Source organism: Trachypithecus francoisi, unplaced genomic scaffold (assembly GCF_009764315.1).
Source record: "Trachypithecus francoisi isolate TF-2019V2 unplaced genomic scaffold, Tfra_2.0 Lachesis_group6, whole genome shotgun sequence".
NCBI classification, from domain to species: Eukaryota; Metazoa; Chordata; class Mammalia; order Primates; family Cercopithecidae; genus Trachypithecus; species Trachypithecus francoisi.
In genome coordinates this window covers 61,673,500-61,817,678 of record NW_022681471.1, presented here as the reverse complement: position 1 = coordinate 61,817,678, position 144,179 = coordinate 61,673,500, and the positions used below count along the sequence as shown (strand labels likewise).

The 144,179-nt window shown below is 37.5% G+C and overlaps 2 protein-coding genes and 2 pseudogenes across 3 annotated transcripts; 3 read left to right on the top strand and 1 right to left on the bottom strand.

The window, feature by feature from the left end:
• The first annotated feature begins 32,034 nt into the window (after positions 1-32,034).
• On the top strand, positions 32,035-142,956 carry SH3BGRL (SH3 domain binding glutamate rich protein like). The gene is made up of 4 exons (XM_033201707.1): positions 32,035-32,529; positions 126,022-126,207; positions 127,394-127,474; positions 141,614-142,956. Exons 1-4 carry the CDS (start codon positions 32,485-32,487, stop codon positions 141,644-141,646), a joined length of 345 nt encoding a protein of 114 aa, XP_033057598.1. The 5' UTR covers positions 32,035-32,484; the 3' UTR covers positions 141,647-142,956.
• LOC117078211 lies at positions 54,252-54,641 on the bottom strand (annotated as a pseudogene).
• LOC117078403 lies at positions 94,142-99,326 on the top strand (annotated as a pseudogene). Its single transcript, XR_004434991.1, has 2 exons — positions 94,142-94,184; positions 98,620-99,326. The product of XR_004434991.1 is annotated as a vacuolar protein-sorting-associated protein 36-like (transcript).
• On the top strand, positions 130,460-131,919 carry LOC117078210 (dnaJ homolog subfamily B member 6). Its single transcript, XM_033201706.1, has one exon. It carries the CDS (start codon positions 130,601-130,603, stop codon positions 131,327-131,329), a length of 729 nt encoding a protein of 242 aa, XP_033057597.1. The 5' UTR covers positions 130,460-130,600; the 3' UTR covers positions 131,330-131,919.
• Positions 142,957-144,179: the final 1,223 nt, after the last annotated feature.

Below are 144,179 nucleotides of genomic sequence, written 5' to 3'. Positions count from 1 at the left end.
AGTTTTAAGTTAATTTTCTTTATTTGTAGAGTTATAAGACTTGTGGAAAGGAAAATAAGCAATCATGTTATATTTTAATTTATATAAGGAGTTTGAAGAAATTTCGTAAATGTAAGATGAAAACATGTCTTCAGGATCACTTAAATATTTTGATTCCATAACCCTTAAATCTGAAAATTTATATATCCCAGAGGCTCCCCAGCCGCTTGTCGAGTGGTCAATCACTGTAGCTCCCACAGCCTGTGCTCCCAACTCTGTGGCTCCACCAGCCATTGTAGGCCAATAATCTGTTATGGAGCATGCCTTTACCCCATTGGAGCCCCTGCTTTTAACTGAAGTGCCTTTCACCTTCTGCTATGAGGCCTCCCCCAGCCACATGGAACTATGGCTGAATAGGAACAGCTCCAGTTAGCAGCTCCCAGCGTGATTGACCCAGAAGACGGGTGATTTCTGCATTTCCAACAGAGCTCCGAAGAGAGCAGTGGTTCTCCCAACATGGCATTTGAGCTCTGAGAACGGACAGACTGCCTCCTCAAGTGGGTCCCTGACCCCTGTGTATCCTAACTGTGAGACTCCTCCCAGTAGGGGCCAACAGACACCTCATATAGGCATCTATATGCCCCTCTGGAACAAAACTTCCAGAGGAAGGATCAGGCAGGAATATTTGCTGTTATGCAGCCTCCCACTGGTGATAACCAGGCAAACAGGGTCTGGAGTGGACCTCCAGCAAACTCCAACAGACCTGCAGCAGAAGGACCTGACTGTTAGAAGGAAAACTAACAAACGGAAAGGAATAGCATCAACATGAACAAAAAGGACAACTACACCAAAACCCCTCTGTAGGTCACCAATATGAAAGACCAAAGGTAGATAAAACCACAAAGATGGAGAGAAACCAGAGCAGAAAAGCTGAAAATTCTGAAAATCAGAGCACCTCTTCTCCTCCAAAGGATTACAGTTCCTCACCAGCACGGAGCAAAGATGGATGGAGAATGACTTTGATGAGTTGACAGAAGTAGGCTTCAGAAGGTCGGTAATAACAAACTTCTCTGAACGAAAGGAGCATTTCGAACCCATCACAAGGAAGCTAAAAACCTTGAAAAAAATTAGATAAATGGCTAACTAGAATACACAGTGTAGAGAAGACCTTAAATGACCTGATGGAGCTGAAAACCGTGGCATGAGAATTTTGTGACTCATGCACATGCTTCAATAGCCTATTCGATCAAGTGGAAGAAAGGGTATCAGTGATTGAAGATCAAATTAATGAGATAAAGTGAGAAGACAAGGTTAGAGAAAAAAGAGTGAAAAGAAATGAACAAAGCCTCAAAGAAATATGGGACTATGTGAAAAGACCAAATCTACATTTTGACTGGTGTACCTGAAAGTGACAGGGAGAATGGAACCAAGTTGGAAAACACTTTTCAGGATATTATCCAGGAGAACTTCCCCAACCTAGAAAGACAGGCCAATATTTAACTTCAGGAAATACAGAGAACATCACAAAGTTACTCCCCAAGAAGAGCAACAGCAAGACACATAATTGTAAGATTCACCAAGGCTGAAATAAAGGAAAAAATAATAAGGGTAGCTAGAGAGAAAGGTTGAGTTACCCACAAAAGGAAGTCCATCAGACTAACAGCAGATCTCTCAGCAGAAATCCTGCAAGCCAGAAGAGAGTGGGGGCCAATATTCAACATTCTTAAAGAAAAAAATTTTCAACCCAGAATTTCATATCCAGCCAAACTAAGTTTCATAAGTGAAGGAGAACTAAAATCCTTTACAGACAAGCAAATGCCAAGAGATGTTGCCACCACCAGGTCTGCCGTACAAGAGCTCCTGAAGGAAGCACTAAACATGGAAAGAAACAACTGGCACCAGCCACTGCAATAACATGCCAAATAGTAAAGACCATCAATGCTAGGAAGAAACTGCATCAATTAATGGGCAAAATCACCAGCTAACATCATAATGACAGGATCAAATTCATACAGAACAATATTAACTTTAAATGTAAATAGGCTAAATGCCCCAATTCAAAGACACAGAATGGCAAATTGGATAAAGAGTCAAGACCCATCAGTCTGCTGTATTCAGGAGACCCATCTCACATGCAAAGACATACATAGGCTCAAAGTAAAGGGATAGAGGAAGATCTACCAAGCAAATGGAAAGCAAAAGCAAGTGGGGGTTGCAATCCTAGTCTCTGACAAAACAGCCTTTCAACCAACAAAGATCAAAAAAGACAAAGAAAGCCATTACATAATGGTAAAGAAATCAATTCAACAAGAGAGCTAACTCTCCTAAATATATATGCACCCAATAAAGGAGCACCCAGATTCATAAAGCAAGTCCTTAGATACCTACAAAGAGACTCACACTCCCACACAATAATAATGGGAGACTTTAACACCCTAGTGGTAATATTAGATAGATCAATGAGACAGAAGGTTAACAAGGATATCCAGGACTTGAATTCAGCTCTACACCAAGCAGACCTAATAGACATCAAAGGACTCTCCATCCCAAATCAACAAATTACACACTTTTCTTAGCACCCCATCACACTTATTCCAAAATTGAGCACATAATTGGAAGTAAAGCACTCCTCAGCAAATGTAAAAGAACAGAAATCACAAGAAATTGTTTCTCATACCACAGTGAAATCAAATTAGAACTCTGGATTAAGAAACTCACTCAAAACTGCACAATCACATGGAAACTGAACAACTTGCTCCTGAATGACTACTGGGTAAATAATGAAATGAAGGCAGAAATAAAGATGTTTTTTGAAACCAGTGAGAAAAAAGACACAACATACCAGAATCTCTGGGACAAATTGAAAGCAGTGTGTAGAAGGAAATTTATATTACTAAATGCCCACAAGAGAAAGTAGGAAGACATAAAATTGACACCCAACATCACAATTAAAAGAACTAGAGAAGCAAGAGCAAACAAATTCAAAAGTTAGCAGAAGGCAAGAAATAACTAAGATCAGAGCAGAATGGGCAGAGATAGAGACACACACACACAAAAAAAAACCCTTCAAAAAATCAATGAATCCAGGAGCTGGTTTTTTGAAAAGATCAACGAAATGACAGACTACTTGCAAGATTAATAAAGAAGGAAAGAGAGAAAAATAAAATAGATGCAATAAAAAATGATAAAGGGGATATCACAACCGACCCCACAGAAATACAAATAACCATCAGAGAATGCTATAGACACATCTATGCAAATAAACTAGAAAATCTAAGAAATGGATACATTCCTGGACACATACACTCTCGCAAGACTAAACCAGGAAGAAGTTGAATCTCTGAATAGACCAAAACAGGCTCTGAAGTTGAGGCAATAATTAATAGCCTACCAACCAAAAGAAGTCCAGGAGGAGACAGATTCACAGCCAAATTCTACCAGAGGTACAAGAGGAGCCAATATCATTCCTTCCGAAACTATTCAAATCAATAGAAAATGAGGGAATCCTTCCTAACTCATTTTATGGGGCCAACATCATCCTGATACCAAAGCTGGCAGAGACACAACTAAAAAAGAGAATTTTAGACCAACATCCCTGATTAACATAGATGTGAAAATCCTCAATAAAATACTGGCAAACTGAATCCAGCAGCACATCAAAAAGCTTATCCACCATGATCAGGACAGCTTCATCCTGGGGATGCAAGGCTGCTTCATAATGCACAAATCAATAAGCATAATCAGTCACATAAACAGAACCAATGACAAAAACCACATGATTATTTCAATAGATGCAGAAAAGGCCCTCAACAAAATTCAACAGCCCTTCATGCTAAAAACTCTCAATAAACTAGGTATTGATGGAATGTGTCTCAAAATAATAAGAGCTATTTATGACAAACCCACAGCCAATATCATACTGAATGGGCAAAAACTGGAAGCATTCCCTTTGAAAACTGGCACAAGACAGGGATGCCCTCTCCCACCACTCCTATTCAACATAATGTTGGAAGTCCTGGCAAGGGAAATCAGGCAAGAGAAAGAAATAAAGGATATTCAATTAGGAAAAGAGGAAGTCAAATGGTCCCTGTTTGCAGATGACATGACTGTATATTTAGAAAATCCCACTGTCTCAGCCCAAAATCTCCTTAGGCTGATAAGCAACTTCAGCAAATCTCAGGGTACAAAATCAATGTGCAAAAATCACAAGCATTCTATACACCAATAACAGACAAACAGAGAGTCAAATCATGAGTGAACTCCCATTCACAATTGCTTCAAAGAGAATGAAATACCTAGGAATACAACTTACAAGGGATGTGAGGGACCTCTTCAAGGAGAACTACAACCATTGCTCAATGAAATAGGAGAGGACACAAACAAATGGAAGAACATTCCATGTTCATGGATAGGAGGAATTAATATTGTGAAAATGGTCATAGTGCCCAAGGTAATATATAGATTCAATGCCATCCCCATCAAGCTACAAATGACTTTCTTCACAGAATTGGGAAAAAAACTACATTAAAGTTCATGTGGAACAAAAAAAGAGCCCACATTTCCAAGAAAATCTTAAGCAAAAAGAACAAAGCTGGAGGTATCACGTTACCTAACTTCAAACTATACTAAATAATTAATGGGGAAAGGATTCCCTATTTAATTAATGGTGCTGGGAAAACTGACTCGCCATATGTAGAAAGCTGAAACTGGATCCCTTCTTACATGTTATACAAAAGTTAATTCAAGACAGATTAAAGACTTAAATGTTAGACATAAAACCATAAAAACCCTAGAAGAAAACCTAGGCAATATCATTCAGGACATAGGCATGGGCAAGGACTTCATGACTAAAACACCAAAAGCAATGGCAACAAAAGCCAAAATAGACAAATGGGATCTAATTAAACTAAAGAGCTTCTGCATAGCAAGAGAAACTACCGTCATAGTGAACAGGCAACCTACAGAATGTGAGAAAATTTTTGCAATCTACCCATCTGAGGAAGGTCTGATATCCAGAATCTACAAAGAACTTTAACAAATATAGAAGAAGAAAACAATCCCATCAAAAAGTGGGCAAAGGATATGAACAGACACTTCTCAAAAGAAGACATTTATGCAGCCAACAGACACAAGAAAAAATGCTCATCGTCACTCGCCATCAGAGAAATGCAAATCAAAACCACAGTGAGATGCCATCACACCAGTTAGAATGACAATAATTAAAGTCAGGAAACAACAGATGCTGTAGAGGATGTGGAGAAACAGATACACTTTTACACTGTTGGTGGGAGTGTAAATTAGTTCCATCATTGTGGACGACAGTGTGGTGATCCCTCAAGGATCTAGAACTAGAAATACCATTTGACCCAGCAATCCTATTACTGGGTATATACCCAAAGGATTATAAATCATGTTAGTATAAAGACACATGCACACGTATGTTTATTGCAGCACTATTCACAAGAGCAAAGACTTGGAACCAACCCAAATGTCCATCAATGATAGACTGGATTAAGAAAATGTGGCATGTATACACCATGGAATACTATGCAGCCATAAAAAAGGATGAGTTCATGTCCTTTGCAGGGACATGGATGAAGCTGGAAACCATTATTTTCAGCAAACTATCACAAGAACAGAAAACCAAACACCGCATGTTCTCACTCATAGGTGGGAACTGAACAATGAGATCACTTGGACACAGGGCGGGGAACATCATGCACAGGGCCCTGTCACGGGTGGAGGGTTGGGGGAGAGATAGCATCAGGAGAAATACCTAATGTAAACAATGAGTTGGTGCGCGCAACAAACCAACATGGCACATATACACCAATGTATCAAACCTGCACATTGTGCACATGTACTATAGAAGTTACTGTATAATAAAAAAAATAAAAAATAAAATGTATATATCCCTTCACACATCTTTAACACCAAATGTTACTCATTATTAATTAAAATTTAAATTTTTTATGTTTGTTGTTTATTTATTTTTTTATTTTCGTGGGTACATAGTATGTGCATATATTTATGGGTTACATAATATATTTTGACGGGCGGAGCAAGATGGCCGAATAGGAACAGCTCCAGTCTCCAACTCCCAGCGCGAGCAACACAGAAGACTGGTGATTTCTGCATTTTCAACTGAGGTACTGGGATCATCTCACTGGGGAGTGCCGGACAATCGATGCTGGTCAGCTGCTGCAGCCTGACCAGCGAGAGCTGAAGCAGGGCGAGGCATCGTCTCACCTGGAAGCGCAAGGGGGAAAGGAATCCCTTTTCCTAGCCAGGGGAATTGAGACACACAACACCTGGAAAATCGGGTAACTCCCACCCCAATAGTGCGCTTTAAGCAATCAGGCACACCAGGAGAATATATTCCACACCTGGCCGGGAGAGTCCCACGCCCATGGAGCCTCCCTCACTGCTAACACAGCAGTCTGCGGCGATCTATCCGCAAGGCAGCAGCGAGGCTGGGGGGGGCGCCCGCCATTGCTGAGGCTTAAGTAGGTAAACAAAGCCGCTGGGAAGCTCAAACTGGGTGGAGCTCACAGCACCTCAAGGAAGCCTGCCTGTCTCTGTAGACTCCACCTCTGGGGATAGCGCACAGCTGAAGACCAATAGGGGAAGCAGCGGGGGCCGGTGCAGACGGGAACGACTCTGTCTGACAGCTTTGGGGAGAGCCGTGGATCTCCCAATGTGGAGGTTGAGATCTGAGAACGGACAGACTGCCTGCTCAGGTGGGTCCCTGACCTCTGAGTAGCCTAGCTGGGGGACATGCCCCACTAGGGGCAGTCTGACACCCCACACCTCACAGGGTGGAGTACACCCCTGAGAGGAAGCTTCCAAAGGAAGAATCAGACAGGTACACTCGCTGTTCAGCAATATTCTATCTTCGGCAACCTCTGCTGCTGATACTCAGGCAAACAGGGTCTGGAGTTGACCTCAAGCAATCTCCAACAGACCTATAGCTGAGGGTCCTGACTGTCAGAAGGAAAACTATCAAACAGGAAGGACACCTATACCAAAACCCCATCAATACGTCACCATCATCAAAGACCAGAGACAGATAAAACCACAAAGATGGGGAAGAAGCAGGGTAGAAAAGCTGGAAATACAAAAAATAAGACCGCATCTCCCCCTGCAAAGGAGCGCAGCCCATCGCCAGCAACGGATCAAAGCTGGTCAGAGAATGACTTTGACGAGATGAGAGAAGAAGGCTTCAGTCCATCAAACTTCTCAGAGCTAAAGGAGGAATTACGTACCCAGTGCAAAAAGAAACTAAAAATCTTGAAAAAAGAGTGGAAGAATTGACAGCTAGACTAATTAATGCAGAGAAGATCATAAACGAAATGACAGAGATGAAAACCATGACACGAGAAATACGTGACAAATGCACAAGCTTCAGTAACCGACTCGATCAACTGGAAGAAAGAGTATCAGCGATTGAGGATCAAATGAATGAAATGAAGCGAGAAGAGAAACCAAAAGAAAAAAGAAGAAAAAGAAATGAACAAAGCCTGCAAGAAGTATGGGATTATGTAAAAAGACCAAATCTACGTCTGATTGGGGTGCCTGAAAGTGAGGGGGAAAATGGAACCAAGTTGGAAAACACTCTTCAGGATATCATCTAGGAGAACTTCCCCAACCTAGTAGGGCAGGCCAACATTCAAATTCAGGAAATACAGAGAACGCCACAAAGATACTCCTCCAGAAGAGCAACTCCAAGACACATAATTGCCAGATTCACCAAAGTTGAAATGAAGGAAAAAATCTTAAGGGCAGCCAGAGAGAAAGGTCGGGTTACCCACAAAGGGAAGCCCATCAGACTAACAGCAGATCTCTCGGCAGAAACTCTACAAGCCAGAAGAGAGTGGGGGCCAATATTCAACGTTCTTAAAGAAAAGAATTTTAAACCCAGAATTTCATATCCAGCCAAACTAAGTTTCATCAGTGAAGGAGAAATAAAATCCTTTACAGATAAGCAAATGCTTAGAGATTTTGTCACCACCAGGCCTGCCTTACAAGAGACCCTGAAGGAAGCCCTAAACATGGAAAGGAACAACCGGTTCCAGCCATTGCAAAAACATGTCAAAATGTAAAGACCATCGAGGCTAGGAAGAAACTGGATCAACTAACGAGCAAAATAAACAGTTAATATCATAATGGCAGGATCAAGTTGACACATAACAATATTAACCTTAAATGTCAATGGACTAAATGCTCCAATTAAAAGACACAGACTGGCAAATTGGATCAAGAGTCAAGATCCATCAGTCTGCTGTATTCAGGAGACCCATCTCACATGCAGAGACATACATAGGCTCAAAATAAAGGGATGGAGGAAGATCTACCAAGCAAATGGAGAACAAAAAAAAGCAGGGGTTGCAATCCTAATCTCCGATAAAATAGACTTTAAACCATCAAAGATCAAAAGAGACAAAGAAGGCCATTACATAATGGTAAAGGGATCCATTCAACAGGAAGAGCTAACTATCCTAACTATATATGCACCCAATACAGGAGCACCCAGATTCATCAAGCAAGTCCTTAGAGACTTACAAAGAGACTTAGACTCCCACACAATAATAATGGGAGACTTCAACACTCCACTGTCAACATTAGACAGATCAACGAGACAGAAAGTTAACAAGGATATCCAGGAGTTGGACTCATCTCTGCACCAAGCGGACCTAATAGACATCTATAGAACTCTCCACCCCAAATCAACAGAATATACATTCTTCTCAGCACCACATCGCACTTATTCCAAAATTGACCACATAATTGGAAGTAAAGCACTCCTCAGCAAATGTACAAGAACAGAAATTATAACAAACTGTCTCTCAGACCACAGTGCAATCAAACTAGAACTCAGGACTAAGAAACTCAATCAAAACTGCCCAACTACATGGAAACTGAACAACCTGCTCCTGAATGACTACTGGGTACATAACGAAATGAAAGCAGAAATAAAGATGTTCTTTGAAACCAATGAGAACAAAGATACAACATACCAGAATCTCTGGGACACATTTAAAGCAGTGTGTAGAGGGAAATTTATAGCACTAAATGCCCACAAGAGAAAGCAGGAAAGATCTAAAATTGACACTCTAACATCACAATTCAAAGAACTAGAGAGGCAAGAGCAAACACATTCAAAAGCTAGCAGAAGGCAAGAAATAACTAAGGTCAGAGCAGAACTGAAGGAGATAGAGACACAAAAAACTCTCCAAAAATTCAATGAATCCAGGAGTTGGTTTTTTGAAACGATCAACAAAATTGACAGACGGCTAGCAAGACTAATAAAGAAGAAAAGAGAGAGGAATCAAATAGATGCAATAAAATATGATAAAGGGGATATCACCACCGACCCCACAGAAATAAAAACAACCATCAGAAAATACTATAAACGCCTCTATGCAAATCAACTAGAAAATCTAGAAGAAATGGATAATTCCTGGACACTTACACTCTCTCAAGACTAAACCAGGAAGAAGTTGAATCCCTGAATAGACCAATAGCAGGCTCTGAAATTGAGGCAACAATTAATAGCCTACCCACCAAAAAAAGTCCAGGACCAGATGGATTCACAGCTGAATTCTACCAGAGGTACAAGGAGGAGCTGGTACCATTCCTTCTGAAACTATTCCAATCAATAGAAAAAGGGGAATCCTCCCTAACTCATTTTATGAGGCCAACATCATCCTGATACCAAGCCTGGCAGAGACACAACAAAAAAAGAGAATTTTAGACCAATATCCCTGATGAACATCGATGCAAAAATTCTCAATAAATACTGGCAAACCGGATTCAGCAGCATATCAAAAAGCTTATCCACCATGATCAAGTGGGCTTCATCCCTGGGATGCAAGGCTGGTTCAACATTCGCCAATCAATAAACGTAATCCAGCATATAAACAGAACCAAAGACAAGAACCACATGATTATCTCAATAGATGCAGAAAAGGCTTTTGACAAAATTCAACAGCCCTTCATGCTAAAAACTCTCAATAAATTTGGTATTGATGGAACGTACCTCAAAATAATAAGAGCTATTTATGAGAAACCCACAGCTAATATCATACTGAATGGGCAAAAACTGGAAAAATTCCCTTTGAAAACTGGCACAAGACAGGGATGCCCTCTCTCACCACTCCTATTCAACATAGTGTTGGAATTTCTGGCTAGGGTAATCAGGCAAGAGAAAGAAATCAAGGGTATCCAGTTAGGAAAAGAAGAAGTCAAATTGTCCCTGTTTGCAGATGACATGATTGTATATTTAGAAAACCCCATCGTCTCAGCCCAAAATCTCCTTAAGCTGATAAGCAACTTCAGCAAAGTCTCAGGATACAAAATTAATGTGCAAAAATCACAAGCATTCTTATACACCAGTAACAGACAAGCAGAGAGCCAAATCATGAAGGAGAGGACACAAACAAATGGAAGAACATACCATGCTCATGGATAGGAAGAATCAATATCGTGAAAATGGCCATACTGCCAAGGTGATTTATAGATTCAATGCCATCCCCATCAAGCTACCAATGAGTTTCCTCACAGAATTGGAAAAAACGGCTTTAAAGTTCATATGGAACCAAAAAAGAGCCCGCATTGCCAAGACAATCCTAAGTCAAAAGGACAAAGCTGGAGGCGTCACGCTACCTGACTTCAAACTATACTACAAGGCTACAGTAATCAAAACAGCATGGTACTGGTACCAAAACAGAGATATAGACCAATGGAACAGAACAGAGTCCTCAGAAATAATACCACACATCTACAGCCATCTGATCTTGACAAACCTGACAAAAACAAGAAATGGGGAAAGGATTCCCTATTCAATAAATGGTGCTGGGAAAATTGGCTAGCCATAAGTAGAAAGCTGAAACTGGATCCTTTCCTTACCCCTTATACGAAGATTAATTCAAGATGGATTAGAGACTTAAATGTTAGACCTAATGCCATAAAAACCTTAGAAGAAAATCTAGGTAGTACCATTCAGGACATAGGCATGGGCAAGGACTTCATGTCTAAAACACCAAAAGCAATGGCAGCAAAAGCCAAAATTGACAAATGGGATCTCATTAAACTAAAGAGCTTTTGCACAGCAAAAGAAACTACCATCAGAGTGAACAGGCAACCTACAGAATGGGAGAAAATTTTTGCAACCTACTCATCTGACAAAGGGCTAACATCCAGAATCTACAAAGAACTCAAACAAATATACAAGAAAAAAACAAACAACCCATCAAAAAGTCGGCAAAGGATATGAACAGACATTTCTCAAAAGAAGACATTTATACAGCCAACAGACACATGAAAAAATGCTCATCATCACTGGTCATCAGAGAAATGCAAATCAAAACCACAATGAGATACCATCTCACACCAGTTAGAATGGCAATCATTAAGAAGTCAGGAAACAACAGGTGTTGGAGAGGATGTGGAGAAATAGGGACACTTTTACACTGTTGGTGGGATTGTAAACTAGTTCAACCATTGTGGAAGACACTGTGGCGATTCCTCAAGGATCTAGAACTAGATGTACCATATGACCCAGCCATCCCACTACTGGGTATATACCCAAAGGATTATAAATTATTCTACTACAAAGACACATGCACACGTATGTTTATTGCGGCACTATTCACAATAGCAAGGACTTGGAATCAACCCAAATGTCCATCTGTGACAGACTGGATCAAGAAAATGTGGCATATATACACCATGGAATACTATGCAGTCATAAAAAAGGATGAGTTTGCGTCCTTTGTAGGGACATGGATGCAGCTGGAAACCACATTCTTAGCAAACTATCACAAGAAGAGAAACCAAACACCGCATGTTCTCACTCATAGGTGGGAACTGAACAATGAGATCACTTGGACTCGGGAAGGGGAACATCAAACACTGGAGCCTATCATGGGGAGGAGGGAGGAGGGAGGGATTGCATTCGGGAGTTATACATGATATAAATGATGAATTGATGGGTGCTGACGAGTTGATGGGTGCAGCACACCAACACGGCATAAGTATAACTATGTAGCAAAGCTTCACGTTATGCACATGTACCCTAGAACTTAAAGTATAATAATAAAAAAAGTATAAAAGAAAAATATATATATATATTTTGATACAGAGATGCAATGCACAATAATCATGTCATGTAAATGGGGTATCCATCACCTCAAGTATTTATCCTTTGGTTACAAGCTATCCAATTATACTCTTTCAGTTATTGAAAAAGGTATAATTAAATTTTTTTGACCATAGTCACACTGTTGTGCTAGCAAATACTAGGTCTTATTCATTCTTTATGTTATTTGAACCCATTAACCATCCCAACTTCTCCCTGTCTAGCCATTACCCTTCTCAGCATCTGGTAACCATCATTCTAGTTTTTATCTTCATGAGTTCAATTGTTTTAATTTTTAACACACACAAATAAGTGAGAATGTGTGATGTTTGTCCTTCTGTGCCTGACTTTTTTTATTTAATGTAATGATGTACAGTGCCATCGATGTTGTTGCAAAGGAAAGGATCTCATTCTTTTTTATGACTGAATAGTAGTCAGTTGTGTATATGTAGCACAATTTCTTCATTCATTTGTTGACGGACACTTAGGTTGCTTCCAAATCTTGGCTATTGTGAATAGGGCTGTAATAAACATGGGAGTACAGATATCTCTTTGATATACTGATTTCCTTTCTTTTTGGGTATATACCTAGGAGTGGGATTGCTGTATCATATGGTAGTTCTAGTTTTAGTTTTTTTGAGGAACTTCCAAACTGTTCTTTATAGTGTTTGTACTAACTTACATTACTACCAACAGTGTATATCGGTTCCCATTTCTCCATATCCTTGCCAGCATCTGTTATTGCCTGTCTTTGGATAAAAGCCATTTTAACTGGGGTGAGATGATATCTCATCATAGTTTTGATACACATTTCTCTGGTGACCAATGATGTTGAGCGCCTTTTCATATATCTGTTTATCATTTGTGCATCTTCTTTTGAGAAATCTCTATTCAAATCTTCTATTTCTGAATTGGATTACTAGGCATTTTCCTGTAGAGCTGTTTGAGCTCCCTATATATTCTGGTTATAAGTCTCTTGTCAGATGGTGACATGGTTTGGTTCTTTGTCCCCACCCAAATCTCATGTGCAATCATAATTCCCAATGTTGGAGGTGGGGCTGGTGGCAGGTGATTGGGTCATGGGGTGATTTCTCATGGTTTAACATCATTCCCATTGGAGCTGTTGTCATGGCAATGAATTCTTGTGAGATCTGGTTCTTTAAAAGTGTGTGGCACCCACCCCCCAAACCTTCCTTGGTCCTGCTCCTGCCACGTAAGACATCTGTTTCTGATTTGTCTTCCGCCATGAGTTAAAGCCCCCTGAGGCCTTCCCAGAAGTGGATGCTGCTATGCTTCCTGTACGCCTGCCTGTGTATATGTACTACAATTTCTTTATCCACTCATAAGCCAATTAAACCTCTTTGTTTTATAAATTACCCAGTCTCAGGTATTCTTTATAGCAGTGCGTGAACTGGCTAATATGACAAACTGGTATCAAGAAGTGTGGTATTGTTATAAAGATACCTGAAATTGTAGAAGTGGAACTGGGTAATGGGAACTGGGTAATGGGCAGAGGCTGGAAGAGTGTGGAAGGCTCAGAAGAAGACAGGAAGAGTGTGGAAGGCTCAGAAGAAGAGGGAAAATATGTAACTTCCTAGAGACTGGTTGAATGGTTATGACCAAAATGCTGATAGTGATATGGAGAGTGAAGGCCAGTCTCAGGAGGTCTCAGATGAAGATAATAAACGTATTTGTCACTTTTGTTATGAGATGATTTAGGGTATCTGATAGAAGAAATTTCTCAGCAGCAAAGAAATGAACTGAAACCGAAATTTATATTTAAAAGGGAAGCAAAGCATAACTGTTTGGACAATTTGCAGCCTGGTCATGTGGTAGAAAAGAAAAGGTCATTTTCAGAGGAGGAATTCAAGCTGACTGCAGAAATTTGCATAACTTAGAGAAAAGCAAGTGCTGACAGCCAAGATTGGCAGCCCCTTCCATCACAGGCCTGGAGGCCTAGGAGGGAAGAATCATTTCCTGAGCCAGGCCCAGGGTCTTGCCACCCTGTGCATCTTCAGGAGACTGCTTTCTGTATCCCAGCTGCTCCAACCCCAGCTATGGCTAAAACGGGCCCAGAAGCAGCTTGGGCCACTGCCTCAGAGTGTGAAAGCCATAAGCCATGGCGGCTTCCATGTTGTGTTAAGCCTGCGGGTGTGCAGAGTACAAGAGTTGAGGTTTGGGAGCCTACACCTAGATTCCAGAGAACGTATGGAAAAGCCTGGATGCCCAGGCTGAAGCCTGCTGCAAGGGTGGAGCCCTCATAGGGAACCTCTACTAGGGCAGCATGGAGGGGGAATGTGGGGTTGGAGCAGTGTTGCACCAGTGTGCCCTGGATGTGAGACATTGGGGTCAAAGAAAATTATTTTGGAGATTTAAGATTTAATAAATTTCTTTCTGGATTTCAGACCTGTGTGGAGCCTGTAGTCCCTTATTTTGAATGATTTATCCCTTTTGAAACAGGAGTGTTCATTAAATGCCTATATCCCCATTGTATCTTGGAAGTAACTAACTTGTTTTTGATTTTACAGGCTCTTAGGTGGAAAGGACTTGCCTTGTTTCAGATGAGACTTTGAAATTGGGACCTTTGAGTTAATGCTGAAATGATTTAAGACTTTGGGGGCCTGTTGGGAAGGCATGATTGTATTTTGCAATTTGAGAAAGAAATGAGTTTTGGGAGGGGCCGGGGTGGAATGATATGGTTTGGATCTTTGTCTTCACCCAAGTCTCATGTTCAATTGTAATCCCCAATGTCAGAGAAGGGGCCTGGTGGGAGATGACTGGATTATGGGGGCAGTTTATCATGGTTTAATACAATCCCTCCTGGAGCTGTCATTACAATAGTAATTATTGTGAAAACTTGTTGTTTAAAAGTGTATGGTACCTTCTGCCCCCTTGCTCCTGCTCTGGCCAGGTAAGACATGCTTTTGCCTTTCTCAATAATTGAAAGTTTCCTGAGACCTTCCCAGAAACTGAGCAGATGCCAGCATCATGCTTCCTGTATGGCCTCCAGAACTGTGAGCCAAATAAACCTCTTTTAAAACAAATTACCCAGTCTCATGTAATTCTTTATAGCAGTGTGAGAGCTGAGTAATGCAGGTGGGTAGTTTGCAAATATTTTCTCCCACTGGGTGGGTTGTCTCTTCATTTTATTGATTTTTCTGTTTTGTTTTGTTTTTGTTTTTTGCTATGCAGAAGCTTTTTAACTTAATTTGATATCATCTGTCAACTTTTGCTATGGTTTCCTATGCTTCTGGGTTATTACTCAAAGGGATTTTTGCCTAGTCTAATGTCCTGGAGAGTTTCCCCAATGTTTTCTTTCAGTAGTTTCTTAGTTTGATATCTTAGGTTGAAGTCCTTAATCCATTTTGAGTTGATTTTTCTATATGGCAAGAAAGAGGGATCTAGTTCCATTCTTCTGAAAATGAGTATCCAGTTTTCTCAGCACCATTTATTGAAGTGACTTTCTTTTCACCAATGTAAGTTTTTGGTGCCTTTGCTGAAAACAAGTTCACTTTAGGTCTGTGAATTTGTTTCTGGTTTCTCTATTCTGCTCCATTGGTCTGTGTGCCTGTTTTTATGTGTTACCATGCTGTTTTAGTTACTATATCTTTGTAATATAATTTGAAGTCAGGTATGTGATTCCTCCAGTTCTACTCTTTTTCTTAGAAAAGCTTTGGCTATTCTGGGTTTATTGTGGTTCCATATAAATTTTTAGATTTTTTTTTCTGTTAAGAATGTCATTGTTATATTGACAGATATTACATTGAATTTGTAGATTGCTTTGGGTACCATGAACATTTTAACAGTATTAATTCTTTCATGATTGTGGAATACCTTTCCAATTTTTTTCTTTTCTTCAATTTCTTACATCAATGTTTTATAGTTTTTATTGTAGAGATCATTCACTTCTTTAAGTTAATGCCCAGTTATTTTATTTTATTTGTAACTACTGTGAATGGGGTTACTTTCTTGATTTATTTTTCAGATTGTCCACTGTTGGCACATGGAAATGCTAGTAGTTATTATATGTTGATTTTGTATCCTGCAACTTTACTGGATTTGTATATTAGTTCTAATAGCTCTTTGGAGGAGTTTTTAGGTTTTACCAAATATAAGATTACATCATCTGCAAACAAGGATACTTTTATTTTTCCTTCCAATTTGGGTACACTTTATTTGTTCCTCTTTTCTGATTACTCTAGTTAGGACTTCCAGTACTATGTTGAATATCAATGGCGAAAGTTGGCACCCTTGTCATGTTCTTCATCTTAGAGGAAAGAGTTTCAGTTTTTCCTCATTAAGTATGATACTAGCTATGGGTCTGTCATATACGGCTTTTACTATGTAAGGGTATGTTGCTTCTATTCCCAGTGTTTTTAGGGCTTTTATTATGAAGGGATATTGGATTTTTTTTCAAATGCTTTGTTAGCATCAATTGAAATAATCATATGATTTTAGTATTTCATTCTCTTTATATGATGTATAACAATAATTGATTTGCATATCTTGAATTATCCTTCAATTCCTGGGATAAATCCTACTTGGTGATGATGAATGATGTTTTTAATGTGTGACTGAATTCAGTTTGGAAGTATTTTGTTAGTATTTTTGTGTCAATATGCAACAAAGGTATGCACCTATAGTTCTTTTTTTATGTGTCTTACTTTTTGTATCAGAGTAATACTGGCCTCATATAATGAATTTTAAATGTCCCCTCTTCTTCTATTTTTCTGAGTAGTGTGAGTAGGTTGGTATTAGTTCTTTTTTATATGTTTGGTGGAATTCAGCAGTGAAACCATTGGGTGCCAGGCTTTTCTTTACTGAAAATCTTTCTATTATGGCTTCAATTTCATTACTTGTTATTGATCTGTCCAGGTTTTGAATTTATCCATGGTTCAATCTTGGTAACTTGTATTTGTGTAGGAATTCATCCATTTCTTCTAGATTTTCCAATTGGCATATGGTTGCTCATAGTAGCCACTAATGATCCTTTGGAATTCTTCAGTATCAATTGAAACGTCACATATTTCAACACTGATTTTATTTGGGTCTTCTCTCTTTTTCAGAATTAGTTTGGCTAAAAGTTTGTTAATCCTTTTCAGAACACCAACTTTCTGTTTCATTGATCTTTTGTATTATTTCATTCATATTTATTAATTTCAGCTTTGATATTTATCATTTCTTTGAATAGTTTTGTGTTTTGTTTGCTCTTGCTTTTCTAGTTCTTTCACTTTACTTAATTTTAATTTTTTAATTTTTTAATTTTTTGGGTACATAGTAGGTGTATATATTTGTATATATTTATGGGGCACATGAGGTGTTTTGATATAGACATGCAATGTAGAATAAGCACATCTTCACAATAATTATTAGGTTGCTTATTTGAAGTATTTTTTTATGTAGCACTTGTAGCTATACACTTCCCTCTTAGTAGTGCTTTTGTGGTATCTCACAGATTTTGGTATGTTGTGTTTCCATTATCATTTGTTTCAATCAATTTTTAGATTCCTTTCCTAATTTATTTATTGATCGACTGGTCATTCAGGAGCATATTGTTTAATTTCCATGTGTGTTTACAGTTTCCTAAGTTTCTCTTGTCATTGATTTGTAGTTTTATTCCATTGTGGTTAGAGAAGATGTTTGATATTATTTCAATTTTATTTTTTTTATTTTGTAAAGACTTATTTTGTTACTGTACATATGGTCTATCCTTGAGAATGATCCATGTGCTGAGAAGAATGTGTATTCTGCAGGGATGGATGAAATGTTCTGTAAATTCTGTTAATTCACTTTGGTCTATAGGGTAGATTATTTCTAATGTTGCTTTGTTGATTTTCTTTCTGGAAGAACTGTCCAATGCTGAAAGTGGGTGTTTGATGTCTCCAGCTATTATTGTATTGGGGCCTCTCTCTCCTTTTAGCTCTAATATATTGTTTTATATATCTGGGTGTTCCAGTGTTGGGTGCATTTACATTTAAAATTGTCATATTTTCTGACTGTATTGACACTTTCATGATTATATAGTGTCTTTCTTTGTTACTTCTTATGGAATTTTTTCTTGAAATTTATTTTGTCTGATGTTAGTGTAGCTACTCTGCTCTTTTATTGTTTCCATTGGTATGGAATATATTTTTATATCTTTTATTTTCGATCCATGTGCACCTTTGCAGGGGAAGTGTGTTTCTTGCAGGCAACAGATAATTGGGTAATTTTTTAATCCATTCAACCAGTCTACGTGTTTTCACTGGCGCATTTAGTTCATTTCTGGTCAGTGTTATTGTTGATTGTAAGGATTTGCTCCTGCTTTTTTATTATTTGTTTTCTGGTTGATTTGTGTTTCCTCTTTCTTCTTTCCTTCCTTTCTGTCATTCTTTTATTAAAGGTGACTTTCTTTGGTTGTATGATTTAATTTCTTGCTTTTTTTGTGTATCTATTGTACGCTTTTTGATTTGAGGTTACCATGAAGCTTACAACCTTACAAGAGGTTACTATCTTATAATCCATTATTTTTAGCTGAAACTTTACACTGTTTGAATAAAAAACCTAACAAGCAAGCAAAAAGAAATTATTGAAAACCATACATATTAACTTTATTCCTCATTTTAACTTTTTGTTGTTTTTACTTATATCTTATTGTACTATGTCTTGAAAAGTTGTAATTATTGTTTATTTTCCTTCTTCTTTTTTTTTTTTTTTTTTTTTTTTTGAGACAGAGTCTCACTCTCTCACCCAGGCTGGAATGCCATGGCAAAATCATGGCTCACTGCAATCTCTGCCTCCTGGGCTCAAGCAATCCTCCCACCTCAGCATCCTGAGTAGCTGGGAGTATAGGCATGTGCCACTGTGCACAGCTAATTATTATTATTATTATTATTGTACAGACGGGGTTTCACTACACTTTTCAGGTTGGTCTCGAACTCCTAAGCTCAAAGATCTACCACCTTGGCCTCCCAAATTGCTAGGATTACAGGCATGAGCCACTGTGCCCAGCCAAAATGTTGTAATTATTGTTTTTGATTGGTTCATCATTTAGCCTTTCTACTTAAGAGTAGTTTACACACCCCAGTCACAGTGCTACAATTTTTTTTTGTTTGTTTTTCTGTGTACTTACTATTACCAGTTTACTTTGTATTTCAGATGATTTCTCGTGGCTTATTAATGTTCTTTTATTTCTGACTTAAGTCCTCCTTTTAGCAATTCTTGTAGGACAGGTCTGGTGTAAATGAAATCCCTCAGCTTTTACTTGCCTGAGAAAGTCTTTATTTCTCTTTTATGTTCAAGGATATTTTTGCTGAATATACTATTCTAGAGTAAAGTTTTCTTATTCCAGCACTTTAAATTAGCATGCCACAGTTGGCTGGACTGTAAACGTTCCACTAAAAAGTCTGTTGCCTGAGAGCCTCTCTCTCTCTACGTATTCTTGAAGGCCAATAAGTGTGTTAAGATTTTTCCCTTGGATGCTATTTTCTAGATCTTGTAGGTGTACTTCATTGCTTTTTATTTTGTCTCCTCTGCCTGTGTGTTTTCAAATAGATGACTGTATTTTCAAATAGCTCCACCTATTTGTCTCTACCTACCCCCAACCCCTGGAATCCACTGATGTTTTTACTCTATCCATAGTTTTGCCTTTTCCATAATGTCCCATAGTTGAAATCATACAGTATGTAGCCTTTTCAGACTAGCTTATTTCACTTAATAGTATGGATTTAAGTTTCCTCTATGTATTTCCATGGCTTAATATATCATTTCTTTTCAGTACCTAATAATATTTCATTTTTAGATGTACCACAGTTAATCTGTTCATTCATGTACTGAAGGACATCTTATTTGCTTCCAAGTGTAGGCAATTGTGAATAAAGTTGCTATAAACATCCGTGTGCTGGTTTCTGTAGACATAAGTTTTTAACTCCTTGGAGAAACACCAAGCAGCATGATTGCTGGGTAATATGGTATGAGTATGCTTCATTTTGTAAGAAACCACCAAACTGAGTTCCAAAGTGACTGTGCCACTTGTATTTCCACCAGCAATGAATGATGTTCCTGTTGCTCTACATTCTCATCAGCATTTGCCGTTGTCAGTGTTCTGGATTTTGGTTATTGTAATAGTTGTGTAGTGATATCTCATTGTTGTTTCCATTTGCATTTCCCTCATGACATATGAAGTTGAGCATCTTTTCAAAAGTATATTTTCCAGCTGTATAATTTCTTTAATGAGGTAGGTGTTGGTTAATATCTTTGGCCCATTTTTAGTTGTTTGTTTGCATTGTTACTGTTGAGTTTTAAGTATTTGTATATTTACTTATTGTTGAGTGTTAAGTATTTGTATATTTTGTTATTTGTATATTTTGTAAAACTGATCCTTATCGGATATGTCTTTTGTAAACATTTTCTCCCAGTCTATGGCTTCTCTTTTTATTCTCTTGATCTGCAGAGCTGAACTTTTAAATTTTATTTGGTAACAGATTTATTAAAATATAATTCATATATGATACATTTACTCCTTTAAAGTGTACAATCTAGTAGTTTTTATCTGCACTATACTCAGTTATGTAATCATCACCACAATCATTTTAGGACATTCTCACCACCCCATAAAGAAACCCCATACCCTTTAGTTCTCACCTCTCAACCCCTCTATTCTCCCCATCCCTCACCACCAGCCCCTAGCAGCTACCAATCTACTTTCTATCTAAGCAAATTTGCATATTCTGTGTAAGAAATTTGTTAATTTTAATGATGTTAAGGTTATTGATTATTTCTTTTATGGATTGTGGCTTTGGTGTTGTATCTAAAATGTCATTGTTAAACTCTGGGTCACCTAGATTTTCTCCTATGGTATCTTCTAGGAGTTTTATAGTTTTGCATTTTAAATTTAGGTCAGTGATCCACTTTGAGTTAATTATTGCAATGGGTGTAAAATCTCACTTCTAGACTCATTTTTTTTTTACATGCAGATATCCAGTTATTCCAGCACCATTTGTTAAAAGAACTATCTCATTAGCTCAATTGCCTTCATTATTAAAGGTAATTTGACTATGTTAATGTAGGTCTATTTATAGGCTCTCTAGTCTGTTCCCTTGGTCTATTTGTCTGTTCTTTCACCAATACCACACTGTCTTTATTACTGTAGCTTTATAGTAAGCCTTGAAATTGGGTAGTGTCAGTCCTCCAACTCTGTTCTTTTCCTTCAATATTGTTTTATGTTATTTTAAATGGTATATTTAAACATTTTTATTTCCCATGTCTATTGCTAATATTTTCAAATACCATTCTATTTATATATTGATTTTGCAGGCAGTTATCTTGCTCAAACCATTATTATTTAAAATAGTTTATTAGTTTTTATTGTATTTTCTATATACACGTATATTATTTACAATTGGCTATATTTAAATTTATTCCCTTCCAATAATTATAACTTTATGTTATTTTTCTTCTTTTATCAGACTGCCTAAAATATCTAGCACTATGTTGAGTAGAAGAGGTAATAGCAGTTATTCGTGTTTCATTCCCATTGTCACAGGAAGAAGTTTAGCATTTCACCACCAAGTACAGTATTTGCTTTAGCTTTTTATATACATGTTTTAACAGATTAAAGAGGCTCCTTTTTATTTCTAGTTTGCTAATTTTTTAATCATGAAAGGACGTTGAATTTATCACATTACATTTTTTCATCTATTGAGATGATCATGTGATTTTTCTTCTTTCTTAAGTTAATGAGGCATATTACTGATTGCTTTTCAAATGTTGAACCAACCATGAATTTTTAGTGTTGGGAAAGGCAGTCTTGTGCATGCAGTCTTTTGACCCCCACTTGGCCATTTAAAATAGGTGTTGGGACTAAAACATTTCCTTAGCAAGAGATAAGCAGCCTACAACCCTGTTCCAGGCTGGAAAATTTTTCTGTTTCAGACTTACTAAGTGTTCTTTTGTTTTACTATGTGTATGCATCAATGGCTCTCAGGCATGTCCTAGCTTTCTGTCTTTCAGACTGGGTTGGGTTGGGAGTGGATAAGGGTCCTTCTTCTAAGGCACAAGAAGGGTATGCTTATCCAATTGCTTTGTGTTTGTTGCTAGGGGTACTGGCTGGCCATGGGGGGTACCAACACACACCATTGAAGCTGATTTTGCTCTGTCTTTTTTCTATGTAAGTAAAGTGTTGTTTTATCCAGGGCTTGAATACATTATGTTCTTTGTGACTCTGATAAAGCAATGCAATGGGCATATGCTATTAGAGTCAATTCCAGGGATTAGTAAGTGATGCCCAATGTTCTGCTTAACAGTTAGAATAATCCAACTTGGCCATAAAGTACTATCCTTTTTATATGCTACTGGATTTGGTTTGACACTACTTAGTTTAGCAACTTTGTTTCTATTTTTCAAGAGATGAGCTAGGTGAGCTCATCATGAGCTAGAGTGAATTTCTTTTATAGAAGTGTACTCATCAAGCTTTGGAATGAACAATAAGCTGCCCTTGAAATGATTGAGAAATATCTTTTTTAATCTATTATATTGAAGAATATGGGTAAAATTGGCATTATTTATTCCTTAAATGTTTGGTAAATTTTGCCAATGAAACAACCTGGGCCTATAGTTTACTTTGTGGGAAGGTTTTTAATTATATATACAATTTTAAAATTTTCTTATGTTTTTTAGTCCTGCACATATTTTAAACTCACAAGACACTTATTATTATGTTTTTACACATTGCTCATTCAGATTTACTCAGATATTTGACATTTCTGTCGTTCTTCACTTCTTGCTGCGTCTCTTGGCTATAATCTCTTTTATTTTACCTGAAATACATCCTTTAGCATTTCAATTAGTGTGAAACTTCTGGTGAATAATTCTCTTTTGTTTATCTGAAAGTGTCTTTATTTCACACTAGTTTGTAAGGGATATTTTTGTTGGCTTTAGATTTCTATGCTGACAGTTATTATTTTAGCACAGTTATATTCTATGCTGACAGTTATATTCTTTTAGAACATTGAAGCCATGTTTCCATTGTCTTCTGCCTCTCATTTGTTCTGACATACAGTCAGCAATAATTTTCTTTTTTGCTGCTCCTTTTACGGTAATATGTCTTTTTAATTTTTGTGTGCTTTTCTAGTCTTTAGTTTTCAGTCACATCCATTTTTTTAGATAAGATTATTTTCAATTGAGTGCTAGACCTTGTGATGAAAATGTGGTACTAATAATGAAGCTCCAGATGATGCTATCTTTTTTCAAAGACATATAACTGTTGCTTTTTGAGCCTATCCAAGTCACCTTAAAGGTTCCTTTGGAGTCCATTCAATTGTTTGTTTTTTTCTTGTTCCTGGATTATAGCTGTTTGGAGAAGTGATGGTATGTGACTTCCGAGATAAGGTCATAAAAGTTGATCTAGTTTCTGCCTTGTTCATTGGACTGTAAGCTGCAGTATGAGAACATCAACTCTCTGAAGCTGCCATGCCATGAGAAAGTCATGTGGTGAGGCCATATGCAGGCACTCTAGTCAGCATTTACAACTGAGCTTAATGTTTGAATCATCTCAACACAGGCACCAGACACACAAATAAAGAACCCCCAAATGGTTTTAGCCTGCAGCCATCAAGTGACTCCCAGCCTTCAAGGCTTTCCAGCTGAGGTCCTAATTACAGTAGAGAAGAGATAAATAGTCACCTCTGTGCCCTGATTGAATTGTGAGTATAATAAAATGGTTGCTTCATGCCACTAAGTCTTGGAGTTGTTACACAACAATGATGAAAGGAATGAGTGTTTTGGAGGTGTCAAAGGAAATAATGAAATGAAAACGAATAAAAAGTATAAGATTGGAGGGAAAAAATAGAGCTGCAATTTTTTATGGTTGATATAATTGTGTAAATAGAAAATGTAAAAGAATATACAGATTGTACTATTAATATTCACACATGAGTTTAGAAAATTGCTTGATACAAGGTCAACATACTATAATCAATTGTATTTCTATATAGCAGTTATAAACATTCTACCTTTTTAAAAGGAGATATAAAGGGCAATGAATAGTCAGGACACTTCATGAAGAAGACCAAAGTAGAAGAACTTGCCATGTTACATTTCAAGATATTTAATTTCTAGTAATTAATATAGTGTAGTAATGGCACAAAGGTAGACAAATAGAAAAATGAAACAGCATACAGACACCAGAAACAGACTCATGAATGTATAATCATTAGATCTTTGACAAAGGTAGTATTGCAAAACAGTGGGAAAAGGGTGTAGTTTCAATTATTGGTGCTAGAATAATTGGATATCTATTTGAAAAAAAAATTAAACTTGATGTATATCTCAAACCTTACACACAAATCAATTCCAGGTGGATTGTAGATCTAAATGGAAAAAACACCACACTAAAGCTTTTGTAAATAAATGTAAGATAACATCTTCATGTTCTCAGGGTCTGGAAAGATTTCTTAAAAAACTCACAGAAAAGCATTAACCATAAAGAAAAATATTTTACATATGACTAATTAAAAATGTTAAAAAAAGGCTAGCCTAAGGATAAAAGTTACTTGCAACACATAAGGGACAAAAGGCTGTTATTAGGAATAGAGACAAAGACAAAAAAAATAGAAAAATGGAAACAGTTCTTAACAGATATCCACAAAAAAAATATATCAATGGCAACAAATATATGAAAAGATGCACAACTTCTTAGTAATCAGGGAAATGTAAATTAAAACCACAATGAAATACGATTCCTTGGAAAATAAAAGGGCTAAAAGAGAAACACAGTGTCCAGAATGAGGACCCTACGCTAATTTATATAATGCTAGTCATACCATACTTGAATTATGACATTCAATTCTGGGACGACCTTTTGTAGAAAAGAGAAACTGACAAACTGAAACATATTTAGAGACATCTCTAGAGATCACAACATATGAAAAATGGTTAGAGAAACAGGAAATATTAAGTTGGAGAAGAGAAGGCTTCATATTACAAGGATAAGATGAGTTTATGATGGGTAATTATTAGAATCAAAGAAATATGAAGGAAACAGATCTCAGTTAAATCTCAGAAAATAATTTGCTAATGTTTTAAGCTGACTAAAAGCAGAATGGAAATGCCTCTGGAATTTTCAGCTCACTGTAACTGGAGGTGCTCATAAGTAATTTCTGGGCAACCACTCTATGGAGTTATTACTGGTAGGATGTGGGGGGAAGATAGAGAGCATATTAGGGTTTTCTAGAGGGACAGAACTAATAGGATAGGTGTATATATAAAGGGGAATTTATTAAGAAGTATTGACTCACACGATCACAAGGTGAAGTCCCACATTAGGCCGTCTGCAAACTGAGGAGCAAGAAAGCCAGTCCAAGTCCCAAAACCTCAAAAATAGGGAAGCTGACAGTGCAGCCTTCAGTCTGTGGTTGAAGATTCAAGAGTCCCAAAGCTGAAGAACTTGGATTCCGATGTTCACGGGCAGGAAGCATCTAGTAAGGGAGAAAGATGTGGGCTGGGAGTCTAAGCCAGTCTAGTCTTTCCACGTTTCTTTGCCTGCTTTTATCCTAGCAGTGCTGATAGCTGATTAGATGGTACCCACCCAGACTGAGTGTGGGTCAGCATCTCCCAGTCCACTGACTCACATGTTAATCTCCTTTAGCAACACCCTCACAGACACACCCAGGAACAATACTCTGCATCCTCAATCCAATCAAGTTGACACTCAATATTAACCATCACAGAGGGTTAGACTGACTTCTGAGGTTTTAAGGGGTTTAAAATTCCACCCTATCCTATCTTGTCTCTTTCTAATGATAACCGAATTTACTGGCTCCTCTTCTGGAGTCAGTGATACCTAACGGAAGGGTGGGGCAAAACCTTACTCAAACTATCAAAAGGTTTTGGAAATAGCTGTTGCTCTTGAGTACAGACTTATTGTCCTTGAGACCATTTACTGTTACTGCTCAGGAACAACGCATGAAATGACATTCTATCCCTCCGCTGGAATTCTGTAAAGAGCTAATAAAAGTTACATCTCTAAGTCTGGCTTTTCAAAGCCGTGCCCATTCATTTTCTATAGGTGAGTGGCGCCCTCTAGTGACTCTAATTATGAACGTACCATCTGGGGTGAGATCAGACCTCTAAACACAGTACTTCCAGGACTCCCTCTGGTCAGGAGTAAAAGTTGCTTCCTGCTGATGCCCATCACTACATAGTAGGTGACTGAGACAGCCGAAGAATTCTTAAGCATAACACTCTGTTACTTAACCTACCCTATCTCCTCTGCCGATACTCCCCTTCTGCTGGCACTTGAGGAGAACAACAGTATATCCTCCAATGTGTGGTAATTTTGTATGTGATTTACATATTTATGTGTTAATGTGTTGTGTGTTAATAGAGAAAAAATGTTATATTACTGATCTCCCATCTGCCAGAGCAGGCAGGAAGGTGGGCACCAGGGCATCATTGAGTGATGTTGGTGGTTCTTCCAAAAATCAAGGCTCTTTGAAGACCACCAAGACTCCAGGCATTCTTATTTTGGAAACACGAAGATTTGGTTATGCTTTGTGTCCCCATCCAAATTTCATCTTGAATTGTAATCCTCATAATCCCCACACCCCACACTCTAGGGAGAGACCAGGTGGGAGATGACTGGATCATGGGGGTGGTTTCCCCCATATTGGTCTAGTGATAGTGAAAGAGTTCTCATGAGATTTCATGTGGGTTTTTTTTTTTTTTTTTTTTTGAGTCTACCTCTGTCGCCAGGATGGAGTTCAGTAGCGTGCTCTCTGCTCACTGCAACCTCTGCCTCCCAGTTTCAAGCAATTCTCCCACCTCAGCTTTCTGGGTAGCTGGGATTACAGGCGGCCACCACCACGCCGGGCTAATTTTTGTACTGTTAGTAGAGACGGGGTTTCACCTTGTTGGCCAAGATGGTCTCGATCTCCTGACCTCATGATCTGCCCATCTCAGCCTCCCAAAGTGCTGGGATTACCGGCATGAGCCACCGTGCCCGGCTGATCTCATGGTTTTATAAGGAGCTCTTCTCCCCTTGCTCCTCCCTCTTCTCTCTCCTGCTGCCATGTGAGAAGGTCCAAGCTTGCTTCCCCTTTGCCTTCCACCATGATTGTAAGTTTCCTGAGGCCTCCCCAGCTATGCAGAACTGTGAGTCAATTAAACCTCTTTCCTTTATAAATTACCCAGTCTTTGGTATTTATTTATGGCAGTGTGAAAACAGACTAATACACACCACTTCACAGTGTATCAAACATAAAAATGCAAACGTACCTATAATCCTACTTAAATATAAATATTAAACAAACATATTCTAAGATTTGTATAACTTTGTTTTAAAATTTAAAAATTGTCAGCCACAAACAATTCATTAATATATGCTTGACAGTGATTTCTCTGCAGAAACAGGAATTCTGCTTCTGTGAGATAAAAATGTAAACTCCAAATTGTTTTCAAATGAAATGAAATTTTTACAAATAGTAAACTTAATATTCAATGATGTTGACATGATAATGTTTTTCAGATAGTTCATTAAACATTTCTACATTGTAATTTTGTAGTGTTTTGTAGGTAAATAATATTTTAACTTTTTCAAAAGTTTAAAAGTAGGCAAAATTTCTGCTTCTGGAAATGGCAGGGACTAGGTGATCTGGAACAACTCTCTTGATAAAGGGAATTTAAAATGTTGGAAGATATTTTATAATACATGAAAAATATCAAAGACCTCAAGAGGAAAGTAAGGAATTATCAGGGCAAGAAAAGAGGGTGAATTACAACTCCAAAGAGCTCAGTGATGATAAAGAGTGCTTCTGCTCAGGGGGCATTTGCTGATCAAGAAAATTCAGCCACTTTTGGTGTGGCGAATGAAAATTACTCACCTGGAGACTCTTAGTTCTGAGTGACGGGTGAGAGCACAGCAATGTCCACTTGAGAAGGGAAAGGGAGGTCGTACTATGATAGTATAAGACAAATTATGTTCATTTTGCAAAAAAAAAAAAATCAGAAGAAAGAGTCTTCTGTTGAATAGGTCGAAAAGCGCAATAACAGTAGCCTTGATGTTGGCAATGAGGAGGGTGACTAGATCATGCTGACTTACTTTTGCCTGATTATTTGTATAAAAATTTTGAGTTGTGTCTAGAAAAGGCAAGAGTTGGATAAGTGGAGAGGGCAGAAAAGGTTATGAGAATGTGGGGAGAAGGAGAAGAAAGAAACAGGAATAGCAAAGGCATGAGAGTGACCATAAGCATGATGATTGCAGCGGGTAGCCAACAATGATTGCATACATAGGGAAGTTAGTTTGAGAGAGCAATAAGTAAGATTGTATGAAATAGTGTGGGCCTAGATTATGGTGAAAACTGTTTAGCAACATAATTTAAGTTTAGTTTGATGGTCAATGGAGAACTAATTTAAGTATTTCTGCCTACATTGTCTTCAGTGATATAAGAAAGTTGTGTTTTAGGGTGAAAAAATAGCTAACTTTTTTTTTAGTACTTTCCTTCTTCCAGGCAGTGAGTTAACAGTAATAGGTAAGAAGGTGGCCTCTGGAGGCTAGCAGCATCCTGATATCAAAGCCTGGCAGAGACACAAGAACAACAAAAAGAAAATTTTAGGTCAATATCTCCAATGATACTGGCAAACCTAATCCAGTGGCACATCAAAAAGCTTATCCATCATGACCAAGTTGGCTTCATCCCTAGGATGCAAGGCTGGTTCAATATATGCAAATCAATTAATGTAATCCATCCCATAAACATAATCAATGACAAAAACCACATGATTATCTCAATAGATGTAGAAAAGGCCTTTGACAAAATTTAACAGCCCCTCATGCTAAAAACTCTCAATAAACTAGGTATTGATGGAACATATCTCAAAATAATGAGAGCTATTTATGACAAACCCACAGGCAATATCATACTAAATGGGCAATAACTGGGAGCATTCCCTTGAAAACTGGCACAAGACAAGGATGCCCTCTCTCACCACTCCTATTCAACATACTGTTGGAAGTTCTGGCAAGGGAAATCGGGTAAGAGAAATAAATAAAGGATATTCAATTAGGAAAAGAGGAAGTCAAATGGTCCCTGTTTGCAGATGACATGATTGTTTACTTAGAAAACCCCATTGTCTCAGCCCAAAATCTCCTTAAGCTGATAAGCAACTTTAGCAAAGTCTCAGGGTATAAAATCAATGTGCGAAAATCACAAGCATTTCTATACACCAATAACAGACAGAGAGCCAAATCATGAGTGAACTCCCATTCACAATTACTACAAAGAGAATAAAATACCTAGGAATCCAACTTACAAGGGACATGAAGGGCCTCTTCAAGGAGAGCTACAAACCACTGCTCAATGAAATAAAAGAGGACACAAACAAATGGAAGAGCATTCCATGCTCATGGATAGGAAGAATGAATATTGTGAAAATGGCCATACTGCCCAAAGTAATTTATAGATTCAATGCTATCCCCATTAAGCTACCATTGACTTTCTTCACAGAATTGGAAAAAAAACACTTTAAAGTTATATGGAACCAAAAAAAGAGCCCGCATTGCCAAGACAATCCTAAGCCAAAAGAACAAAGCTGGAGGCATCACGCTACCTGACTTCAAGCTATACTACAAAGCTACAGTAACCAAAACAGCATGGTACTGGTACCAAAGCAGAGATATAGATGAATGGAACAGAACAGAGCCCTCAGAAATAATACCACACATCTACAACCATCTGATCTTTGACAAACCTGACAAAAACAAGCAATGGGGAAAGGATTCCCTATTTAATAAATGGTGCTGGGAAAACTGGCTAGCAATATGTAGAAAGCTGAAACTGGATCCTTCCTTACGTCATATACAAAAATTGACTCAAGATGGATTAAAAATTTAAATGAAAGACTTAACGCCATAAAAACCCTAGAAGAAGACCTAGGCAATACCATTCAGGACACAGGCATGGGCAAAGATTTCATGACTAAAACACCAGAAGCAATGGCAACAGAAGCCAAAATAGACAAATTAGATCTAATTAAACTAAAGAGCTTCTGCACAGCAAAAGAAACTATCATCAGAGTGAACAGGCAACCTACAGAATGGGAGAAAATTTTTGCAATCTCTCCATCTGACAAATGGCTAATATACAGAATCTACAAAGAACTTAAACAAATTTACAAGAAAAAAAAAAAAACATCAAAAAGTGGGCAAAGGATATGAACAGACACTTCTCAAAAGAAGACATTTATGCAGCCAACAGACACAAGAAAAAATGCTCATCATCACTCGCCATCAGAGAAATGCAAATCAAAACTACAATGAGATACCATCTCATGCTAGTTAGAATGACAATCATTAAAAAGTCAGGAAACAACAGATGTTGGAGAGGGTTTGGAGAAATAGGAATGCTTTTACACGTTGGTGGGAGTGCAAATTAGTTCAACCATTGTGGAAGACAGTGTGGCATTCCCTCAATGATCTAGAACTAGAAATATCATTTGACCCAGCAATCCCATTACTGGGCATATACCCAAAGGATTATAAATCTTTCTACAATAAAGACAAAGAACATGTATGTTTATTATAGCACTATTCACAATAGCAAGACTTGGAACCAACTCAAATGTCCCAGTGACAGACTGGATTAAGAAAAGGTGGCACATATACACCATGGAATACTATGCAGCCATAAAAAAGGATGTGTTCATGTCCTTTGCAGTGACATGGATGAAGCTGGAAACCATCATTCTAAGCAAACTATCACAAGGACAGAAAACCAAACACTGCACATTCTCACTCATAGGTGGGAGTTGAACAATGAGAACCCATGGACATAAGAAAGGGAACATCACATGCTGGGGCCAGTCGCGGGGTGAAGGGCTGGGGTAGTGATAGCATTAGGGGAAACACCTAATGTAAATGAGGAGTTGATGGGTGCAGCAAACCAATATGGCACACGTATACCTATGTAACAAACCTGCACGTTGTGCACATATACCCTAGAATTTAAAGTATAATTAAAACAATATTAATAATAAGAAGGTGGCCTCTGGAGTTGGTTGGACCTGATTCTAGTCCTGACTCTGGAATTTACTAACTATATGATTTTAGGAAAATTATTTTTCTGAGTTTCAGTTTCTTCATCTGTAAAATTAATGTAATAGCACCCACCTCTTGAGGTTGTTTTAAGGACAACATGTAAAGAGATTAATTTGGAATTAGTATTTAAGACAGATTGGAGAAGTGAAAACCTGTGGGTAGGGAACAGTTACAAATTTATTGTAATTACTGAGCCTAGACAAAGATAGTAAACCACTAGACTGGAGACAGTGGAAAAACAGCAAAGGTAAAGAAGTAGGACAAGCGACTCACTCCTTGTCTCCATTCTCATTCATCTTGCAAATTCCTTTTTTTCTGTTCATTTAACATAATCTGGGAACCTAAAACTACACTTTGAAGTATATGGTCTGTCTCTGGACATTATCAACTGTTTGCTCATTTCCTTAGAGCTACAAATAACCATCTACTCTCTCTCTTCACCATTTCAACATCTGCAATATGTTCTCCCAAATACCTTACTTCAGTCAGTTAAAAAGCAAAACAAAACTAAAATTATCCTTCGTTTTACACAATATTTTCAATTTTTTCTTTGTAATTTTTTCCTTCATTCTTAAACTTGCCAATCAGGCCTCCTGAAAATTCCCACGGAAGCAGGGTTCCCTAATTAACAAAACACAAAATTCAAGAAGAAAACCAATCCTGCCATTTCTGAGCTTAAGGAAACCTGAAACTTTCCTTCAAAACTCTGTGGCATTGCTCAGTACTTTAGTGCCTAATTCCTACAACGAGCTAAGATCAGAAAAATCACTACATAATAGGAATCTCAAAATGCGGAAGGCTTGAGAACATGAGTTTTCAACATACAGCTTGCTCTTTCAGGATCTGTCTTCTTATTTGCATACATTTCTGAGCAGGAAGTTATGCGCAGCACTTTTAGTCTCCGCGTGAAAAGGTCTTTCATGCTAATCTAATTCAATTCAGTTCTCCTTTTTCTTTCTTCTTCTCCTCGCCCTCTTCTCAGGGAAGGAATCGTCAAAAATCAATGTTTCAACAGATCTCGCGGTGCTATTCGAGATTCCCTATTTAAAAAAAAAAAAAAAATAGAATTGATGCAAACAGCCTGTTCCTTCCGGGGTTTTGGGCTGGAACTGCAGCGCTTAGAGAGCCCGGTGGAAGCTGCTAAAGGCGGAGGCGGGGCTCTGGCGAGTTCCCCTTCCACCTTCCCCCACCCTTCTCTGCCAACCGCTGTTTCAGCCCCTAGCTGGATTCCAGCCATTGCTGCAGCTGCTCCACAGCCCTTTTCAGGACTCAAACAACCGCAGCCGCTGTTCCCAGGATGGTGATCCGTGTATATATTGCATCTTCTTCTGGCTCTACGGCGGTAAGGAGAGTGGGGAGTCCACCTTTGTTGTTTTCCTACACACCAGTCCTCTGCTGCCCCAGAACCATTAAAATGCAGAAGTTCCTCTGGCAGTTTCTCCTTCGGAAGACTCATGCATCCCCCACCCCACCCCCTTCCCCTTTTTCCCTTTGTTGCATCGATTTCATTTTTCTTTTTTTTTTTCCCATAGAGTTCAGCTTTGTTTGCTTCGTGACATTGGGGGGCACATTTCTCCTTTGAAGGAAAACGAAAGCTACCAAGTTTTGGGAGATGGGAGTTGGTGCTATAGGGTCTTTAGGGTTACGTGAAGTCAAGTAAAATCGCACACTGGTGAGTTTCAAGAGTGAGACATTTGATGAATACGCCCTAAGTACTGAGGCAAGGAGGAGTGCACTTCTGTAAAGGATGGGGGTACACGTGCTGTAACTGGTGGGGTTTGAGTGGAGGCCTACTGAGGCATTGTGATTATTCTGGGTGGGTGAGACCCTGGTAATAGAGTTATTTTGAGAGTGTGTAGAAGAGAGAGTGGTTAACTTGAGCTTAAAGGCCTGTTAGAACTAGACAAACTGGGAGGGGAAGTTGGGAACAATGACGTAATTTTTTTTTAACTTAATATGACAAGAGATTCAATCTTCCCCCCCATATTGTCCCTTATTTTGACTTTTTCTATTTTTTCAAAATATTTTACTTTTAAAGTTCCCTCAGTGCTTCAAATATATTGAGAACTCAGTTGCTTCTTGTGTAGTGCCAGGCTGAGTGGCTGCTGCTTCAAATGATAGGACTTTCTCCTTCATGGATTCACTTACTCTTAATTTAGAATAACAAATTTTCAGCAGCTGTCGGGAGAATATGATAAACTGGGGTGCAAGACGAGTGCATATTCATGATAAATGAAAGTACTTCTGCTTTTCACAACTCAAGAGAAAGGCAGACAGTGGCGAGAACAGATGTGTGGGCTCAGGGTGTAGGATATAGGAACCCCTTCCTTCTTCTTGAGCTGCAGAGCAGAGCTAATCCAGGTTGTTGTGTGTTTTTATTTTTTGGCTTATTTATTTACACCTTAGAGGATGTGGAATAGAACTGGAGGTTATGTTAAATCACAAGAACCTTGATATTTGAACTTTGTCTTCTCTGTCCACCGTGTGTGGATGTGTTTATGCAATTTTGGAATATCAGAAAATTTAAACTTACATTTTTTGAACAAGTTTAGGTTGAAAAAAAGAACAACTTTTATATTGCCTTTGGACCTCATTTTATGAGCCTCTTGCTTTATTATTTTCCATACATATTGTCTAATACTTCAAAGTAAAATTTGAGTTGCTCAGAGTCTCAACTCAATCCAATAATTGTAAAGTCCAGCTTAATGCCTTTAGTTAAACCCCTAATGAGACTGAACAGATCAGGCAGTTAGTTTTGCTTTGGGAGTCATACAGTTTCAATACTGTTATTTATCCTTTGCTTTCTCCTTCCTCTACCCCTCCTTCAAAAGTAGATTCAAGAAGAAACTACTTTCAGAATTTCTATTCAAGTAAGAATAACTGCACCTCTCTTTGTTAAGTCTTAAGTTTCCAAGAGTCTTAGAAATGCCTGCTGTCTTCTATTATTTCCTTTATTGGATTCCATTTTTTTTTTTTTTTTTTAGATTTCAACTTTTATTTTAGATCCAAGGGTACATGTGCAGGTTTGATACATGGGTATACCGTGCAGGGTTTGGGGTACCATTGAACTTCTCACCCTGGTAGTGAGCGTAGTACCCAATAGGTAATTTTACAACCTTTGCCTTCCTCCCTCCCTCCTCTGTAGTCTCCAGTGTCTATTGTTCCCATCTTTGTTGGACTCTATTGTTGAAGACCATGCAAATGGCAGATGTTTATGGTATTTGTATTTTATTTCAGTTTTTTAATCATGGGTAATTAGAAATTTATCTACTGTAGTAATTACAGTTCATATGAACCTGTTATCAAAATTCTACTTCATAATACCAAAATAAATCCTTGCTTTATTATAATATTACAACACTTTTAAATAATACCAAAACAGTGTAAAGTGAGTACTTCTTTGTAACATGAATGGAGTGGTGATTATTTACTTCAGAAAGGCACTTTTCAGTTTGCTGTACTAAAGTTTTCCTTTAAGATTGATGCCCTGTTTGTTTTAATACATAAGTTAGAAAGTTTTGAGCAAATATCCTGATGGAACCCTACAATTGCAGATAGTGAGTTACTTCAATTTGAAGTGACTAAGTTTAGTTGTCTGAAGAACAGTTAAAAGCTTCTTTGCTTTGGATTGGTAGTAGCAATTTATAAATATATAATGACTGTTTCTTAATCTTCCTACTGATTGTCATTAAAAAAACAACAATAATAGATGTTATACTGGTTATACTGGGCAGAGTGGGGGATCTGGATCTGTGATAATTGGCAAGACAATGTTAACTTATTTTGTCTATATCCCAAGAGTCTTTGTACCTCATAGCCTTATTAAAAAAAAAAAATGTGTCGGCCAGGCGCGGTGGCTCAAGCCTGTAATCCCAGCACTTTGGGAGGCCGAGACGGGCGGATCACGAGGTCAGGAGATCGAGACCATCCTGGCTAATACGGTGAAACCCTGTCTCTACTTAAAAATACAAAAAAAAACTAGCCGAGCGACGAGGCGGGCGCCTGTAGTCCCAGCTACTCGGGAGGCTGAGGCAGGAGAATGGCATAAACCCGGGAGGCGGAGCTTGCAGTGAGCTGAGATCCGGCCACTGCACTCCAGCCTGGGTGGCAGAGCGAGACTCCGTCTCAAAAAAAAAAAAAAAAAAATAAAAAATAAAATAAAATAAAATAAAAATGTTTAAAAAAAGTGACCTCATAGTGAAGAGTAGCACTTGCTTCTTAAAGGTTTAGAAATGAAAACAAGTATGTTGGTCTTTGCAATGGATTCCATTTTTAATTTTTATTGATATATCATAATTGCGCATATTTACGGGGAACATATGATATTTTGATACATGCACACAATGTGTGATGATCAAATTAGGGTAATTAGGATATCCATTACTGCAAACATTTATCATTTATTTGTGTTGGGAACATTCCAAATATTCTAGCTGTTTTTTTCTAGCTATACAGTAAATTATATTGGTAACTAGAGTCACTATTGTGCAATTGAACAGTGGATCTTATTCCTTCTATCTAACTGTAGTTTTTTACTCATTAACCAACCTCTCTTCATCCCTCTTTCCCCCTACCCTTCTCAGCCTCTGGTAACCACCATTCTACTCAATATCTTCATGGGATCGACTTTTTTAGCTCCCACCTGGGTGAGAACGTGTGATGTGTCTTTTGTCTTTCTGTGTTATGTCTTAGTTCACTTAAAATAATGTCCTCCAGGCTCATCCATGCTGTCACAAATAACAGAATGTCATTTTTTTTATGGCTGAATAATATTTTATTTTTTGTGTGTGTATATATATATTATATGTATTATATATATATATCACATTTCCTTTATTCATTCATGCATTGATGGACATTTAGCCACATATCATAGTTATTTTGAATAGTTCTTTAATAAACATGGGAGTGCAGATGTTTCTTTGATATACTGATATTTGGATATATACCCAAAAGTGAGATTGCTAAATCATGTGGTAGTTCTATTTTTGTTTTTTGAGGAACCTCTATGCTGTTTTCCATGGCAGCTCTAGATCATGTGGTAGTTCTATTTTTGCTTTTTTGACAAATCTTTGTGCTGTTTTCCATAGCAGCTGTACTAATTTACATTCCCACCAAAAGTATACTAGTATTCCGCTTTCTCAGTGCCCTTACCAGCATTTGTTATCTTTTTGGTAATAGCCATTTTAATTGGAGTGAGATGTTATCTCATTATGGTTTTGATTTGCATTTCCCTGATGGTTAGTGATGCCGAACAGTTTTTCTTATACCTGTTTGCAATTTGTATGTCTTCTTTTGTGAAATGTTTATTGAAATCATTTGCCATTTTAAAAAATTGGATTGTTTGTGGGTTTCTTTTTTGCTACTGACTCCCTTATATATTCCACATATTAATCTCTTGTCAGATGGATAGTTTGAAAATATTTCCTCCCATTTTTAGGTTTCTCCTCACTTTATTGATTGTTTCCTTGCTGTGCGGAAGCTTTTTAGCTTAATGTAGCTCCATTGGTCTATTTTTACTTTCATTGCCTGTTTTTCAGGTTTTGCCCAAAAAATCTTTGCTCAGACCAAAGTAATGGACTTCTTGATGGTAACCATAATAATGATAGTCAGTAGAAACCCTTAAGTATGTCAGATACTATCTCATTTTTTAAAAAAATAATCCTTTGAATTAAGCACTATGATTATCTCTGTTTTTCAGAGACGGAAATACAGTATACAGGTTCAAAGAGTAAATAACTTTCTCAAGGTTACACAGTTAGTAAGCCATAGAGCTTGAATTCAAGCAAGATGTTTGAATCCAAAGAATATATACTTAACCACAAAGAAATGCATCCTCCCAGTGATTTATGGCAACTAGTAGGCATGAGGAGATAAATTTGAACATGAGGTAAGAGGTAGGGGAGGAAGTAAGTCCTGTAAGTGGAAGAAGAGTTGCCCCGGCATGTACATATAGGGGAATAGAGAAATGGGCAGCTAGTGTGTAGGAGGGATATTATGTCTGAAAGGGAATGTCAGTAAGAAGGGTAAGTGACTGTTCACCCAAGGCCAAGAAGATAGAGAAGACCTACACAATTGGAAAGCCTAAACTGGTCTGGTATAGGTCAAGGTATAAAATTCAGGCCTTAATACTGTTTAGTTTGATGGGAACCATTTAACAAGAACGCAGCTTCCAAGTTGTCTGTCTATATGAAATAATTTCTGCCTATTCAGAATTGTTTATGCATGTTTTAACTCACTGTGACACAGAGGTATATGCCACGTTTTGTTTCTTGAAATTGTAATGCCTTGTAAATTTACATTTAATGGAAAACAGGAATCCCAGAGCCTATATAACTTAATAGATTGCAATAACTTTTTTAAACAAAAATCAACATTGGCCTAGGATGAGAATTGCTAGAGTGATGATAGCTTGGAGAATTTTAACTAGTTTGGTAGCTTTTCCCCATACTTATTTCCCTACGACCCATAATGATCTCCATTTCATGGCATCTATGCATTCTATTTGTGCCTTGGTTTAGGAATTTTAAGATTGTGGGAAATAGATTTCTTAGGGTTTTTATTGTGAAGTAACTTTAAAAAATTGATATATTTTATATAACTGATAAAACAGAAGCTGGTTGTAGCTTGGATTGTCCATAATTTAATATACATAATTTTCCTCTATGGTTGTACTCTGCACAATTTATAACAACAGATAAAACAACGTTCTTGATTGTGTAATCATTAGTCACTAGTCACAGTATTTTCTTCATCTGGATAATATAGAAGAGCAAGACACAGTTCTGCATTATGTGATTCTCAAATAATTGTATTTTAGGTGCAGAATGGTTTGCTGCTCTTTCTCTGTATTTTTACAGTAAACATTGATTTTATGTATGCAAAGATTTTTGTCATATCTTCCAAAGTTTGTTTGAATGTTGTTTAAAGGTGTTCATAGAAAACGTTCACTTAGAAGACTAAAATTAGAAACTGTTCACCAAATGACTGGGACATGCTTTTTGGAAGTCCCTAACAGTGGAAAATGGCAGCTTTCACATTGCAAATGCAAAGACTCAAGATCAGTGCTTTCAAATTGATGCTTAGTATTTGATGGCCGATTTCCTAAATTTCACAGAAACATTGGAAGAATTTGGCCCAAAAAGAGGCTGATCAGTGATCAGTGATGGTGATTCTTCGGCATTTAAAAAGATGCTTAATGTTGAATGGTTGTAGGGAAGAATATATTGTGAAAGTTTAGTAAAAGATTCATTATCTGGGCCAGGTGCGGTGGCTCACGCCTGTAATCCCAGCACTTTGGGAGGCCGATCCAGGTGGATCACGAGGTCAGGAGTTCAAGAGCAGCCTGGCCAATATAGTGAAACCCTGTCTCTACTAAAAATACAAAAAAAAGTAATAATAATAATAATCGTCGGGCGTGGTGGCGGGCACCTGTAGTTCCAGTTACTTGGGAGACTGAGGCAGGAGAATGGCGTGAACCCGGAAGGCAGAGGTTGCAGTGAGCCGAGATCGTGCCATTGCACTCCAACCTGGTTGACGGAGCAAGACGCCGTCTCAAAAAAAAAAAAAAAAAATTCATTGTTTGGTAGAAGAGAAAGATAAAATGGACTTATTTCTAGCACAAAGACTAGTTACTTTGTTGAGGAAGGGTTTTGATCAATAAACCCTCCACCAGGGTTAGCCTAGGGAAAAAATAAATAAAACCTCAAATATCAATCAGATTGAATGTTCTCTGTAGCTAATCTTTAAAATCTTTTATGAAATATATATTATGCAATTAACCATGTATCATTTACAAAAACATTTCCTGCTTTAATGGAATTATCAAGGTTGAATTTTGTATTTCATTTCTTACTGATAAAAGTAAACAGATTAAGAGAGAAGCTGTTGGTTAACTACCTGACCATCTGTTTCCCTTCCGATCTACTTTGCAGCCCACTAGGAGGCCTTTTAAACCCAGTTTTTAATTACTTTCTTCAATCCAGACCAAGGTTAAACAAAAGTACATTTAGAGAGACGAGGCAGTTCATTTATGATAACTGTTTTGATTAATATGAAAGACAAAGTTGACTTTTTACACTTGGGCTGCAGAGAAGAATTTTAAGCAAGGGGATTTGTTTCTAGCCCAGGTCTTGCATGTTGGTTTATTAGTTTGTTTGAAGTCTTGCAGATTGCTAGAACATCAGGCAAAAAATTCAAATTTAAGTTTAAAAATATCATAACAAATTCAAAGACTGTATATTTAAAGTATTCAATGATGCTAGGTTTTTTGTTGCTGTATTGCCCATTTGTTAGCATAACTATTTTTTTTTTTTTTTTTTTTTAAGACAGACTCTCACTCTGTCACCCAGGCTGTGGTGTGATGGCATGATCTTGGCTCACTGCAATCTCTGCCTCCCAGGCTCAAGCGATCTTCCTGCTTCAGCCTCTCAAGTAGCTGGGACCACAGACATGCGCCACCAGGCCCGGATAACTTTTGTATTTTTGGTAGAGATGGTTTTTCACCATGTTGCCCAGGCTGGTCACAAACTCTTGAGCTAAAGTGATCCACCCTCCTTGACCTTCCAAAGGGCTGGGATTACACACGTGAGCCACTGAGCTCAGCCACTAAGATTTGACTTTAGTAATAGTAAAGACAACAGTTATTTATGCATTGAATATGTCAGGCAAGATGCCCAGGGCTTTACCTACATTATTTTATTTAATTTATCTTTACAATAACATTTTAACATAGTAATAACTACTATTATATTCATTTTATCTAATTGGAGGGGGTATCTCTAAGATCCAGAAACATAGGTACATTGGTCAAGACTGAAGAGCTAGAAATGGCAGGGCTGTGATTAGAACTCCGGTTGTTCGGACTTCAGAACTCACTCCTAAACACTGTGTTATTTACACATCCTCTGTATATAGTTATTGAATAGAAATTGTCGATACTACATACAAATCCTGTTAATATGAGTTTTAAATACAATTGTCATTTAAGAGGGGATGATGTCTAAGTAGGCAAATGTGTCCTCATTCATAACCCATACTCGAGAGTGAGATGAAAGTTGGCATTGGTGGGCAGGCTGGGTGTAGGGAGGATAGTAGCACCATGTTCTTTTACATTTAGTTCTTTTTAAAAAAAAATCAAATGAATTAATCGAGGGCACACTTAAAAATAATATTTGTCTGTACTTTCTTATGCTGGCCTGTGTTACATACCGAATTTTTATGACTGATTCTCTTCCATGTTATGTGGCTATAGACCAACATAATTAAAAGGTGGTTTCTATGATTCTGTAAATCTAAATTAACCAGGAAGGCAGTACTGCTATAACTTGTAAACTCTGGTTTTAGACTCTAGTCTTTGATTTCTGTCCCTTTGGTTTAGTCCTTTTTGGAATGAGACCTATCCTAGAGTTAGGGTCGAGCCAACCCTTTCTGCTTGGGGATTTCCAAAAATGAGTCAAGACAATAAAATTTCACCTTTCAAACACCAGAGAATATTCATCTTAGGTAACATTTACTACATGAGAAAATGTTGTCTGTTTCACCATCACCTTTCAGCCAGTTGTTTCATTATAAGTGTAGCATATTTTTCTGTTAAAATTATGAGTAAATATATATTTAATAGTAGTTGTATGATATTGGAGACCGTTCTCTTCAGTATGTTATATCAAATTTGATTTAGAAGGAACACAAGCATATACAAGTACTTAATTTATTAAGCATATGATCAATCATCTTACTTTAATTTCTCATACAAATTGTCAGCTTTAGTGGATAATAATATTAAGAACTATGATTCATTGAGTCAGGCACACCGGTAAGAACTTTACATGTATTATTTCATTTTTCTGACAACTCAGTGAAGCCAGTACTCTTATTAGCTCTGTTTTTAAGATGAGAGGCTCAGAGACCTAGCAAGGTCACAGAGCTAGCAAAGCATCCCCCAGGTTTGTCTGATTCCAGGGCCCCTCATCTGAAGCCCTATGCTATTCTGCCTACTTGAGGATATTCACTAATTACCCACTCTGAATGCAGCTCTGAAACTGATTTACAAGTCATTGTAATACTTCTTTTCTGATGAACTTGGAAAACCATGAAAAAACTTCTTAATTAATTGGTCTATAGCAATAGGTGGTCTATAGAAATACTAAGGATAATTCTGGTGGTCTGTTATCAAGTGGAGAACTTGAGTTTATCAGAGGAGAAAATCAAAGTTATAAGAGCTCGGCATATACTATTAGTTAGAATGCAGAACATGTGCCTTAATCTCAATTTAAGAAAATCATTTTATTGCAATCTAATTAAAAGAAGATAAGATGAATTGTTTTTTGAAGGGATTTTAAAGCTTTTTTAGCTGCAAGGGTGAGATATGTTTTATTGGCTATTGCCTGTGTGATTTGAGTAGATCATAAAACTTTCTTTGCCTCTCATCATTCTCACAAACTGAATATGAGTAACTTAAAATGAAGAGTAGGCCAGGCGCGGTGGCTCATGTCTGTAATCACAGCACTTTGGGAGGCTGAGGCGGTCGGATCACAAGGTCAGGAGATCGAGACCATCCTGGGTAACACGGTGAAACCCCGTTTCTACTAAAAATACAAAAAAATGCTGGGCCGTGGTGATGGGCGCCTGTAGTCCCAGCTACTCGGGAGGCTGAGGCAGGAGAATGGCGTGAACCTGGGAGGCGGAGCTTGCAGTGAGCCGAGATCTCGCCACTGCACTCCAGCCTGGGCGACAGAGAGACTCTGTCAAAAAAAAAAAAAAAAAAAAAAAAGAAAAGAAGAGTATCATGAAAGAAAGCTTCTAGAAGTGTGTAATGGTTAATACTGTCAACTTGATTGGATTGAGGGATATAAAGTATTAATCCTGGGTAGTGTCTGTGCGGGTGTTGCCAAAAGAGATTAACATCCACCCTAAATCTGATGGGCACGATCTCATCGGCTTCCAGCAAATATAAAGCAGGTAGAAAAACGTGAAAAAGAGAGACAGGCTTAGCCTCCCAGTCCATGTTTCTACCATGTTGGATGCTTCCTGCCTTCGAACATCGGACTTTAAGTTCTTCAGTTTTGGGACTTGGACTGGCTCTCCTTGCTTCTCAGCTTACAGAAAGATTACTGTGGAACCTTGTGATCACGTAAGTTAATACTTAATAAACTCCCCATATGTATATATACATATATCCTACTACTTCTGTCCCTCTAAGAGAACTCTAATACAAAGTGTTATTGGAAATTCATTACTAAAAATGATGAAATCTGATCTCACACTTTCAGAAAAAACAATTGGTCATGTGATTCAGGTAAATAGTTTTAATTTCTCAAAAGATGCAGTAGTTGAGGTGACGTATTTTCAGTGAATTTCTACTTAAAACTTAAGAGTAAAGGTAGGCCTGGCACAATGGCTCATGTCTGTAATCCCAGTACTTTGGGAGGCCCAACGGGGACGATCATTGGAGGCTAGGCATTTGAGACCAGCTTGGGGAACAAAGCAAGACCCTGTGTCTACAAAAAATAAAAAATAATTTAAAAAAAGAATAAAGATGTTAAATTTAAACTTTCTAAACAATGTTGAGGGGACAATCAGGGTTGGTGGTGGTGATGAGACAATTTGCCAAGTAACAAGACAAACACCTGGTGAGTTTTAAAGTGAGCAAAATGGAAGTGTGACAAGATCCAAAGTAAGGAAAATTTTATGCCCAACTTTGAATTCATGCAAATTTTTTTTTTTTTTTTTTTTTTTTTTGGAAAAGAGGATATTGAAAGGCAAGTAAAAAATATTGTGAAAAAAATGGGACTAAACATTTACAGATTGCCCATCAGATCAGATTAGGATTTTTTATTAGATTTTTAAGTTAAAGTTGAAGAACGAGTTTTGTTAGTGTGTGTTTACATCCAATTAGAAATTGTGTGGCTATGATTAGGCTCTGTATGGGGAGCTTAAGAGAAGAGTGCATGTCTCACTTAGGATTTAATCTGACTCTACCCAAGAGTTGAACTCGAGAAGTAAAATACACATCCCAGGGGATTCTTATGCTGCCCAAATGTCAGGGACTGCTTGGGACAGGTCCCACCAGACACACACCATGTGTGTACTTTCCAAAGTCAGTCACTCTAGGTTTCATGAAAACTCAAAGCATCTAATATGATCTTGTCAAAATTATGTCTACATGTCCAAGTGGATTTACTGTAAATCAATGTCTAATTACTTTTTGAAAATTATTCATTTACAGAGATTGAATTGATTTCTTTTTTCATTTCATAATGTGGTTGAGTAGGAAGTCTTATAATTGTACTTTTTGGTTAAAGTATAAAACTAACAATACAGTGCATAAACATTATATTCTTAAAATATGTGAAGAATGCTGCAAAAGGAGCTATTAGCACAAAAATTGAGATTCCATCTTGTGCAACAACTCATATAGGAGAAGAGATTTGGGGGAAGAAAAAAAAAGAAATTTGAAACCTGGATTGTCAAAACATGGATTTCTCCAAAAGCAGTTATAAGGAAAAATAGTTGACTATCTCTCAGTGATTGAGGTAATCATGACCGAATTCTACATCCACACCTTCACAAAGAACCACCACTTGATGTCATACAATTTCTTCAGATATTTGAAGTTGGAATGGTGGACATTAATTTGTGTAAGTTTTAGTAAAAATATATAGAACTTTTTATTTCATATGATTAATGATGAGTCATTATTCTATGTAAAAGCATATGGTAAAAAGATAGATGGCATGTTGCATATAATAGCATTATCCATTTTTTCAAAATATTTTCTTAAGCTTTAGCAATTGCCTCTTAGCAACTGCTTCAAGTCATATAAGGCAGATTTCTGAACCTAATGAACAGATTTTGAGGCAAGGTCAATATTTTTACAGTTTATTTTTTAACTTTCCTCCTCATTATTAATGGACCCATCAAAAGTTAAAAATACTTTGTAGAACTCTACTGTAGAATAGTAGTGCTATTTCAAAATTCAACAAAGTGATGAGTAGCAACTTATCATCTACCCCTTTCACTTCTTATTACACAGAATATAATTATAAATTGTTAAGTTTCTAAATAAATATTTGTTCACATATGAGTGGATGACCTGTTGAAATTCAAGTGCAAAACAGGCCACCCAAGTGGAGATTTGCAGTTGCTAGTTGGAAACGTGTGATTAGAGTTTGGGAAAGATGGTGGATGGAGAGTAGATATGGCAGTCATTCATGTATAGGTGCTACTTCAAACTGTGGAAAAGAATGAGCTCACTAGGAGAAAGGAATTATGGCATGAGACGAGAAGAGAGCTCAAACCAAGGACAGGACTTTCCTGAATGTTCACATTTCAGAGGAGATGAAAGAAACAGGAACAGCAGGAAACAGGTGGATTCATTAGGAAGATCAGAGTAGCATCTTGTAATAGAAACCATGGTAGAGAAGAATTTTCAAGGAGAATGAACATTGTTTGTTAGTTCCATACAGGAATTGTGAAAACTGATAAAAGGTCACTGAATTCAAAATAAGGAAATTATTAGTGACCTTGGAGAAAAGCGGTTTCAGTAGATTGGTGAAAACAACAGCCTGATTGGGAAAGGTTAAGAAATGGAACAAATAATGAGGAAGAGATGAGTATGTAGACTAACATTTGACTAGTTTGGTGAGAGGAAAGGAAAAAGAAGATTGCTGAAAATAGTTAAAATAAAATGATATTATTTCAGAGTTATTAAAAAAGAAGAAAATTAAGTGAACTGGAATTTTTCCTAGAAAAATCCTGTTTGTCTGTTTTCCCAGCCTAGATTTATCACATCATTGTTGATTCTTTAATTTCACCAGAGAATCAACTTTAATCTACTTCAGTGCCTGGTGGATGGAATATTCAGCAATTAATATTTGGAAATTGTGACAGAGAGAGAACATGAATATTTGTGATAGGAAAGAATGATAGCAAATAAATATTTTTCTGTTGTTCTACTTGTGAATGCCCAGTGAATAATTTTATCAGACAAATGCATATTATTTCAAAAGCATTTAATTACCCTTGTAAAAAATAAGCAGCAAAGTCAAAAGTTTCTTTTCTTTTTTTTTTTTTTTTTTGAGACGGAGTCTCGCTCTGTCACCCAGGCTGGAGTGCAGTGGCCGGATCTCAGCTCACTGCAAGCTCCGCCTCCCGGGTTTATGCCATTCTCCTGCCTCAGCCTCCCGAGTAGCTGGGACTACAGGCGCCCACCACCTCGCCCGGCTAGTTTTTTGTATTTTTTAGTAGAGACGGGGTTTCACCGTGTTAGCCAGGATGGTCTCGATCTCCTGACCTCGTGATCCGCCCGTCTCGGCCTCCCAAAGTGCTGGGATTACAGGCTTGAGCCACCGCGCCCGGCCAAAATTTTCACATAATGTATGAAGAACAACTGGACAATTTTTATTACCACCATTTATTTGCTTAAATTTAGTAAAGATCAATTTGATTCTTTAGAACATATTGCTTTTTTTTCCCACCATACCCAGCCTGTTATCAACATTTTAATATTTAGATTTCATCATGAGTGTGATAACTTTCCAAGTGTCACATTAAGACATATTTCAAAGAAACAGCTAATTCACTCAGGTAGTTTTTAACTCATTATTACACTGAAGTTCAAATTAATTGTTAGTTTTTCTGCATTCTCTGGTTATGGAGCAGACTCCCAATTCCTCAGCTTACCAGTTTTGAGAGGAATTGTGTGAAAGAGCATATTCCAAGTCCCTATCCCCAAAACAAGGGAGAATGAAATAACATACTTAGGCTCAGTACATTAGTACTATTTCATTTGAAAATATCATAAATTTTAAAAAAGAAAGGCATGCACAAAAGAATATTTGTAACCAAGTATGTATTCTGAATAGGAAAGATTTATTGGAACCCCTATCACTTAGAGAAGCAGAACTACTATGGTAATATGGAATAATGGATTTATTTTCAGTTTTAGACCTTGCACAGTTGTGGGAGCTTTACAGTTGCCTTCACATCCGGTATGGAGCTAAAGTCATCATAGGTTAGCAGAGCTGGCAACTGGGAAGAAAAGCTGGATTTGAAGTAGAGCTGAGCAAGGGCAAACTAGAACCTGCAGGAGAAAATGAAACCCATAAAGATAAATTGGAACTTGTATCTGACTCATTCTTCTCCGTCCTCAATGACTCTGACTTGAACAGCCTGAAAGGGACTGGCACTCTTCCCTGCAAAGCCATTCGTGCACCTGGCCCAGAAACCAAAAGAGGAGATCTGTGGGGAGCCACAGAAATGTAGCAGGAAGAGCTGCAGACAAAACTCCTCAGACACCGAGTTAAAGAAGGAAGGGGTTTATTCGGCCGGGGCATCGGCTAGACTCCTGTCTCAAGAGCCAAGCTCCCCAAGTGAGCAATTCCTGTCCCTTTTAAGGGCTTACAACTCTAAGGGGTTGTGCGTGAGAGGGTCGTGATCGATTGAGCTAGCAGGGGGTATGTGACTGGGAGCTGCATGCACCGGTAGTTAGATTGGAACAAAATAAGATAGGGATTTTCACAGTGCTTTTCTATACAATGTCTGTAATCTATAGATAACATAACCGATTAGGTCAGGCGTTGATCTTTAACTACCAGGCCCAGGGTGTGGCACTGGGCTGTCTGCTTGTGGATTTCATTTCTGCCGTTTAGTTTTTACTTTTTCTTTCTTTGGAGGCAGAAATTGGGCATAAGACAGTATGAGGGGTGGTCTCCTCCCTTATTCCCTGCCCCACTTGAGACTCTCACTCAGTAGTGGGAGTTTTCACTTTCATTTTTGCTACCCATGTCTTCTTGCAAGACAGATCGATAGTGATTCATATAGTATGCTTGTGCTGAAGCATTTTGGTGAACTAAGGTAGTGATGAAGTTTTTTATCATATGAAGAAGTACAGGTAGCAAACAAGGGAGCAGTAAGCAGGTTTCTATTACTATTATAACTCTTATTATAAGAGTTTTAATTCCTCCTAGTGCTGGGAACCATTTTCCAAACATGGCCCCAGGATCAAATCCATGCCACACTTGCACGAGCACATAGGCCAGTTTTGTCATATCTCTAACTATGTCTTCAACTACTTGCCCTTGATTATCTATGTGTAGGCAGCAATTAGTAAGGTTAAATTTCCTACAGACCTCTCTTTCAACTGCTAGCAAGTAGTCGAGAGCTAATCTATTTTGATAGATAGCATTTCTCATCTGAGTTTCTTGCCGGGCCAGAATAGTCAAGGCTCTGCCGGTTTTATTAGTGATTATTTTTAAGACAACTTGTAACCGTATGATTCGGTTGATTATGTAAATGGGGGTCCAGTATCCCCACGAACCGTCTTGTGCCCAAGTAGCAGGACCATAATATTATATGATTCTCTCAGGGGGCCGTTTATCATTTTTTCAATTTCCTATAGCTATGCTTCTTTTTTTGCAGGAAGCATAGACAAGGAAGCCCAGGAGTTCACCTGTTTTTATGGGCAGTAGGAAGAAAGATGGTTTAATAGTACCAATAACACAACTACCTGCCCACTGGTCAGGTAATTTGGCATAAGCTCTATGCCCACATATCCAGTATAATCCAGTGGGGGCTATCCAGTCCCAGTGGGACTCCAGGTGGGTTCACACGGTTTGCAACTTTGGGAGTTTACTAAATGGATTTCTCTCTGTGTGATTTGAACTCCACCAAGTGACTGTTTTTGTGGTACCATTATACAGTTTCTATCTCAGACATCTAAGTTGTCCTACGGGATGAGTGAATTATTTTCCTTCTCTAGCTATGCAATATTGTCCAATAATTGAGGCTTTTAGGACCCAGAAATTATCAGGGTGATTCTTTTGAGCCAGGAATTCGTCAGGAACTGGGTCTGTAGGTACTAATTATCGGGCTTCCCATGGCCATTGGTCTCCCAGTACAGTTCCTCCACTAGTACAGTTCCTCCACATACATAACACGAAGTGACATTGAGAGACTGGGCTACATGCTCGGCTAATTGCAAAAGCAAATTTCTTGTTTTTCCTGGAATTCCTGGTACTGGCACATTTAGTTCATCATAGAAAGTTTGAAACACTGGCTCAGGAGAGCATTTGTAAACTTCTCCTCAAACCAAGATATTTACTCGAGGATCCAGTCCGGCCCTGTCGATTCCTAAGGTCACACGCTCCTCTTTTTCCCAGAGAGGATCAAGGGGATTGGTTATTACTAGCTCTAAGGAGTTACATTGTCCCTTAGGACAGTTACATTGTCCCTTACATTCCCTAGTACAGGAAAGGCCGTTTTTTTTCCTTTCTGAAGGTGGACTAGATCCTTTTCATTTTTTTTTTATCCAAGTGGCCTAAATGACACAAGACCAGTATTTACATTTATTTCCACACAGTCCTGATTTATGACAGATGTACTTATTTTCTGCCATATAGCCTCTTTTCTAATTAAGAGAACCACACCTTATTCCTAACTTACTACTATTAGTGACAGCACAGGCATTTAAGGTGACTTGTTTGAGAACCCCTTTTTCTTCTGTTTTTGCTAACACTTTACTCGTATCGTTTATGAGCCCCCACCAGTCCTCAATCCTTAATCTTATTTTAAAAACTGTGGTCATGGGAGGCTCAGATGGGTCATAACACACATCAGGGTGGTCATTTCCTGGGCTACATACCTTGTATGGAATAGCATTATACAAACAAATTCTTTTTAGAGTTCCAGTAAACTTATAATAACCGTAAAATAATAGAACCGTAGCAACCTTTTGTCCTACGTCAGTGACTTGATGTATACACTGGGAACAGTCCTCAGTCTGAGGAAGGTCAGTTGAAGTCCTTACTGTAAAAGTCCAAATTTTAAGGTAAATGAGCCCTGCAATGAGTTTCCTCATGCTTCAGCCTTGTGTGGACCAGTCAGCTTCCAGGTGTGACTGGAGCAGGGCTTGTCGTCGTCTTCAGAGTCACTTTGCAGGGGCTGGAGAAGCTGCTCCCTACCACGTACCACTCACAGTCTACTGATGTTTAAGGATGGTCTCAGAGTTCGGGCCTGCTAGAATAAACTGAGTCCAAAACCTTTACACAGTTGTGTTCAACGGGGCTCTCTGATACCGGGAGCAAGGTGGCGGGGTTTAGGTTGTTGCAAACTTCAGTGGTTATGTGAGGATTTTCACATAGCAGGCTTTGGTACTTGTTTAATCTAGCATTTGTTAACCAATGATGTCCTTTGGTAATCATTAAAGTTACTACAGCATGGGGGGACCTTTATATTCAGGTTTTGCCTAAGGGTTAGTTTATCTGCTTCTTCTGCTAACCGGGCTATTGCTGCTAGGTCCCTTAGACCTGGGAGCCAGCCTTTGTCTAGTTGTTTTGAGAGATAGGCCACTGGCCTTGGCCAGGGCCCCACAGTCTGGGTTAAAACTCCAACTGCCGTTTTTTCTCTTTCTGACACATAGAGTATAAAGGGCTTTGTCAAATCTGGTAGTCCTAGGGCTGGGGCCAACATAAGTTTTTCCTTTAATTTACAAAAGGCTTGCTGTTGTAGAGGCCCCCATTCAAAAGGCTCCCGATCACCCCCCTTTGTAACCCCATACAAAGGTTTGGCTAATACTGCAAAGTTTGGAATCCATAATCTGCAAAACCCCACAGCTCCTAGGAATTCCCTTACTTGCCTTATGGTTTAGGTTCCGGTATGTGGCAGATGACCTGCTTTCTTTCTGACCCCAGGCTGCACTCTCCTTTCCGAATACTGAATCCCAGTTAGCATACCTGCTGTCTGCAGATCTGAGCTTTCTTCTTGGACACCTTATACCCACAGTCCTCCAGGTGCCGAAGCAGGGCATCAATCCCTTTTGTGCACCCGACTGCTGTGGAGTGTCCCAGCAGAAGGTCGTCCACGTACAGGAGCAAGACACAGCCTAGGTCTTTAGCAGGAAACTTTTGCAGGTCTCGAGCCAGGGCCTCCCTGAAGATAGTAGGGGAGTTCTTGAAACCTTGGGGAAGCCGGGTCCAAGTGTACTGAGTAGTGACACCTGATTGCGGATCTTTCCACTGAAAGACAAACAGCTTCTGGCTCTCAGGAGCTATTCTGATGCTAAAGAAGGCATCTTTTAAGTCCAGACATGTAAAGCAGCTGTCCTTTGCCGGCAGCAGCCCTAACAATGTGTAAGGGTTAGGAACTGTTGGGTGCAGAGTCACTGTAGCTTGGTTGACCAAGCGCAAGTCCTGTACTGGTCGGTAATCCTTGATCCCTGGCTTAGGAACAGGCAGGAGAGGGGTGTTCCATGGAGACTGGCAACGAACTATAATTCTACAGGCTTTCAAGCACCTGAGATGAACCTGGATTCCTTCGAGAGCTTCTCTGGGAACCGGATACTGCTTTTGTCTAATTGGCTGTGGCCCAGGCTTAACTTCTATGAGTACGGGGGCTTGGTTGATGGCCAGTCCCGGAGGATTATCCTCTGCCCATACTTGGGGCCATCACTTAGCTAGAGCTGGTTTTATCTCTTGGCCTGGCTTGGTTAGAAAAACTCTCCATTCTTCTTCCTGGAGGACTGTAAGGGCCATGACAACTCCTGTTCCTAGTAACTTTAGCTGTAAAGAGCCCTGTTTTGTAAAGGAGATGGTGGCTGTCAACTTGCTAAAGCAAGTCTCTTCCCAGCAAGAGCAAGGGACAGCCAGGCATGTACAAGAACTGGTGAACTATCTCATGTCCCCCCACCGAGCAGGTCCGTGGTAGGCAGAAAACCTGCTTAGTGGAAATTCCTGTTGCTCTGTTTATATCAATGGTTTTCTTGGATAAGGGAGCGACCAGGGTGGTCACTACTGAGTGTTCAGCACCAGTATTGACCAAAAACTTAATGTCCTTGCCCCCAATTGTAATCCTGATTGTGGACTCCTTGGGGGCACTTGAGCCCGGTCCCCTTCCGTCCAATAACCCTTCAACCAGATTGAACAAAGCTCCCTCGTCTTTATCTGAGGTCTTTTGCTCTGAACCACCTTGCTTTTGCTTCAGCTGGGGACACTTATCTTTCCAATGCTCTATTTCCTTTCAATGGGCGCATTGATTACGTTGCAAGCATGGGCAATTAGACTGGGTATTCTTCCCTGAACCCCCCTTCCCCTCTCCTTTCAGGGGAATCCCTTAATGGCCGCGGCCAGTAAGTCGGTATTTCACCTAGCCTGGCATTCACCTTCCTTACGACTTTCTCTGTGACTTGTTGCATCTCTATTCACAAACACTTGACTGTCTATTTCCAGTAACTGTGAGGTATTAATACCTACAAACCCAGCCTGTTTCTGCAATTTTCTCCTGATATCTTCTGTGCTTTGACTAACTAAGGCCATGTTAGTCATGCGCGGATTTTCAGGGCTATCTGTATCAAAAGGAGTGTACATACGATATGCCTCACACAGTCTTTCATAGAATTGTGCTGGACTCTCCTCTTTTCCGTGGATGACCTCAGAGACTTTATTTACATTTTTAACCTTTTGAACCCCTTTCTTTAGACCTTCTATTAATACCTCACGGTACCGTCTTAGCCTCTCCATGTCTGGTCCCTCGTTCGGGTCCCATTGGGGGTCTATTCCTGGCAGTTGAATTCTTATATATTCTTGGGGATTTTGGTAATCGGCTGGGACGTGCTCCTCTAGCCACTTAGTTGCCGCCTAGAGCACCCTTAGCCTTTCATCTGTATTAAAGAGGCACATGAGCAGCTGGTGGCAATCAGTCCAAGTAGGATTATGAGTCTGTATAATAGTTTGGAGCAAGTCAATTAAAGCTTGAGGCTTTTCAGTGTAAGATGGAGTATTATTTTTCCAATTGAGGAGATCAGCAGAGGTGAAAGGTTGATACACGCCTTTCCACCATATGTCCATCCTCATCTACTCCAGTATATAGCTGCTCTTTCAGGGGCATTTGGATTCCAGTCTTGGGCCATAAGTGAGCTTCCAAGGGAGGAGCTTCTCCCGTGGCTTCACTTCCTCTCTTGTCTACTCTGCGTGGTCTAGGGGTGTGGTCATCTGGTGGAGGTGGAGGTGCTGTAGGTTCGGGGTGGGGAGCCATTCCTCCTGATAAGGAGGGGATATTGCTGGTACCAGTTCCTGCCATGATTCTTCTGGTGTTGGGTCGGACAGGACTTTTGGTGCTAACTTCCCTCGGCGGTGGAGCGAGGACCTTCCTTAACTAACTGTCCCTTTGCTACTAGTACTGCTGCTGCCTGTCCTCATAACCACTGTGGGGTTCCAAAACCAGCTGTAACCAAGAGTCTATATATGGGAACTGATCCAGGTACCCTGGCTTACAGGTTACCCTGTGCCATACCTTCGAGACAAGCAACCTGTCCAGGCTTCCTTCTGACGGCCAACCCACCTCCAATGCTGGCCAGTCTATCTCACACAAAGTTCTAAGTTTTCCTGGTGTCATGGTGACTCCATAGTCTCCCTTAAATCACTTTTTGAAATTTTTCTTTTTCTTTTTTTTTTTTTTTTGAGACAGAGTCTCGCTCTGCCACCCAGGCTGGAGTGCGGTGGCCAGATCTCAGCTCACTGCAAGCTCCGCCTCCTGGGTTTATGCCATTCTCCTGCCTCAGCCTCCCAAGTAGCTGGGACTACAGGCGCCCGCCACCTCGCCCGGCTAGTTTTTTGTATTTTTTTTTAGTAGAGACGGGGTTTCACCGTGTTAGCCAAGATGGTCTTGATCTCCTGACCTCATGATCCGCCTGCCTTGGCCTCCCAAAGTGCTGGGATTACAGGCTTGAGCCACCACGCCCGGCCTGAAATTTTTCAACATAGCTCCTAGTGGGGTGGGCTTACTTTGTGCCCGACCCATGTTTCCTCCAGACAAAACACGACGCTCACACCACACGCACACCACAAAACAAAGAACAGGTAAAAGGGCACACACACACTTTTACAGTTTACGCCAAACCAAAATCAAAACCAAAATCAGAGTATCAAAAAATCTAAGCCAGGTGAAAACCAAAACCAAAGTATCAAGCAATCTAAGTCAAGTAAAAAACAAAAAACATAGTGCTGGTACAGGCACACTGTGGATGATCAGGCCATGCTTCCACTCAAATGGAGTAGGCAAGTTCCCAAGACCAATCCTGTCAAGCAATTTAAACCAGATCAAAACCAAAACGAAAACCAAGGTGCCGATAAAGGCACGCTGTGGGTGATCAGGCCAGGCTTTCACTCAAATGGAGTGGGCATGTTCCCAAGACCAGTCCTGTCAAGCAATTCAAACCAAGGCAAAACCAAAATCAAAACCAAACCAAAGTGCCAATAGAGGCACGCCCTGGGTGATCAGGCCACGCTTCCACTGAAATGGAGTGGGCAAGTTCTCAAGACTAGTCTTACCAAATTTCAGATGTCCAGACTCCCAGTACCAGTTCCTTCCCAGTGTTCAGCCACTGCGTTGATCCTCCACAGGGGCCTGCCACACACTGCTCTGGTGAGGCGCCCCACCAGGGCAAATGCCTACCCAGGAGCGCTCTCAGGATCCGCAATGCTCAGGCTGGTCGGAGTCCCCCGCAAGGATGTTCCACAGGGCAGGCTTAAGCTGCCTAAGGAGCTGCCTCGACCATCTGCCAATCACCTCACTTCCCAGTCAGGGAAACAAGAAATGTAGCAGGAGGAGCCACAGACAAAACTCCTCAGATACCGAGTTAAAGAAAGAAGGGATTTATTCGGCCAGGGACATCAGCAAGTCTCCTGTCTCAAGAACCGAGCTCCCCAAGTAAGCAATTCCTGTCCCTTTTAAGGGCTCACACCTCTAAGGGGGTGTGTGTGAGAGGATCGTGATCAATTGAACAAGCAAGGGGTACATGACTGGGGGCTGCATGCACCAGTAATTAGATCAGAACAAAATAGGATAGAGATTTTCACAGTGCTTTTCGATACACTGTCTATAATCTATAGATAACATAACCGATTAGGTCAGGGGTTGATTTTTAACTACCAGGTCCAGGGTGTGGCGCCAGGTTGTCTGCTTGTGGATTTTGTTTCTGCCTTTTAATTTTTACCTTTTCTTTCTTTGGAGGCAGAAATTGGGCATAAGAGAATATGAGGGGTGGTCTCCCCCCTTATTCTTTTTTTGTTTTGTCTTTTCATTTTTATTACTCAAAAAAGTTTCATTTTTTTATTTAGCTTTGTGACTCTGTGCTTGTGCCTTCAACACTTTCACAGTGACTTTCTGCTTGATAAGGAAAGCACGCTTGATCCTATCACGAACACATTCAGCACACATGGAACCACCATAGGCCCTGCTAATATGTTTCTTTGTTTTGGACATTCTCATAAGAACTTTAGGTCTTACAGCACGAACCCCTCAAAGTCTGCCTGGGCACACACCACATGCAGATTTTGGTGCTTTCCCAACCTTCTTGGTAAAAAGGTAAACAATTCTATTACCAGGGATTCACAACAGCCTGCTTTTGTTAGAAGCTGTATTGTAGGAAAGCCTACATCAGTATATCAAATGCTGGACCATTCTGAGTGCCTGCAGACAGCGTCCCTACCAACCAAAAAAAAGTCCAGGGCCAGACGGATTTATAGCTGAATTCCACCAGAGGTACAAGGAGGAGCTGGTACCATTCTTTCTGAAACTATTCCAATCAATAGAAAAAGAGGGAATCCTCCCTAACTCATTTTATGAGGCCAACATCATCCTGATACCAAAGCCTGGCAGAGACACAACAAAAAAGGAGAATTTTAGACCAATATCCCTGATGAACATCGATGCAAAAATCCTCAATAAAATACTGACAAACCGAATCCAGCAACATATCAAAAAGCTTATCCACCATAATCAAGTGGGCTTCATCCCTGGGATGCAAGGCTGGTTCAGCATATGCAAATCAATAAACGTAATCCAGCATGTAAACAGAACCAAAGACAAAAACCACATGATTATCTCAATAGATGCAGAAAAGACCTTTGACAAAATTCAGCAACGCTTCATGCTAAAAACTCTCAATAAATTCGATATTTTGGGGATGTATCTCAAAATAATAAGAGCTATTTATGACAAACCCACAGCCAATATCATACTGCATGGGCAAAAACTGGAAGCATTCCCTGTGAAAATGGGCACAAGAAAAGGATGCCCTCTCTCACCACTCCTATTCAACATAGGGTTGGAAGTTCTGGCCAGGGCAATCAGGCAGGAGAAAGAAATAAAGGGTACTCAATTAGAAAAAGAGGAAGTCAAATTGTCCCTGTTTGCAGATAACATGATTGTATATTTAGAAAATCCCATAGTCTCAGCCCAAAATCTCCTTAAGCTGATAAGCAACTTCAGCAGAGTCTCAGGATACAAAATCAATGTGCAAAAATCACAAGCATTCTCATAAACCAATAACAGACACAGAGCCAAATCATGAATGAACTCCCATTCACAATTGCTTCAAAGAGAATAAAATACCTAGGAATCCAACTTACAAGGATGTCAAGGACCTCTTCAAGGAGAACTACAAACCACTGCTCAATGAAATAAAAGAGGATACAGACATATGAAAGAACATTCTATGCTCATGGATAAGAAGAATCAATATCGTGAAAATGGCCATACTACCCAAGGTAATTTATAGATTCAATGTCATCCCCATCAGGCTACAAATGTCTTTCTTCACAGAATAGGAAAGAACATATTGCTTTTTACACTTCGACTTCTGGCTATGGGATGGATTATTTTAGTCATAAGAAAGTGTAACTGATCTAATACTTTACACTTATTTTCTCTTCTTCCTAATGCCAGTCTAGCTTCTGGATCTAGGAGCTTCCTAATGCCAATCTAGGAGGCTGGAAAGAGTATACGGTTAGAAAATTGGTAGGCATAACACTTCTTTAAGATTTCTGGGCTGACTTAGGATCTGGAGAATACTATTCAAGAAAGAAGATAAAGAAAGGTAAATGGAATTAAATCAGAAGTTTGGGATTCCATATCAATGGCATTGTTAAATTCTAGAGGAGAGAGTTTATGGAGCTCTGGTTCCATAAACTCTCTCCCCTAGAATTTCATACTTCTACATTCAATACTTCTACATTGAACTAACTTGATAGTATGTGCACATACATGTACCATATAAACATTTGGCAGAAATGTTCAAGTGCAGACAGAGCCTTGTGCAGGGTGGACAATTTGAATAGATTATGTAGATAGGTCCTGCCAATTCTGAATCTATGATTTGTGCTTGTGAATTATCTTGCTTTCACTCTCAAATCCACTCATTCATTCAGAAAATGCTTATTGCCAGTCACTGGACTAAACTCTGGACCTAGGTTCTCAAGGACGAGAAAAGGCCAGGAATAAAGATTTCCTCAGCCTCCTCCCTGAGCCAGAATGAGGGAGAAAGTATGGAGATGTAAGTTGGAGGGACTAAGTTACATGGTCTGCAAATAAGAAGGGAGTCAAAGCAGAGGTACTTTAGGGACTCCTTGCCTGCCTGTTGGTAAACTGTCTCACAGAAATTAGCATTGTCCTGTCCCTCAACAAGTGTGCAAATATATTCTGCCTACCCTTTCCAGTCACCCTGACAATGATCTTCTTATTGAATGACAGTTCTGAAAAGTGATAATTTATTACTTCAGTTGAACTGTTACCCAATTTTCTTGCCATTTCACTAGACAGAAGTGTGGAAAGTAGATCCTAAGCACAAATTACACTTCCTTTTTATACTGGAACATTCCACAAAGACATGACTATTATACAGTTCTGATTAAAGCCAAATGCTGTAGTCATAGCATTAAAGATTTGTGGCTTCATTGTCTGTTTCTATCATTTACCCTGGGATTATGGAACAAAGCCCACTAAATTCCCTTTTTCATTTTCTGAAAAATGCCTTTTAGACTTTTCTATAATTCCCTCACCTTGAGATCACCCTAGCCTTGATTTTTTGTGCAAACAATTATGTCTTATAAAAATCTGAATTGTATTCATTCTTTTATTTATAATCTCAACCGTTTTCTGTTTGTCACTCTTTCTGCTCTCCTTGGCTTTTCCCCTTTCTTTTCCAAGGGTTGTAGGATTCCTGACAGTTTGGTTTGAAGTTTAGTTCAGTATTCTATGTATCAATATGCCTTATTTACTTTGTTTTAGTTTTAATTTTTAATTTTTAATTTTTGTGTGTGCAGAAAAGTGTGGAAAGTAGGTCCTAAGCACAATTTTTGCTTCCTTTTTATACTGGAACATTCCACAAAGACATGCCTATTATACAGTTCTGATTAAAGTCAAATGTTGCAGTCATAATAAATCAAAGATTTGTGGCTTCATTGTCTGTTTCTGTCATTTACCACAGGTGCACATATTTCTGAGGCACATGAGAGACTCTGATACAGGCACATAATGTTTAATAATCACATCAGGATAAATAGGGAATCCATTAACCCAAGCATCTATCTTTTCCTTGTGTTACAAATGATCCAGTTATACTCTTTCAGTTTTTAAAATGTATAATAAATTATTGTTGACCACAGTCATCCTGGTTGCACTATCAAATGGTCGATCTTATTCATTGACTCTAACGATATTTTTGTACCCATTAACCATCCCCATCCTCCCTACCCATTATCCTTCCCAGCCTCTGGTAATCATGGTTCTACTCTATCTCCATGAGTTCAATTGTTTTAATTTTTAGCTCCCACACATAAGTGAGAACATGCAAAGTTTGTCTTTCTGTGCCTGGCTCATTTCACTTAAAATAATGTCCTCCAGTTATATTCAAGTTGTCACAAATGAAAGGATCTCATTTTTTTTATAGTTGAGTAATACTCCATTGTGTATATGTGCCATCTTTTCTTTATCCATTCATCTGTCAACAGACACGTAAGTTGCTTCCAAACCTTGGCTATTGTGAATAGTGCTGCAATAAACACAGGGATGCAGCTATCTCTTTGATATATCAATTGTCTTAATTTTGGATATGTACCCAGCAGTGGGGTGGCTGGATCACATATATGTAAGCTCTATTCTAGTTTCTTTGAGGAACCTCCAACTGTTCTCTATAGTTGTTGTACTAATTTACCTTGCCACCAAGAGTGTATGAGGGTTCCCGTTTCTCCATATCCTTGCCAGCATGTTCTTGTCTGTATTTGGATTAAAGCCATTTTATTTATATATATTTATTTGTATCATCTCTTATTTTCTTAATCTCACTAATGTTCAATCAATTTTGTTTATATTTTCAAACTACCAGCTTTTTGTTTCATTTATCTTTAATTTTTTTGTTTCAATTTCATTTAGTTCTGCTCTGATCTTTGATATTTCTTTTCTTCCTCTGGGTTTGGGTTTGGTTTTTATTTCTCTAGTTCCATTAGGTGTGAGCTTAGATGGTCTATTTGTGCTTTCAGACTTTTTGATGTAGGCTTTTAATGTTAGGAACTTTCCTTTGAGCACTACTTTTGCTGTATCCCAGAGGTTTTGATAGTTCGTATCACTATTATCATCCAGTTTAAAGAATTTTCTAAATTTCCATCTTGATTTCACTGTTGACTAAAGGATCATTCAGGGGAAGATTATTTAATTTTCATGTGTTTGTATAGTTTTGAGGGTTCCTTTTAGAGTGAATTTTCAATCTTATTCCATTGTAGTCTGAGAGAGAACTTGATAGTAATTTTGATTTTCTTAAATATATTGAGACTTGTTTTGTGGCCTGTCATATGATCTATCTTGGAGAATGTTCTATGTGCTGATAAAAAATGTATATTTGGCAGTTGTTGGGTAGAATGTTCTGTAAATATCTGTTTAGTTCATTTGTTCTAGGGTATACTTTAAGTCAGTTTTTTTTGTTGTTGTTGACTTTCTGTCTTGATGACCTGTCTAGTGCTGTCAGTGAAGTATTGAATTTCTCCACTATTATTGTTTTGCTGTGTCGCTCATTTCTTATGTCTAGTGTAATTGTTTTATAAATTTGAGAGCTCCTGTGTTAAGTGCATATATATTTAGGATTGTGATATTTTCATGTTGGACTGATATTTTTCATTATATAATGCCCCTTTGTCTTTTTTTAAATTTTGTTGCTTTAAAGTCTGTTTTGCCTGATATAAGAATAACTACTCCTGCTTGCTTTTGGTTTTCATTTGCATGGAATATCTTTTTCCACCCCTTTACCTTAAATTCATGTGAGTCCTTATGTGTTAGGTGAGTCTCTTGAAGACAGCAAATAATTAGTGGTAGGATTTTTGTCCATCCTGCCATTCTGTATTTTTTAAGTGAAACATTTAGGCCACTTACATTCAGTGTTAGTGTTGAGAGATGAAGTACTGTTTTTTCATCATGCTAATTTTTGTGTGAATACTTTTTAAAAAATTTTGTTATTGTTTTATAGGTCCTCTGAGATTTATGCTTTAAGAAGGTTCTATTTTGGTGTATTTCAGGGTTATGTGTTAAAATTTAGAACTCCTTTTAGCATTTCTTACAGTGCTGGCTTGGTAGTGGGGAATTGTCTCCACATTTCTGTCTCAAAAAGACTTTATCTCTCCTTCATTTATGAAGATCAGTTTCACTGGATACAAAATTCTTAGCTTATAATTTTTTTGTTTGTTTTGTTTACTGAGGTAAAAGACAGGACCCCAATCTCTTCTGACTTGTAAGGTCTCTGCTGAGAAATCTGCTGTTAATCTGACAGGTTTTATATATCTATATCTATATCTATATCTATATCTATATCTATATCTATTTATCTGTATATAGCTATAGATATATCCCAATTTGAAATGAAGAAGTCAATTTATCCATCTTTGGATAAACAATCTGAGAAAGAAATCAAAAACTTATTTGAGGGAATAATTGAGGAAGACTTCCCTGGCCTTGCTAGAGACCTAGACATCCAAATATAAGAGGCTCAAAGAACACTCGGGAAATTTGTCACAGAAAGATCATCACCTAGGCATATGGTCGTCAGGTTATCTAAAGTCAAGACAAAGGAAAGAATCTTAAGAGCTGTGAGGCAAAAGCATCGGGTAACTATATATATATATATATATATGTACATTATATGTGTATATTTTTTCAGTCTTCTTGAGTTTCTTTCATCAATATTTTATAGTTTTCATTGCAGAGAGCTTTCACTTGTTTAAGTTAATCCATGCGTAGTTTATTATGTTTGTGACTACTGTGAATGGGATTACTTTATTGATTTCTTTCTCAGACTGTTCACTATTGGCATTTAGAAATGATACTGATTTTTGCGTGTTAATTTTGTATCCTGCAACTGTACATAATTTGTTCACTAGGTCTAATGGGATTTTTTGGTGAAGTCTTTAGGTTTTTCCAAATGTAACATCACATCATCTGCAAAGATGGATAAATTCACTTATTCATTTCAAATTGGGATGCCCTTTATGTCTTTCTCTTGTCTGATTGCTCTAGCTAGGACTTTTAGTAGTATGTTGAATAACAGTGGTGAAAGTGGACATCTCTGTCATGTTCCAGATTTAGAAGAAAGGCTTTCAGTTTTTTTTTTTTTTTTTTTCCCCATTAAGTGTTATATTAGCTGTGATTCTTTCATATATGGCTTTTATTATATTGAGGTATGTTTCAATCCCCAGTATTTTGGGACTTGCTGTCATGAAGGTATGTTGAATTTTATCAAACGCTTTTTTAGCGCCATCTGAAAATATCATATGGTTTTTGTCCTTCATTCCATTGATATGATGTATCACATTGATTGGTTTGTATCTGTTGAACCATCCTTGCATCCCTGGAATAAATTCCACTTGATCATGAATAATGATCTTTTTAATGTGTTCATGAATTTTTTAGTATGTTGTTGAGTAGTTTTGCATCAATGTTCATCAGTGATATTGGCCTATAGTTTTCTTTTTTGATGTGTCTTTGTCTAGTTTTGGTACCAGTGTACTATTGGCCTTGTAGAATCAGTTTGAAAGTATTTCCTCCTTCTTTTGTTCTTCAGAATACTTTGACGTAGGATTTGTATTAGTTCTTTAAATGTTTGATAAAATTGAGCAATGAAGCCCATCAGGTCCTGACATTTCTTTGCTGGGAGACTGTATTACAGCTTTGTTCTCATTACTTGTTTTTTGTCTGCTCAGGTTTTGGATTTCTCCATGGTTCAATATTTGTAAGTTGTATTTGTCTAGGAATTTATCAATTTCTTCTAGGTTTTCCAATTAATTGGCAAATTTGCTCATAGTAGCCTCTAATGATCTTTTCAATTTTTGTGGTATTGGCTGTAATATCACCTTTTTAATTGCTGATTTTATTTATTGGGTCTTCTCTCTTTTTTCTTATTCTGGGTTTAAGTTTGTCCATTCTTTTCATCTTTTCAAAAAACCCACTTTTTTTTCCATTGATCTTTTTTAGTGTTTTTTTATTTCAATTTAATTTATTTTTGATCTTCTCTTGTTTATTTATTTTCTTCTATGTTTGGGTTTGATTTGATCTTGCTTTTCTAGTTCTTTGAGATGCATCTTTGTTTATTTGAAGTTTTTCTAAAAACGTTTTGAAGTCACCCTTGTAGCTATAAACTTTTATTTTTTACTATTTATTTCACTGTATCTCGTAGGTTTTGGTATATCCTGTTTCTCTTTTTATTGGTTTAAGAGATTTTTTCAATTTTCTTAATTTCTTCATTGACCCACTGTTCACTCAGGAGCATATTGTCTTATTTTCATGTGTTTGGATAGTTTCCAAAATTCCTCTTGTTATTGGTTTCTAGTTCTATTCCATTGTGTTCAGAAAATATATTTCTTATAATTTCATTTTTGAGGAATTTTTAATGACTTGTTTTGTGTCCTAACATATGGTCTATTCTTGAGAATGATCTATGTGCTGAGGAGAAGAATGTGTATTCTGCAGTCATTGAATGAAGTATTCTGTAAATATCTATTAGATCCATTTGTTCCACAGGACAAATGAATTCTAATATTTCTTTGTTGATTATCTGTTTGTATAATCTGTCCAGTGCTGAATGATGGTCTTGAAGCCTCCAACAATTATTGTGTTAGGCTCTATTTCTTTCTTTAGCTCGAATAATTTTTGCCTTATATATCTGGGTGTTCCAGTGATTGTTGCATGTATCTTCTTCTCCCCCTTCTGCTTTATTTACTTTGGAGTTAATTCATGCTGCTGCTACAATTAAATTTGATAAGAATCACCTATTGTGCCAGAATTTTCAGTGCTGTGGCTGCTCAATGTTTGCCTTTGGCCAACTGTATGGCAAAAAGTCTAAGTGCTAAAGTAATTATTTCTCCTTGGGTTTCTATCAGATTACTAAATAAGTAAAGATAATTTTTGCTCCACGTTTCCCCTTTATCTTTCTCCCCAGTATATTGTAACAATCCCCACTGCAAACATTTGAACTCTGGCAAAATGGTTGTCTTACTACCAGGAGTTAATAAGCATCAGAATCCATTTGGGCCATGTTGCTCTAGTGGATAAATTTTGTCCTAGCATCAAAGTTGTTCTTTTTAAAACAGCATTATGGCTTTCCACATTTTGTAATGGTGCTTTAGGTGAGCTAAAACAATGATTTCTGGGTAGAAGGGTCATGGAATAAAACATTACTGTTTTTTGTTATTAATGTCAATTGTTATTAAGAAAGCTTGAGCATAACACTGACAGTTCCTTCTCCATTGTATAGAATGACTTTTAGTCTGTCCCACCTTCATCACCATCAAACATATTGTAAATAAAATATTAGAAGCATATGTATAGAAGGGATCATGGGAAATCATCTAGTCCATCCATGTAAGGACTGTTTATGAACTGTCCCAGAAATATTATTATCAATTTTGTCTTAGTGAATTCCCCAAGGAAAGAAATATACAACCTCCTTTGGTAATATGCTACAGTAATACTTTCTTTCTTTTTTTTTTTTTTTTTGAGGTGATGTCTATATTTATTAGCTTGATTCATACATCGAATCATAAATTACAATGCATACATATATCTAAACATCACATAGCCTGAAAAATTATAATTTTGTCAATTCAATAAGAAATTGAAGATAAAAAATTTGTAATAGCCATTTTTAAAAAGTAAAATGCAAGTAGTGTATTTTATTTAAACCAATATATTCAAAATATAATTTCAAAATGTCAATATAAAATATTAGTGAGATAGTTTACATTTTTTTCTACTAAGTAATTGAAACATTTCTGGTTTCATTTTCTATGTCTAAATATATGTAGTTTTCAATGTAGAGTTCTTATACATATATATTTCTAAGTATTTTATTTTTATTTTATAAATGGTGTTTTATTTTTAAAAAACTATGATTCTTTGTTGTCCTAGACTCTGGGTCTAAGATTGCAGAAATCTGGCTGACCACCGAAGGATATCTTTTTACCTTTTTTTTGTGTGTGTGTGTGTGGTGAAGTGGGAGATCAGATTATTGAAACTGTGGAAGCGGAGGAAATCAAGCACTGTACAACACATGGAGAGCCAGTAGTTATCAATTTAATATATATTTCCTAAGTACCCACTGATAAAATACTCAGCTCTGTAGAGAACAAGGCCTTAGTTCTGAAAGAACCAATTTTGTTTTGAAAAACTTAAAATAAGTCTGATTTTTTTTTTTTTTCTTTTCTACCTCTCTTCTCTTTTTAGGAAGCATTCTCTGTATTACTCCTGCCTGTGGATCAGTACACTGTAAGATCATGTGATAAGGGGAATATTCCTATAGGAAACTCGAGATGTACTGAATTAAAACTAATTTTAAAGTCAGTGTTTTAAAGGTTCTTTTTTTTTTTTTTCTTTGAGATAGAGTCACGCTCTGTTGCCCAGGCTAGATTGCAGTGGTGCAGTCACAACTCACTGCAGCCTCTAACTTTTGAGCTCAAGCAATCTTCCCATCTCAATATCCTCCCTAGTACCAGGCCTGACTGATTAAATTTTTTTTTGTTTGTTTTTTTGGAAACAGGATCTTGCTGTGTTGTCCAGGCTGGTCTTGAATTCCTGGTCTCAAGTAATCCTCCAGTCTTGTCCTCCCAATGTGTTGGGATTACAGGTGTGAATCACTGCACCTGGCCAAATTCTTTAATCAATAATTCCCTAAAGCTCAAGTATTGGGAGTTGTTCATTCATGATAGTTGATGGTGTTATAATGAAGAAAATTACGTGGCATGGTTAATGTAATATCCAATGCAATGCTTTAAAAGGTTCAATTTCCAGAAAAATTTTGTCATAAAACTTTGAATTATTATACTGCTTGTTGTTGTAGAAGAAATATCACTGTTTTAGTACTCTATACTGAATGCTGCAACTTTTTAATGTAGTTTAATGCTAATTTGTTAGAAATCTTTGTCATCATCAGTATGCTAATCAGCCAGGAAACTCTGTATTGGGGCATAAAGGGCCTTAGGGAAATGGGTTAAACTTTGTTTCATCCCATTCCCCAACCCCAGTCACCACGTAAGATAGAAATGACCTTAACTTTCTAGGAATGGTAGTTAGATTTTTAAAATGTGATTAATAGCAAGTACTTTGAATTTCTTTGAAATAAAGGATTTTTTTTTTTTTTTATACTTTAAGTTCTAGGGTACATGTGCATAACGTGCAGGTTTGTTACATATGTATACTTGTGCCATGTTGGTGTGCTGCACCCATCAACTCGTCAGCACCCATCAAGTCATCATTTATATCATGTATAACTCCCCAATGCAATCCCTCCCCCCTCCCCCCTCCCCATACAAGAAAAAAACAAACAACCCCATCAAAAAGTGGGGAAAGGATATGAACAGACATTTCTCAAACGAAGACATTCATACAGCCAACAGACACATGAAAAAATGCTCATCATCACTCGCCATCAGAGAAATGCAAATCAAAACCACAATGAGATACCATCTCACACCAGTTAGAATGGCAATCATTAAAAAATCAGGAAACAACAGGTGTTGGAGAGGATGTGGAGAAATAGGAACACTTTTACACTGTTGGTGGGATTGTAAACTAGTTCAACCATTATGGAAAACAGTATGGCGATTCCTCAAGGATTTTTTTTTCCTTAGCAGCCCAAAATAATTTGTTAAAACCCTAATGTGACTTCTTTAAAACACAATTTATGAGTCAGGAATACAAGCTGAGGCACAAGTTATGTGCTTAACCCAAAACCATAAAATTGGAGACAATACTAAGAGTAAATCAAGAATAGATACTAGAAGGCATTATTTCAGGTCACAATTACCCTGTGAGATTAAGATGGTTTGTATTTTCTAACTTCATTGTGTACAAAAAGTTTATTTTGAGCCTCACTTATGATTCCACTGCGTTTTTCTTAAACTACATTTTTGGACATAGTATGTAATAAATGGATTATTAATCATCCTTTGTTCAATCATTTGTTTTTTGTTGTTTTTGTCAATAGTCTTTTGTCCTTTTTCCTCAATTCTGGAGTTGGGAACACTTTTTTTTTTTTCCCTAAGTCACTAGAGAAATCATCAAGGAGGTGATATTTCTTTTTGGAGTTTGCTGATTAAAAGCTAACTCAGCCTCAATCTTTTCTAAAAAAAGGCGATGGTTCAGATAATTGCTTGATGAATGATATGTGAAACTAAGATGACTTTCTCATAAAAACCCTGGACAAATAGAGACTATATTTCACTCCACACTCAGACCTTCTTTCAAGCCTTTCAAGCCTGAGGTGAGCTCTGCCATCTCCAGTACCAATTTTTAACCATCTCTTTAACCATGGAAAAACATTAATTTTATCTTTCAACAAAAATAAAATGTGATTAAATGTTCAGTGTTAGGGGAATAACTGTTTTAGCATAGAGCAGGAAATTATTATTATTATTTTTTTATAATATAGGGGGTACAAATGCAGTTTTGTTATATGGATATATTACATAGTGTACCCATCATCTAAATAGTGTACTTTATACCCAGTAGATAAATTTTCATCTCTCACCCCCTTTCCACCCTCTCACCTTTAATAGTCACCATTGCCTATTATTTAACTCAGCATGACTATGTGTATTCCTTGTTTAGCTCTCATTTATAAGTGGGAACATGCAGTATTTGACTTTCTGTTTCTGTGTTAATTCACTTAGGATAATGGGAAATTGCATCCATGTTACCGCAGAGGACATGATTTCATTCTTTTTCGTGGCTAAGCAGTATTCCATGGTCTATATTTTTATCACAGCTTCTTTATCCAATCATCCATTGATGGACACGGGTTGATTCTGTGACTTGGCTATTGTGAATAACACAAAAGCTAGATACAATTAATTTTGTATAATTAAAACTAAGGAAACACAGTGATCCTAGTTGAAATGTTAACCAATATTATGGGTCACTACAAATTATATTGTAAATAAATCTCAGGCCTCCGAAAGAATGATACCTTGACCTAAATGTTGGCAGTACATTATTTTTTCTTCTGAAGAATGGTTTCTTTTTACCTCATATAGCTTTCATTTCTGCGGTGAGAACATTAAACATCTACTCTTATCATTTTTTAATAGTACAATATATCATCTTTAACTGTAATCACCATGCTGTGTACAATAGATCTCTTCCTATCTAACTGTAGTTTTGTGTCCTTTGACCAACAACTCCCCAGCCACCTCCCATTGACACCTCTAATGTAGGGTATTCAGATAGGCTGTTCCATTGTTAGACAATTCTAGTTAGTACAAAAGATTTAAATTTGATTTAAAATTAAACCAAAATGTGGTTCTTTCTAACATCTATCCAGTGGTTAGGATTTTTGTATTCTGAAGTAAATCTTCTCCTTGCTATTAGAGCCCTTCACCTAAGATAAGATTCATGTCATGTCTCCTTGCAGTTTTCTGAAAACAGCTTTTGATTATCTGTCTAAAGACTGAACGTTCCTAGTTCTTTCAAACATTCTGTATGGTGCATATATTTTATGCCCTTTACCATCTTGGCTGCCAGCTTCTAATTTGAGCCTCCCTAATATTTTTAAAGTGTTTAATCCAGAAGCCTTCAGTGTAAGTCTTCAATGCCGTCTTGGATATATGTGTGTATATATATGTGTGTGTGTGTGTGTGTGTGTGTGTGTGTGTATATATAGTTTTTATTATATTTTATTTATATTTTATCTATTTATTTTATATATTTATATTTTATTTATTTTTATATTATATTGATATTGATATTATATTTTGTTTATATATGTGTAAAACATTTACATATGAAAATATGCATACATACGTGTACATGCAAAGTTTACATACATGTATAAATATACATATATAAGTTTATATATGTATATAAATTTATAAACATAAATATACATATATTCATACATGTATATAAATATATATAACAAATATACATATATTCATACATGTATATAAATATATATAAACATAAATATACATATATTTATACATGTATATATTAAAACAAGTGGTGTACTTGGATTTTCCTTATGACTGAGAGAGATTCTGATGGCAATGGCACCTGGAGTAAATGTGATGGAGGAGCTGTGCTTTTGATTCATAGTTAAGTGGAAAATGGTTTTCAAATCCCTTGATTTCTAGTAGGAAAGACTGGGGAGGAGTATTTTTATGATCAATGGCCTACTCTGACTACATTAACTGGGTGAATTCATTGAATGAATTTACACAGATGAGTACCTGTGTGCAATCACAGTGGATTAATTATTAGTGTTAGGGTCAATTGTCGTAGACGGAAAAATAGCCTCCTAGAGATCTTCACATCCTAATCCCTGGAACCTGTGAATGTGTTACCTTGTATGGCAAAAGAGATTTTGCAGATGTGATTAAATTAATGATTTCAAGAAGGTGGATTATCTTGGACTATTTGGAAGAGTCCAGTGTCATTACAAAGTTCATTATAAAGTGAAAGATGGAAACAGGAAAATCAATATCAGAGTGATACCAAATAGGAATGATTCCATAGATATTTCTGGCTTGAAGATGGTGGAAGGGGCCATGAACCAAGGAATGCAGACAGCCTCTAGCAAGTGGAAAAAAGAAAGAAAGAAAAAAGATTCTCTTCTAGAGCCTCCAGAACAGAACTGAGCACTGTCAACACCTTTGTTTTAGCCCAATAAGACACATATAGGATTCTGACCTCCAGAAGTTTCAGATAATAAATTTATGTTATTTTAAGCCACTAAGTTTGTGATAATTTGTGACAGAGGCAGTATGAAACTAATACACCAATATTCAAATTAGTCTCAGTTTCCCTGGACATACTACAGGGAACTGAAAATAGGCAGTCCTAGAATGTTGCCAGTAATGAAAAGAGGATGATATTTCCATAGGGAACAATTGAACGTTTTTCCAATGATTTGCTCATTTTGCAGTTGTTTCGGTGGGACTATGAACAGAACTCAAGAATATCTAATTTGACATCACAGGAATTGTGCCTTTCTGCTTGTTTTTGTGATCCCTCACATCACTCTGGGCAGAGTCAGTATTTTATGACTTATCAGTATGACTTAATCTCTCAATGAATGCTTGTGAACTATGTAACAGAGATAGTGCTAGAGATAATTTGGCAGAAGAAACAAAGCACAGGCCTATTTTTAAGGTTAATTCCAATGATTTTCTGCCTCAAAGGAGATTTTAAGCAAGTCTCCTTGCTTTTCTATACCTAAGATCTTTGTGAATAAACTAGTGTGTCATATCTGTCATTATCTAAGGCAATTAGCATGTTGTGTAATAATTGTCTTATTAGTTCTTCTCAAAGCTTTAGAAGAAGATAAGCCAAGGGAATTTAATTTATATGAAGGTAGTTTGGCATCAGTGAATGATAGATATTAAATGACTAGTCCTGAAATTCTTAGAGAGGTAGTAACAGAGTGAAGATTAGAATTTTGCTGGTTTCAGTGTGTATTTTAGATTGTACTGTCTTTCACTAGAGTAAGGAAATATATTTGTAGGTGATGATTTACGTCATTCATGGTAATAACTTTTGACCTGAAGGGAACTTTTGATGTGATCTTGTCTAAACTCATTTCATACATAAAACTGAGAGTCAGAGAAAAGAAGGAACTTGATCAAGGTCACAAAGCTCACCGGTGACTTCACTAGGAGATCACATGCAGTTCTACATAAATTGCTGAAATTAAACTAAAAGCTAAATTCGTAATTTAAATATAATCTTCCAAATTATTTATGGAGATAAGAATATTTTGTGGAGTAGATTGGGGTAGGATAAGGATAACAAATTATCTGATTTAACTAGATTTTTGTAATTTGCAATATCTGAATTCACTAGATGATTACCAGACCTCCTTTCCTTTTCTTCAGTTGTAGGGCTGGCTTTAGATTTTACTCTACATTTTGGTCTATTGATGGCATTGTTGCAGCTATAATTTAACAATTTGTTTTTTACCATAAAAATAATTTGCTTTGTTACAAATTGACTAAAATACTTTTTAATCTATATTTTTATTATTATTGTATGTTTTTCTAAAGAACACTTTTAAATCATGACATTAATATTCTGGCTTAATAATGTGCATGTATGTGTGTGTGTTTGTGTGTCTGTGTGTGCATGTGTAAGTGTGTGTGTGTGTGTGTGTGTGTGTGTGTGTGAGAAAGAGAGAGAGACAGAAATTATTTCTTTTTTCAGAATCTCAGGGTCACACAGAAAACCAGCAACCACCTATGGCAGCTGTATAGTTGTGAGCAAGTCACCCTTGGCATAGTGAATCAAGAATAAATATGCTTGGATTCAGTTTTATTACTGAGGTAGGCTGAATAATGGCCCCCAAAGATATTCAGGTTCCCATCTAAGGAATCTGTAGATGCACCTTATATGGCAAATAGACTTTGCATGTATGATTAAATTAAGTATAACTAGAAGGATGGATTATTCTGGATTCTCTGTGTGGGCCCTAAATGTAATCACGATAGTCTTTTTAGGAGAAAGGCAGAGGGAAAATTTTTGACATAAAGGGAAACAGGAGGTATGATGATGTAAACAAGAGGTTGGAGTGATGTGAGGAAAAAGTCATAAGCCAAGAAATGTAGATGGGCTCTGAAAACTAGAATAGACAAGGAAAATGGAATCTCCCCTAGAGCCCTCAGAAGGAAGGAGTTTTACCACCACCTTGGTTTCAGCCCTGTCAGACTAATTTCAAGCTCTGACCTTTAGAATCATGTTATTTTAAGCCACTAAATTTGTGGTAATTTGTTAGACTGACAATAGGAAACTAATAGAGTTGTTGGCTATGCCATTGTTAAGTCATGTATCCTTGTGCAGTTCACCTAACTCTGTCACTGCTTTTGTTCCTTTTAAATAAGATTGGGTTTAACATTGCCCATATTACAGATCTTTCGAGGTTGTCATAAGAATTGTGAAGTTGTACCTGAAATAAATACATTGGACTTTTCTAAAGAATGATATTCTTGTGAAAAAATGGAGCATCAAAAACCAGTTATTGAGTCATTGGTTGTTAGACCCGACACCAGTTAGAAACATGGTGGAAGTTTTTCAGTCACTTTATGAATTTGAAATGGCCACATTTTATTTTGATCTACAGAAGATTTCCAGATCCATTGCTAAAGCGATCAATTAGTTTCCTATTTAACAGTTGCATTTTCATAATTTTACTTAACGACAAACAAAAGGTTCTGTTCTGCACAGTTTCTAACCCATATGCCCTTACTTTGCTGGTTCTATTTGAGAACAGAGGGCCTGTCTCATCAGTTGCAAAACCTTGGTGTTCAAGTCTGTGTGAAGAATGTGCAGAAATTCTTGTACTGTTGGGACTGCTGACTGCTTCCTAGCCTAAAGGAAACCAGTTGTCTTATGTTTTTACCTTTGCTTTAGAAATGACTTCTTTTTTGCTTGCTATCTTGATAAGTCTCTGAAAGACATAATGATTCCATTTGCTTTTTAAGTTTTAAATAATAATATTTACTTGCAAATACTTTTTCAAGTAATATAATTTTATCTATTTTTATTTGTTATTTTTCAATTCTTGTAAGCTGAATGCGCTGTTACATAGCCTAAACCAAGAATGGGATAAGTACATTGGTGAACTAATGCCTGAAGTATTAACCCCTATGATAACATACTTCATTTCTTTCTTGGATTTCTGCACTGTCTGATGAATTTACACAAGTTATTACAAAATAAACTGTGACCACGTTGCTCCTTGTTCTCTCATATATTGCAGTTTGTATGCAGTTTTAGATACCAGGGCTTAAAAAAATTATAGTGATTTCATGTAAATATGTATAGTCTTTTTCTAGTGGTGGTTCATATTAATGGGTTTAAATGGAAAAATGGTCCATGTAAGGAGCCATAGCACTGTCAATTAAAAATATCAAGAGGTTTATTCTGAACCATATCTAAGTGACCAATGGCCCATGACACAGCCTTCAGGAGATCATGAAAACATGTGCCCGTGTTGGTGGTTGGACTCCAGCTTGGTTTTATATATTTTAGGCAGACATAAGACACCAGTCAGTATATGTAAGATGTACATTGGTTCGGTCCAGAAAGGCAGAACAACTGGAAGCAGGTGCTGGGATGGGGGTAGCTTGCAGGTCATAAGCAGATTCAAAGATTTTCTGATTGGCAATTGATTGAAAGAGTTACTATCTAAAGATCTGGAATCAATAGAAAGGAATGTCTGGGTTAAGGTAAGGGGTTGTAGAGACCAAAGTTTTTTCATGCAGATGAAGCCACTAGGTAGCAGGCTTCAGAGAGTATAGCTTGTAAATGTTTCTTATCAAACCTAAAGAGCCTGTTCTATTGGTAATTTTAAAAGGGAGGAAGGTATAATGAGGCATGTCCAGCTCTCCCTTCCCATCATAGCCTGAACTAGATTTTCGGGTAGACTTTGGAATGCCTCTAGCCAAGTGGAGGGATCCATTTAGATGGTTAGGGGGCTTTGGATTTTATTTTTGTTATACAATATATATTTAATTCACATTACTTTGTTCATATGTTTTGGGTATATAATGTAAATTCATTTCTCAACACAGTGACATTAAGAGCTCTTTGCCACAAATGACTTATAGCTGTGACATATGAGCTACAGCTTGTGAGTTACACACAGCATCTAGAGGGTTTACGATTCGATATTACTGAAGTTTGGAAATCTTGAGTGTCCTGAGTAGAATGACAGTCCTCTTTTACAAAGAACCTGGAAAATTGGATAGCTCCTTTTTAAGGAAGTCTGTGATCCATTAATGTCTCTACTCCCTAGAATTCATGTCCAGGGGCTATGGAGCAAGCATCCATGATTAAATGACATGGAGTTAATAGTAATCAAGGAGATTCTGAAATGGGAAAAGTTCCATTATACCCCTTACAGGATGTGCCATGGGGGCATGGCTCACTTCGGTGACTCGTCACTCAAACTTCTAGGGGGAGCATGCAGATGGGCAGGCTGTGGGGCTCCGACCCCACAACAGTGTCTAGGGGTGAATGTTTACAGCTGAAGCCCCAGTGGGTGTGTGTTACAGTATGCTCCTTCAGTTTAGCCATCTGTAGGTGCCTTGTGTTAGTCAGCTCAATTAGACCCCACCCTGCCTTATCACAAGGACAAAGGGCTTTCTGTATCCCGGGGTTTCTTGCCTTGTTGTACCAGAAGAATCAGATCACATATGAGCTTGGAGAATGATTGCAAGGTTTTATTGAGCGGAAGTGTCTCTCAGCAGATGGTTGGGGAGCCACAAGGGAGATGGAGTGGGAAGGTGGTTTTCCCCTGGATTCAGGCTGCTCAGTGACCAGGCTGTCCTCTGACCGCCCTGGCCAAACTCCACGTCGTTGTGGTGGTTAGTGGCTTGCCAGAGACTGCTGGTGTGCTCTTACACTGATGTGTTCCTTTCGACATCCAGCTGCTTGTGTGTTCTTCCACCTATGTATTCCTCTTGATGTCCAGCTGCTTGTGTGTGTGCCCAGTAGGGTCTCAGGGTTTTTATGGGTACAGGATGGGGGCATGATGGGCCAAGGTGGTCTTGGGAAATGCAGCATTTGGCAGGAAAACAGAAATACCTGTCCTCACCTAGGTCTGTGGGCACAGTCCAGGGATGGAGCCCTAACCAGGGACCACAACCTTCCCTTCCCAGCACTTCCATGCTCCCCTTCTGTATCAATTCTAGGTGTATGTCGTAGTGGAAGGGACATTGAACTTGGAGTATGAAGTTCAGAGGTTGAATGTGCACTCCACCATTCATAGCTGTGTTACAGGTCCCTTCATTTCTGTGAACCTCGTGACCTCAACTAAAAAATGACTATATATTATAATAATACTCCCCTACCTATTCCATAAGGTTGTCATAATGAAAAAGATTATATATTCATAATTCAGTTATTCATCAACAAGTATATTTGAGCATCTTCTATGTGCTTGACTTTGTGCTAGCCCTGAGGATTCAGCGGTGAACAGGATCGACACAGTCCCTACTTCCATTAAGTTACATTCTACTGGAAAATACAGACGTTAAAGAAGTAAATGCATAATAAATATGTAATTATGACTTCTGATAAGTACCAAGAAGAAAGAAGACAGAGTTTAAAGTGAGAGTGTAACAATAGACTTACTTTAGATAATGTGATCAGGGAGGATGCCACTCCGGAGGTGATGTTTAAACTGAGTTCCAAAGGAAATAAGAAAGAAACAGGTATGTGATGTGCAAGGAAAATAACATTTCAGGCTGAGGGCTAGCAACTGAAAGGACCTAGATGAGGAAATTATCTTGGCATATTTGAGGAACACAGGTGATCCCTGGTGTGGCTAGAACAGACTGAATAATGTGCAATAAAATTGGAATTGAAGTCAGAGGAGAGATCAAATAAAGCCAGTGGTAAACTTTATAAACTCTAAAATCCTATACAAGTTTAAAGTGGTGGTGGTATGATTGGCACTACTATCATCAATATATATTCCTGAGTTCTTTCATCCTTGTAATGTGTGACCCCAACTGACTCTTGACGCATGAAGATAAGTCTGTGGACTCCTGTTTTTTATGGTTTGACTCTGAGCTAAATTGGGTGAAAGCTGGATTCCCCTAACTTTCTTTAAGACAAAAAAACAAAACAAAACAAACAAAAAAAAACTTGGATTTCTTCTGTAGTTGCTTTCCCCCAATGAGATTTTTCATATCTTGTGGTTCCTAATTGGGTCACTTAATCAGTGCTCATTAGAACAATATGTTGATATGCAGAAGTAAGACAAATATGTTCACCACTTGGTGGTCTGTGGCTCTTCAAGGAGAGAAGTCAGAAAAACCAGGTTGGATTGACCTTGGAAAATGTTTGTGTAGAAATAGATTTAAATATTATTTTAGTAGCAGCCTGTCAGTAAAAGCTTTATTCACTCTTGATCTCTTAGGAAAACAAAAGATTCTGCCAATAAGAATGGCGTATTTCATCAGACGCGTATCTAAAAAGATGGACTTACAGATGAAGTTCTATTGTAAATTTGGAGTCAAGGGAATACTCATCACTCCTAACTCAGTTTATCACTTAAAAGAGTTGTGAAATGTGGTGTCATTAGGCTTCTTTTTTAATTAAAGAGAGTTGAATTTTATTTTCTCTATAATGTTAGCCTTTGAGGGTGTCAGTATTCATATTCATCACTTTTAGAAGAGAGAAATTAGGATATCATTTTGGATACTTTCTTTTTTAAATCAGTTCCCTCTGAACCTAGTGATCTAAACAAAGTAGTAAACTATGTTATAGGATTTTGTCCTTTGCTGGAAAGCAGTCAGTTTGTTGCTGTATGTAGCTGATTGGAAGGGAGATTCCTAACTCTTACTGACCAATAGCTATTACCAATTTAACTGAATTTCTGTCTGTTAAATGGTGATTATCAACTTTGTGATTAACCTGTCAAAATTGTGCTGAAAATTAAATTATAGTTACAGTCAAAACAGAGTGTCCAATTTATGCGAAATTAATGTGAGCTAACAGTTTTCACAATGACTTATTTATTTTTTAGAATACCACTGTGGTATAATAAAAATAGATACATTTTATTTTTGTCCCTGGTTTTTGGCACAGAGATTCTAAAACCCTTGGAATTTCCTGAGCGAGATAGAGGAGTGTTTCTTTCAATCACATCTGAGTTTGTACTAATGAGGTGACTCTTAGAGGTGGGGAGGTCAGAGAGCTGCAGGATGGAGGCTGGTCACCAGAGGGGAAACCTCCATAGAAACCCCTAAACAACAGTGTTCCAGGAACTTTTGTACTGGTAAACACATCTACATGCTGGGAAGGTGGTGCAAATTGATTTCACAGGTACAGAGGCTCCTGCATTTGGGACCCTTCTGGGACAAGTCATATGTACCTATTCATCTTGCTACTCATTTGTTATCTTTTATAACAAACTATAGCAAGTAGGGCACTTCCTGAGTCCTGCGAATTGTTCTAGTTAATTGTCAATCCTGAGAGCTGATAGTGGGAACTCCTGAAGTTCCAGTTAACCAGTTAGAACTGTAGGTCACTGTGGGATCCCACTTTTGGCTGGTGTCTGAAGTGGGAACAGTCTTTTGGGACTGAGCCTTTTAACAATCTAATCGTTAATTCTACAAAGATAGTGTCAAGAATCAAATTGTGGGACACTCGCTCGGTGTTGGAGAATGGAGAATTGGTTGTTGGTGTGGAAAGATGACACATATTTAAGTATTAGGAAAAAAACCACACCACCATCCTGGCCAGCTACTTTACTTTGCAATAAAAGTAAGAATATTTTCCATTTAAATTCCAAGCATCTTCTTCAGTTTTGGTGTTGTAGCCTTTATCAGCTTTCATATGTTATAGTGGCAATAACTCTAAGGAGAACATTTTGGAGCTCAGTCAGCTTACTCAGATAGACTCATGGCAAGCCACTAGCAAACCCTTGTTGTAAAAGTGGCAGCTTTGGGTCCAAGGCTGCTGTAGCAATATCTTCTGGGTGCTATCAAATGAAATTAATAAAATCATTTGTGTGGTACTTAGCATCATTACTAGCACATAGTAGATACTGAATATATATGCATGTTCATATATATTTATATGCATGTTTTTGTGTGTTTCTCTCTCTGTATGTATTTATATATATATATATATACACACACATAAATGTTTATGTATGTACAGGTATGCGTGTCTACACAGACACCCACACACACGCCTCAAAGCCTCAGTAAAACTGGGGATAATAATACTTACTTGGCTGTTATAAAGTTTAAGTGAGACAATATGCTTAGCACAGTGCTTAAAACAGTAACTGTTCTATAGCTATATATTATTATTGTTTTATTATTATTATTACAGGTATACCTTATTAAACTCTATTATCTCTAAAATATAAATAGCACCTAATGCAGGTATTTAATTCCCTGTGAAATTTAGATCATAAATAGGAGTGACGTTCTCGATGTAGATCTGTGATACGGTAACTATTCAATAAATAGTAGTGAATTAGTGATGATGATGTCGATGATGAAGATGATGTAAGGAAGATGATGTCACCTGTCCTCTGGAAAAGAAATGTAGGCTAGCTGCTAGTCTTTCTGAATAGCAGGATTTTACTACTAGTTGATGCTCTCCCAGAATTGTTTCTATTACTAAATTCACTTTTAACATGCCTATCCTGCTGTCCTTTCTCATGCCTTCTCTCTCACGCTCTCTCTCTCTCACTCTTGCATACCAAAGCAAGCTGTTTCTTTGTGAAAGCACCCATGACATAGTTTAGCTTACTGTTTTTTAGGTCCAGCTGTACATTTTAATGAACACTTTTCATATTGTGGAATAATGATCCAGTCTTTCCTTCTTAAAACATGTAGGGTGAAATCCTCACTATTTTTATGAAACAGCATCTGATCTTGAACTTTTATGACTCACCTCAGTCACTTCACCTGTATCTTGACCCTGTCAGATCATGTCTTTATTTAAACTTTTGGTATTTTGTTCTTTATATGTTTTTGCATTAGTTTTTATTTTTAAAATTTTTTTTTTTTTTTTTTTTTTTTTTTTTTTTTTTTTTAGACGGAGTCTTGCTCTGTCGCCCGGCTGGAGTGCAGTGGCCGGATCTCAGCTCACTGCAAGCTCCGCCTCCCGGGTTCACGCCATTCTCCTGCTTCAGCCTCCTGAGTAGCTGGGACTACAGGCGCCCGCCACCACGCCCGGCTAATTTTTTTTGTATTTTTAATAGAGACGGGGTTTCACCGTGTTAGCCAGGATGGTCTCGATCTCCTGACCTCGTGATCCGCCTGTCTTGGCCTCCCAAAGTGCTGGGATTACAGGCTTGAGCCACCGCTCCCAGCCTAAAAATATTTCTTTAAAGTATTTTTATCTATACCATTGTGGTTTTGGTGCCTTCTTAAATTTTATGCTAGGGGTGACTACTGCCTCATTCCTCTCACTGGAGGATATCATATACAACTATATGATATAAATACAACTTGCAATTGTGGGATTCACCTTTTCTGAGTATGAATATGGAAATCTATAATAGTAGTTGAATTTTTACTATCTATTGATTTGGAGAATAAATAATAACAAGAAGCTATCATGAATTTGATAACACTTTGAAATGAATTTGTATTTTAGTTTAAGCAACAGCATCTACACATATTGAAAAAAATTGTGTGTTTAAGTGCAAGACTTATTTATTCAGTCCATATACAGTGCTTTGCATATATAGAGCTTTGCAGACCCTTTACAATAACTCTGTTTCTCCCTCCCTATTGTTCATCCCGAGAGAGATCTCTGGACCACAGATTAGAAACCACTGCTGTAAGAATTCAGATATAAGGAAAATCATTGTGCCTAAAATATGTTTAGAGAATATAGGACTTTGATATCCACGAGCATTTGAATACCTTGGCCAAGGTTATACAGCCAATAACTTGGCAGAGCCAGGATCCATATCCAGGATTTTGCATTGACATGACTTTGGCATGAATTTGAAAAATGAGTAGGAGAAAAGGAATAAATGGATGTGGAAGACATTCTATTTATTGAGTGCCTTTTGGGTGCCAAGCTCAAAGCCAGGCACTTTGCATTCCTCTTTCGTGTAGTCTATGAAATAGGTGTTATTATGCCCATTTTACATTTAAGAAAACTGAGTCTCAGAGCATTTGAATACCTTGCCCAAGGTCTTATAGTCAATAATTTTAGAGCCAGGATCCGTATCCAGGATTTTACATTTTCATTGTTCGACTAAGACAGGAAGAAGTCAGCTACTGTTAATGCTGGTAAAAAAAAGTTTGAATTTAAACTGGTAAGTCAGGAGTATACAGAAATTACAGTTGTTTGCTTTTATACTTTCCTCTTTTGGCAGGCCCATCTTAACTGCCTAGGTGTTTTTAAATGTCCTGTTGAGGAAGTTTGTGTGTTTTTCTAGGCCATTATTCAACAGATTATTTTGTCTTTCATTGATTTACTATTAACATTTACCTCTACTCTCTAGGCTCTTTACATAGTCTAGAATAGTCTGTTTTTCACAGGCTATCTCGAGCAAGTTGCAGAAACATAGATAGTTCCTTTACTGGCCCTTTCTAAATTCCTCAATTGGATTTTAAAAAGTAGATTACGATTACAAATAGGTTGCATCAATATAGAAACACCTCGACTTGCTCACTTTCTCAAAGTAATAAGGCAAATGTTAAAAAATCATTTCTGCATTATGCATTAATAAAATACAGATGATGAAATGGCTTTCCTCATTTTCTCTTTAGTTTTCTTTCATGATTTTTACAAAGTGAATTTATGAACAGTTCAGTGCAGCTTTTCATTTTTAAGGTAATAATGATTCTTCCAAGTTTTCCATTATTTTGCATTCAAATATGGCTAGGAGATGTGATTATTAATTACATTTTTTTAATGATTTTTGTTATAGCAAAATGTTCTCCATTGAGTTTTTTGGTGTAACATGGAAAACTTTTCTTCTGTTGTGAAAGTGTATGTACTACTGAACAGCAAGAGAACTTATGGAAATTTTAAAGTTCTTAGACGAAGCTTAACTGTGGAAATATTCTACTTTTTCATCTCCCACTAAAATCATTAAGGCTCTCTGCGTTTTGAGACATATGAATTCTTCACTTTGACTGTAGGTACCTGTTAATAGAAGTTTACTAGGCATGTTTTAATATCAGAAAGGGTTGTAACTCTGGGTTTTGAGCTATGTCCCTTTCCTTTGCCTTTTAGATTTTTGTGATTGTATCTTAGACTAATGCCAGTAGTTATTGTGGATATTTATGAGCTAGCGAGTACTATGAGACATCTGGGTTTCCATACACTGTAAAGTTGAACAATTAAAAGCACAAACTTTGGATTCAGGATACATGTTTTTAAATCTCGTGTAATGGATCAAGCCATCATTTAATGGTGGTTGTCTTGAGTAGGTTACTCACGTTTTCCCTCTTCTCAGAGAGTTCCTTTCTTTATCTGTCAAATGAAGATAATAAGACCAACATCATAGATTTATTTTGAGGATTTAGAGATAATGTTATATGCTTCACACTATGCTTAGTACATAATAGGCACTCAATTAAAACACTCAATTAAAGGTAAAGCTAATAAAATTATGATGAATATTATTTTAATGTTAGCAAAGAAAACATGCTTATGAGCTCGAGGATTTAGGATATAGTATGCCTGGCAGAGAGCACTACCAAACTGTCTCCAAAAATAGTTGTTTTTTTCTTTTAGGAAGTCTCCAGGTCTTACAACCCAGAGTTTGGAAGGGTTGGGGAGAGAGAAAAGGGATCAGATAATTTGTATTTTTAATGCTTAGGCTTGCTAGGTAGTTGAGTATCTGAAAAATGAATATGGAAACTTGCCTCAGTTGACAAAAGTAGAATGTAAGATAGGGAAAGAGAAACAGTGCCTCAAGCAAACAAGTAAGAGCAATAGTTTACTGGTTTTCAGGTATGATATATAGACTACCCATCTCTACCCAGAGTAGTGTTTTTAATGCAGATTCCTAGGCCCAGGTCTTGACTTTCTGAAGTATATTTTCAGTCATACTGAGGTTTGAAAATCTCCTGGTATAACAAAATAAGGTTGATATGAGTTCAAGTTTTTATTTTATTTTTCCACTTGTTAACTGTATCCATGGCTCCTGTCCTTCTTATGTTCCACTCCAACTCTGCTTTTACCACTCTAGCCTTTTTTTCTCCTTGTTATTATGTAACTCAATCAACCAACTGTACATACTCAATTAGATAGTGTGTAACATGCCATAATTTGGTCTTAAACCATTGGAGTGCTATCACTGGCTCCCCCTGTTGAACTTGTACAGTTTTCCAGCAGACAGCTGTTTTTAATTTCCTTACCTCTCATCCACAATGTCTGGTCCTGACATGACTGCCAATTCTTCTCCCTAGTTTCTATGTGGTCTGAGTTACTACCCTGACCAATCTGATGCCCAGGGTTGTTTGTTTTTTATAAGTTTACCCAATTTAGAGCCCCGATAGCAAACTTAATTCAAGGGTATGGGCTCAGATGCAAAATTCCAGAGTATATAGCCTACAGATTCTATATTCACCCAATACTTTGTACCCCAGTGCCTATAATGTCCATATCTAACTGAAAAGGCAAAAGCACATGTCCTAGGTGTGGAGAAATGGACAAGGATTCTGCACTTAAGCAGAATCTCAAAAATAAGCAATAATTTTATTATTAGAGATGAAGAGAAAGGACACTCCTGTGAGAGGTAACAGTAAGAGCAAATACATGACTTAGGACTGGTAAACGACTCAGTGTTAGGTTTTCTATAAACATTCCTTTGTTTCTCACGGTGCAGTATGAGTAACACCTGCTTCAAAAGTCTCAGAGGGTGACTGTTCAAAATTTTATTCGTGGGTGCTCTAGACTTATTAAATTTGGATCTATGGGAATGCGACTCAACAGTCTGCATTTTCAACAACAGGCGCACCATCAAAAAACATCAAGTAGCTATATGTAACTAAGCATATGTAGTTGAAGACTTGAGAAGACTGAGCCATGTATTTCTGAAAGGGCTGAAAAGTATATAGTTTAGAGAATGCTCGCTTTCTATAAAAAAGTGGCAGTGTTTGCAATTTGCCTCACACTATGGAACCGATTACCATTTGAGTTATAATACACAAGATTCTAGAAGAAAAGAAAGTTATCTGATCTAAAGTCCAGTAAGTTTTGTTGTGTGTGTGAGGGAAGGATGAAGGGAGAGAGAGAGACTGGGGGAGGGAGGGAGAGAGAGAGAGAGAGAGAGAGAGAGAGACAGAATAGGATGACAGTGCAAGGAGGCCCTGGTGTGGCTTCTAAGTGGCAGGGAACCTTCAGTAAGAAAGAAGGCACAGTCTAAAGACTTGAAACCGTGAAAATTAATGGTGGAAGTGGCCATGGGGTCAGGCACCTCTGCCTTTGGAAAGTGAGTGAACAGTAGAAAGAACTACATCTTGTGGCTTGAGTGCCAGTTCGGCCACAGTATAATAGAACACCGGGTGGACTGCTAAGATTTTTAACTCTATTATCTGCCTCCTGCACAGCACCTTTGAATCTACCTGGGATCTGGGGGAACTCACCATTCTGACGAGAAGAACACTGGCCAGGCTGGTTTTGTCATCTGCTAATTGTAGAGCCCTGGGGCTTTGAGCAAACAGGCAGTAGCCAGGGGGTGATTACAGCAGGCCCTGGGTGAGACACAGTGCTGTTTGCTTCCGGTCTGACCCAGTTCAGTCATAGTGGTGGTGGCCACAGGTACTTGTGTCACTCTATTCCTACCTTTGGGTAGTGCAGAACAGAGAGAGAGAGAGAGAGAGAGTCCATTGCTTGGGAGAGGGTAAGGGAAGAGAACAAGAGTCTCTGCCTGGTAATTCAGAGAATTCTCCTGGAAATAGCCCAACACCATCAAGGTGATACCTCTATAAGTATGCAACAGCCAAAGCATTAATGGACTTGGCATGCCTTCTGAAGCAGCTGCAGCTTGGATCACAAGCCCAATTTATTTTGAATATCTGGAGAGCTTTTCTAAGAGAGGTACAAACAAGCTCAGACATTGAAGATTACAAGAAATACTTAACTCTTTAATGCCCAGATGACAAAGAAATCTACTAACATCAACACCATCTAGGCAAACATGACATCATTAATTACTAAATAAGACACCGGGGACCAATCCTGGAGAAACAGAGGTATGTGAACTTTCAGACTGATAATTCAAAATAGCTGTGATGAGGAAACTCAAAAGAAATCAAGATAACACAGAGAAGGAATTCAGAATTCTATCATATAAATTTAACAAAGAGATTAAAATAATTAAAAAGAAACAGAAATTCTGGAGCAGAAAATTCAATGAGGATACTGAGAAATGCATCAGAGTTTTTTAACAGTGGAATTGATCAGACAGAAGAAAGAAGTAGTGGTCTTGAAAACTGGCTACTTGAAAATGCATAGTCAGAGGAGACAAAAGAAAAAAGAATAAAAAAAGTAGCATGCATACAGAATCTAAGATATGGTGGAAAAGGGCAAATCTAAAAGTTATGGGCCTTAGAGAGGAGGTGGAGAAAGAGATACAGGTAGAAAGTTCATTCAAGGAAAAATGACAGAGAAAGTTCATTCAAAGGAAAAATGACAGAGAAACTTCCAAAACAGAGAAAGATATCAGTAAACAAGTACAAGAAGGTTGTAGAACGCCGAGCAGATTTAACCCAAAGAAAACTGCCTCAAGGCATTTAATAATCAAACTTTCAAAGATCAAGGATAAAGAAAGGATCCTAAAAGCAGCAAGAGAAAAGAAATAACATACAATGGATCTCCAATGCATCTGGCAGCAGACTATTCAGTGGAAACCTTATAGACTAGGAGAGAGTGGGATGAAATATTTAAAGTGCCAGAGGAATTATAATGATAATGAGCAAAAAGTAATCTCCTGAAAGTACAAAATTCACTGGTAAGAGGAAATACACAGAAAAAAACACAGATTATTATATCACTGTGACTGTGGTGTGTAACACTCTTATCCTAAGTAGAAGAACTAAACGATAAACCAATCAAAAACAATAACTACAACATCTTTTGGAGACATAGACAGTACAATAATATGTAAATAGTAACAACAGAAAGTTAAAAAGCAGGGAGATGGTGTTAAGGTGTAAAGTTTTTATTAGTTTTATTTTGCATGTTTGTTTCTTAATGCAAACAGTGTTATTATTAGCTGAAAATAGTGGGTTATTAGATAATATTTGCAAGCCTCATGGTAACCTCAAAAAAATATACAGTGGATATACAATAAATACAAAAGCAATAAACTAGATCATATCACAGAATCACCTTCGCTAATGGAAGACAAGAAAGAAAGAAGGAAGAGAAGATCACAAAACAACAAGAAAACAAATAACAAAATGGCAGGAGTAAGTCTTTACTTACCCACAACAACATTTAATGTAAGTGGACTGAATTAGCTAATCAAAAGTTGAAGAGTGAATGAATGGATATTAAAAACAAAAGCAATTAATCTGTTGCCTATAAGAAACATATTTCACCTCTAAAGATAGATATAGACTGATACATATGTACATATACATAGTCTGAAAATAAAGGGATAGAAAAACATTCCATGTCAATGGAAAACCAAAAAAGAGCAGGAATAGCTATACTTATATAAGACAAAATTGATTTCAAGACAAAAACTATATGCGACAAGGTAGGTCACTATATAATGATAAAGGAGTCAATTCAGCAAGAGGATATAACAGTTTTAAATATATATGTACCCAACACTGGAGCATCCAGATATATAAAGCAAATATTGTTAGAGCTAAAGAGAGGTAGTCCCTAATAAAATATTAACTGGAGACCTACATCCCACTTTCAGCATTGGACAGATCTTCCAGATGGAAAATCAAAAAAGAAACATTGAAATTAATCTGCATTATAGACCAAATAACAAGAAGAATGCTGCAAACTATACAGATGTATGGAAATTAAATAATATGCTGATGAATTACCAGTTCGTCAAAGAAGGAATTAAGAAAGAAATTGAAAAAAATTTTGAAATAAATAATGATGGAAACACAACATACCAAAATGTATGAGATACAGCAAAAGCAGTAGTAACAGGGAAGTTTATAGATATAAGTGTCTACATCTGAAAAAGAGGAAACTTGAAATAAGTAACCTAACAATGCATCTTAAAGAACAACAAAAGCAAGAGCAAACCAAAAGCAAAATTAGTATAAGAAAAGAAATAATAAGGAAATAAATGAAATTAAAATGAAGAAAACAAAGCAGATCAGTGAAAGTAAAAGGTGGTTTTTGGAAAAGCTAAACAAAATTGACCAACCTTTAACTAGACTAACTAAGGGAAAAATGAGAGATGTAAATAAATAAAATCAGACATGAAAAAGGAGACATTACAATTGATACTGCACAAATTAAAAACATTATTAATGGCTACTATAAGCAACTATACGCCAGTAAACTGGAAAATATAGAAGAAATGGACAAATTTCTAGACATATGAAACCTACCAACATTGAACCATGAAGAAATCCAAAACCTGAGCACAACAGTAACAAGTAATGAGATCAAAATCATAAGTAAAAGTCTCCCAGTAAAGAACTACCTTGAACCTGAAGGTTTGACTGCTGAATCCTACCAAATGTTTACAGAAGAAATACTTTTAATCCTACTCAAAGATTTTGAAAAATAGAGGAGGGAATCTTCCAAACTATGAGACCAGCATCTCCTTGACACCAAAACAAGACAAAGACACATCAAAAAAAAAGAAAACTGATGCAAAAGTTCTCAGCAACATAGTAGCAAAACAAATTCAACAATATATTAGAAAGATCATTCATCATGACCAAGCGGTATTTATTCCTGGGGTGCAAGGATGGTTCAACATGCAAATCAATCAGTGTGATACATGGTATCAACTGAGTGAAGAATACAAATCATATTATCATTTTAATTGTTGCTGAAAATCATTTGATAAAATTCAGCATCTCATTATTACAAAAACTCCCAATAAACTGGGTATAGAAGAAACATATCTCACCATAGTAAAAGCTCTATGTGACATGCACACAGCTAGCAAAATACTGAATGGAGAAAACTGAAAGCATTTTCTCTGAGATCTGGAACATGTCCAGGCTGCTTACTTTCACCACTGTTATTCAACATAGTGCTGGAAGTCCTACTAGAGCAATTTGACAAGAAAGAAATAAAGGGCAACCAAATTGTAAAGGAGGAAGTCAAATTATCTCTGCAGATCATATGATCTTATATTTGGAAAAACCTAAAGACTCTGCAAGAAAACTATTAGAAACTGATCTACAAATTCAGTAAAGTTGTAGGATACAAAATCAACATACAAAAACCATTAGCATTTTTATATGCCAACAGTGAACAATCTGAAAAAGAAATAAAAAATTAATCTCATTTGCAATAGCCAGAAATAAAATTAAATAACTGGGCATTAACAAAGAAGTAAATGATCTAATGGAAACCATAAAACATTGATGACAGGAACTGAAGAGGACTCCAAAAAATGGAAATACATCTCATTTTCATGGATTGGAAGAATCAATATTGTTTAAATGTTCATCCTACCCAAAGTGATCTCCAGATTCAGTGCAGTCCATATCAACATAACAATGGCATTCTTCACAAACATAGAAACAACAATCTGTACAGTTATACGGAACCACAGAAGACACAGAATAGTTAAAGCTATCTTAAACAAACAAACAAACAAAAAAAACTGGAGGAATCACATTACCTGACTTCAAATTGATGGTGGTGGTGGCCTATCTGGAGCAGCCTCTGTGGGGATGCCAGCTACAGTGGGGGAGATGCAACTGGGGCTACACACTATGCAGAGCTAGCGGGGGCTGGTAACTGGTGGGAGCCCCATCCCCTACTGAGTTGGCAGGGTGGGAGCCCCATGCTCTTGTGTGCAGCTGCAAATGCCCAGCCAGGGTTCTGAACCCAGGCATCCCTGCCCTCTTGGGGGGCTGGAAAGCCATCCCTGCTTCTGCAGGCTCAGAAGTGCCTTCTCCCTCTCTCTGGCCTCTTCCCGGTCCTGGTGCCTGCTCTTGGGTGAAGCAAAGTTGTGGCCATGTCTGGATGCTGTAGCAACCCAACTGGGTGTTTGCATGATTGGAGCGGTGCTGACACACCAGACCCTGCTGCCTCAGCTTCCTCTGGACTTTGAGCACTGTGGATCATGAGAGGGATACCAAGGAAGCTGAGGGTTGCTTGGCATGGGCCTGCAGGCACCCCTTGGCACAAACAGCCTGGGTGCTATGGATGGCAGGTTGATGGTGGCAGAAGGCAGACAGTCTCCTGGGTAGAAAGGGATGGGTTTCAGGTGAAACCCCACCTTCAAGGCAGATACAGTCTGAAGCCTGGAGGCCAGGCTGCCAGTTCCAGGTGGAGTCCATGGCCCAGAGTGATAACTTACGGTGTTTTTTCTTGGCCCACCCATGGCTTCCCATGGACCAATCAATAACCATTTCCTCCCTGTGAGCCCATAAAAACCCCTGACTCAGCCAGACTCTGACAGACACTGGGATTACTAGCTGCAGGAAGGCGCTACCCACTTTGGGTCTCCTGAGTGTTCTGTCACTCAATGAAGCTCATCTCCTGGCTGACACATGCACCTCTGCTCACTATGTTGTGGGTAACAAGGAGAGAAGAGCTGCAGTATTTTGGGGAGCCCACACTTAGGGTATCCCTGAGCCAGTGATGTGACATCCTCTTTGGGGCTCTGCAGTTCCTGGCATCTGCAAGCTTCCAAGCACCACTACGTTCCCCACATACAAATGCAGGTGCTTGCAGTGGAAGGCACATGTGGTACATCTGGTCCAGTCACAGCCTTGCATGGAGCTAGTAACTGTGCCAGTACAGTGCCTGGAGCTGCCTGCCCAACAGCAGAAGCCAGCATGCCTGGCTGTGCACAGTGTCTGCTGCCCACACTTGCTTACCCACAGTCCCCTCACTTCTCTGCCCCTGGCTTGCCCTTGGCAGGTATGGGATCCAGGACAGTGGTGCAAGCCAAGTGCAGCCTGCCAAACTGAATGAGTGGAATAAGCCCAGAAGTTGTAAGTAATACTGAAGCACAAGGTCCTGCCAGCTACAGAGTTTTCTAGCTTGCAAAATTACACCCCAAGGATCCCATGACAAAATTATACTACAGAGCTATAATAACCAAAACAGCATGGTTTTGGCATAAAGACAGATGCATAGACCAATAGAACAGATGGGAGAACCCTGAAACAAATCCACACATTTACAGTGAATCATTTTCGACAAAAGTGCCATGAACATACACTAGGAAAAAGAGAGTCACTTCAATTAACGCTACTGGAAAACTAGACATCCATATGCAGAAGAATGAAAGTGGACCCCTATCTCTTGCCATATCCAAAATCATATTTAAATGGATTAAAGACTTAAATCTGAGATGTTGAAAGTACGACAAGACACTGCTACAAGAAAACATTGGGGGAAACTCTTTAGGATATTGGTGTGGGCAAAAATTGCTTGAGTAACACTGCACAGGCACAGGCAACTAAAGCAAAAATGAATAACTGTGATCACATCAAGTTATAAAGTTTCTGCACAGCAAGGGAACAATCAACAAAGTGAGAGACAGCCCACAGAGTAGTAGAAAATATTTGCAAACTATCCATCTGAAAAGGTATTAATAACCAGAATATATAAGGAGCCCAAACAACTCTAGAGGAAAAAAAAAAAGCTTATAATCCAATCTAAAAATGGGCATACAGATGGCAAACAGAAATATGGAAAAATGCTCAACATTACTTATCACCAGAGAAACGTAAACCAAAACTACAATGATATATCATCTCACCCCAGTTAAAATGGCTTATCTAGAAAGACAGGCAATAAAAAGTTCTGGTGAGGATGTGGAGGAAAGGGAACCCCCATACACTGTTCGTGGGAATGTACATTAGTACAACCAGTATGGAGAACTGCTCATAGGTTCCTCTAAAAACTGAAAATAGAGCTACCACGTGATTCAGCAATTCTACTGCTGGATATACCCCAAAGAAAGGAAATCAGTATATCAAAGAGGTATTCTGCACTGCCATATTTGTTGTAGCATTCACATTAGGTAAGATTTGGAAGCAATCTAAGTGTCCATCAACAGATAAATTAAATGTAAAGAAAATGTGGTACATATGCACAGTGGAGTACTATTCAGTCATAAAAAATGAGATCCTGTCATTTTCAACAGCATGGATAGAACTGGAGATCATTATATTAAGTGAAATAAATCAGGCGCAATAAGGCAAATGCCATGTGTTCTCACTTATTTGTGGAATCTAAAATTCAAAACAATTGAACTCATGGCCATAGAAAGTAGAAATATGGTTACCAGAGATTGGAAGTGTAGTGAGGGGGTCGGGAGGAGATTGGAATGGTTAATGGGTAAAAAGAAGTTGGAAAGAATGAGTAAGACCTACTATTTGATAGCACAACAGGGTGACTGTTGTTAATAATAACTTAATTGCTAAATTTTTAAACAACTGAGTATAAATGTATTGTTTGTAGCACAAAAGTGTAAATGCTTGTGGGGACAGATACCCGATTCTCTATGGATACCGAATTCTCTATGATGTGATTATTAACATTGCATGCCTGTTTCAAAACATCTCATGTCCCCCATAATATATATACCAACTATGTGCTCACAAAAATAAAAATAAATAAAAAATACGTAAATTCTTACTTGATTGTATTTATACAGGTCTTTTTCATATATTCTAATATATTTACATGAATAATCATAATAATTTATGAGGGTAAGAACTCATGTCCCTCTTTTGGACCTCAGGAAACTGAGGCCTTGAGGATTTAAGTGATTTGCTTATTACCTCATGTCTAATAGGTCAAATAGCCAAATGGTGAACCAATTTGACTCAGAGTCCAGTATTATTGTTAATACACCACATTGTCTCCCTCACCTATTGAAATGATAGCAGTAATAATGACAACTGACATTAATTGAAAGCTTATCATATGTCAGACATTTTTAAAGCATTTTATTAATTTATTTAGTCATCTTTATTGAGTTATTTTTTTCTACCAAAGTTGGCTTTCTTTCTTGACTTCTAAAATCCTTGTATCTAATGTATGTCTTTTCCATGCAAATCTTCACAATTCTTTAGGAAACACAGACCAAAAAATGATGGAAAAAAATCCAAGAAAAAGGAGTAGTAGGGGGAACACATAAATTACAGGACTGGACACGTTATGTTCATTTGGGACTATGTTCATGTAGTTGTCTCTGTCAATCAGTTATAGGGCTGTAGTTGAGTAACAAGACATCACCTAATCTAATATTTAAAATGTTAGTTGACAGGGTACATTTCTATGAAAAAGTTTAGCTGGGCCTCCTATTTTATGAAGTTTAGGTTATTATGCCAACATGCAACATGTAATGCCATGCTTGTTGCCCTAAGGTGCATTTATCATCTTCGAATTGTTTGCTTTCTCAAACTAGTCAGGCAGAGAACAAAAACCAGTCGTATGTATTAATATATAGTTAGCTTTAAACTTAAACCAATTTTAAATGGATTTCTAGTAGCTCATGAATCAAGTGTCTGATTAACAGCTTTAAGAAAGATTCTATTTTTATTTTATTTTTTAATTATACTTTAAGTTCTCAGATACCTGTGCAGAACGTGCAGGTTTGTTACATAGGTATATATGTGCCATGGTGGTTTGATGCACCCATCAACCCATCATCTGCATTAGTTATTTCTCAAAATGCTATCCCTCCCTACACCTCCTGACAGGCCCCGGTGTGTGATATTCCCCTCCCTGTGTTCATGTAAAAGAAAGATTCTTTCCTGTCCACAAACAAAGGTCATTTTAGAACTGGGGGATAGGCAGAGGAAGAAAAACCTAGAAGGTGTCAGATGCCAGCAGAGCATTTTTGCCTACTTCATTACTTTGCATCCCTCTTTTCTGGTTTAGTTCTTGGGCCTGAAAGTCAATATACTCTGCTTTTCTTCAGTGAATGTCTTCTGATTTAGAATTAGGCCAAAACAGGCTTTGATCGAAAGACGAAAATACTGCTAGTAACTGATTTTACAGTGATTACAGCATCAATAGAATAGATTTTGTCAGTATTCTCCTGAGAGAACTATCCAAATGATACATTGTGGTTTAAATAAGGCTTTCTGCTCTGAATAGGCCTACACTTAAAAGTATTTATTGAGTACCTACAATGTATAAGGCACTCTGTTCTGTATTCTGAGGCACACCAACATAAATCAGATGTGAGACCTGCCCTTGAGGAGACTCTGTTATCTAGTAGAAATAACAAGACTTTTATGTGAAAGTGTATTTTTTCACATTTCACATCATATTTCACAAAAAATACCTAGGTATGTATATATTTTTTCCAGATTTCTTCTTTTGCACAAAATGATTAGGCTTGGCAAGCTTGCTTTTATGTAATAAGAGATCTTAAAATGCAGAAGCAGTTATATCAGCAGGTAACTGTGGAAGTAGAAGGCAAAAGAGAAGTACATTGCATTAATTTACTGATTGTTCATGCCTTACTGTGTGAATAACCATTATATTTATATTATAAATTAAAACCTCTTAACTTGTAAAGATAGAAATTACTGAATATATCATCTTGTTTTGCTGTACCATGTTAGTTTTCTTTTTGTTCAGATAGTTCTGTCTGTTATAATTTTATGGTGTCCAGCCCATCACTGATGGGCACCTAGGGTGATTCAATGTCTTTGCTGTTGTGAATAGTACTTTGATGACTATGCAAGTACATTGTCTTTTTGGTCGAATGATTTTCTTTTGGATATATACCCAGCAATTAGATTTCTAAGTCAAATGTTAGTTTTGTTTTAAGTTCTTTGAGAAATCTTCAAACTGCTTTCCACAGTAGCTGAAATAAATTATGTTCGCATCAACAGCATATAAGCATTCCCTTTTCTCCATAGCCTCGCCAGCATCTGTTGTTTTTTGACTTGTTAATAGCAGCCATCCTGACTGGTGTGAATGATATCTCATTGTGGTTTTGATTAACATTTCTCTGATGATTAGTAATGTGGAACATTGTTTTATATGTGTGTTGGCCGTTTGTATATCTTCATTTGAGTAGTGTCTGCTCATGTCTTTTGCCCATTTGTAATGGAGTTATTTTGTTTTTGTTTGTTAATTTGTTTAAATTCCTTATAGATTCTGGATATTAAACCTTGGTCAAATGTGTAGTTTGTGAATATTATCTCACCTTCTGGTCTGTTTACTCTGGCAGTAATTTCTTTTGCTGTGCAGAAGTTCTTTAATTAGGTTACACTTGTTAATTTTTATTTGTTTTTTCTTTTTTTTCTTTTTTTTTTCCTTTTGCAATTCCTTTTGATTACCTAGTCATAAATTCTTCTCAAGGAAGATACCCAGTATGGTTTCCTAGGATTTCTTCTAGGATCCTTAGAGTTTGAGGTCTTACATCTAAATATTTAATTCACCTTGAGTTAAATTTTGTACTTCATTTAAGGAAGGGGCCCAGATTCAATCTTCTGCATTTGGGTAGCCAGTTATCCCAGAAACGTTTATTGAATAGGAAGTTCTTTCCCATTGTTTATTGTTCTCAACTTTGTCAAAGATCAGATGAATGTAGATGTGCAGCTTTATTTCTGGGTTCTCTAATTTTTTTTTTTTTTTTTTATCTTAGTAAGTCTGTTTTAGTACCAGTACCATGCTGGTTCAATTATTGTAGCCTTATAGTGCAGTTGGAAGTCAGATAATGTGATGCCTCTGGCTTTGTTGTTTTTGTTTAGGATTTCTAAGGCTATTTGGGCAATATTTTAGTTTCATATGAATTTTAGAATAGTTTTTTTTGTAGTTCTCTGAAGAATGTTATTTTTAGTTTGATAGAAATAACATCAAATCTGTAGATTTCTTTTGGCAGTGTGGTCATTTTAACAATATTATTCTTCCATAGCATATAATATTTTTCCATTTGTTGGTGCTGTCTTTGATTTCTTTTGGAACTGTTTTGTAGTTTTTATTATAGAAATCTTTCACATTTTGGTTTGATGTGTTCCTAGGTGTTTTATTCTTTTGTGCCTATTGCAATGGAATTGCATTATTTAACTTGGCTCTCAGCTTGGATGTTATTGTTGTATAGAAATGCTACTGATTTGTGTGCATTTATTTTGTATTAGAAATTTGTACTGAAATAGTTTATCATTTCCAAGAGGCTTTTGGAAGAGTGTTTAGGGTTTTCTAGGTATAGAATCGTATTGTCTGTGACAAGAGATAATTTGACTTCTTTTCCTATTTGGATGTTTTTATACTTTCTCTTGCCTCATTGCTGTGGCCAGGACTTCCAGTACTATGTTGAAAAGGAGTGATGACAGTGGGCATCCTTGTCTTATTGCAGTTTTCAAGAGAAATGATTCTAGTTTTTGCCCATTCATTATGATGTTGGCTGCTGGTTTGATATAGATTACTCTTTTTATTTTGAGGTATGGTTCTTTGACATCTAGTTTCTTGCGGGTTTTTATCATGAAAGGATACTGGATTTTATTGAAAGCTTTTTCTGCATCCATTGAAATGATTATATGGCTTTTGTTTTTCATTCTGTTTTTGTTGTGAATCACATTTATTGATTTGTATATCTTAACCAACCTTGCATCCCCGGAATGAAGTCCTGCTTGATTGTGGTGGATTAATGTTCTGTCGTGCTGTTGGACTCAGTTTGCTAGTATTTTGTTGAGGATTTTTGTGTCTAGGTTTATCAGGGATATTGGCCTGTAGTTTTCTTTTTCCTTGTGACTTTGCCAGGTTTTGGTATTAGGGTAATGCTGGCTTTTTAGAATAAGTTAGAGAGATTTCCTTCCTCTTTGTTTTGGGAATACTTTCAGAGGAATGGATACAAGTTCTTCTTTGACTGGTAGAATTTGACTGGGAATCCATCTGGTCCAGGGCTTTTTTTATTTTGGTTGGAAGGTTTTTTTTAAATTACTGCTTTAATTTTGGAACTCAATATTGGCCTGTTCAGGGTTTCAGATCCTTCCCGATTCAATTCCAGGAGGTCGTGTGTTTCCAGGAATGTATTTATATCTTCTAGATGTTTTAGTTTGTGTGCATAGAAGTGTTCATAACGGTTCCTGAGAATCTTTTGTATTTCTGTGGGGTCATTTGTAATGTCACCTTTGTCCTTTCTGATTGTGCTTATTTGAATCTTATGTCTTTTTATCTTTGTTAATCTAGATGGTGTATGTCTGTCAATAGGTTTTATATTGTACCATGCAGATAAACCTACAAGCCCGTAGATGGCACTTACAGGTAAGAGCTGGCTGCACTCAACACAGCTAGGTATATACTTGATTCTTGTTTACCGAGAGACTCTTTGATGAGGGCCCTGCTGTGCCACAATTTCAGTGGACCAGGCTGGGGCACCCAGCACTGGCCCACACAGACTAGTTCCAGGTCAACAAGCTGGCCCTGGTGGCAAGTCTCATTGTCCAGAAGAGACAGCTGCTGTAGCAGCTCTCTTCCCTACCCAGGCTTATGGCAGGGCAGAGCACGATTCCAGTGCCTTCTGTTGAGGCACTTTTCACAGTTTTGGCTGTGGAGACCCCCTACCTAACTCCAGAACAGAATTTCCAATCTCTGGTGAGGGACTAAAATGCCTGCGTGATTGTGCCACCAGGTTGCATGACTGACTTTTATGCACGGATTAAAAATCGCATCCTGCTCTTAGTCTTGGGTATGGGAAAATATCTGCAGCTTTTCCTGGTGTCTTTCCCTCACAGTGTCTTCAAGCCTCTTCCCATGTTAGCTCCAGGGGTTGGGAGAAAGAAAGCGCTGTCCATTGGCCTGAGTTTCTTGGATCCCCAGTGGAAAGATGAATCATAGCGGGAGGCTCTCTGCCTCTCTCATGTACTTTTATCACTTTTATTTTTTCTCACTTTTATCAGCTCTATGCCATCACAGGGCCTGTTTGCTGACATTCTTCTCCCAAGGATCTGGGATGTTCCTCACAATTCTGGTGGATCCTCATTTTCCTTCTTGAATTAAAGCTCACAGAGTTTATGTATATGAACTATGTTGTTATTTCCAAGTGGCTGAGGCATGCTCTAATACACCTTCTTGGGAAAACAAAACAAAAAGACAAAAAAATTTTAGCTATCTGTATTGCTTTTCCTCTGACACCTAGAACAAATGTCAAGAAAAGTCTCAGCTCAATAAATAGTTGTTAAATGAGTGCTTGATTGAATAATTCTTAGTTCTTAATCTTTCCCAACTAATGGATCAGCAAATCCCATTAGTTATTTTAATAATGTCTCTTAGAGAGTAAATTTCCTCTGCATTTTTACAATTTATATCTTCCACTTGACCCTTGTTCTTTCAGACCTAGATTAAACAATAATTTCTTAACTACAGTCTATTTTCAACCTATCTTGCATACTTCTTATACTAATTTTCCTCACTGATTTCCTTGTCTCATTTTATTGCTTATAACATATACATTATATTAGGGGACTCATGAATCCTGTTAATAATCCCTTTTGTAATGTGAATCTTGCAATTAAGCATTCCATTACAGAATATCTTATATGTCTGCAAAGTTTTACATGCCTATAGTTTCCCTTCTTATGTAGTATTTTTGCCTCCTCTTGTAGTCCCCAGAACACTGCTAGGCCCAGAATGAGTACTTAATAAATACTTGCTGCCCTGACATACAGACGGTTATCCATTTGTGTTTTTGTGAAAAAGCTAAACTCCTATTCAACAAAGTGATTGAAAGAAACCAGAAAGTAACTGCAAGTAGTTAGGAAGAATATCGGTGAATGGAAATTTTAATCTTAAAAACTAGTGCTCTAAAGGGGTAGTACAAAGGACTTTTTGGGAAGTAATTAAACTGTTCTCTATGGTAGTTACATGACGCTATGCATTTGTTAAAATTCATAGAAATGTACAACAAAAAATGAACATCACAGTGTATAATTTAAAATAAAATTTAAAAATATTTTAATATAATGAAGGTTTTAACTATTTAAAAAAAAATGCAGTACACTAAGCAACATCTTGTCTCCATGTTCTGGAGTTATGCACTTGATTTTTCTTTCTTAAAAATAGTTTCAACTGTCTGGGCGCAATGACTCGCTCACGCCTGTAATCAAGGGTGTCCCTTGGGTAACTTCTGGAACTCAAAAGTGGAAGGGGGCTATTCCTAGTTTTATAATGAGGGCTATTGTTATGGTTAGAGATGAGAATTGGTTGATGTTGTTTATTATGGTTCAATGTCTGGAGAATAGGTTGTTGAAAATGATTACTATTATGAGAATTATAGATGCGGTGGATTGTATGAGGAAATATTTGGTGGCAGCTTCTGTGGAATGAGGGTTTGTTTTTTTAATTAGAATTGGAGTGAAGGCCAGTATATTTATCTCTAGGCCCACTCAGGCAAGGAATCAGTGTGAGCTTAGTGATGTAATGAGAGTGCCTGTGATTATGGTAAGGTAAATAATAAGTTGGGCTATTGGGTTAATTAGTACGGGAAGGGTGTAACCAACATTTTCAGGGTATGGGCCTGATAGCTTATTTAGCTGACCTTACTTTAGGATGGAGTGTGATTGGTAGCACGGAGAAATTTGGGTTCTCAGGAGTAGGTTCGACACCTATAATTCTAGAAATAAGAGGGTTAAGCCCTCTATTGTTTACTCTATCAAAGTAACTCTTTTGTCAGACATATTTCTAGGTTTGAGGGGGAATGCCGGAGATTGTAATGGTGTTGAGATGTATCATGTGAGGAATGCTAGTGTAAATGGGAGGAAATTCTTTCATAGTAAATGTATGAGTTGATCATAACGGAATCGGGGGTATGTTGCTCGAATTCATAGGAACAGAGAGGTCAAGAGTAGTGTTTTGATAGTAAAGCATGTTGTGAATAGTTCTGGGTAATGAATGGGATAAAATGTTCCTAGGAAAATTGTAGTTGTCAGGGCATTTATCATAATAATGTTTATGTATTCAGCTATGAAGAACAGGGTGAATGGACCCGCGGCATATTCAATATTAAAGCCTGAGACTAGTTCCGATTCACCTTCTGTGAGGTCAAAGGGAGCTCGGTTGGTTTCTGCCAATATGGAAATAAATCATATTATGGCTAAGGGTCATGATGGTAGGAGGAGTCAGAGGTGTTCTTGTGTTGTAATGAGTGCGTGAAGGTTGAATGAACCGCTTATTAGTAAGACTGACAATAGGATAACAGCAAGGGTAACTTCATATGAAATTATGAGGCCGAGGTGGGTGGATCACGAGATCAGGAGATCGAAACCAGCCTGGCTAACACGGTGAAACCCCGTCTCTACTAAAAATACAAAAAAATTAGCCGGGCATGGTGGCACGTGACTATAGTCCCAGCTACTTGGGAGGCTGAGGCAGGAGAATCGCTTGAACGCGGGAGGCGGAGATTGCAGTGAGCCGAGATCCGAGATCTTGCCACTGCACTCCAGCCTGGGTGACAGAGTGAGACTCCATTTCAAAAGAAAAAAGAAAAAAATATAGTCTCAACTATAATGGTAGGTGATTATTTCCCTTCCTAGTCTCACGCATAACACTTTGGTATAACCCAAGTTTGGTGTTGTACTCCATCCTCTTCTTTTTGCTTTTCCACATTTAAAAGAAATTATCAAGTATAGTTGAAATTATGCCTTCATTGATATACAGTAGCCTGATTTATATAAAGTTTACCAACTTCAATTATTTTTTTTTTCCTCAGAACAAACTTTCAAGGCCAAATTCTTGTTATTCATAAAGCACCCTAGGTGCAATAAAAATGCAGAATTTAGACCTTAGTTTAAGCTTTTCTTTTTCTCAGTAAATACTGTTCAAAGTCATGAGCCATCTTTTCCTTCAATTGTACTAGTAATTAATAGGCACTAGGCAGTCATTGAATATATCCAAATATACCTGGTCCCCCTGTTGGATGGAAAAGCTAAATAGCTTCATTTTGTGACCTGATACTCTGCTGAATAAGCAAAGACGATGGAAATTTCCTTTCCAGACCAGACCATTTTATGAAAATAACTTCTTAGCCAAGAAGTTATTGGGGTTGATGAGGCCCCTATTCTGTGCTAGGCTACATGGAAAGATTACTACAATATATCAGACATTTTGATAGAAAAGAGCAAAATAATTGCAGCTGTTCTTTGAATGGAAAATTTTAACATTACAAATAAATTCCATCTGTGTCTGCACATGTAGTAGTTACAAGAAGTTTTCTAGCCTTAACTTTTGATCAAACTGGCTACACAATGTTGGGGTAAGAAAGACTGGAATTTCTAGACCTTCATTAATCATACCTGCATGTAGGTGAACCCCAAAATTATATTGACCAGAAGTTGTGATAAGAATTGTACTCTGTTTAGCAGATGTGTATTTATTTAGGAAATGAATGTATTCAGCAAAACCTCAAATAAAATATATTCATAAATACACCATCAGGTAGAGAGTTAAAAAATACTGCTTTAAGTTATACCATAGCTTCTAATCTTAAGTTTGTGATATTTATAAAAAGTCCTGCTGATTTTTAATGAAGACTGCATAATTAAAGAAACCTCCTAAGACTTTCCATAAGTCAAGGGACACCCAGCTCTCTACTGATTATCATAAACTAAATTGGCAATCTGGGACATTTTATGAAAATTACTTGTATTTTAATGGATTTTATGCAATACCATTTAAAATATGTTTTTGATTTCAATTCCATACTTGAAAAGAAATGAATGCTGGAAAATGTATTAGACAAAAATATTTATTAGAATAACTGCTTAAAATGTGTTTTTAACTGTTAAAAGAAAGTAATTTTATATTTTAATACTATAGTTTTCTGTTTATTATTTTAAAGCCACTCTTTTTTTTTCCATTGGTTTGACTAGCTAGCTTCCCGTTTTCAATTTTTAGTATGAAAAATTTCCTGATTGTTTAACAAATTACTGTTATTCTTTTTTTTATTTAGGACTTAATTCTTTAATTTCTTCTTGTATAATATGGTGGTAAAGATCATGGGTTCTAAAGGTGAGCTGTTTAGTTTGAATCTCTGTTCCACCATTTTCTAGCTGTGTTCTCTTGGGCAAGAAAGTTAAACTGGTCTGAGAACTGTTTTCTTGTTAATTAAAATGAAACACAGTGCTTAGTGTCATGTCTGGCATATGATATAAGTATTTAAAATGTATAATTCTCACATAAGTTTCACTGAAGTATGGCAAATTGAATTTTAATGTCCCACTAAACTTTAAACATTCTAAAACAAAAATAGTATTTTCTAATTTTTTTTTGCTTTCTGAAAACCGAGGCTGTGGAACCAGAACTAACCTACAGGACTTTGGGGGTAGCTTCCACTGCTAGGATATTTCTTGGAAACATGAATTGAAGAATATAGAAAAAGTATTAATCATTTTTAAAATTGCTACAGGACTACAGGCGCCTACCATCATGCCCGGCTAATTTTTTTGTATTTTTAGTAGAGACGAGGTTTCACTGTGTTAGCCAGGATGGTCTCAATCTCCTGACCTTGTGATCCACCCGCCTCGGCCTCCCAGAGTGCTGGGATTACAGGCCTTTAAAGACCTCGGCAAACTAATGATCAAGGCTAAGGAAATGGTGGAGTTATCAAAATCAATTGCTAATAAAATTAAAGACAAACAAGGTGACATCACAGAAGATGAGACTATCAGGTTTAAATCCTACTTGCTGAGCATGGGAATAGCTAACCCAGTTACCAGAGAAACCTACGGCTCAGGCACACAGTACCACATGCAATTGGCCAAACAGCTGGCTAGAATATTGCAGGTGCCTTTAGAGGAACTAGAGGGAATAATGTCACTCACGGAGGTTTACTCTCACCAGAAGATTTAATGAATGCGTGCAAGATGCTGGAAGCACTGAAATTACCTCTCAGGCTCCGTGTGTTTGACAGTGGCGTCATGGTAATTGAGCTTCAGTCTCACAAGGAAGAGGAAATGGTGGCCTCGGCCCTGGAGACAGTTTCAGAAAAGGGATCCCTAACATCGGAAGAGTTTGCTAAGCTTGTGGGAATGTCTGTCCTTCTAGCCAAAGAAAGGTTGCTGCTTGCAGAGAAGATGGGCCATCTTTGCTGTGATGACTCAGTGGAAGGCCTGCGTTTTTACCCAAGTTTATTTATGACACAGAGCTAAGGGTTTTGTGTTTAAAATCCTTTTTGTCCATATGCTTGCATCATGTAGAGGTTGTATGACATTGAGCTAAGAGATAAACCCCGATCAACTGAGAATTTATTAGAACTTCAAAAAAACAATTGCTACATAGCAGCAGTCTTTTAAAATTATTTCTTAACACTTCTACTTGTTTTCACACCAAGAAAAATGGAATTATTTATATGGAATTCTACATGTTCTGGAAGGCTGGGAATATTTAGTGCTTTTTTCCGGTTCCCCTAAAAAGATAGTCACTTAGGTGCTGGTCTGTTTCAAATCTAATGTTAAAAAGTTGCAGTATTCTATGATGAAGAATCATTAACAAATATTTATCATGTAGATATTTTAAAATATCCATAAATATTTACAGAAACTGCATCTATACCAACAAACAAAGAAACATTCCTGAGATGTTACCTGAGATATACCTTAAACATACCTGAGATGTACTGAAGCACAGAGATGATTAGTACCTTCTTCAAATTTTAGAGAGGTTATAATGGGCAGAATCCAATACCCGTTTGCTGTCAGTTATTCCTGTTTGTCAGTTAGTCAGACGCTCAGGTAAATTAGATATATTTTAATAAATTATCTATTGTTGGATCACTAAGTGATATTTTAGAATAAAGTATCTTAGATACTTTAGAATAAATCACCTAAGATACTATAGAATAAATCCTTCCACTTGTGCATATGCATGCATCATTTTTAATGGCGAAAATGTATCTTACTCTCTCACCATGGAAACTGGCTTATAACTGAACTTCACTTTTCAGTAAAGGGGTATTCAGTCTTTTGGCATCCCTGGGCCGCATTGGAAAAATAATTGTCTTAGGTCACACATAAAATACACTAACCCTAATGATAGCTGATGAGCTAAAAAAAATTCCAGGCCGGGCGCGGTGGCTCAAGCCTGTAATCCCAGCACTTTGGGAGGCCGAGACTGGCGGATCACGAGGTCAGGAGATGGAGACCATCCTGGCTAATACGGTGAAACCCTGTCTCTACTTAAAAATACAAAAAACTAGCCGGGCGACGAGGCGGGCGCCTGTAGTCCCAGCTACTCAGGAGGCTGAGGCAGGAGAATGGCGTAAACCCGGGAGGCGGAGCTTGCAGTGAGCTGAGATCCGGCCACTGCACTCCAGCCTGGGTGGGAATCTAAGTAGTACCATTCAGGACATAGGCATGGGCAAGGACTTCATGTCTAAAACACCAAAAGCAACGGCAGCAAAAGCCAAAATTGACAAATGGGATCTCATTAAACTAAAGAGCTTTTGCACAGCAAAAGAAACTACCATCAGAGTGAACAGGCAACCTACAGAATGGGAGAAAATTTTTGCTGTCTACTCATCTGACAAAGGGCTAATATCCAGAATCTACAAAGAACTCAAACAAATATACAAGAAAAAAACAAACAACCCCATCAAAAAGTGGGCAAAGGATATGAACAGACATTTCTCAAAAGAAGACATCCATACAGCCAACAGACACATGAAAAAATGCTCATCATCACTCGCCATCAGAGAAATGCAAATCAAAACCACAATGAGATACCATCTCACACCAGTTAGAATGGCAATCATTAAGAAGTCAGGAAACAACAGATGTTGGAGAGGATGTGGAGAAATAGGAACACTTTTACACTGTTGGTGGGATTGTAAACTAGTTCAACCATTATGGAAAACAGTATGGCGATTCCTCAAGGATCTAGAACTAGATGTACCATATGACCCAGCCATCCCACTACTGGGTATATACCCAAAGGATTATAAATTACTCTACTACAAAGACACATGCACACGTATGTTTATTGCGGCACTATTCACAATAGCAAAGACTTGGAATCAACCCAAATGTCCATCTGTGACAGACTGGATTAAGAAAATGTGGCACATATACACCATGGAATACTATGCAGCCATACAAAAGGATGAGTTTGTGTCCGTTGTAGGGACATGGATGCAGCTGGAAACCATCATTCTTAGCAAACTATCACAAGAAGAGAAAACCAAACACCGCATGTTCTCACTCATAGGTGGGAACTGAACAATGAGATCACTTGGACTCGGGAAGGGGAACATCACACACTGGGGCCTATCATGGGGAGGGGGGAGGAGGGAGGGATTGCATTGGGGAGTTATACATGATATAAACGTTATGCACATGTACCCTAGAACTTAAAGTATAATAAAAAAAAATAAAAAAATAAAAATTAAAAAAAAAAATTCCAAAACGTTTCATAATGTTTTGAAAAAGTTAATGAATTTATGTTGGACCACATTCAAAGCCATCTTGGGCCACATGTGGCCTGCGGGTACCGGGTTGAACTAGCTTGTTTTAATATATGGCCTCCCACTGGATCTTCAACAGGTTTTAGCCACATTTTCAGTAAGCAGTTCAGCATTTTTAAAAATCAGTGGGTAAAATGAGTATTTCAATTTCTACAATTTTATTTCCTTTAAGTTATACTTACTACTAATATTGATAAAATTCAAACAAGAGAAAAAAGCAGTTCTGCTTACACAACACTTGAGTAATAACACTAGACATTAAAGTTCTTTTTTCATGCACTTTACTTTCAATAAGGATGCTGACATGTTATTTTCTTTTTTCAACTTGAATACTTTTAGATTTATGTCAATAAGTGATTCTGTGAATCAGGATCAAAATGCCTAAGGCAAAAGCATGTTCATAGAGTGAATAAATGCTTTGTAGCTGGTATATACTTTAAAATGAGGCCATGGTTTACTTTTTGTCTTTTGATAAATATATGGAGATTTGCTTTTGGAGTGAAAATAGGTAAAGATGTAATGTGGATCACAATAATTGATTTCACAAATAAATAACTCACTTAACAAGAGAGTGATGAAGGAATTGTATTATCATCCCTGGAGATGGAAGAGTTCAGTCTGGCTTGATGGAATATTTTTGTTTTTTGTTTGGTTGGTTGGTTGGTTGGTTTTTTTTTTTTTTTTTTTTTTATGAGACAATCTTGCTCTGTTACCTGGGTTGTTACTCAGTGACGTGGTCATGGATCACTGCAGCCTCAATTTCCTGGCATCAAGCAAGCCTCTCACCTTGGCCTCTCAAAGTGCTGGAATTACAAGCATGAGCCACTTTGCCTGGCAGTTTATGGATTCTTCAAGCATCCATGACTCCTATTTTTAATTGAATTGTTATACAACTTAACACCCACCATTTTCTGTTCAACCAGGTGGTGAAATTACAGGCTTTAATCACCCAACATAACATTTAATGTTCAGATGACCTTCCTTTTCAAAAATCTGGACACTTTATAATAGTCAAAATAAGTTGTAAATGGTAGACGTTGGCATACGATTTTTTACTGGTCTCTTGCTTTTTCGCACATCTTGTGAGCAGTGGCACTGACCGCTTTTGTTCTGTATTATCTTTTCAAAGATGCAAATATCCTTGAAAGATATAGTGTCACCCTTCAGAGCAAAGGGTAAATTTGCTTACTGCCCAGTATAAAGGATTCAGATTGTGTATCCTTTCCCTCTGTATCATCATGTAGAAATTGAGAATCAGTAAGCAGTTAAAAGAAAATGCTGATACTCTGATTACTGCTCTATCTGTGGCCCAGGGGTCTCATGTTATCTGCCAGCATCCTTAAAACTGTGGCAGGCTTACAAGTTAGTTTGCAAGTTGGGTGAAATCTCAGACTCCACCATTTTTGACAGTAGTTCTTATTTCTGGACATACTCTTGTTCTTGATAGTCATAGTTCAAATAACTATGGTAACAATTAATTGCACAGAAATTCAGTAATGAGCCCATAGAATGATATGACCCAAGCCCCTTTTATTTTAGCACCTTTTGTTTACTAGTTGGTTAACTTCTTGGATCATTTGATTCTGGTCTTATTTAACTAATTAGGTAATGTATGGCAGTTGTTCTCAGCTGGGCAGTTTGGAACATGCTGTTTTGGCTTGTGTCTGAGAGTACGTTCATAGTGCTTTCTGGTATGTTCATCTGGGGCACACTGCTGTAGCTTCAGACTAGTTCTTCTTCCTATGGCAAATAAATTTGTTTTGGTGGGTAAACAATTATCTAAGTTGCTAGGCTCCCTTGAAAGGAAAGTGTTTAATTTCCTTTGTAATGAAATCTTATCACTTTACCAACTATAGAGGAAAAAGCCCAATGTTACAGCTAACATAGTCTGAAAAGGTAGTATTTGCTTTTGTTGTGTTTGTTTTCTTTAGTTATGGGGAGCCCTTCAGGCATGATGATTATGATATGGACCCACCATCAGTGACAGATGTTTAACAGTTATTTTCCCAGAACAGCCTAGAGAGAGTGACCAGGGAAATGCAGTATTTTTGTGTGTGAAAGTAACTTGATCAAGACTTATCTACCTACTGAGTCTGTGCAGCCTTGAAGAGGCATTGATATAAACAGATTTTAGATTGTTAAGCAACATTTATTAATATACATTGCTTTGTGGAGATTCTTACAACTTCCTTATTATTTATTTATTTATTTATTTATTTATTTTGAGATGAAGTCTCGCTCTGTCACCAGGCTGGAGTGCAGTGGCACGATCTCGGCTCACTGCAACCTCTGCCTCCCAGGTTCAAGCGATTCTCCTGCCTCAACTTCCCCAGTAGCTGGGACTACAGGTGTGCACCACCACACCTGGCTAATTTTTGTATTTTTAGTAGAGATGGGGTTTCATCAGGTTGGCCAGAATGGTCTCGATCTCCTGACCTCGTGATCCGCCTGCCTCAGCCTCCTAAAGTGCTGGAATTACAGGCGTGAGCCACTGCGCCAGCCACAAATTCTTTTAAAAACAAAATTGCAATCATCTTATGTTTGTGGGAGGCCATTTAAACTCTTTTACCCTGAATAGATTGTAATGAAAGCTTAGTTTTGAAATGGGTGGCTATGTTTAATTTTTCAGTGTGTAAAAAATAAAGGCATGCCTATTTGTCTCATTATATGAAGTTAATAAAGCATGCTATTTAGTTAGACAAGGGTTTCATTGTTTTGAAAGCTGATCCTGTGATCTAAAATTCTGACAGAATTTTCTGTGGAAATTACCCAGTTATATAATGTGTACAAAGATTTGGTATCTTCTGCTATTAGACATTTAATAGAATAATAATTATTAAGGGTATATAAAACAAATTTATATAAGTTGAATTGGGGCATTGTGTGCCATTTCAGTGAACTTGATCAATATGCCAAAGGATTATGATTCTTTCCTGGATTTAATGGCTTGCTTCACAGTGAGTGTTAGGTTGAGATTCTGTCAGAGTGATGCCATTAGCAATAGGTCAGTGCTCTTTGAATAATTTTCTGTTTTGCTCCCCTTCTTTCACTTTATTTATTGTTCAGTTATTTATGGTTGCCACTGTAATAACACTTTTGAGTTTAAAAAAGCCATTGCCTTAAAATATTTTTGTTGTATTGAGAGAAAATTTGGTTCTAGCAAAGAGACATTTTACTGGGATGAAAATACAGCAAGGCATTTGTAAAAATAGCTTTTTTTTCCCATTGGAAAAATAAAAGGAAGTGGAAAAATACATTTATTTCAACCTAGAATCATTAGGAGTTGCGTTTCTGAGAATTTTCATGTGGGTTTCTATGGGTATTATTGGTCTTCCTCATAGAATGATTTGGGAGACTTTCAGAGATTATGTCAATAACTTCCTTACTCCTCATTATTTCACAATGATTTTGATTTTCCCATTTTTTCAGAAACAAATGTTGGTGGATTTTCACAGTGAACACTAGCTAAGTACTTGAGTAGATTCTGAGTGTAGAGACTGAGATCAGATTTATTTCACTTTAGAACATTTTCTACTGCTTCAGATTTATCTATTCATTGGGAGAGATAATGCTTTTGCATTTGAAACAATTTAATAGGTGCCAAATACTGCAGTCAATCTAAGAAAAGAGCAATTTTACAATTTGGCAGGATGTTCTTTGATGGGAATTGACTTAGAGCTCAAGAAATATATTGCTCGACAGTATTTAACTGCCAGTCAACTTTCTTATTAGATTCTCTTACTTTAGAAGCTCCTTTTTAATGGATCATTATCAAGATATAATTTCTTACTTTGGTCAGCCCTTTTTCTGAGCACAACACTTTTGGAGTTTTGCTGTAATTCAATAAATTGTTATGTCTTCTTAAGTTTCTCAGGGAGAAATGTACAGTTTCCCAGTGATCCTTTAAACATTTACTGGACATACAAAGCAGCCTATCTTGTTTCTCAGAGCCCCATGATGTGAGTGAGGAAAGTCATTAGGCTTCATTAATGCTCAAGCATCAGCCCAGCATATTGTAAACTACTTGGCTAACAGTGCTACCTAGCAACTATATTGCTTTCTTTAAGCACTTTATCATCCTTATTTGTTGTTTCTATTAATATTGACAGCAGCTTAAGAAACATTTTATTGAATTGTGCAGATACAGTTTTCTTATGTTTGATCCCAAAGTCCAGTTCTTCATTTACATACCTTCACTATTATACTGCCCTAGAAAGACTTTCCTATATTATGGTTGATGCACTATTCTGTCGTTCATTAGTTTTAATAGCTTGAGGGGAGGGATTTCCTCTCAACTCTATATATCTCTAGTTCGTTATGTATGTTTAAAATACTAGCTACCAATCCTTGAGCACTTATTATCATTTATTTATTTATTTATTCTCTGCATATTTATAGAATATCTGCTATGGGTCAGATATGACAGCAGGCGTGAGATAACATGATGAGCCATGAGAGAACTTATAATTAGCAATCTAGCTTATTTTTTGACAGGCAGTTCAATAGGCATATTGCATCTGTTATATATAATTTTCTGTGCAACAATTCTAAGAGGTGGGTATTATGACTCTCAACTGATGGATGAAGAATTTGAAACTCAGAGAAGTTAATCAGCTTGCTCAGTCACACAGATAAATGGATGATCTGAGATTCAAATGCAAGTCAGTCAGGCTCTGTATTAGTTTTCTATGCTGTGTAACAAATACTAAGTACTTAGTGGCTTGAAACAGCACACACTTATTACATCACAGTGTCTATGGGTCAGGAGTCCTGGCACAGCTCAGCTGAGTTCTCTGAAAGACTACAATCAAGGTGTCAGCGAGGACTGACTTCTTATCTGATGGCTCCACTATGGCAGAATCAATTTTCAAGCTCATGTGAATGTTGACAAAATTCATTTCTTTGAGGCTGTAGTGCTCATAGCATTTTGCTTCTTCATAACCAGCAAACTTCATAACCTAGTGTGAATCTTCTAGAAAAAGTATTTTATAACATAACATCGTCATTAGAGTGACATCCTATCACCTTTGCCAAATTCTATTGGTTGGAAGCAAATAGCAGGTCCTACCCACACTCAAGGGGAAGGAAGCATACAAGGAGTGAATACCAGGAGGTAGGAACATGGTGGGGCCACACTGGAGTGGGTCACAGATTCCACAATCTACAATCGTTCCACTATACCATGCTGCATCTAGTAAGAGCTCAATACCTATGAATTGATTTTTTTAAATTATGTAAAGCTATATAACACTATTAGAAAAGTTTGGGGGTAAAATCCCCATAATCCCATGATCCCAACACAGTTCGATGAGTCTCCTGAGCAAGGTGCTAGGTACTCATGCCTGCTGTCTCTAAGCCATCATAATGATGGTGTTTGACTTCCTGTTAGTCTTTAAAAAATATGCACAGTTCTCCTTTGTACTGCTGAAATCAGAGCAAATACATTATTCTCCAGAATTCCTTTCTCACTTTTGATATCATTAACATTTTTTTTTTGTTGCTGCAAAATTGTATAGCTGTCATTTTCAGCATGCTCACAACATTCTTTCAACTGTCCATGCCACCAAACATTTATTTTATCTCCAAATGATTGGATATGCAGGCAACTTTCAATCTTCCACTACTGAAAACAAGCGAATGAACAAAAACAACAGAACACAGTTGCATAACTACTTTCAGACTCAGAATTCTGCTGTCTTTTGTATTATTTACTTAAATTAGGAATCCAGAAGTGAAATTACTGTATCAAATAACATGAACATTTCCATGACTCTGGGTGCATGCTATCAAAATACTTCTGATTTTATTTGACTGACTTAATTAACAGCCTTCAAAATTGCCGAGGCATATGATAGTGCTATTAGGAACTCTTTGATCACTGGAAAGACAGTATCTTTACCTGTCCTAAATTCAGGTGTTTTGGTTGAGAGAAGTGGGGAGATTATCTTTTCTTCATGGCCATGGACCATTTCTAAGGGTCTTATTCTACCCTGGAGTTCAAGTGGAAGACATTGATACCCTCAGGATACTGCCTTACCCTTCATACCAAATGATGTCATGTCTATGGATGGTTTTCCTGGTCACAGTGTAGGACAGTGCCTTTCCTACAGTGGATCAGAGGCTATTCTCACAGGACATTTGGGAAATCTGTATTTCCTTGTGTACAGGGACAGATTAGACTAATTTATTTATTCAGATGCGGTACTCTGCTATTGTATGTATCCACTTTAGCAGCACGTATTACAGTAGGGTTTTCTGCAGTAGAAAAGTAAAAGAAGAAAAAAAGCTAATGTTACACACAGTAGACTGGATCATAGTTGTCATCCAGTTAACACTGACAAGAACAGATTAATTGATTATTACTTTTCTTGTGATTCAAGAACTGATAGTTTGGAGTTTGTAGTTACAGTCTTTTTTTTTAAAGTATCTGTTGTGAGCTGGAGAATTTAGCTACCAAATTTGGTTTGCATATGCCTGCCCTGTGACCTCACATCAGCCTGTTTGAAGGTTTGTGTATTTGTGCTTATCCTTATATGGTAAGGCTGCCTGGAGAATCTGTCTGACCAAAATTAGAAGCACTGTAGCATTTGTAGGAAGTGTGGTTTTAGGATGTGGATTGTCTTTGTTGCATAGAGAAGGTGGTGAATTGTAGAACATCTTATGGACTATAAAATAATCATCGTTTCATAGCTCTTAATGGTCCTTATAATAGTCAGATTTCCTTGATTCTCTAGATTCTTGAACTTGTCCCTTGACAAGTTCCCCTAGAGAGAATTGAAATCTATATAGAAACTCACTGTACCGAATTGATAGTGGTAGTGATAAGGGCAGGGAAGTGGAGGCTGGAATGAACTGGTTTGTTTGCTTTCAAAATCTTAGTGTAACTCTAGGCAGAAATTTTTGAAATGGAAGGTCAACATATATTAGGCTAGCACTTGTCACAAATATTTAGTTTTGGTACTTGCTTATGACCGTGTGATTTGTTTCAAGGAAGGCTTTTGCTTTAAGGGCACCTATTCCCAAAGCCCCCAGAACAACCTAAAGTACCTATTCCTCTATTCCCTTTTATTACTGATTTTCTGTAGCCACCTATGGTCACAAGCCACTGACACTGTTGTGGAAACACTTTGTGGAAGCACTATTGTGCAATGTTCTTAACGTCACAATTTGACTAAATACATGAAAACAATTTCAAATGGAGATAGGACTTTCTTTTGGTAAAGTCATTGTAATTCATATGAATCATTGTTTCTTCACAGAAACTTTTTCTTACAGAATCTTAAAGATCCAGGAGGCTTTTATTGCTGCTGGCCTGTTTCTTTTTTTTATTATCACATGATCTCAGACTGGGAAAGGACAAAATGATTACCTAAAAAAACCTATAGTGTATAAAACCTTCAAAATACTCAAAATAACGAACAGGGATTCTTGATTTTTCTTAGGCCAAACTTTAGAATTAAGCGTGATACAAACGTATTATGAGTCATATCTGCACTCAGGTAGGCTTCATTAAGTTGGCAGACAGTCTAATTAGCATGAGACAACATACATTGTAGTGCATGATTTTGTTATTCGTAGGCTTGGTGTTCAAATGGTGCTTTTTAGTCTGACAGAGCATGCGTAACTGTGTAACTTGGAGCATGTTCTTTAATCCATCTGAGCATTTGTCTCTTTGTCTATGAGTTTGGAATGAAAATAATAACAGTGTCTCATAAGATTATTGTTAGAATTAAACAAAATAAGCATGTAAAGAGCTTAGCACAGTGCCTGGCCCATAGGAAACACTTAATAAATAATAATTATTGTATTATACTTTACAATACAATTGTATCTGCAATACAGAGAGAGACTTAATACATATAGAATTCCATAACCCATTGCTAGCACATTCTAAAGTGGGGTCTGTGTCTCTCTGTTTCTTCTTATGAGCCCAGCCCTAATATACCCACTTACCTGTAGCAGAAAGATGCCAAACTTTTATTAAGGGCTCGTTAGATTCCATCATTTAAATTATCTACTAGTATGGAACATATGACCTTATAATTATAATTAAAGTTACTTCAGACCATAACTACTATCTTTATTTTATTTTTACTTCTATTGGGGTAAGAACAGTGGCCATTAGGCTCAGTGTGTACTCAGGGACTCTGATCTTGATTGAACTATAGCTCCTAACATTATTAGGCAGGAGTTGAACACTGATCCTTCCCTAGAAGCAGAAGATCTTAGAGTTGAAATTGGATATTCCATTGATTTTGTTTATAATGATGTAGAGATTAAATTGTGTCATACTCATTTGGATAAAAAAGGAAGCAAAATCACAGTCCAGTAAGTAGAAGTTAGATTTAAATTATTTAGCAGAACACATCAAAAGTGATATTCTTTGTAAAAGATTGTCGACCTTCTATAAAAATCTCTTAAGAAAAAAGCCATATAAAATATCATGAGGCTAGACAGTGAAACATAGTGGAACAAACTTAAGATTCAGAGTTAGGGATATCTAAATTTGAATTCCAGCCCTGACACCCAGTTGCTTTGTGACTGTGGATAAATTTACTTAACCTTTTTGAATCTCAGTATTCTAGTCTGTAAAATGGGGATTATAATATCTACCTTGCTGGGCTACTATAACTATTCAATGAAATAATATATGCAAAGTGCCCACTATAGCTATTATCACTTAATTGACCTTCTACAAATGGTAGCTCTTACTGATATGAATTATAAGAAGACAGTATCTGTCTTCCAGTCTTTTCAGAACACAGCCTCAAATTGAAATCCTCCTGAATTTGGAAATAATTGCAGAGCACCTTCTGATAGCCTAAAGTGTCTCTCTATGGTGGAGAAACCTGTAACATATGTGTGGCCAGAGCCCTAAATCTTGTAAAAATGTTGTGCTTTAACCTTTTTGTGTTTTGGTAAAGCAGATGCTATCTCTTTATCATAGGATATGCTAGAAGGATACTCTGTAGGGCTCAGGGCATTTTTGAGGACTCCTACTTCTGATCAGCTTTGTTCTAGGATTTGGAGAATAAGGAAGTTCTTTGCTAGTTGGGAATAGATAAGAATCTGTGTGCAAACAGTAATTATGAACAATGTCTCCCTGTATTCAAATCCTAGGTAAAAAGAATGCATGTAGTCATATTGTACATTCCACAGGCATTAGTACTTAAAGGGTGGGAGGAATATCTGGCATCAAAAAAGTGGCTAAAAACATAAGTAAACCCACTAATAAATGGAGTTTTCTCCAATCAATTTTGGAGAACCCATCAATTTAATTTCATACATGAGATGTTTAATCCAGGAAATTTATTTTGAATAAATATTTCCAAATAAGAGTCGAACCATGAAAAATCCTGCCCAGTCAACCTGAAAGACTGAGGTTTATTACTTTTTAATAAACGGTCATGGGTTGCTGATTACAGCCACCTTACTTTTCTCAAACTTCCCAGAAACTCTAGAAAGTATGGTCAGACTCCCACTATGCAGTAGGAGCTTTTATAAAAGCACTTTGACTACTTGAGTGCAGGCTGGGTTTATTGACTTTGTTCTAAATATACAGTGAGGAAAAGGGATAAACAGTGCAGCACTCTGGCAGACACTACTATAACCAGTAATCAAGGTTAATACCACCATCAATAAGTCAATTGCTATAATATGCCCTATGACATGATGTGATGAGAAAGGCATTTCTTCTTTGTGGTATTTGTCCCAAATATCCATAACCCCAGTATAATTACTGGAAATATATAAGACAAACTTGACCTGAGGGACATTCTACGAAATACTTAACCAGGGCCCCTCAAAACTGTCAAGGTCGCAGGAAATAAGAAAAGTCTGAGAAACTCTTACAGCCCAGAGGAAACTAAGGAGACATGGCAAATAAGTGTACTGACACATCCTGGAAAGGAACAGAAAAAGAACATTATTAGAAAAACTGATGAAATCCAAATAGGCTGGAGTTTAGTTAGTAGTATCACACCAATGTTGGCTTCTTAGTTGTGACAAATGTGCCACTATGAGGTAAGATGTTAACAACAGCAGAAACTGGGTTAGTGATATATGGAGACTTTTTATTATAGTTGCAGCTTTTCTGTAAATGTAAATTGCATTCCAAAATTAAAGTTTAGGCCGGGCGCGGTGGCTCACGCCTGTAATCCCAGCACTTTGGGAGGCCGAGGCGGGCGGATCAGGAGGTCAGGAGATCGAGACCATCCTGGCTAACACAGTGAAACCCCGTCTCTACTGAAAAAAAAATACAAAAAATTAGCCGGGCGTGGTGGCGGGCGCCTGTAGTCCCAGCTACTGGGGAGGCTGAGGCAGGAGAATGGCGTGAACCCGGGAGGCGGAGCTTGTAGTGAGCCGAGATGGCGCCACTGCACTCCAGTCTGGGCGACATAGCGAGACTCCATCTCAAAAAAAAAAAAAAAAAAATTAAAAAAATAAAAATAAAAATAAAAATAAAGAACAAAATTAAAGTTTATTATATTAAAATCTGAAAACATTTTGGTGGTGCTGAATTTAAAATAAAATTGTGAGATCAATCAGTATTAGTATCTACTTTGTGTCCAGCCCTGTGGTGAGCACTATATGGGGAGATAACAGCAAAAGGCATAGTCCCTACCTCCAGATAGTTTATCAACTAACTGAAGAGATGTGACTTTGACACGAAATGATTGGCAAACATTGGTACTCTTTGATTAAGCTCCAAACTGGATAGTAAAAACTGCAGGAGGTCTGATGGAGCAGCCACAGAGGACTTCACGGAGTAGATCTGGAAGAATCTACTCCGTGATTCTCAGTGGATACTCAGTGGAGAGAGGGGAGACTTGCAGATGAAGGGAACAAAGTGAGAAAAAGCATTGGAGTGTTGGGCATGACATGTTCAGAGGAGAATAAAGGCAGCCTGATCTGATCTGGGAGAGAGGGGGCTGCATACTTTTACAGAGGCAGATGAAGCAGGGCCTCATTATGCAGGGCGTTGAAAGTTCAACAGTCACAGAGGGTAGGGGTTGGAACCAGCCACAGGGAACCTCAGTAGCAGTTGGATAACTGTATGTGTCTCAATTATTTGAATTTCAGCCGTTGGCCAAATTTATGACTGTCATATATTAATCAGCTAACAACTGTCTTGGCATGTACATTTGATAAGACTATGTGGGGACGATGTTCACCTGCAAGAGGTGAAAGTACAGCCATGCCCACTTTCTGGATTAAAAAGGCTTTTTCTTAACTAAATGAAATATCACTTCTGAATAATCTCATGTATCCAGACCTTTTTTGTCTGGAACTTTTCTCTGTCCATGCTGTTTTCCAGAGTCAGAAGGAACTTTAGTCCCTTTATTGTTACTGACTCAGTCAAAGCTTGTTTCTGCTTTCTAAAGGAATACATTGTAATTAGATCATTTTGCTCTTAAAAAAGTTCCTTGGGCAGTTTTTTTTTTTTTTTTTTTCCTCAAAGTGATGGGTGCAGTGTTTAATAAGAAAAATAAAAAGACAGAAGGGGTCTGATGCTTTTGCACTTATCTGTTTTTTTTTGTTTGTTTTTGTAAATTTGAAGTACAGAAATTATATCTTCCACACTAACTTTGCTCACTCAAAACTGTTAGGTAACTGAACTCTTGACAAAGTGGAGGCATGTGCTGCCTTGTTCTTGGTGTGGTCCGGAAACCAGAGGCCTCGCAGTGTTCTACTCGGTTCTCCTGTGTGCATGCTGCTTGTGTTCATGCAAGCCCACATAATAGGGGGTTGGGACTTTGTTGAAGTCAGTTTAGGCTGGTCAAGAGAAAGGAGATTATAACTAGGAATTGGTGTTCACTCATAAGGGATATTTAGGACAGAATATAAGATGTCTCAATCTTTGGTGTTTTACTTAGTTACATAGTTTAGAAGGAACTAGCTCATATGTCAGTCTCCAGCTGAATTTGGAGTATATCTAGTATATCCCCCCATGGAAGTAGTGTACTATAAGTAATGAAAAACAAAACAGCAAAACAAAACAAAAGCAAGGCTTTGTAGTCAGCTAAATTTAGACATGTAATTTGATTTAAAGACCATTAATAGTTCTGTCTTACCGAGCAGGCTTCTTAACATCTCTGAGCCTCTGTTTCCTTTGCCGTGAAATGGATAGCCAGCCCAAAAAGGGTTTGATATTCAGAAAACACTTAACAAGCACTGAACAAATGTTAGTCTTCTGTCCGTAAACGATTTTATCCTGTGCATATCTCGCTGCTAACATACAGTAAGGCATGGAAATTTCCTTTTGGGATTATCTGGGGAGGCTTTTCCTATTCCTTTATTATGTGACCCTCTGTTAGAATATATATAGGGGCAACTCTAGGCAAAGTTCTGAGACAAACTTCACTGTCTTCATTACCTGATTCACTCTAGGCAGTCCCTCCCTCTACTTCAAATATGCTCACTGTCTGCCCTTTCTGTGAAGACCAAAGTAGGGAATCAGTAATGGTAGGTTTTCAGCCTCCGAGAGTAGAATTGCCTTTAGTGTAGGATGTTACTCTCAGTGCTCCTTATTTCACAGCCTCATGAAGCCATCTCTGAAGAAATGGGAAACTGACTGAATAGTGTTCTTTCTGACTCCAGGAAAAAGTATAGACAGATAGGAATTCCAGATAAAAAAGAAATGGATAGATGAAGTTATTCAGAATTGATTTCATAGTCAAGAAGAAAAACCCCTATAACCCAGAAACTGGGAATGACTGTATATATATATATATTAATGTTAACACCTGAAGACATAGCAGTTTTTGAGAAACATCCTTTAAGGATCTACTTACTTTTCACTCTAAACTCTATTTTTGAAATTATTTAGACCTTAACATGTTTTTAGAAAAGGTACTGCAGGAATGACTGTGGTAGAAGTGCAATTAAAAAGAAAACAGTCAGAGTAGAGTTTTTTTTTTTTCTTCTTCTTTTTTCTTTCTTTTTTTTTTTTTATTATACTTTAAGTTCTGAATTACATATGCAGAAAGTGCGGTGTTGTTACAGTTAGGTATGCACGTGCCATGGTGATTTCCTGCACCCATCAACCTATCACCTACATTAGGTATTTCTCCTAATGTTATCCCTCCCCTAGTCCTGCACCTGCCATAGGCTCTAGTGTGTGATGATCTCCTCCCTATCTCCATATGTTCTCATTGTTCAACTCCCACTTACGAGTGAGAAAATGCGTTGTTTGGTTTTCTGATCTTGTGATAATTTGCTGAGAATGATGGATTCCAGCTTTATCCATGTCCCTGCAAAGGACATGAACTCATCCTCTTTTATGGCTGCATAGTATTCCATGGCGTATATGTGCCACATTTTATTAATCCAGTCTATCATTAATGGACATTTTTTTTGTTCCAAGTCTTTGCTATTGTGAATAGTGCTGCAATAAACATACATGTGCATGTGTCTTTATCAAAGGATTTATAATTCTTTGGGTATATGCCCAGTCATGGGATTGCTGGGTCAAATGGTATTTCTAGTTCTAGATCCTTAAGGAATCACTGCACTGTCATCCACAATGGTTGAACTATTTTACACTCCCACCAACATATAAAAGTGTTCCTATTTTTCCATAACCTCTCCAGCATCTGTTGTTTCCTGACTTTTTAGTGATTGTCATTCTAACTGGTATGAGATGGTATCTCATGGTTTTGATTTGCATTTCTATAATGATCAGTGATGATGAACGTTGTTTCATATGTTTGTTGGCTGCATAAATGTCTTCTTTTGAGAAGTGTCTGTTCATATCCTTTGCCCATTTTTTTATGGGGTTGTTTGTTTTTTCTTGTAAATTTGTTTACGTTCTTTGAAGACTCTGGATATTAGCCCTTTGTCAGATGGATAGATTGCAAAAATGTTCTCCCGTTCTGTAGGTTGCCTGCTCACTCTGATGATAGTTTCATTTGCTGTGCAGAAGCTCTTTAGTTTAATTAGATCCCATTTGTCATTTCTGGCTTTTGTTGACATTGCTTTTGGTGTTTTAGACATGAAGTCTTTGCTCATGCCTATGTCCTGAATGGTATTGCCTGGTTTTCTTCTAGGATTTTTATTTTCCTAGGTCTTACATTTAAGTCTTTGATCCATCTTGAGTTGATTTTTGTATATGGTGTAAGGAAGGAGTACAGTTTCAGATTTTTGCATATGGCTAGCCAGTTTTCCCAACACTTTTTATTCAATAGAGAATCTTTTCCCCATTTCTTGTATGTGTCAGATTTGTCAAAGATCAGTTGGTGGTAGATGTGTGGTGTTATTTCTGAGGCCTCCGTTCTGTATCATTGCTCTATATATCTGTTTTGGTTCCAGTACCATGCTGTTTTGGTTACTGTAGCCTTGTAGTAAAGTGTGAAGTCAGATAGCGTGATGCCTCCAGATTTGTTATTCTTACCCAGGATTGTCTTGGCTATGCGGGCTGTTTTTTGGTTACATGTGAAGTTTAAAGTAGCTTTTTCCAATTCTTTGAAGAAAGTCAGTAGTAGCTTGATGTGGATAGCATTGAATCTATAAATTGCTTTGGGGGGTGAGGTCATTTTAACAATACTGATTCTTCCTATCAATGAGCATGGAATGTTTTTCCATTTGTTTGTGTCTTCTCTTATTTTCTTGAGCAGTGGTTTGTAGCTCTCCTTGAAGAAATCATTTACATCCCTTGTAAGTTGTATTCCTAGGTATTTTATTCTATTAGTAGCAATTGTGAATAGTAATTCACTCATGATTTGGCTCTCTGCTTATCTATTATTGGTGTATAGGAATGCTTGTGAGTTTTGCACATTGGTTTTGTATCCTGAGACTTTGATGAAGTTGCTTATCAGCTTAAGGAGATTTTGGGCTGAGACAATGGGGTTTTCTAAATATACAATCATGTCATCTGCAAGCAGGGACAATTTGACTTCCTCTGTTCCTATTTGAATACCCTTTATTTCTTTCTCTTGCCTGATTGCCCTGGCCAGAACTTCCAATACTATGTTGAATAGGAGTGGTGAGAGAGGGCATCCCTTGTCTTGTGCCCATTTTCAAAGGGAATGTTTCCAGTTTTTGCCCATTCAGGACAATATTGGCTGTGGGTTTGTCATAAATAGCTCTTGTTATGTTGAGATATATTTCATCGATACCTAGTTTATTGAGAGTTTTTAGCATGAAAGTCTGTTGAATCTTGTCGAGCACCTTTTCTGCATCTATTGAGATAATCATGTGGTTTTTGTCTTTGGTTCTGTTTATATGAGGGATTACGTTTATTGATTTGCTTGTGTTGAACCAGCCTTGCCTCTCAGGGATGAAGCCGACTTGATTGTGTTGGATAAGCTTTTTGATGTGCTGCTGGATTCCGTTTGCCAGTATTTTACTGAGGATTTTCTCATCGATGTTCATTAGGGATATTGGCCTAAAATTCTCTTTTTTTTTTTGTTGTGTCTCTACCAAGCTTTGGTGTCAGGATGATGCTGGCCTCATAAAATGAGTTAGGGAGGATTACCTCTTTTTCTATTGATCGGAATAATTTCAGAAGGAACTACGCATGCAATAAAGCTCCTCTTTGTACCTCTAGTAGAATTCGGCTGTGAAACCATCTGGTCCTGGACTTTTTTTGGGTGCTAGGCTATTAATTACTACCTCAATTTCAGATCCTGCTACTGGTCTATTCAGATATTTAACTTCTTCCTGGTTTAGCCTTGTGAGGGTGTATGTGTCCAGGAATTTATCAATTTCTTTTAGATTTTCTAGTTTATTTGCATAGAGGTGTTTATAGTAGTCTCTGATGGTAGTTTGCATTTCTGTGGGATCTGTGGTAAATCTTCATCATCATTTTTATTGCATCTATTTGATTATTCTCTCTTTTTCTTATTAGCCTTGCTAGGTCTATGTATTTTGTTGATCAATAAAAAAAAAAAAAAAACACAGCTTCCGGATTCACTGATTTTTAAGGGTTTTTTTATGTCTCTATCTCCTTCAGTTTTGCTGTGATCTTAGTTATTTCTTGTCTTCTGCTAGCTTTTGAATTTGTTTGCTCTTGCTTCTCTACTTCTTTTAATTGTGATCTTAGGGTGTCGATTTTAGATCTCTCCTTCTTTCTCTTGTGGGTATTTAATGTTATAAATGTCCCTCCACACACTGCTTTAAATGTGTCCCAGAGATTGTGGTACATTGTGTCTTTGTTCTCCTTGATTTCAAAGAACATCTTTATTTCTGCCTTTGTTCGTTATTTACCCAGTAGTCATTCAGGAGCAGGTTGTTCAGTTTCCATGTAGTTGTGCTGTTTAGTGAGATTCTTAATCCTGAGTTTTAATTTGATTGCTTTGTGGTCTGAGAGGCAGTTTGATGTGATTTTTGTTCTTATACATTTGCTGAGTAGTGTTTTACTTGTAATTATGTGGTCAATTTTAGAATAAGTGTGATGTGGTGCTGAGAAGAATGTATATTCTGTTGATTTGGGGTGAAGAGTTCTGTACATGTATATTAGCTCTGCTTGGTCCAGAGCTGAGTTCGAGTCCTGGATATCTTTGTTAATTTTATGTCTCATTTATCTGTCTAATATTGACAGTGGGGTGTTAAAGTCTTCCATTATCATTGTGTGGGACTCTAAGTCTCCTTGTAGGTCTGTAAGAACTTGCTTTATGAATCTGGGTGCTCCTGTATTGGGTGAATATATGTTTAGGATAGTTAGCTCTTCTTGTTGAATTGAGCCCTTTACCATTATGTAACAGCCTTCTTTGTCTCTTTTGATCTTTGCTGGCTTAAAGTTTGTTTTTTTCAGATGCCAGGATTGCAAGCCTTGCTTTTTTTGCCTTCCATTTGCTTGGTAGATCTTCCTCTATCCCTTTATTCCCTTTATTTTGGGCCGATGTTTGTCTTTTCATGTGAGATGAGTCTCCTGAATACAGCACACTGATGGGTCTTGATGCTTTATCCAGTTTGCCAGTCTGTCTTTTAATTGGGGCGTTTTGACGTTTTATGTTTAAGGCTAATATTGTTATGTGTAAATTTGATCATGTCATTATGATGCTAGCTAGTTATTCCACCTGTTAATTGATTCAGTTTCTTCATAGCATTGATGGTCTTTAGAATTTGGCATGTTTTTGCAGTAGTTGGTACCACTTGTTCCTTTCCATGTTTAGTACTTCTTTCAGGAGCTCTTGTAAGGCAGGCCTGGTTGTGACAAAATCTCTCAGCATTTGCTTGTCTGTAAAGGATTTTATTTCTCCTTCACTTATGATTTTTAGTTTGGCTGGATATGAAATTTTGGGTTGAAAATTATTTTCTTTAAGAATATTGAATATTGACCCCCACTCTCTTCTGGCTTGTAGGGTTTCTGCCGAGAGGTCCACTGTTAGTCTGATGGGCTTCCCTTTGTGGGTAACCTGACCTTTTTCTCTGGCTGCCCTTAACATTTTTTCCTTCATTTCAACCTTGATGAATCTGACAATTATGTGTCTTGGGGTTGCTCTTCTCGAGGAGGGTCTTTGTGGTGTTCTCTGTAATTCCTGAATTTGAATGTTGGCCTGCTTTGCTAGGTTGGGGAAGTTCTTTTGGATAATATCCTGAAGAGTGTTTTCTAACTTGGTTCCATTCTCCCTATCCCTTTCAGGTACACCAATCAAACATAGATTTGGCCTTTTCACATAGTCCCATATTTCTTGGAGGCTTTCTTCATTTCCTTTCACTCTTTTTTTCCTCTAATCTTGTCTTCTTACTTTATTTCATTAATTTGATCTTCAATCACTGGTATCCTTTCCTTCTGCTTGATTGAATCAAGCCACTGAAGCTTGTGTATGCTTCATGAAGTTCTTGTACTGTGGTTTTCAGCTCCATCTAGTCATTTAAGCTCTTTTCTACCCTGGTTATTCCACTTAGCCATTCGTCTAACCTTTTGTCAAGGTTTTTAGCCTCCTTACAATGGGTTAGAACATGCTCCTTTAGCTCGGAGAAGTTTGTTATTACAGACCTTCTGAAGCCTATTCCTGTCAACTCATCAAACTCATTTTCCATCCAGTTTTGTTCCCTTGCTGGCGTGGTGTTGTGTTCCTTTGGAGAAGAGATGTTCTTGTTTTTGGAATTTTCCCCCTTTCTGCTCTGGTTTCTCCCCATCTTTGTGGATTTATCTACCTTTGGTCTTTGATGTTGCTGTTCTACAGATGGGGTTTTGGTGTGGATGTCCTTTTTGTTGATGTTGATGCTATTCCTTTCTGTTTGTTAGGTTTCCTTCTAACAGGTCCCTCAGCTGCAGGTCTGTTGGTGTTTGCTGGAGGTCCACTCTGGACCCTGTTTGCCTGAGTATCACCAGTGGAGGCTGCAGAATAGCAAATATTGCTGCCTGATCCTTCCTCTGGAAGCTTTGTCCCAGAGGGGTACCTGCCTGTATGAAGTGTCTGTTGGCCCCTACTGGGAGTTGTCTCCCAGTCAGGCTACACGAGGGTCAGGGACCCACTTGAGGAGGCAGTCTGCCTGTTATCGGAGCTTGAATGCCATGCCGGGTGAACCACTGATCTCTTCAGAGCTGTCAGGCAGTGAACTTTAAGTCCAGAGAAGGTGTCAGCTGCCTTTTGTTCAGATATACCCTGCCCCCATAGGTGGAGTCTAGAGAGGCAGTAGGCCTTGCTGAGCTGGGATGGGCTCTGCCCAGTTCGAGCTTCCCTGCCACTTTGTTTACACTGTGTGCATGGAACTGCCTACTCAATCCTCAACAATGGCGGACGTCCCTCCCCCCACCAAGCTCCCATGTCCCAGGTCAATCTCAGACTGCTGCACTAGCAGTGAGCAAGGCTCTATGGGCGTGGGACCCGCCAAGCCAGGAGGGGATCTCCTGGTCTGCCGGTTGCTAAGACATTGGGAAAAGTGCAGTATTTGGGCAGGAGTGTACTGCTCCTCCAGGTACAGTCACTCACAGCTTTTCTTGGCTAGGAAAGATAAATCCTATGATCCCTTGCACTTCCCGGTGAGACAACACCCTGCCCTGCTTCGGCTTGCCCTCCGTGGGCTACACCCACTGTCCAACCAGCCCCAGTGAGATGAACCAGGCATCTCCATTGGAAATGCAGAAATCACCTGTCTTCTGCATCGATCTCACTAGGAGTTGTAGACCAGAGCTATTCCTATTTGGCCATCTTGGAAGTGATCTTCTTTTTCTTTTAGCAGGGATAAAATAGGAAATCTTAGATTATGCTTTAATGTCTTGGAACATCTGTCATGAGAACTGTAGGGAGCCAGGGGTGAAGTGAGAGAATAAGAAAATTCTTATTAGACATTTTAACCAAAACTTGTTTCTTGTTGGTAAAGAGATATGAATTACAGGTTTCACATGTCAGATTGTGATCAAACCACTTTTGAAAATATTACAAACAGACAAGCTGAAAAAAAAAAGTGTCTCTTGCTGTGGTTATATCCTGAAATTGATCAAGAAGAAGCCAATGATGGCCGGACATGGTGTCTCACGCCTGTAATCCCAGCACTTTGGGAGGCCAAAGTAGGCAGATCACGAGGTCCGGAGATTGAGACCATCCTGGCTAACATGGTGAAACCCTGTCTCTACTAAAAATACCTAAACAAAATTAACCGGGCATGGTGGCGGAGGCCTGTAGTCCAGCTACTCAGGAGGCTGAGGTGAGAGAATGGCGTGAACCGGGAGACAGAGCTTGCAGTGATCTGAGATTATGCCACTGCACTCCAGCCTGGGCGACAGAGTGAGATTCCGTCTCAAAAAAAAAAAAAAAGAAAAGAAAAAAAAGGAAGCCAATGGTTTAGGAAGACATGGGAGTATTCATTTAAAAATGGACACAGATCTGTTTGGTTACTGAAAGACTACACAGTGGTAATACTGCACTCGTTTATTGCCAACTGACTAACTGGGGTTTCAGATTTGATGCTCCCTTTAGGTATTTTGTAAGTAATTTAGTAAAAGACTGAATTGGCAGCTTTAAATGCTATTTGTTCACTCCTCGTCCACTCCACTTTTAAATCATTTGACACAGACTAGACAGAGACAGGCTCATTACTTTTCTTTCTTTTTTTTTTTTTTTTTTGAGATGGAGTCTTGCTCTGCCACCCAGGCTGCAGTGCAGTGGCGCAATCTCTGCTCACTGCAAGCTCCGCCTCCAGGGTTCATGCCATTCTCCTGCCTCAGCCGCCTGAGTAGCTGGGACTACAGGCGCCTGCCACCACGCCCGGCTAATTTTTTGTATTTTTAGTAGAGACGGGGTTTCACCGTGTTAGTCAGAATGGTCTCCAAAGTCCTGACCTTGTTATCTGCCCGCCTTAGCCTCCCAAAGGGCTGGGATTACAGGCGTGAGCCACCGGGCCAGGCCCAGGCTCATTACTTTTCTAAAATGAAGAGTGTCCCTTCCTGGGGTAGCATTTGAAATAAATGGAGCCAAATGGAGAGGGACTCCGTATCTGAATTTCTCTTTGAGGATGTTGACTTAGTCAAAAATTTTAATCTGTTTGAAAAAAACAAATAAATACACATACAAACCATGATTTATTTATAGAATTCAGTTATATGTAATAATTTAGTAGGAGAAATTGTGAGTATCCATTTAGAAAGTTTCCAGGTTTATTTTGCAATACTGTACCTTCATTGTTCTAGTTCAATATGCTGTCAACTTTGTGAGCTCAGTTTTTACCGTTGGCCAGTTATATTAAATTTTGTTAAGCATATCATCCTTTCACCAGAACTATAGACTGTATGCAGTATAAAAGGATTAAAAATCTAACATTTGTGCTATCTTTATTAAGCTTAGTCTAAGTGGCATTGCTAATAGCAATAAATGCTTGTTCTTTCTTCTCTCACTGGTGTTGCCTTTCTCTTGGCTCCTCTCACCTAACCACCTTGTATTGCTGTCTTAGCTTCTTATTTAAATAACGTATTGTAATTGAACTTTTAAATACATAAATTTCTAATCTCTCCCAGTAGATTGTAATGTTAGGAAGGGATCACGGCTATTTATCTTTAGCTAGTTTAGAGAGTCTAACAAAGTTCATTGAGAGTCACTTAAGAGACACTCAAGAAATATTGTTGAATAACTTCTGACAATCATTTTATATTTTAGCACATCGTAGTCAAGAACTTCTGTCAATGTTAATTAACTGTTAGTAGAGAAAGTGTGATAGAGTTTGATCATTAAAAAAGGCAAAATTCCCACTTTGATTAAACGGGTTTTTTTTTTTTTTTGGAAGGTTGACACTTTCTTTTATAAAAAGGGTATTTTCCCATTGGAAGCATGATTGGTGAAGTTTTGATCATTCTTTGGTATTTGCAACATTCACACTGGCATCTTCCAAAGCAGAAACGTTGTCACTCCCCTGTCTTTGAAAGAAACTTGACCCTTAGCATGACAGAAAGGGAGCCTGCTAAGGCTTGTGGGAAGACAACTGTTTACTCCAGGAAACAATTGTTTAATTACCTGCTCTGTGTCTTTGGAGAGAAGAATATCCTGAATCTCAAAAATGTAACATGCGGGTAGAAATGTCTTGGAATTCTTTGGGTAGAGGTGAGGGTTGTGGTTTACTATTTGAAAAATATTTATTTAAATTCCTGGACAGTGCATTGTCCACTTGCAAATGCATTTATTTGCTGAAAAGGGTATCAATAGCCTTTTAACTCCAAAGTCATTTTTATCCTGGAAGAAATTTAAATTTTATTTCTAAATAAACCCTTGTGACACCTATTCCTCTTGGTTCTGGCAATATATGGTTTGCAGTCTCATGTGTTCACTGTGTCCCTTTATTTTAAGTCCTATTAGGGAAATTAGGAAATGACCATCACCAGATACTCCCTTATGAGGGTGTGTTAGAGTGAACATGTGCCTATAGGTGTATAAGAAAGGCAATAATTGGCTGGGTGCAGTGGCTCACGCCTGTAATCCCAGCACTTTGGGAGGCCGAGTTGGACGGATCATGAGGTCAGGAGTTCGAGACCAGCCTGACCAACATGGTGAAACCCCATCTCTACTAAAAGTACAAAAATTAGCCAGGTGTGATGGTATGCGCCTGTAATCCCAGCTACTCAGGAGGCTGAGGCAGAAGAATCGTTTGAACCCAGGAGGCAGAGGTTGCAGTGAGCCGAGATCACGCCACTGCATTCCAGCCTGGGTGACAGAGCTAAACTCAGTCTCAAAAAAAAAAAAAAAAAAAGCAATAATTATTTATATATTAGAAATCTCCACTTGAGCACAGAAGTTTGAAGCTGCAGTGAGGCAAGATCACGCGACTGCACTCCAGTCTGGGTGACAGAGCCAGACTCTATTTTTGAAAAAAAAAATTAAAGGAATAGATTCCTTCTTGGAAATAAACTTCATATGTGAAATTTTGGACATGAAAATTGATCAAGTTAGGAAACAATTTTTTTTTAACTTTCCATGAAGATTGAAAGGTGAACAAAAGTCCATGTTTGACATGGCAGAACCTATTAGCAATGTGTGATTACGGCCCATTCTGTTCAACTTTATGGAGACGTGGAACACACTAGTAGGTGTGTGTACTTGTCATCAGGCAATCTCAGGGCATGGGTGAAATACTTGGTCATTACTCTTCAACTGATGGATGGAGAGTAATTACTTCAGTGAAGGTACACTATCATGCCTAGTGATACCAAGCCTGGCGACCGTTTTAACTTAGCACAGTGAGTCACGTTCTCAACAAAGTAAGCATTCAATAAGGTAGGAAAAGCCTCAAAAAATAATTTTCTTAAAGGTCCTCTGCTCATGCAAATGTGACTGATGACATTCTGCCAGGGTCATGTATGTAAAATTCTTAGCATGTCTCTTCACTCATTCAAAAAAAAAAAAAAAAAAATCTGTTGGAATGCAAGTTCCCTTAAGTATAGGGTTTTCACATGTTGCCCAGGCCAGTCTGGAATTCCTGGGCTCAAGCAGTCCTCCTGCTTCAGCTTTCCAAAATGCTGGGATTACAGATGTGAGCCACCGTACCCAGCCTTCAAAGTACAATCTTAATGGGACATCTTTATATCTACTCAAATTTGTAAATATGCTAATGATCAACAATTATTTGACACACTTGACATTGACTAAACCCACCTACGGTATTTCAGAGGCTAAAACCATTGATTTAATGGAACCTTTCATCAAGTGCATTAATCCACTAGACACTCGTATTTATTGAGTTTTACATTGATTTTTCTCAGTTCAATAGAGGGCATATGTTATATTTAGGAATGAAAGTTTGATTTTATAAGGCAATTAAAAAACAGAATTCTCAGTAAAAAATTACCGTGTAGCAAGTTTTGCTAGATTCTAACTGATCTTTAAAGAGGGACATTCAGTAAATAGCATTTAAAACTTTCAGTTTCTGTTGGGAAAAATTGAGAATTATTTTCCTGAGGTTATGTGATGATAGAGAAAATTATTGAATCACAATCACAAGCAACTTAGAAAGACAAAAACACAACCTTTATGCATATATGCATGTATGTGAGAGTAGATGGAGGTGTGTAAATCCAGAGAGGAACTTGACTGTACGTGAGTTTCTTATTTTGCATTTTTATTCTCATTGGCAGGACAGATTTATTTTATTTTATTTTTGATGGCAATATTCCATGTGTCTTTTTAGTGTGATTCCATGAAGAAACTTGCTTATTGATTACGGTCCTGTAGCTCAGAAATGTTAGGTTATGGTTTTAAATATGGGTTAATTACCATTGATGTGTGAATTCAGGTTCTAAAAGAAATGCATATCAGAAGAGAAACTGAACTGAATAGTATTAATTTTACTGTTCTCAAAGCTCTCTCCTAGCTGTGATAAGGAGACAGAATACATGTGTCATCTCTACCTGGTTATCTAGATGAATATATTAGGTTAGTGCAAAGGTAATTGCCATTGAAGGTAATGACCAAAACTGCAATTACTTTTTCACTAAGCTAATACATGATACACATAAAAGACACCTTAACCGCTCATGATAAGGGCTAATGAATGGTACAGATATATTGCAAACTTTATAGTTTGTAGGATTGGCTAATATCTTCTTGTTCAGTTTCTGTTTTGAACAATGAAAATTGAGGCTTGAATGACTCTTGAAGCTTGTGCAGTTTGTCAAGGAAAGATTCATTTCTATTGCGTATACTATTCTTGTTAAGATGGGAAGCAGACTTGTGTCATTTGGAAAAACTTTCTAGAAAGGCTGAAACTAAGAGAGGCTTGTAGAGTATCAGAAAACATAACTTTTCACTACACACAATTTGGGGTTAACTGCATTTTTAGGTATTGATATGCATCAGTTAGTTTTGCATGCACATCATTAAATAATGAGAATTTTCGATGGAAAAAAAAAAAGAGAAAGTCCTTGGTAAAAGGACCTGTGGACCAAAAGCTCTTCAGTACACTTCTGAGGCATTATTAACAATACAATAATAAAGAGGGAAAATCATATAACTTCTGTGAAACCACAATCTTTGTTCTGTCTGAATTCATTTCTGCCAGCTCACAGACATTTGACTTTTGTCGAATATTGGAAAATACGGTTTCTTGTTCTTTGGGTCCTAGATTAAGAAGAAACAGCAAGATGTACTTGGTTTCCTAGAAGCCAACAAAATAGGATTTGAGGAAAAAGATATTGCAGCCAACGAAGAGAATCGGAAGTGGATGAGAGAAAATGTACCTGAAAATAGTCGACCAGCCACAGGGTATCCCCTGCCACCTCAGATTTTCAATGAAAGCCAGTATCGCGGGGTAAGAAAACAATGTAAATTCTTGCTTATTGAAATAGATTGCCCCAAATCTATCCATTATTTTCACCTCTGCCTCCAAACCTGCATATATATAGTCATATCGCTTTCTTATAGTCATTTGTCCTTTGCATCCACTCAAAGGCTGGATGTAGACAATGGCTACATTTTCTAAATATGTTTGCTATTGATTATGCATCACAGCCCTAAATTTAGGCAAGTTATTTGTTACTTTTTGAGAATGTTTTGTGGCTTACAAGATGACAGTAGGTATCTCAACCAAATTTAGTCATGTGAAGATTATCTTGCATTCCCCAGATTGAAACCTCTTACTGTTTGGTTGCTCTTCTGGTCATGCATCATGGACATCTCATTGCCTTTCTCAAATCACAGCAAAGATTAACTGTTCTTCTGGCCTTGGGCATGTCTAGCTAATATCTAGTCTAGTGTGGGCTCTGAGAAAATCTCAACCAAAATGAATAATGGAATAGAAATATGGTGAATGGAAACAACAGTATCTGACCAGAAATAAGCATCTTCTTACTGGGAAATAGGTGGCTGTTTTGCATGGTGGAGGAAGCTGCAGGCAGATTTAAATTTGATGTGATGTGGAATAAACCGTTCTGCAGATTTTGTGCCATAGAATACCTACTTTTCAACCTATATTAAATAAGATCTGGAAGCCTTGCCTCTTTATTACTCCTTACTCCTTCCAGAATTCTAGTATTATGGAAGGTAGTCTGCCTGTCCCTAAGGAAGCAGATGATTCTGTCTACTAGTCAGGTCATTCTGAATAAATCTCTCTCTCTCTTTTTTTTTTTTTTTTTTTTTTTTTTGGTGAGACAGAGTTTCGCTCTTGTTGCCCGGGCTGGAGTGCAGTGGCGTGATCTCGGCTCACTGCAACCTCCGCCTCCCAGGTTCAAGCGATTCTCCTGCCTCAGCTTCCTGAGTAGCTGGGCTTACAGGCGTGTGCCACTACACCAGGCTAATTTTGGTATTTTTAGTAGAGATGGGGTTTCTCCATGTTGGTCAGGCTGGTCTCAAACTCTCGACCTCAGGTGATCCGCCTGCCTCGGCCTCCCAAAGTGCTGGGATTACAGGCATGAACCACTGCACTCGGTCGAATAAATCTCCTTTTTTTCTTTTATTGGTTGCATATTGTTAATTCATCTTACCTTCTTTTCATCAAGGACTATGATGCCTTCTTTGAAGCCAGAGAAAATAACGCAGTGTATGCCTTCTTAGGCTTGACAGCCCCACCTGGTTCAAAGGTATGATACCCTTTTTTTCCTGTTTTATAGATCATGTTATTGCTGCTGAGCTTTTTTAGTCAGTAAGATTTTCACTTTTGTTAAGTATACAAATTAAGTCAGAGACAGTCCTTTACAGCAAAAAGTACCTTCTCTGCATCCACTTACTTCCTGTTAGGGCAGAAAGATGTGCATAACCAAATGCATAAACTGTGTATTTAGAAGGTAGGTAGAGTGATTTCCCCATCAAGCTGACCACGGGAGCAAATTTCTCATTGACTACTCACAAATAAGTGCTTAGCAATTTTAAAGCCTTCATTATTCCAGCCGTCCTGCATGGTTCTACAACGACAGTAAGCATCTTAGTTCATGGTAATCTCCTTGGCAGCATTTATTGTCTTTGGGTGAGAGCAAATGATAGAGTCATTCATTCAAGTTAATTAAGAGCATCTGCATTGCAAAACTGGTCACTAAATTGCTCGCCAAATTTGAGGCTTTTTTCCTGCCAACACAAATTAATTTTTTTAAGTAGCAGCATTTTCAGGACAGACCAAATAAAGGAGGCAACAATAAAATTGTCTATCTAATGAGATGTCCCCAAACTATCAACTTTAAACATACCTTTGCCTTTTATAGTAGTTCTTCATACAAACTGCCTCAATCATTTTATGTTGCTGTGTCATTTTATGCTTTGCTCTTAGCAACTAATTGTATGTTAGACAGATTCTTTAAACTCTAATTCCCTCTCCTATTTTAAAAGTCTGTGTTACTGTCTGTTTTCATTAGACAAAAATTTACTAGTACTATGTTTATATCATTGTGAAATGGTTTTCTTGCCGAACTTTCTTTTCTCATGGATAAAATGTTATATTTTAGGCTTTGTGTAATTTGAGCCATAAGAAAAGTGAGGGAAGACACTTTTCTTTAAATAAGATAGTAAGAGGACTAGATTGCAGCATCTGCAATCCAGACAGAGCAGCATCTGGAGGCTTGCATTGTGAATTTCAGCCCCAGATAGACTGCAAGAACAAACCGGTAATCCTGAGAGGACCCACAGACCATCTCAAGGAAGCAGTCTGTTCCTGTAGGACTCAGGAGACACCCCAAATACAGTGAGTGCCCCAACTGAGGAATTGGAAAAGGGAGACCCTCCTCTCCTGAACACATACCCTCACTGGAAAAACTGAAGGTCTGTTTGCGGGAGAAGTTTCCAACTTTACCTGGAGCTGAGTCAAGTTAGAGAGCCCAGCAAAATACAGGGGTAGAGGAAACAATAGGAAGGCCCTGGGATCTCGCTGGGTCCCCAAGCAGCCCATTTCTGCCTGGCACCACAGGGATCCATCGGGAGTGTGGCCAGAGGAGCAGGCATTAAAACTCCACAGAAAGAAGAAATTCTCTAGCCAAATTTTGTAACAATTTGAACGGGACAAGAAGCCTCCTGGCCAGAACTGGGGGGAGGGTGCAAATCCCACTTGCAGACTTCACAGGCAAGAGAAGAACTAAAGCCCTTTTTATTCCACAGCTGGGAGTTGGATAACCTTGGGGGAATTTTTAAGCCCCTCTTGCCCTCCACCTGGAAACAGACTCAAGGCTGTGGGAGGGGGGCTTGGTGGGTGTGAGACCAACCTTTCGGTTTGCCTGGTAGCTGCGTGAGGCCTGTGACTGTTGACTTTCCAAGACTTCCCTGACAATCTGCATGACTCAGCAGAGGAAGCCATAATCCTCCTAGGTATAGAACTCCAGTGACCTGGGAATCTCACCCCCACCCCTCACAGCAGCCACAGCAAGACCCACCCGAGGAGAGTCTGAGCTCAGACATGCCCAGCCCCGCCCCCACCTGATGGTCCTTCCCTTTCCACCCTGGTAGTAGAAGACAAAGGGCATATAATCTTGGGAGTTCTAGGGCCCTGCCCACTGCCGGTCCCTCTCCACAATACTACAGCTAATGGTTTCTGGAAAGCGCCACCTCCTGGCCAACCAGCATAAAAATAGAGCATTAAACCACCAAAGCTAAGGACCCTCACCTAGTCCATTGCACCCGCCTCCACCTCCACCAGACCAGGCGCTGGTATGCATGACTGAGAGACCCATAGATGGTTCACATCACACGACTCCGTGCAGACAACCCCCAGTACCAGCCCAGAGCTAGGTAGACTCGCTGGGTAGCTAGACCCAGAAGAGAGACAACAATCACTGCAGTGTGGCTCACAGGAAGCCACATTCATAGGAAAAGGGGGAGAGTACTACATCAAGGGAACACCCCATGGGACAAAATAATCTGAACAACAGCCTTCAGCCTTAGACCTTCCCTCTGACAGAGTCTACCCAAGTGAGAAGGAACCAGAAAACCAACTCTGATAATAGGACAAAGCAATGCCCTTCAACATCTGCAAAAAATCACACTAGTTCACCAGCAGTGATCCAAACCAAGAAGAAATCCCTGATTTACCTGAAAAACAATTCAGGGGGTTAGTTATTAAGCTAATCAAGGAGGGAACAGAGAAAGGCAAAGCCCAATGCAGGGAAATCCAAAAAAATGATACAAGAAATAAAGGGAGAAATATTCAATGAAATAGACAGTTTAAAGAAAAAAGCAATCAAAAATTCAGGAAACTTTGGACCCACTTCTAGAAACATGAAATTCTTTGAGAAGTCTCAGCAATAGAATTGAACAAGTAGAAGAAAGAAATTCAGAACTCTAAGACAAGGTCTTTGAATTAACCCAATCCAACAAAGATAAAGGAAAGAGAATAAGAAAATATGAACAAAGCCTCCAAGAAGTCTGAGATTATGTTAAACGACCAAACCTAAGAATAATTGGAATTCCTGAGGAAGAAGAGAATCCTAAAATCTTGGAATCATATTTGGGGGAATAATCAAGGAAAACTTCCCTGGCCTAGCTAGAGACATATACATCCAAATACAAGAAGCACAAAGAACACCTGGGAAATCCATTGCAAAAAGATCTTCGCCTTAGGCACATTGTCATCAGGTTATCTAAGGTTAAGACAAAGGAAAGGGAGACGCCGCCACCACCAGCGCAGCAGTGCAGGAGCTGTGAGGAGATTCGGGCAGTCACCCCGCCTCTCCTGCATCCCGCCACCTGCCTCCTCCGTCCTCGGACCCATTCCAACAATCTCTTAAAACATGGTGGATTACTATGAAGTTCTAGGCGTGCAGAGACATGCCTCACCCGAGGATATTAAGAAAGCATATCGGAAACTGGCACTGAAGTGGCATCCAGATAAAAATCCCGAGAATAAAGAAGAAGCAGAGAGAAAATTCAAACAAGTAACGGAGGCATATGAGGTGCTGTCGGATGCTAAGAAACGGGACATCTATGACAAATATGGCAAAGAAGGATTAAATGGTGGAGGAGGAGGTGGAAGTCATTTTGACAGTCCATTTGAATTTGGCTTCACATTCCGCAACCCAGATGATGTCTTCAGGGAATTTTTTGGTGGAAGGGACCCATTTTCATTTGACTTGTTTGAAGACCCTTTTGAGGACTTCTTTGGGAATCGAAGGGGTCCCCGAGGAAGCAGAAGCCGAGGGACGGGGTCGTTTTTCTCTGCGTTCAGTGGATTCCCGTCTTTTGGAAGTGGATTTTCTTCTTTTGATACAGGATTTACTTCATTTGGGTCACTAGGTCATGGGGGCCTCACTTCATTCTCTTCCACGTCATTTGGTGGTGGTGGCGGCATGGGCAACTTCAAATCGATATCAACTTCAACTAAAATAGTTAATGGCAGAAAAATCACTACAAAGAGAATTGTCGAGAATGGTCAAGAAAGAGTAGAAGTTGAAGAAGACGGCCAGTTAAAGTCCTTAACAATAAATGGTAAGGAGCAGCTGCTGCGCTTGGATAACAAGTAATTCAACGCACGCGCTTAACAGAAATGTTAAACTATAACAAGCACCATTTGAGGATTAACAGGAACATTTTTTTGAAGATTTCAAACGAACTCGACTTTCAGTGTAATTGTACCTAAAGTATTTATAAACAGCTCATCGGAGCCTCTATTTGTCATAGACTTTTGAGTTTATTGTTGGGACCACATAATAGGACCATTTTTTTTGTCTTTAAAATTGTTGTAAATCTCTGTATGCACTTTGCTTTTTTTATTAAACGTACTCCAAGGTGAGTCTTGACTCTTTAGTGTAGGACAAGATTGTACACTAACACCAGCATGGACCTGCTTTTCATTGTGTCTGAAATGTGAGCCACGTAGTGTCGGCCTGCTGTGAAGTTAACATTGCCAGGACGATTCTTCTACAGAAATAATTTCAATTTTTTTCAGTATTTAGTAGTGAAAGATATTAATGCATTAATGGTAATACATTTCTGGTTTAATATAAATTAAGGATGTTTTCTAGTTGTGCATGAATGCTGGCAACTTAGTAAGTTTTGACAATTGTTTAAATATGTAATGTTAAGCTTAGGTTTAAAAAAGTAAAGCTGGTAAACTGGAAAAAAAAAAAAAAAAAAAAGACAAAGGAAAGAATCTTAAGAACTGTGAGACAGAAGCACTAGGTAACCTATAAGGAAAACCTATCAGATTAACTGCAGATTTCTCAGCAGAAACCCTACAAGCTAGAAGGGATTAGGGCCCTATCTTCAGCCTCCTTAAACAAAATGATTATCAGTCAACAATTTTGTATCCAGTGAAACTAAGCATCATATATGAAGGAAAGATTCAACACTTTTCAGGCAAACAAATGCTGAGAGAATTTGCCATTACCAAGACACCACTATAGGAGCTCTAAATCTTGAAAGGAATCCTGGAAACACATCAAAACAGACCCTCTTTAAGGCATAAATCACACAGGACCTATAAAACACAAATGCAAGCTTGAAAGCAAAAGAAAAAAAAAATGAAAAACCCAGAGTACACAGTCAACAAAGAGCACAATGAATACGATGGTACCTCACATTTCAATGTTAACATTGAATGTGAATGGCCTAAATGCTTCACTTGAAAGATACAGAACTGCAGAATGGATAAGAACTCACCAACAATCTGCTGCCTTCAGGATACTTATCTAACACATAAGGATGCACATAAAGTAAAGGGATGGAAAAAGGCATTTCATGCAAATGGACACCAAATGAGAGCAGGTGCAACTATTCTTATATCAGACAAAACAAACTTAAAGCAACAGTGGTTAAAAGAGACAAAGAGGGACATTATGTAATGGTAAAAGACCTTGTCCAACAGGAAAATATCACAATCTTAAACATATATGCACCTAACACTGGAGCTCTCAAATTTATAAAACAATTACTAATAGACCTAAGAAATGAGATAGACAGCAACACAATAATAGTGGGGGAATTCAGTATGCCACTGACAGCACTAGACAGGCCATCAACGCAGAAAGTCAACAAAGAAACAATGGATTTAAACTACACCTTGGGACAAATGGACTTAACAGATATATACAGAACATTTTATGCAACTGCAGAATACACATTCTATTCAACAGCACATGGAACTTTCTCCAACATAGACCATATGATAGGCCATAAAATTAGCCTCAATAAATTTAAGAAAATTGATACTATATCAAGCACTTTCTGAGACCACAGTGGAATAAAACTGGAAATCAACTGCAAAAGGAACCTTCAAAACCATGCAAATAGATAGAAATTAAATAACCTGCTCCTGAATGAGCATTGGGTCAAAAACGAAATCAAGATGGAAATTTAAAAATTCTTCGAACTGAATGACAATAATGATGCAACCTATCAAAATATCTGGGATACAGCAAAGGCAGTGCTAAGAGGAAAGTTTATAGCCCTAAATGCCTACATCAAAAGTCTGAAAGAGCCCAAACAATCTAAGATCACACTTCAAAGAACTAGAAAAACATGAACAAACCAAACCCAAACCCAGCAGAAGAAGAAATAACCAGATCAGAACAAAACTAAATTAAATTGAAACAAAAATAATACAAAAGATACATGAAACAAAAAGCTGGTTCTTTGAAAAGATAAATAAAATTGATAGACCATTAGCAAGAGTAACCAAGAAAAGAATAAAGAAAATCCAAATAACTTCACTAAGAAATGAAACAGGAAATATTACAACTGACACCACTGAAATACAAAAGATCATTCAAGGCTACTATGAACACCTCTATGCACATAAACTAGAAAACCTAGAAGAGACGGATAAATTCCTGGAGAAATACCACTTTCCTAGCTTAAATCAGAAAGAATCAGATACATTAAAAGACCAATAACAGGCATCAAGATTGAAATGGTAATTTAAAAATTACCAACAAAAAAGTCCAGGATTAGACGGATTCACAGCAGAATTCTACTAGACTTTCAAAGAATTAATACTGATATTTTGGACTCTATTCCACAAGATAACGAAAGAAGGAATCCTCCCTAACTCATTCTATGAAGCCAGCATCACCCTAATAACAAAACCAGGAAAGGACACAACCAAAAAAGAAAATTACAGACCAATATCCTTGATGAACACGAATGCTAAAATCCTTAAGAAAATACTAGTTAACCGAATCCAACAAAATATCAAAAAGATAATCCACGATGATCAAATGGGTTTCATACCAGGGATGCATGAATGGTTTAACATACACAAGTCAATAAACGTGATGCACCACATAAACAGAATTAAAATAAAAAATTACATAATCAGCTCAATAGATGCAGAAAAAACATTCAACAAAATCCAGCATCACTTTATGATTAAAACTCTCAGCAAAATCGGCATACAAGGGACATACCTTAATGTAATAAAAGCCACCTGTGATAAACCCACAGCCAACATAATACGGAATGGGGAAAAGTTGAAAGCATTCCACCGAGAACTGGAGCAAGACGTGGATGCACACTCTCACCACTTCTCTTCACATAGTACTGGAAGTCTTAGTCATTGCAATCAGACAAGAGAAAGAAATAAAGGGCATCCAAATTGGTAAAGAGGAAGTCACTTGGTCACTGTTTGCTGATGATATGATCATTTATCTTGAAAACCCTAAGGACTCCTCCAGAAAGCTCTTAGAATTGATAAAAGAATTAAGCAAAATTTCCAGATACAAGATTAATGTACACAAATCAACAGCATGACCAAGTGGAGAATCAAATCAAGAACTCAACCCCTTTTATGATAGCTGAAACAAACAAACAAACAAACAAACAAAACCACTTAGGAATATACCTAACCAAGAGTAGAAAGACCTCTACAAGGAAAACTACAAAACACTGCAAAAAGAAATCATAGGTAACACAAAAATGGAAACACCACCTCATGCTAATGGATGGATACAATCAATAGTGTGAAAATGACCAAACTGCCAAAAGTAATCTACAAATTCAATGCAGTGCCCATTAAAATATCACTATCATTCTTCACAAAAAAGAATCCTAAAATTCTTATGAAATCAAAAAGGAGCCCATATAGCCAAAGCAAGACTAAGAAAAAAAAATCTGGAGGCATCACACTACGTGATTTCAAACTATAAGGCCATAGTCACCAAAACAGTGTGATACTGGTATAAAAATAGGCACATAGACCAATGGAACAGAAGAGAGAACACAGAAATAAACTCAAATACTTAACAGCCAACTGATCTTGAACAAAGTAAACAAAATCATAAAGTGGGGAAAGGACACCCTTTTCAACAATGGTGCTGGGATAATTGACTGGCCACATGTAGGAGAATTAACTGGATCCTCATCTCTCACCTTATACAAAGTCAATGCATGATGGATTAAAGACTTAAACTTAAGACCTGACACTATAAAAATTATATATAGAAGATAACATCGGAAAAACCCTTCTAGACATTGGCTTAGGCAAGGATTTCATGACCAAGATCCCAAAAGCAAGTGCAATAAAAACAAAGATAAATAGCTGGCACCTAATTAAACTAAAGAACTTTTGTATGGCAGAAGGAACAGTCAGCAGAATAAACAGACAACCCACAAGATGGGAAAAAATCTTCACAATCTATTCATCTGACAAAAGACTAATGTCCAGAATCTACAAGGAACATAAAGCAGTAAGAAAAAATCAAACAATCCCATCAAAAAATGGGCTAAGGACATGAATAGACAATTCTCAAAAGAAGATATACAATGACCAACAATCACATGAAAAAATGCTCAGCATCACTAATGATCAGGGAAATCCAAATCAAAACCACAATGTGATACCACCTTACTCCTGCAAGAATGGCCATAATAAAAAAATAAAGAAACAGATGTTGGCATGGATGTGGTGAACAGGGAAAGCCACTATGGAAAACAGTGTGGAGATTCCTTAAAGAACTAACAGCAGAACTACCATTTGATCCAGCAGTCCCACTACTGGGTATCTACCCAGAGGAAAATAAGTCATTATTTGAAGAAGACACGGGCACACACATATTTATAGCAGCACAATGTACAATGGCAAAATCATGGAACCAACCCAAATGCCCATCAATCAACAAGTGGATAAAGAAACTGTGGTATATATGTGTGTGTGTGTGTGTGTGATGGAATATTGTGCAGTCATAAAAAGGAATGAATTAACAGCATTTGCAGTGACCTGGATGAAATTGGAGACTATTATTCTAAGTGAAGTAACTCAGGAATAGAAAACCAAACATTATATGTTCTCACTGATATGTGGAAGCTAAGCTATGAGGATGCAAAGACATAAGAATGATACAGTGGACTTTGGGGACTTGGGGGGAAGTGTGGGAGGGGGTGAGGCATAAAAGACTACAAATATGGTGCAGTGTATACTGCTCGGGTGATGGGTGCACCAAAATCTGACAAATCACCACTAAATAACTTACTCATGTAACCAAATACCACCTGTACTCCAATAACTTATGGAAAAAAATTAGTTAGTAAGACCCAAGTTGTCACTGAGTGAGTGAAGATTAGAGGAAGTATGAAAGAACTGATAGTGTATTTTCTGCGGCTGATGACTCCTTTTTCAATAAAATTAGAATTAATTCATTAATTTCTTCATTCAAAAGTATTTGTTGAGTGTCAAGCATTAACTGGATTTAATAGTAAGGCAAGAGAATACTGCCTAGTTCCTACATTCAAAGTGCTAATTACCTAGTGAAGGACATGTATACAATAATTACAAAACAAATAAGACTGCAAATATATAATTAAAGACAATTTGTGGTAAATTTTATAAGATTTGTGTGAATAATGTGCTGTAAGAGTCCAGAGGAAATAATAATACATTCCTACTCAGAGGTTGGGGATGATTTCATGGAGGGAGTAGTATTTAAGCTGTTGGGGATTCCAAAATATTGACGGAACACTAAGGCATCTTTCACAGAAACAGTACAGAAATCATTCCATTGGGATGTCGCTGCACATGATGGCGTGTTCACGGAGCAGAGTGTAGTACAGCATGGCTCCAGAATAAGACATATTAAATAGAGGAGGCTGTATTAAGAGGCGAGATTGGCTATGTATGTTGGGGTGAGATTATAATTCTCCTGTTAGGTAGTTTCAGCTTTATCCTCTAGGTGTCCAAAAACCATGATGGGAATGGGGAGAGATAACTATATAACCATCTCTGTGTTTTAAGATGTGATTTACTTCTCTTGCCTGATTGCTATAGCGAGAACTTTGAATTCTGTTCGAATAAGAGTGGTGAGAAAAGGCATCCTTGTCTTCTCCCAGTTTTCAAGGGAATGCTTCCAGTTTTTGTCCATTTTTATAACAAATCTGCACATATACCCCAGAACCTAAAATAAAAGTTAAAAAACAAGATGTGATTTAATCTATGTCTTAAGAAAATAATTTGGCAGCTGTGTGGATTGTAAAATATTGGAGAAATTAGAGTTAAAAATACACTGACCCATTAGAGGATACCCTAAGAGTTCCAAAAGTGATTGAGAGGGCCTGAAATGGACAGCAGTTGAGGAAAGGAAAGGTGGATTTAGGAGCCACCCCCCCACCAAAAAACAAACAAACAAAAAACAAACAAAACATGTTACAGGATTTAGGAATTAATGAGTTGCTTGTGCCTGTAAAGAACTGAGCAGGATTAAAGCTAGCCATGGGATCTCTAACCTTGGTGATTGGGAAATGAAACAATCATGGAGGACATAGAAAAGTCAGTAATCCAGGAAGACGTTAGCCTTGGAAGAGCATGTGATGTTCTTAGAATGGATGGAATTAGGATAAAAGGATAAAGTAAAGAGAAATTTTAATGTATGGGAAGGTTAGGAAAGGTCACATTTGAAAGTACAAGGCAGCAGGAAAATTTATCTGCAAGGAGTGAGAAGAATTTTCAAACATTAGATCCCTGAGGAGAATTGAATGGATTTAGTTGAAAATTGGCTAGGGAATAGGCTAAGATCATATATAATAGTAATAATAAAAAACAGCTAAGCAGAGCCCAGCAGTAGTTAGAACTGATGAGCCCATAGGAGCTAGACATCTTGGTATCATGTTTCTTCCATCATTGCTTAAGCCTGGGGTAGTAATAGAAAAAGAATAGTGAATGTTATGAAGGATGGGCAAGAGAGCTGATAGATTGGATTAACAAGAATAGGTGTGGTATTGTCAATGAACATGAAGGGTGTATTGTGATAGGGAGATTTTTAATTTTGGTATTTAATAGTTTTTTCCAAGACTAGGAGTGATCCATTTCATGTCAGAATGATTTTTTTTTATACCTAAGCTCAATTTCTAGAGTTTTCCCCTTAACAGGACAATAAGCCTTCAACAAAGAACCAGATGAGCAGAAAGTATACTAAATAGAAAGACAACTAGTTACCCCATTGAAAAAAGTGAATTGATAATAAAAGTTATATGATAAAATGAGATAAAATTTTTAGCTGTAAAATCAGCAAAAATAAGACAAATGATAATAGTGCTGAGAAGGGTGGATTGAAACAGTTGCTATAATACGTTACTGGTGTTGGCATAAATTGGTACTCCTTTTTGAAAATCAAAATGGCAAATACGTATCAAAAATCTAAAAAATATTGGTACTCCTTCACCCAGCGGCTTCACATTGGGTATTATAATCAAGTGAAATAATTCTATACGTGGAAAAAGCTTCATGGATGAAAACGTGAATCAAAGTGTTCATTATAATCTTAAAACTTTGAAAACAAGTTAAATGCTTAACATATTTAACAAGAGGTTCAACCAAATTAATTCATGCATTGAATGAACTTTATGGATAAAACATGAATCAAAGTATTATACTGTGTCTAATTCTGAACTTTAGAGACTAGTTAAGTATCCACGATAGTGTCAACAAAATCATTTATATAATGAATGAACTTGGGCTGTCATGAAGAAAGAAAGTTTTTTAAAACATATATGTAAATGAGCTACAGAATTATTTTGTAAGTATGGTTAATATTCTAGTTACATTTAAAATGTATAGATAGGACAAAGAAAGAGACTGAAAGGTAGTTAATATGCATTGTCTCCTATTCTCTACTTTTTAAATAATTATCAAACATACTCTTTACATTTAAAAAATGATTGAAAACCAATGCACTGGAGAACTTAATATTGAAAAGTACTCTGTGTCAAATATTTCCATAAAGCAAAGAATCCTTCTGTATAAGACCAATAATTGTTGTATTCTTTTTTATATTTGATTGTTTAAAACAAGGTATGTATTTGTTTACTATGATACTCATTTTGTCAAATGAAACGTTTCTTAGTACTGGTATTTCTTACTTTAAAGTGGAGATGAGGTTTTGAGATATAAAATAAGATCACTGATATTTTTACTACAAAACAAATATTTGGTGATGCTTGTGCAGAAAGGAAATGACTCTGTTGGCAAAGGCATGTTCACTTAGTTTGAAAAAATAAAGGGTATGGGTCCGAGAAATGTCCTTGTTAGCTTTAGTTGAATTAAATTGCTCCAGGGAGGAGCTATGGAGTCTGTCTCTGGTGTGAGATTTGAAGCAATCCTATTTATACTGAATTCATCCTATTTTTACTACATCTCCAAGAGAGACTGCATGTTCATAAACTTACCTGTGTATTGATTTTAGTTGCTAGGCAAAATAATAATAATAATAATAATAGAGAGAGAGCGGAAAAGCAGAAAAGAAGGATGAATGCTTATAATGGGCCAAGCACTGAGATAGGCACCTCAGGTACATCTCATTTTATCTTTCCACCATCCCTTTAGGATAGATGTAATTAGAGGCACTTTAGAGAGGATAATTTAAGTACTTTGTCCAACGATATATAATGATTTAGTAGTAAAACTGAAATTTTAGCCAGGATTATCTGATTTAAAACCAGTCCCTTTATGGAATGATGTTTACATTGGTAATACAGAGAAGAGAACATCATATGCTTGCTCCTAAAGCTCTCTGTTTGATTTAGATGACTCATTCTATAAATACTGACATTTCCTTTTAGGCACTAATAAAGAGTCAGATAAATCCACATATTTGATATAAAAATTGATTAGAAAGGTTAATAATTTACTATAACTTTGATGTATTCTAAGACAAATTATAAAGAATTTGAAATGAATTTTGTTTTGGATTTTATGCTAGTGATTTCTCCCATTAAAGATGATAACTTAGAGCTGCAGAATTTATGACAAATTATAGGAAGATTGACAGTGTGTCACTTAGGGAAATGAACTCTTTCCCTATACGTGTAACTAGTATTAATCCAAATACTAGTTCAAATGGAAATGAAGAAACAATACAATGAAAGAAACATTGGTATTTTTGAAAAACTAAAGAAGAAAAGAAAGAAGAAGAAAGAAAGAAAGAAAGAGAGAAAAGACGAAAGCAAAAAGAGAAGAAAAAGAGAAAGGAAGAAAGAAGAAAGAAGAAAGAAAGAAAGAAAAAGAAAGAAAGAAAAAAGACGAAAGCGAAAAAAGAAGAAAGAAAGAAAGACAGAAAAAGAAAGAAAGAAAGAGAGAAAAAGAAAGGAGAGAGAGAGAGAAAAAGAAAGAGAGAGAAAGAAAGAGAGAAAGGAAGAAAGAAAGACTGTACAGGAGCCATGGCTCGGGAAGCCTCAGTAAACTTACAATCATGGCAAAGAGTGAAGGGGAAGGAAGCATGTCCTCACATGGTGGCAGGAGAGAGAGGGAGAGGTGCTACACACTTTAGACAAACAGTAGTAGGAAGATCATGCTGAACCTTAGAACCCACCCTCATGATCAAATGTCCTCCCACAGGCTGCTCCTCCAACACTGGCAATTGCAATTTGACATGAGATTTCAGTGGGGACACAGAGCCAAACCATGGGATTTCGGTGGGGGACACAGAGCCAAACCATATCAATGAGTCAGTAGTATATTTCATTATTTTTTAAAGGATATGAGAATGAATTTTGGTGTTGTTTCATATTTTATTCTTTCCTTTACTTTTGCCTTTTTTTTGGGTAAAAATCTAGTGTCTCTTTTAGCTTTTCTCCCTTCTTTTGGGTGTAATACTGGGACTCATTTGTACAGTATCAGTCCTCCTGAGACTGTCAAGTATTGATTTAGTGACAGGTGTTTAGAATGATGTTGTCTAGCACATTTGATTTTGACAACTTAGTCTGATATTTTCTTTTCTGGAATCAGTCTTGCCAGTCATCTTTAGTTCAACAAACTTTCCTTGAAGTTATTTTATGTCAAGTATTATGTGACCACCACAGCACACATGTAGTAGAATTCTATGCTAGAGGTGAGTACCTCACTATCCAGAGGAGAAGGAAGACAACCTGAGTTTTTGGTGTGTATACTATCATAAAACATGAAAACTACAATATTTTAATGGATAGCACATTTTCTAAGTAATTTAAACCCTCAATTAACCAAAATTCAACTAATTTTAAACTTAGTGACCATGTTTTTATATACTCAACTTTCAGGAAAAAACACACAAAAAGGAAACTAGCTGACTATTTTAAGTAAAATATCATTATAACTGTGTATCACTTGCTTTCATGAAAGTATTCCAAATCATTAGGAATGATTAGGTGTCTTTTAGTATATCTGTTTCTAGAAATCTGTTTGTATTATATAGTTTTTCTCTACTAAGAATTTTTTAAGAAATCTCTTCTGGGGGCTTTTGTATATTCTTAGTAGTTGGAACTAATGTAGTCTAACTAAAATACACATGCATGTCTGCTTTATGATGTTAAACTTATCTTTTTTGTTTGTTTGTTTTTCATTTCAGGAAGCAGAAGTGCAAGCAAAGCAGCAAGCATGAACCTTAAGCACGGTGCTTTAAACATCCTGAAAAATGAGTCTCCATTGCTTTTTTAAAATTGCAGAATCAGCTTTGCTTCAAAAGAAATAGGCTTAATGTTGAAATAATAGATTAGTTGGTGTTTTCACATGCAAACATTCAAAACGAATATGAAATTAAAATTTGAACATTATGGTGAGGAGAATGGGATATTAACATAAAATTATATTAGTAAGCAGATATCATAGAAATAGTGTTGTTACCTGCCAAGGCATCCTGTGTATACCATTGATTTTACAAAGAAACACCTTTCCCCTTTTTTTTTGCCATTATTTATGCAACTTAAGTGTATCTGCATCTCTGCATTAAAAAGGAGAAAGAGAAATAACCTGTCTTTCATTCCTAAGTTGCCTCATTATTTTTTGTGAACAAGAATATGTACCTTTTTGATGCTGTATTATTGTGATTAAAAAGTACTTGCAGGTAATGTTTATGATATGTTAAACATTGTAATTTCCTATGGTAATTATAACATTCCCATTCTTTTGTAGATGAAACTTCTACGTATTGAACCACAGATTTTCCGAGCTTCTAAATGTAGCCTTTCATTGAACATTTCAGTGATCAGAATAGATATCTTTCTACCACACAAAAGCAATAGATTCATTCAGTAGACAATTTCCTTGTTTAACTACACAGCTATGATGGAATGATATATCCAGGTTCCTTCCCTCAGTGAATATGCATATGTATATCATGAAAGTGGATGCCAAGTAAGTTAAAACGGCATTCTCTAGCAAAGAGATTAGACTTTTAAATAACTCTTATAAAACCGGTTGAACAGGTTGGTGATCATTTCCAAGATTGGTTTCCCTGAGTTTTTGCTAAAACAAATCTTAGCAGTGCTGCCGTTTAAAACAACTCACAATCATAAATGCTACTATTCCTATGATATCTTACCTTTTAATTTCAGTTTAGCCATGTATTGTATGAGTGTATTAGTCTCAGCAGTGAGAATATTTTCTGTGCCTCTATTCCAGCAAAAAGTAGAAGTATCAAATAAAAGGGCAACTTTTAAAATATTAAGTCTGAAGACTTCTAAAAAGACAAGAAATATGGCCTAAATAACTGCACAGATTTATATAGTAAGTTTCATACTACTTTATTACCAAAAGCAAACACCTCTTACTTTAAACTACGTTATATAGATATCTATTGTATGCTGGTCTGTACTTTTGCCAAAATCAACACATAATGAAGAGATGGCTTTGTTTCATGAGATTCAAACTTGATGCTATGCTTTAAAAATAACTCATACTTAGAAAACATAACTTATGTGTTCTTGGAGTTTATATAATAGTAATTTTAGATGAGTAATATTTTTTTTAGAGGGTTGGGAATGCAAAAAGAGAAAATAATAGAAAGAAAACTATTTGAATTCAATTCCAGTTTTCGTTTTCTATATTTTTTTAGGACCTCACAAATACACGTGGGATCAAATGAACAATTTCATTGGGTTTACAAAAATATGGTATAAAGGCTCTAGAGAAAACAGGGTGCTTTGTAATACACTCCAGAAAATGCAAAAAAAAAAAAATTAGTCAATATTTTCTCCAAGCTTTATTAAATGTTTGCGATGATACTTGCAATATTTTATGGTGGTCATTTTAACTTTTATTTTAATGTCAAATAAGTCAACGCTGGCAAAATAGGCATTCTTTAAAAATAGATGTATTTTTTTTGCCATGTTTAATAACTTAAAATTACATAGTATATTTAAAGTAAAAAGTTGAATTGAGTCTTCCTAAAATGAAATATTTTATTTTGTCAGCTGAGAATATGTTTCGTATATACAAAATGCAAGTGAAATCTGAATATTAGGTGAATTTTATTTTAAAAAATCTTTCAAAATATTTGGCTGAAAATATAATTCTTTGCTACTTGTTATATTTCATCAGATTGTTTCTGTTTGTAAATCAGACTTGCTTATTTGTTATGTTCAATTATTGAGCTGGTTTGTTCTTGGGATATTTGACCCTCAGGAAAATTTTTCATTTTGACCAAACAATGCAAATTGGATGTCGATTGCATTGTTAAATGTCAACATTTCTTTGGGAATCTGAGTGTAGGGGTAAACAGAATTTTAAAACAGAAGTTGTTAATTACTTGCTTGGGAAAGTTTACAGAAAATTTTAGTGAAGTCAGAGTTTCATTGCATATATTCCATTCATTCAGCAAAAGGAAAAATGAGGATTCACATGGATTTTATTACCCAGTATGGATGCTGAAAAATATTGAAAGGTTGACATTGGTCTAATCTTTTACTGTAAAATGCGTATTTCTTTTCTTGGAAGAATTCCAACAAAATTGATTAAGAAACACTCACATTTGATTAATTTGAGCCTTCTAGTCTTCTGCTCCCATCCATCATTCTTCTCCTGTATCTATTATCACCTTCCTTTATTTAGCAAACAAAATTTTGAAATTCTTTGTAAACAGTACTATAATGTTACCATAATTCCTATTTTCACCAGATTGTCTTTTTAACATCTTT

Bases quoted from the DNA above. Each gene is read 5' to 3' on its own strand.
- SH3BGRL (XM_033201707.1), top strand. From the start codon at position 32,485: ATGGTGATCCGTGTATATATTGCATCTTCTTCTGGCTCTACGGCG. The intron at 32,530-126,021 runs GTAAGGAGAGTG...TTTGGGTCCTAG, and splicing joins CTTCTTCTGGCTCTACGGCG to ATTAAGAAGAAACAGCAAGA. The intron at 127,475-141,613 runs GTATGATACCCT...TTTTCATTTCAG, and splicing joins CAGCCCCACCTGGTTCAAAG to GAAGCAGAAGTGCAAGCAAA.
- LOC117078210 (XM_033201706.1), top strand. From the start codon at position 130,601: ATGGTGGATTACTATGAAGTTCTAGGCGTGCAGAGACATGCCTCACCC.